General features: G+C 39.6%; 2 protein-coding genes and 1 long non-coding RNA gene across 3 annotated transcripts; 2 read left to right on the forward strand and 1 right to left on the reverse strand.

Annotated features, from left to right (window-relative positions):
- Nucleotides 1-13969: 13969 nt before the first annotated feature.
- Nucleotides 13970-66448, reverse strand: LOC118654145 (charged multivesicular body protein 1b-2). The gene is made up of 8 exons (XM_036305424.1): nucleotides 66297-66448; nucleotides 37930-38027; nucleotides 35597-35743; nucleotides 35151-35219; nucleotides 34963-35070; nucleotides 19763-19806; nucleotides 16506-16578; nucleotides 13970-16093 (listed from the first exon to the last, which is right to left on the reverse strand). Exons 1-8 carry the CDS (start codon nucleotides 66310-66312, stop codon nucleotides 16049-16051), a joined length of 600 nt encoding a protein of 199 aa, XP_036161317.1. The 5' UTR covers nucleotides 66313-66448; the 3' UTR covers nucleotides 13970-16048.
- Nucleotides 66449-80845: 14397 nt separating this feature from the next.
- Nucleotides 80846-83675, forward strand: LOC118654031. Its single transcript, XR_004966957.1, has 3 exons — nucleotides 80846-80900; nucleotides 82050-82103; nucleotides 83645-83675. It is a non-coding gene; the product is annotated as an uncharacterized LOC118654031 (long non-coding RNA).
- A 56108-nt stretch (nucleotides 83676-139783) lies between these two features.
- TENT5D (terminal nucleotidyltransferase 5D) lies at nucleotides 139784-140959 on the forward strand. Its single transcript, XM_036303987.1, has one exon. The coding sequence runs from the start codon at nucleotides 139784-139786 to the stop codon at nucleotides 140957-140959; it is 1176 nt and encodes a 391-aa protein (XP_036159880.1).
- Nucleotides 140960-144179: the final 3220 nt, after the last annotated feature.

Consider the following 144179-nt stretch of genomic DNA (forward strand, 5'->3'; position numbering starts at 1 on the left):
AAACTGTGGTACATATACACAATTGAATACTATGCTGCAGTAAAAAAAAAGGAACTCTTGCCTTTTGCAACAGCTTGGATGGAACTGGAGAGCATTATGCTAAGTGAAATAAGCCAGTCAGAGAAAGATAAATACCACATGATCTCACTCATTTGTGGATTATAGAGAACAACATAGACTGATGAAAAGGGACAGACCCAAAGACTGAGAAACAGTGATCAGGCTATCAATCCCCAGAAGGAAAGTAGGGGAGGGCAGGGGTAAGGGGAAGCGATCAACCGAAGGACTTGTATACATGTATATAAGCCAAACCAATGGACATGGACAACAGGGGGATGGGAGCATGAGTGTGCGGGGCGGGGGGGGGGGGAGGTTAGGGGTTAATGGGGGGGATGAGGATACATTTGTAATACCTTAACTAATAATAATAAAAAAAAGGGTGTTAGATTTTGTCAAATGCTTTTTCTGCATCAATTGATATGATTATGTGATTTTTGTCTCTCAGTTTGTTTATGTGATGTATCACATTTATTGATTTGCAGTTATTGTACCATTCTTGCATCCCTGGAATAAATCCCACTTGGTCATGGTGTATGGTCTTACTAATGTATTGCTGAATACTATTTTCTAGAATTTTGTTGAGGATTTTAGCATCTATTATGTTCATCAAGGATATTGGCCTGTAGTTCTTTTTTTTTTTTTGTGGTGTCTTTAACTGGTTTTGGGCTTAGTGTAATGCTGGATTCATTGAAAGAACTTGGAAGTGCTCCTTCCTCTTGAATATTTTGGAATACTCTGAGGAGGACAGGTTTTAGTTCTTCTTTGAATTCTTGGTAGAACTCCCCTGGAAAGGCATCAGGACTAGGGTTTTTGTTTGCTGGAAGATTTTTGATCACTGCTTCAATTTCATCGGTAGTTATTGGCCTATTCAAGTTGTTTTATTCATCTTGGTTGAGTTTTGGGAGCTTGTATTTTTCTAAGAATATGTCCATTTTGTCTAGGTTGTCCTTTTTGTTGGAATAGAGTTTTTCTTAGTATTTTTTCATAATCATTTGTATTTCTGTGGGATCATTTGTTATTTCACCTCTTTCATTTCTGATTTTGTTTATTTGGATCCTCTCTCTTTGCTTCTTGGTGAGCCTGGCTACAGGTTCATCAATCTTGTTTATTGTTTCAAAGAACCAGCTCTTGGTTTTGTTGATCTTTTGTATTGTTTTTTTTTTTTTTTTTTTGGTTTCTATTTCGTTTACCTCTGCTCTGATCTTTATTATTTTCTTCCTTCTGCTTATGCTGGGCTTTTCTTGTTGCTCTCTTTCTAACTCTTTGAGTTATATGGTTAGGTAATTTATTATCATTGTTTCTTGTTTTTTTGTGGTATGCTTGTAGAGCTATGAACTTCCCTATCAAGACTGCTTTCACTTTGTCCCATAGATTTTGGATTGTTGTGTTTTCATTGTCATATGTTGCCATGATGCTTTTTATTTCTTCTTTGATCTCTCTGGTAACCTAGTCATTGTTTAATAGCATGCTATTTGGCCTCCAGGTATTTGATTTTTTTTGGATTGTTTTTATTGTAGTTGATTTCTAGTTTTATGCCATTGTGATCTGAGATGATGCTTGATATGATTTCTATCTTCTTCAATTTGAAGAGACTTTGCCTGTGACCCAATATATGGTCTATATTTGAAAATGACCCATGTGCACTTTAGAAGAATGTATATTCTGTGGCTTTGGGGTGAAATGTTCTTAAGATGTCAATTAATGTCATCTGATCTAGTGCATCATTTAGAATTGATGTTTCTTTGTTCTTTTTTTGTTTAGAGGATTTGCACAATGGTGTGTGAGGTGGGTTTCCTGTAGATAGCAGATATATGGGTCATGTTTTCTTATCCATTTATCTACCCTATGTCTTTTGATTGGGGCATTTAATCCATTATCTTTTGAAATTATTATTGATAGGTACTTGTTTGTCGCCATTTTTATTCTTTACGCCTGTGTCCCTTCTTTGCTTCCTATTTCTTCTTTTTACATCAGACCCTTTAGCATTTCTTGCATTGCTGGTTTGGTGGTAATAAACTCCCTTAGTCCTTTTTTGTCTGTGAAGCTCCTGATTACACCCTCAACTTTGATTGATAGCCTTGCAGGGTACAGTATTCTTGGATTCAGACCCTTCCTTTGCATGACTTTGTATATTTCATTCCATTCCCTTCTGGCCTGATGTGTTTCTGTTGAGCAATCAGTTGCTAGTCTGATGGGAGATCCTTTTTAGATAATTTTCTGTCTCTCTCTGGCAGTTTTTAAGATTCTTACTTTGTCGTTTGTGTTTGCCAATTTAATTATATGCCTTGGCATCGGTCTTTTGGGGTTCATTTTATTTGGGATTCTGTGAGCTTCTTGGATTTGTGTTTTTTCTTCCCTATATCAGGGAAGTTTTCTGTCATTATTTCTTCAAACAAGTTTTCTATTCCTTGCTTAGTTTCCTCTCCTTCTGGCACCCCTATTATGTGGATGTTGTTTTGTTCCATGTTGGCCCAAAGTTCCCTTCACCTCTTCTGTTTTTTAATTTTTTTTCTAGATGCTGCTCTGCTTGTGTATTTTTTCCTACCTTGTCTTCTAGCTCACTGATGCAGTCCTCTGCTTCTTCTAGTCTACTGTTGATGCTTTCTATTGAGTTCTTTATATCAGCAATGCCATTTTTCATTTCTTCCTAGTTCTTCTTCATTTCCTCTTGGTTCTTACACATATTGTTGAATTTGTCTTCCATTCTTTTCAGCGACCTCATGACCATTTCTCTGAATTCTTTCTCTGACATATTGCTTGCCTCATTTTGTTTAGTTCCTTTTCTGGTGATGCCTCCTTTCTTTCATATGTGGGCTGTTTATTTGTCTCCCCATGATCTCTCTTCTCTGGGTATCTGGTTATGTAGCTCTCTCTCTCCTGCATTGATTTAATGGCACAAAATACAACACAACAAGGCAACACACTGAACTCAAATGTATTCATGATACTAATAACACCAAATAAAGGTGACCACCAGAGGAAAGAGAATTAGGGGATAAGAAGAAAAAAAAGGAATATAAAAATGATATTGAGAATAGGAAAAAACATAAGAGAGAAAAGAAAGAGAATAAAAAAGAAGGGGAGCAAAAACTATTTATATGGGGAAAAAACTCCAATAGAACAACCTCTAATCCCAAAATATTCAAACAACAAACACCCAGAGATGAATGCAAACTACAAACAACAACTAATAACAAGTGAGGAGAGGAAAAACAGAAGCAAAAAACAAACAAAAACAAAAAAGAAAAAAAAAAGAGAAACAATCTCAAACACAAGAACAAGAAAACCCCAATCTAATCAACAATCAAGCAAACAACAATAGGACAGACAGAAAGCAAGGCAAAACAAAACAAAACAAAAAAACCTAGAACAAAAAAAGCAAAACAAAACAAGAAAACAGTAACAACAACAAAAAAACAAACAAAAAAGGGAAGATAGCAAAAAAATTTGGATAGTGAAGCAAGAGAAGAGAGAGGTATGTATGGACTTAGAGCAGGGGATCGGGAATTAGATATTTCAGTAGGATGAATTTTTAACAGAGGGTAAAAAGAAGGAATAGGGAAAATCTAAAGCAAGACTAGGGTAAAAGAAACAGGACAACAAAATGGAGAAAGTGAGGAAGAGAGTGTTGGCATAAATGTAAAGTTCAGATCGAGTAAAATGTTGCTAAAGGAAAAATGACAATAGGATGTAGAACACTAACCCCAAAATAAAATAAAGAGGAAATAAAATGACACTTTTTTAAAAAAGGTAAAATAGTAGTAGTAATGATACTGACTAAAAATAAAAATATAATAATTAAAAAGGTAAAATCAAGTGAAGAAAAAAGAAAAGTTTTTTTTAAGTAAAAGATGAAAAAATAAAAATGTGCAATAGTGAAGGTCATTCACTTCCTCTACTGTTCTTTTTGGCACGCCTGTTTTCTGTCAGGCAGTCAGGATAGTACTGAAGTTCCCTGGGTTCCACTGCTCCTCTGTGTTGTAAGCCACAGTCCTGATTTTGAAGCAGCTGTATTTCTTTGTTTCTTAGACTCCTTTATTTGTGTTTACACGAGTCAATTTGTGATTCAACCCCTGGGTGGCAGTGTTTGTGGATTGACCTCTGAGGGTATAAGTCCTCTCTAGCCAGTATTTAGGTTTTGTTTTCCCTGTCGCACTTAATACTGGTTTGGGAGAATGGACTGCCCCAGAGCTGGTTCTCTGATCATTACTCCCCGCTCTGATCCCCAGGTTCCACAAAAACAACTTTCCCCTGCAGTCTCTTAGAGTGTCCCCAATTGGGTGATCCTATGTACTCAAAATCAAGGATTTAAAGAGAAAAAAAGAGCTAGAGGAAGTACGTGGACTCGAGACTTTTACCCTTCCAGCACTGCGCAACTCTGTGAATGTCTCTGGCACTTTTTTCCCCTGGCACTAAGCAGCCGGCACACTGGTAAAATTTCCAGCTGCCTTTTTGCACTCAGTTCAGCTAAAGGTTGATTTTTAGAGTTCCCTTCTGCCAGCAGCCCTGCAGATCCCCATCCACATTCGTGGATCACGCTAGCCCCAACGGCCGTGGATTTTGTGGGGCGCAGACTTCCCCCGAACCTCTAGCTCCCATTGTGTGTTTCTCTCTCCAGCCTGGATTGCAGACCTCACCTTTCCCTAGGGCAGTGGTTCTCAACCTGTGGTTCATGACCCCTTTGGCAGTTATTAATTTAAAATAGGGTATTATAACTTTATTTGGTTAAAATTTAGTTATTTGGTTAAAATTTGCTTGAAATGTCATTTTCCAGTCTATGTATCTTTCAAGACTAAAGTTAGTGGAGAACCAAGATGGCGGCATAGGTTAACGCCGGAGTTTGCTGCTTTGAACAACTACTTCAAAAGTGAAACCAAAAAACGGAAGGGACATCACCCAGAACCACAGGAACGCTGGCTGAGTGGAAGTCCTACAACTAGGAGGAAAGAGAAACGCATACGGACACTCAGAGGAGGCACAGTGCTGAAGTCAAATTCTGAGGTGCGGAGTGCGCTGAGCGGGCTGGCGGCGGAGGGCGCGGTTGGCGTTTTCAATCGGGAGGGAGTCGCAGAATCTGAGCTCCAGATACGGGCGAGTCTTTAGGGACCCTGACTCAAACGGGAGAAGCGGGACTGTCTGGCTTCGGTCAGAGCGAGTGCAGCTTTCTCTCTGAGCTTTGCAGCGGGTGCTGGGACTCAGAGAGGCAGAGCCCCTGGGGACAGGACTGAGAGCCGCCATAACTACTCTCTCTGGCCCACCCTGTTGATCCTGTGCGACCTGCCCCGCCCAAGCCCTGCACACAGGCATTTGCCGGATAGCCTCAGGCAAAGGCTAGATTAGCACCTCCCTAGAGGACAGAAGTTCTCTCACTGCTGACACAGCTGATTCTCATAGCCACTTGGCCTGGAGGTCAAACCCTCCCTGGAATTAGCTACAACAATCAAGATTTAACTATAAGACTGCGAACAAAGACCACTAGGGGGTGCACCAAGGAAGCATAACAAAATGCGGAGACAAAGAAACAGGACAAAATTGTCAATGGAAGATATAGAGTTCAGAACCACACTTTTAAGGTCTCTCAAGAACTGTTTAGAAGCCGCCGATAAACTTAATGAGATCTACAAGAAAACTAATGAGACCCTCAATCTTATATTGGGGAACCAACTAGAAATTAAGCATACACGGACTGAAATAACGAATATTATACAGACTCCCGACAGCAGACCAGAGGAGCGCAAGAATCAAGTCAATGATTTGAATTGCGAGGAAGCAAAAAACACCCAACCGGAAAAGCAAAATGAAAAAAGAATCCAAAAATGCGAGGATAGTGTAAGGAGCCTCTGGGACAGCTTCAAGCGTACCAACATCAGAATTATAGGGGTGCCAGAAAATGAGAGAGAGCAAGATATTGAAAACCTATTTGAAGAAATAATGACAGAAAACTTCCCCCACCTGGTGAAAGAAATGGACTTACAGGTCAAAGAAGCGCGGAGAACCCCAAACAAAAGGAATCCAAAGAGGACCACACCAAGACACATCATAATTAAAATGCCAAGAGCAAAAGATAAAGAGAGAATCTTAAAAACAGCAAGAGAAAGAAACTCAGTTATCTACAAGGGAATACCCATACGACTGTCAGCTGATTTCTCAACAGAAACTTTGCAGGCCAGAAGGGAATGGCAAGAAATATTCAAAGTGATGAATACCAAGAACCTACAACCAAGATTACTTTATCCAGCAAAGCTATCATTCAGAACGGAAGGTCAGATAAAGAGCTTCACAGATAAGGAAAAGCTAAAGGAGTTCATCACCACCAAACCTGGATTATATGAAATGCTGAAAGGTATCCTTTAAGAAGAGGAAGAGGAAGAAAAAGGTAAAGATACAAATTATGAACAACAAATATGCATCTATCAACAAGTGAATCTAAGAATCAAGTGAATAAATAATCTGATGAACAGAATGAACTGTTGATTATAATAGAATCAGGGACATAGAAAGGGAATGGACTGACTATTCCTGGGGGGGAAAGGGGTGCGGGAGATGCGGGAAGAGACTGGATAAAAATCGTGCACCTATGGATGAGGACAGTGGGTGGGGAGTGAGGGCGGAGGGTGGGGCGGGAACTGGGAGGAGGGGAGTTATGGGGGGGGAAAAAAAAAGAGGAACAAATGTAATAATCTGAACAATAAAGATTTAATTAAAAAAAAAAAAAGACTAAAGTTAGTCTCTTATAGCTAGTATATTTTTGGGTCTTGGTGGTGATTTTTTTTTTTTGACCCATTCAGGCACTCATGTCTTTAAGTTAGATATTTTAATCTGCTTATATTTAAAGTAATTATTGATAGGTAAGGCTTTACAATTAACATTTTGTTTTCTGGTTGTTTTGCAGATCCCTTGTTCCTTATTTACCTGTCTTTTTGTGTGTGTTTTGAAATCTTTAGAAATCAAAGACATTTTTGATTTCTAAAGACATTTAGAAATCAAAGACATTTTGACATTTTTGTCGTGTTATTTTGTATAATTACTAGAGGATTTTTCCTTGTGGTTTCTATGAGGCTTATATAAAATATCTTAAAGTTATATAATACCCTATTTTAAATTAATAACTTCAACAGAATTTATAGGCTTTACACTTTTACTTCTCCTCTGTTAGAATTTACATTTTTGTATTGTGTAACTAATAGATTATTGTAGTCATGGTTTTTTTTACTTGTTTTTTTTTTTTTAACTTTTAAACTAGAGATGTAAAGAAATTATGCACTGCTATTACCATATTGCAGACTATATGTCCACCATTAACATGAGATTTGTACATTTTTATGTTAACATTCTTTTATTTCCACTCAAAGAACAACTTTTAGCATTTCTTATAAGGATTGAAAAACTTAATATTGTTAAAATACCAACAATACAGGGGTGGGACTGTAATTTGGCTCCTTGCTTGGGTGTGGGCAAACCTGCCTCTAAGGCAGCCAAATTGTTTGAGAATCCAAATCCGGCAGATCTGCACCCTGCCAAGTTCCCTGGTCAGAGTGCACCACGGACTTTGTTCTGAAGATGAGCAAAGCAACTGGTTGTGATTACTACTTCGGCACTGCAGGTAGGAACTTGGCCTGCCAAGATTTTTGTGCTGGTTGTTGCAAGCCCCTACCCTTTCTGTCACACTTAGATTAAGTGATTGAGCCCCACACATTCCTCTAAAATCCTTGTGATGCAAGATTTGAGTAGGGGCTCCCACAAAGCAACCTACAATGCTGGGGGGGGGGGCTGATTGGTCCCTGGGTTCTCATTTCCTACTGGAGAAAGCAGAAGTTCAGGGGAGACCTCTCTGCATGGTGTTGGCATGGGGAATAGGCAATGTGGAGCCTCTTCTCTTACTCTTCTAATGCAATCTGTCTTGGTCTCTGTGGTGCGGGAGTGGAGGGGTGCTTCAGCCTCATACCCATGTTCTAGAATTCTCTCAGTGGTGTTTTGTTCTTGAATACTTGTTATTCTTCTGAGGGGGCACAAAGTCAGGGACAACCTGTGTTTCCATTTTGGTAATCTCACTCTCCCATTACATCATTCATTTAATCTCAATAGCTCTTAGACTTTGATTGAATCTAAAGAGGAAATGATTCAAAGTCCATATAGAAAGGCTTTGTTAATTACTGTGTTACTTCGACACCAAAACCCCTTTTGTAAGTGATATAAAATCACTGTGTGGTAACATTTTCCAAAAAGTTTAATCATTTTCCTCCCAATGATTTCATGTCATTTTTATAAAGCAAAAGCTAAATATGTCTATTGCTGACATGACCAAGTTTAAATAAGATTTTTTAGAAATAAACAGAGTTCATTTTATAACCTTTCATTTGAAACATGGGACCCAACTTCATATTAATAATCAAGCAACATATAAAATGAAGACATCTTCCTTTCTAAAGTTGAGAACACATAAAAAAAAATAAAGTTGAGAACATAAAACAAGTAACTTATTTTAGTAGTCATAAATTTCCCTTTAGTGTTCTACTTGGACTTTTCTAACTGAAGGTTGGGAGGCTTTTATAGTGATCTGGCAGACAAACTAACTCATGAATCAGTGGTGAATATATACGTATTAAATACCATAGGCACATTAGTCATTTATTTGTAGTCAGGCATTTTCAAAAATTTTGTACTGCTACTCCAGTAGGAAAGTAGTATAGTTACAAGAATATAAACAGTATTCATCAGCAGGCTGCACAGATTTTATTTTTGCAATTAATTTCAGGCTAATGATTTTTACCAATTATCTTTTTGCTTGGAAATTTTTTCCAGTTTAGAAAATGAAAAGCTTGAGTATGAATACAACTTAGCTGACTTTGTAACAAATTAATTCCATTTATTAACTTATGGAAAATGGCTGTGATTTCCAAATTGGAAGAAAGTTATATTTTTCTAATAGCTCAGATGGGTCAGGAAAAAAAAATCAATTCTTTCCTAAGAACACTTTGATAAACACCTGTTTGTCTCAAGTGAACTACTCTAAGTCAGGAATTAATTAGTAACTTTCACCTAAAATGTGAAATATAAAAAGATTCACTTTGTGATTCCAATTAGAACCCAGGTGTAGTACAGTGCCATGAGCACTGGATTTGAAGTGAGACACATCCTATCTAATAAAAGAGTAATATGCAAATTAACCATCACTCCGTCACAAAGATGGCCGTGGCCACGGAGCTGGTGTGAGCAGGAGGCTTGGGTTGCCCCCAGCGATGGAGGAATCCAAGCTTCCTGTCTGCCCTGGCCGGCACTGGGCTCTGCTCAAGGCTACAACATTTCAATTATAGAAGATAAGTAAATCACAGATACCTGCTTCCAGCTGGCCATGGCCTTGGCTCAAGAAGGGGCTGGGAGCCTGGATTGTCAGGGACAACCCCTGACCTGGGCTCTGCTAAAGGCTACAAAGTTTCAATTATAGAAGATAAATAAATCCCCCCCAAAAAAACAAAGAAAAAAAAGGCTGGGAGTGTGGCTAGCCTGAAAACGGCCCTCAGCCCCTCAACCAGGCTGGCCAGGCACCCCAGTAGGGACTCCTACCTTGAAGGGGGAGTGGCCAGCCTGAAAACAGCCCTTAGCCCCTCACCTAGGGTGGCCACGCCCCCATGGGGTGAGGGTCCCTGCTGGGGGGCTTGGCCAGCCTGCAAACAGCCATCAGCCCCTCATCCAAGCTGGCCAGGCACCCAAGTGGGGACCACCACCCTGTAGGGGGTATGGCCAGCCTGAAAACAGCCCTCAGCCCCTCACCTAGGATGGCCAGGCACCGCAGCGGGACCCCCACCCTGATCCTGGACACCCTTCAGGGCAAATCAGCCAGCCCCCACCTGTGCACCAGGCCTCTATCCTATATAGTAAAAGGGTAATATGCAAATTGACCCTAACAGCAGAACTACTGGAAATGACTGGTCACTATGACACACACTGACCACCAGGGGGCAGACGCTCAATGCAGGAGCTGCCCCCTGGTGGTCAGTGTGCTCCCACAGGGGGAGCTCTGCTCAGCCACAAGCACGGCTGCCAGCTGCCAGCACAGCGGTGGTAGCGGCAGCCTCTCCCGCCTCCTCAGCAGTGCTAAGAATGTCCAACTGCAGCTTAGGCCTGCTCCCTGCTGGCAAGTGGACATCCCCCGAGGGCTTCCAGGCTGCCAGAGGGATGTCTGACTGCCAACTTAGGCCCAATTCCCCGGGGAGCGGGCCTAAGCCAGCAGGTGGACATCCCTCAAGGGGTCCCAGACTGTGAGAGGGCACAGGCTGGACTGAGGGACCCCCGCCCCCCCCGAAGTGCACAAATTTTTGTGCAATGGGCCTCTAGTTTGTAATAAAATCCTAGCTCTGCTTTCTAGTAATTGTATAAATCTTGGTAATTTGTTCAAGCAGCATTTCCTTTTCTCTAAATATCAGGATAACAATAATCCACCAGCTCACTCGATTCTTTTGAGGATTAAATAAACCACAGTACATCAAAGTACCTAAAATCATTCTTAACACACAGTAGATGGTCAACAAATACAGATCTAAATCTCTTTGATCTCCCCTTCAGTAAAATGGGTGGTGGAGCAAACTAGATGCTCTCTAGGTCTCCTGAGACAAAAGATTCTAAGACCAATAACACCTTAATAAGGCATCTGGAATTATTTTGGGGGAATGGTAGAAAACAGAGAATAGAGGGAATGTACCATACTACAGCAACTCACCTCAATTTACACAACCAATATACAGCAGGTCCTCAAATAATGTTGTTTTGTTTCATAATATTATTGATGCAATGCTGTAAGAACTTAACTCCTGGTTATATCAGTTAGCCTATAGTACTGATTTCCAACCTTTTTCATCTCATTGCACACATAAACTAATTACTAAAACTCTGTGGCATACTAAAAATTTAATTTTTGCTGTTCAGACAAAAAAATATCGGTATAGTTTTTATTCATTCACACTGGACGGCTATTGTTGTATTGGCTATTGTCATTTTTTATTTGACAATCTAAGGGAAAAGAGGTCAGTGCCCCTGGCTACATAGTCAAGTATTGCATGTTTTAAAAATTCTTGCAGCACACCTGTTGAAAATCATTGACCTATACATAGTAAAATAGGTTTTGTTAGATCTTGTTTCACTTAAAATTACAGAAGTACTTATGAGTTTAAATATGGACCTATTGTACTCTGAAAAGGTTTGTAGAAAGGGAATCAAGGCCCAGAATGGGGTAAAAGAATTATCAAGTTAGAAGTTATTATCAGAGCTAGGGCTAGAAACCCATATCAATCACTGAAGATTGGATCCAGGGCTTTCTCTCCCCCTCCTCCCCCCCCCCCCCCCCGCCACTGTCTACACTAGAGCCAATTTAAGACTATCTTGGAGCTCTAATCTATCAACTTAAGTAAATCCATAAAAAATCAGGCTAAATTTGTCTTTGGCATCCTATCAATCACTGTGTCTTATTTTCTTTATAGATATAATACCCTTAGATTCTCTTCAGATAGTCTGGACAGAGGTTCCATTCCCATAATTTTCTAAATTATAAAGAAAACTCATCTCTTATCATAATTTACCTGTCCTATATCCTTTTCCTGTTTCCTCTCTGTGCAATGACTGGTAATAAATTAACCGGAAAAAATAATAAAGCCCATAATGCTTACCTAAGTTGACTCACAGGATGGTGAAAAATTTTAGGAATAGGATCAGGGATATAATTTTTGTCAAGGGCACTTTTTATGACCGCTTTATAATAATACTAGAGGCTCAATGCACAAAATCCATGCAAGGGACTTGGTCCTCCAAGGCACAGCAGCTGACTCAGCCCTCGCAGCCCTGGCTTAGTCCGGAAGGTCATCCGGAAGGACATCTAGAAGGTCGTTCAGCTGTCTGGTCTAATTAGCATATTTTGCTTTTATTATTATAGATCCAGAGGATTAAAAATGGTGACAGAGTAAGTGGATGCTGCACGGACATGCTCCCAGGAACAAACTGGTATTACAACTAAAATACAGAAAAGCGTCCTGAATAATCAATGGAAAACTCACAGGAGAGAACCCTGACACCTGAGAACCGAAAGTGGAGACCGCATAGAGACTGGTAGAAGGGGTGGAGGCACAAAAGGGCTGGCCAGGCGCCCACAGACAGAAGCTGAAGTCCTGGAGAGGTATCTCAGCTGTGGGAGGTTGCCACTGAGAACTATGGGATCTAATCCCCAAGCTGGGCCCCCCAGCAGAGAGCACCAAAACTGAGTAGGGTACCCATATAACATCTGGCTGTGAAAAGCAGTGGGATCCTGTGTGTCAGGGAGTGACAGCTGAAAATTCAGGCACCCTCTTAAAGGGCCAATGCACAAAATTCCCTGAGGAGCCAGCCATCTTGTGCTCTGGCAGAGGGAGGGAGAGGTAGACTGGAGCTGTGAGAGCAGAAGCCAGGACTGGGGGTTCGGGGGATAGAGCTCAGAAGGCAGACACCCCAAGTTTCCTGGGCTGAGTCATTCCCTCACACAGCAGAGGACATCTTTCCCACATAGACATTTGCCTTGCCTGGGGGAAAACAGTTGACACATCCTATTGGAAAACACCTTGCTCTGAGGCCACTTAACACATTGTATGCAGGAACCGTATTTATACATTTTACGTTGACTGGAGGTAGTAGAGCGAGGGACACGTATTAATACGTTTTTTATAGACTAGCGGTAGAATGCGGGTAACGTATAAATATGTAAACTAAAGTTATCGGAATTTTACTGAACGTTGCCATTTGCGCAAAAAATTAGCAAAAATGGCCCGCGCCACCTGTTAGCGCGTGATAAAAACTACCCGCAAACAATGTGTTAAGAGATTAAAAATTACAATTAGCCTCCAGGCAGAAGCAACTGCCCCACCCTGTTGAAAAAAAATCTCACCACACCTGAGGACAATTGCCTGCAGAGCAATACAAGTCAGAATCCTATCAGTCTGTAGGCAGAGATGGTCCCTGGAGCTTTTGAGTCTTTGCCTGACCTAATTAGTCAGAAACAGCCTTTAACAATATCCTTCACTAGAGATTTAGAGGTGTAGAGCAGTGGTTCTCAACCTTCTGGCCCTTTAAATACAGTTCCTCATGTTGTGACCCAACCATAAAATTATTTTCGTTGCTACTTCATAACTATTATGTTGCTACTGTTATGAATCGTAATGTAAATATCTGATATGCAGGATGGTCTTAGGCAAACCCTGTGAAAGAGTCATTTGATCACCAAAGGGGTCTCGACCCACAGGTTGAGAACCGCTGGTATAGAGGATCTACTTAATACATAGTCACAAACCCAAACAGATAGCCAAAATGAGGAGACAAAGAAACCCCCAAATGAAAAAGCTAGAGAATTCTCCAGAAGAAGAGATAAATGAAGCAGAGATAAGAAATTTATCTGTAACAGAGTTCAGAATAATGATGGTAAAATAATATCCACATTGTCTGTAGGATGAAAGTGCAGTAAAATGTTTCTGAGCATTTGACCTTATATATTCTATCAAATGATATAGTCAAATACTTAGAAAAAATCAGGAGAAAATTAGATTGATAAGGAACTAAAACTGAAGGTAAATGAAAGGTGCTATGATATCCACTTTTCAAAACAGTATAATCTGGCTTGTGTTACTTTTCAATTATCAAATCACTTATCAAACTAGAAATGTAATTTATACTAACAAGGTAAGAATTTACAGGTTGTGTGACTCTTGGTCTAAGAACAAATTGCAAAAAGTAAAATTCTGCTATATTTATAAGGTAATCAATAAATCCAAAAGTAAAACCTGGTGTCTATCAAAGAACAATATTTTTAAAAAATCTGATATGGCTATTAAGCAAAACTATGAACATTTATTTTTAGATCAGAACCATATATTTTTCTAGATTTAAGTAAGCCATATTCACAATTAACACTTTTTATTTAATTTAAAAGGACAAAAGCTACAATTCCCACCAATGGAAAATGAGATAACTATTTCATAGATATTTTAGTCTGTAATAATCTCTTCTATACCTCCCCAGGATGTTCCAATATGAACAAACTTATACTTTCAGTAAAAAGGACAAAGCATCAATTATAAACAAAATAGAAGATTACCACACTGAGGTCATACCATTTAGTCAAGTACCAAGAAAGTTAAGTAGGTTTAACTGAAACTTAACAAAAGAGTAATTTCTAATTTCATTACCCAGTGAAAATAATCGTCATTTATACACTCTCATTTACAATAGGAAACATGTATGAATTGTGAATACTTAGCAAAAATGTCTCCATAATTGCACTTTGAATGCCTTCATGACTTAACAATGGATCTGCTCTTCAACAAAACTTAATGAAATATTAAAATTCTTTCATGAGTCAATCATGCAGTAAGTAATGAAAAACACTTTACCTACTTAACATAGATTAGTAGTATGCCAGCTAAAATATAACTTTGTCACTTCTCCACATTTGTGACTGTTATAGAAGAAAATTGCAAGCATTTGTTCATTTTAGTTGGGTAAAACAGAACTATTACTGGAGAGATGGAAAGTTGTACAATTGGCCATCAAATGCTTTCCCCCAAGGATCTGGCCTTCCAGAGTTTAGTCTTTTTTTGACCTTAGGACTTTTCCGCGTTCCAACCCCCTACATTGTACACCCAACTTCCATTGCTCTGGAAGTTATTCGAATGGCTAGGCAAAACATTTTATTCCAACATTTAGTTCTACTTCATTTCTTCCAGTTATTAAAGAGTTTTTTCTTAAAAGGACAAATACATTTAACCAGGGCTTATGGTAGTTGTAACTTGAATTGATTCCATTTTGTTTCCTCTGTTACTTTTTGTTGTTGCTTTTAAAATCTAGGCTAAGATTCTCAAAAAACAATAAACAATCATATGAAAAATATAAATTATATTAAGGCCATGTAAATTAATCTTTCAAAATACAGTGTTATCAAGGGTAGAGTAGAAATAAGGAGAATCATTTAAAATGTGTTTCAATTTCATTTGAAAGTATGAAAGGTTTAATTTCATAATTAACAATAGTGATTTAGCAAAGAAAAACTTTAAAAACTGAGCAAACTTTAATTTCTTTAGTTTAACGGTGTATATTTTTTCTAGTTATATTGGAAAATTATCCATGAAATTTTTTTTAAATTTCAGGAATTCGGAATAATAGTCATCAAATTACTGGTTAAAAAATCCAGTAATAATCTAAATTTAAAAGCTGATTAAGACAGAATAAAAGTCAATTGCATTTGTGCTTGAACAGCAAAAATAAACACAAAATATAAAACAAAAAAAAATAGCTTTGTCTCCCTGGCCAGTGTGGCTCGGTTGGGCATCTTTCCATGCACCAAAAGGCTGTTGAACCGATTCCTGGTCAGGGCGCATGCAGGAGGCTACCAATGGATGTTCCACTCTCATATTGATGTTTCTCCTCTCCCTCTCCATTCCTCTCTCTCCAAAAATAAAAAATGATTTCTTAAAAAAATAGCATTGCCCATCATATGACACTAAATAAGGTATTTTTGGCTTGTAAGCATGTTAAGTAAACTTGGTTTCCCTGCTTTTACTATTATGCATCACATGTGAATGCAGAGATTTAAAACAACTTTGAATTAAAAGAAACCAAAATCTTTATTCTATACTTTCTTCTGTAGTACTTTGTTACCAGATTTTTGATGCAATTTTTAAAAAGGATGTTTCATATACAACAAATTAATGCCAGCTTGGTCAAAGTCATCTAAAAAAATGTCCCTCACATTTTACAATATAATATACAAAACTATACAATATGTCAAGGTGGAAACTCTCTGGAATTTCTTAAAGTATTAGAAAGTACAACATGGCAAAAGAAAGCACTATAAATAAATAGCATTTAAGCATTCTGTAACATATGGTGTTCTTAGTGTAACTGGAGTGCAACTTATCTATATATACACATGAAATTTTTCAGAAGCAGGTGAAGTAAACAAAAGCACCAGTTCTTTAAATTACACTTGATCACGTAGACGAGCAAGTCTCTGTGATAGTTCATCCTGAAGAAAGTTAAAATTTAAAAGTTAGAAGGCTGCGACAAATATAAATCACGAATATTTTAAATAGCTTATATTTTAAATAAGATTAAAATACTGTCTAAAAATTCACACAAAAATAACATTGAGAATATAATTTTAAAAACATTTCAGAATAAATGGAGAACTAAATAAAACAGAAGCTATGAAGGGAAGCAAATTCAATCTTTAAATGAAATGTGCATGCAAAGAGAAAATGTCCATCATTGAGGAGTAAAGGCTAAACACAGTTTGCTAATTTATGATGATGCCATATTATAGTAGAAAGCACTCTTTATAAAAAATATATATATTACTTATATATAAAGATATATACAATATCTATTTAATTCACACATCAAGTTCATACTAAATCAAGACAAAATACAACTCCTACCTGTTCCATGGAAGCAACACTGGTGCCAACAGATCCTGTCTGACCCTGTGGTAGTTCCATATTGAGATCAAGGCTACAATTTTAAAATAATTAGCATAAATAGAATTTAATATAGGCATTTTACTCCTTATATAATTATAAAATAAAACAGAATTATTGCAAATTTGAATATTCCACCTAGCATTTTACTTTGATTTAAATAAGATAATACTGGTTAAATTCTATGCATGCAAATAGAAAAGCTAATAAAAGGCAGGAAAATGATTGGTCATCTGAACAAAAGACCAAAATAAAAATCATACAATGTGTTCAATTTACTGTGGTTACCATGTGACTCCTATTATAAAAGAAATTTAATATGCCAAAAAAGATAAAACAGGTTAGATAAATGTAGCCTCAAGATCCATATCTAACATTTGAGTTAACTTCAAGTTCAGTATTCTAGCTCCTGAGCTACCCTTGGCAGGAATCATTACTTGCATCCATCTCATACAACTGAAGTTTAAAAAAAATTAAGTTCACTTGCCCAAGATCCACCCTACTAATAGGATCTGAACCCAGGATTTTCTGCCTCCAAGGCCTGTGATGTTAATCTACACTGTACCTACTCCTGTAAGGTATAAGCTAGCCTTTCTGCTTGTATCTACACCAGTGTATGCCAACTTCAGTTTCAAAGCACTACAGAGAACTCAGTAACTTTAAAAGTCATTAGGAGAGTCTATAGACAGATTGTTACTTAAAAGGTAAAGATATGCTATACTAAAATTTTGTTGAGGGAATCACACACAAACAGAATTCGGATACTTAAATATCTTTAAAGATGGGCATCAGTATTTCTACATCAGTGATTCTACCTATTTCTACTCCAGTCACCATCCATTATTGACATAAGTAATTTCTCTTGATTTTGGCCCTCAACCTTCCCTCCACCCACCTGTCCCCAGAAACATCCTACAATGCCTGGATGCATTTTTTATTGTCACAATGGGGTAGGGATGTTATCTTATGGGTAGAGGCAAGAGATGTTTCTGAACATACTACAATGCATTGGACAGCCCCAAGGATTATGTATCCCAAAATGTCAATAGTGTCAAGGTTGAGAAATCCTGTTCTAAATCTTCTCAAAAAGTTATCTAATAAACTTGATTTCCACTAAGGGTCAGCAAGGCTGTAATGTAGCAATATTCATTTTATAAGACATTTGCTGTACTTTCAAGCCCAATCTTCTTATTTCGTTTTTAGTAAGAACAGAAATAAGTCCTTAGCTTCATGTTACTAAGATGGAGTCTTCTGATACACAATGCTTTGGTCTCTTAACTACTTAACAAAAATCACCTACATCGGGAAACAAAGCAAAACAGTGTACAACCTACTTGCCAGTCCTATTCTCAAATATGACAAATCTGATTTATTAACCTGGGTTTTAATTCACTATTGACATATTAGTTATTTAAAGAGCTGATAAACTTAACTGTTCATTCTAATCAAGTATTAGCTTACACATTAAAATAATATTCATCAACTCTATTTTCTAGGTGTCTTCAATTCTTCCCTTTCCAGGAGAAAAGGATAGAGTACATAAATCCTATTTTAATTTATTATTCTACCTTTGAGGATAAAGTATAAAACTTCAGTATCACCCAGTTTTCATCTTTATTATTGGGGAAAAAAATTATTCTTTACCTACAATTGTCTCTTGAACTAAATACAGTAGAACCTTGGTTCTTGAACTTCATTTATTCCAGAAGTCTGTTCGAGAAGTGATTTGTTCAAAAACGGAATAATTTTTCCCCCATTAGAAATAACGTAAGTTGAATTCATCTGTTCCAGACCCCCAAATGATTCCCCGTTTTAACCGTTCTCAATTGCCTGTGATCATTTTTTCGTGAGTACTTCCACACCCATAACAACATCAGCACTCTTGATGGCTGCTTTGTTTTAAAATTGTGCTAATTATCGATTTCACAATGCCATACTTGGTAGCCAGATCAGATACTCTATCATACTATGCCATTAGTTTTCTTTTTTAAGCTCTAACATTGTTTTCACAACTTTCCTTTTCACTTTGCTGCTATCACTAACCTTCTTAGGACCCATGAGGACTTACTGTACACATTTAACAATAAGCAGTAACAAAAGCAAAGACAAAAAAAGAAAATATTCACAGCACAATTTCCTGAGATCTTAACAATGCAAGGTTTAGCAGTAAACTGACTCATACTTGCACATTCTCTCCTTTGTTTGTTGCCCGAGAGACACATGACTGATCATACAGGTATCTGCATGAAAGGGCTGTCAGGTCGAGAACCAAACTTTTGAAATTTTGTACGACAAACAAGACATTTTTTTCATGAACAACTTGGTCAAGAACCAAACTGTTCGAGATGGAAGATGTTTGAGAACTGAGGTTTGACTGTTATATACTAGAGAATACTGATATAACATGACTTCTATAGCACAGACATTATCATGGGCAAGTCATTCCCCTCAAACATAAAGGTCCTGAAATAAACAGTCTATTAATAAATATACTATTTCTAATAACAGTATGACACAGGGTGTCAATTACTTATTTAAAAATATATATATGATCACCCTAGCAGGACTGGCTCAGTGGTTAGAGTGCTAGCGCACAGACTGAAGGGTTGCAGGTTCTATTTCAGTCAAGCAGACTCAATCCTTGGCCCCAGTCTGGGTGTATACGGAAGGCAACCAATCAATGTGTCTCTTTCACAAGGATGTTTCTCTCTCTGTCTCTCCCCCTCCCTTCCACTCTCTCTAAAAATCAATGGGAAAAAATATCCTCAGGTGCTGCCATCTTTTAAAACCCTTGGACATTTTGCACGTCTCGCTCAGTCTGCAGGACTCAAACTGGGCTTAACAAAGAACTGTTTTTGAAAGACAATTTTTGTAAAAAGAATCCAAATATTTGTTGTATCTGATACATACAGAAGGTATTGAGAAAATGTTTGAACACTCCTGCCTCTCTCAATTACCTTCCTCCATTTCTTATTACAAAATAAATGAATGCATTGCTAGAGATTTTATGAAAATACTAGAATGATCTGAACAAAGTCACATTCTTATGAGCATGGCAAAGAGATGGATATTTCAAAGGCCCTTCCAACACTAACTTCTAGGGTCAAAACCCTAACTCTACCATTGGTGGCAATGACAAATATTTTTATCCACACTACATAATTTTAGGACTGACATATTAAATCAAGAATAACTAAATCCCCTGAATAATTTCTTACCCAGCTTCATCTGCCATTTCTTGAAGCAGCATATCCACTTGGCTCTAGAATAAGAATATGAGAATTTGCATTTTAATGACAATTGCTTTCGGGGTGGTTTCTGTTTTTGATTTTGCTTAAAAAGGGGAAACTGGTCTGCAATTTTTAAAATAAAAACTTATTTAAAAATATTTTTTACCACCAGAGGGAGCTGATTTCAAAAAGATTTATTTCAGAATAATGTTAAATAATAAAGCCTTAAACTATGAGGTTATATTAAAAATATCAGCATGGATGGCACTAGAGAAGATTATGCTAAGTGAAATAAGCCAGTCAGAGAATGACAAGTACCATATGATTTCACTCATATGTGGAATTTAATGAACAAACTGAACTACAAAGCAAAATAGAGAGACTCAGAGAGAGCAGGCAGACAACTCTGGTTGGGGGGTGGGGGTGGGTGAGAGGTAGAATGTTGGAAAGGATGGAGGGTTTGAGCAAAAAAGAAAAAAATAAGAGAGAACTCATGGGCATGAACAATAGTGTGGTGACTGTGGCAGGGAGGAGGGTGTGTGGAGGTGGAAGAGGGCATAGAGGGGATAAATGGTGATGGGAAAAAAAATTGAGTTCCCAGGCATTTATGTGCTGGGGTCCAGCCCCAGCAGGTCCAGGGGTTCCCATAGGTGTGGACGGAGAAGAAGGAAAGGCATGGAGACAGCATTCAGTTGATCATCATAGCCAGGTTCTCCAGCCAGGTTCTGTAGCTAGGTTCTTCAGCCAGGTTCTGTGTTTATTGTCTTGTTACATCTGAATTTATACCAGTTGATTTTAATCCTATCAATTCTATTCCAAAGGTAACTGCGTTTCTTATCTCCATTCCAAGGTTGCTCTATTGTTCTATTAAGCTACAAGGAAGTAACTGAAGGAGATTATCCTAAATAAAGATTATGTAGCTTAAGCGTGATTGTTCGTAGTTAAAGTGATTAATTGCCCACCAGGCACTTAGTTAAGGGGTTTTATTCCCTCCCTAACTCCAGGGAAAAATCTTCACCTGGGGAAACAACCTTTCTCGGGGAGGTGACCTTGGTTAAAACACATAGCTCTAAGAAGGGGAGCAAACATATTAAGAACAGTAATGCCATATAAGCCAGGTCCCTTGAAACATATGCTGTGCAGATGTTTCTTCCCTGCAGCGACTGTGTCAAGCACCAAGGATGGACCGGCTTCCGGCATTTATGTAGTGATATTCACATATAATTTGAAACCTGGGTAATGTAGCTCTCTTTAAGAAAGTGAACCAATATATAAAGCTCTTTAATTTCTTTTAGAAAATATTTTATTGATTTCAGAGAAGGAGGAAGAGGGAGAGAGAGATAGAAACATCAATGATGAAAGAGAATCATTGATCAGCTGCCTCTTGCATGCCCCAGACTGGGGATGGAGTCTGCAACCCGGGGCATGTGCCATGACTGGGAATCAAACCATGACCTCCTGGTTCATAGGTCAATGCTCAACCATTTAGCCACGCCAACTGGGCTATAAAGCTCTTTTCTAACCCACTTTGCTTATATTGGAAGTGTAATAGATTTGAATTTTATATTAATTATAATTGTTCTTTCTGCTAGTTGACACAACTTTTATATTAAGGATTACTCTTTAAAAATATTTACAGATGAATAAAATATAAGTATAGTGAGATATTTACTACAGTACAGGAGTTCTCAGGAAATAGAGTGTCATTAATCAAAACAACTCTTGTTTTTTACTTAGTTGTTAAAAAATATTTTGGACTTACTGGTGGGAGTTCTAAGATATAGTTCCAGCACTATCATTAACAAGGTGTATGATTTTAAGCAATTCACTAATCTTGCTGTTGGGCTTTAGTTTCTCTTGTTCTCTTTCATTCACTTATTAATTTTTATTTATTTTTTCCTTTTTATTGATTTTATTGGGGTATCCTAAAATGCAGGAAAAGTTCAGAAACAATAGACTGAATATTATGTGCATTTACATTTTGTTGTTTTTACTTTATATCTAACATAGCATTATTTGTGTTTTTAAAATTTACTTAATAGTATTATACTATACATACTACTCTGCAACTTACTTTTCTTATTCAAACTTGTAAGATCTAATTCTGTTGAGATCTAGTTCATTCACGGTCACTCATGTGTGATACTACAGTATAGAAATACATTCTGTTTCATTTATCCATTAATTGCTGGACATTTAGATCCCCCCCCCTAATTTGTCCCAGTTATAGATAATGGTGCCATGAACATTCTCATGTATAAATATCTTTGTACATACACACGGGTTTCTTTGTGTATATATTTGGAAGTAAAAGTACTAGCTTATAAGTTACATGTGTTTTCATATACTTTGATTACTTCAACAAATATTGAGAACTATTTTATGCCAGATATCACTTTAAGTGCTAGGAATGTGTCAATGAACAAAAATGATAAAAATTCCTGCCTTTTTTAAAATTGATTTTTAGAGAGAGAGGAAGGGGGAAGAGAAGAATAGGGAAAAAAGGGGGGAGAGAGAGAGAAATACCAATTTGTTGTTCCACTTATTTATGCATTCATTGGTTGATTCTTTTATGAGCCCTGACCAGAGATTGAACCCACAATCTTGGTGCATAGGAACAATGCTCTAATGAACTGAGCTACCTGGCCAGGGCTATCCTTGCCTTCTTTAAGCTTACATTCTAGAGCAGTGGTTATCAACCTGTGGGTCGTGACCCCTTTGGCGGTCGAACAACCCTTTCACAGGGGTCGCCTAAAACCATCCTGCATATCAGATATTTACATTATGATTCATAACAGTAGCAACATTACAGTTATGAAGTAGCAACGAAAATAATTTTATGGTTGGGTCACAACATGAGGAACTGTATTTAAAGGGCCAGAAGGTTGAGAATCACTGTTCTAGAGTGTGCACATGAAGGGGAGCAAATAAAAAGTTTTAAAAATTGTATGGTATATTAGGTGATAAGTACTATGAAGAAAAATAAAGCAGGGATGTGGGGCGTATAGGGAATGGTGGGTATGCTCTTGATGTACTTTTAAGTTGGATGGTTAGGAAGACCTCATTTAGAAAATGACAAAGAACTGAAGAAGGTGGGGAGTTGGCAATGAGGATATCTGCTAGATGGAGGAAGAACATTCAGGCAAAGGAAACTGAAAGAGGAACAGCTTTGAGAAATGTACTTGGTGTGTTTGAGAATTAACAAGGAGGTCAAGTGCCTGATAGAGTGCCAAGCAGTAACAGCAGATACGGTCAGAGAAGCAGGGAGGGGCAGATCCCATAGGATATTACAGGCAATTGTAAAGAATTTGGTTTTTATTTTTAGGGAGATGTGGAGCCACTAGAAGATTTTGAGCAAAAACGTTGCATGATCTGACAATTTTAACAGGATTACTCTAGCTGTTATGTTAAAAACAGACTGCAGATATTACCAAATTGCCTTTCCAAAGTGGATATGCCCATTTAAATTCGAACTGCTCATTAGCAGGTTATGAAAATGTAGGTAACTAAGTGTGTTCAACCAGATCCCTTTCTGTTTCTGTTAGAACGTTTTGCATATATTTGACTATCCTCAGCACCTCACACAATAGTTTAAACACAAGGTGTTCAGCAAATGTTGGGTGAATAAATCTGAAGATTTTTCAGAAGTAAAAGGCATTTTCATATCATTGGTTCCAAGCCTTACATTTTATAGCTACATATACTGAGGTCCATGGTTGTAAATATTTTAAGGTGCCAAAGTTAATTAGTGGTAGAATGGGGAATAGAAATCCAAGTGTCCTGGATTCTAAGATGACTGTTGACAGAACAGCAGCCTGCAAGATAGTGTGTGAGAGAACAAAAGGAGAGTGAGTGTATGTGCGGGGAGTGTATGTATTTGTGAGGGAGGGAGAGCTATATTCCAAGGAATTGTTGGGGACTGCTAGACCGGGCTCCCCTAGCCGGGCAGCCTCTAATGCTGGTGAAATCTCTCCCGTAGCGGCCGGCTCTGCACAGAGACTGTGCCATCTTGAAGGGAAGAGTGGCAGTGATCTGAAGCCCATCCTTAACTTCAACCTGGGAGATCCTCAGATACCTCCCGGGACCCTACAACCACAACCCCCAGGGACCAGCTACCTCAGCTGCAAACCAGGAATACCAAGACTCCAGCTTCTCCGACTGCGGGCACCTAGAAAGTCTGTCCAGGAGGAGACAAAGTGGCATGAGTATGCCGACGACCCCTGTGCTTTCTCACAGAGCAGAGAGAACGAACAGCTAAATCGATTAATATCTACCCAGAATTGGCAAATTAAACACAGCTGGTGAGAAATCCGTAGATGGAAAGGTTAGCTATTGCCTAACCAGTGATGGCGAACCTATGACTCGTGTGTCAGAGGTGACACGTGAACTCATTTTTTTGGTTGAATTTTCTTTGTTAAATGGCATTTAAATATATAAAATAAATATCAAAAATATAAATCTTTGTTTTACTATGGTTGCAAATATTAAAAAATTTCTATATGTGACACGGCACCAGAGTTAAGCTAGGGTTTTTCAAAATGCCGACACGCCGAGCTCAAAAGGTTCCCCATCACTGGCCTAGGCCCTAGGGAGAGGTGAGATCTGGGGTCCAGGCTGAAGGGAGAAACACTTGCAAAATGTGCGTGAAATGCACGCAGTGGGAACCAGAGTCTCAAAGGAAGATTGCGCCCCACAAAATGCTCGCTGTTGGGGTAAGTGTAGCCCTCGAATGTGGAAGGGGTCCACAGGGCTGTGGGCAGAAGGAGACTATAGAAATTAACCCATGGCAGGGCCGGGAACAGGAGGGCAGTCTGGAGTTCTGCCAGTGCGCCAGCTGCAGAGTGCCAGGGGAAGACGCGAGTCTGCGCGCATCCTGTGGCTTTTTTCTTTTTCTTTTTTCTTTTTCTCTTTTTCTTTTTTAAATCCTTGCTTCTGATTACTAAGCCCAGTACATAGGATCTTCCAATTAAAAAACATTGCTGAGACTGCAGGGGAAAGCTGTTTTTGTTTAACCTGGAGAACAGAGTGCGGAGAAACAAACAGAAAGACAGCTCTAGGGCAGTCCATCCCTCTAACCCAGCATTAAGTGCAGCAGGGAAAGCCATCTAAAGGCTGGGTAGGGGAGGAGCCTTTTAGCACCAGATATCAATACAGAAACACTGCCACCCAGGGGTTGTATCAAAAATTGACTCTTGTGTGAATGCAAGTAAAGGCAGACTAAGAAACAAAGAGCTCCCAACTGCTTGAAAAAAGGATTGTGACATATGACGCTGTGGAGCGCAGGGAACTCCAATACTGGGCTGTCTACCTGACAGGAAACAGACCTGACAAACAGAAAAGTCGAGGAAGTGAACGACCTTCACTACTTCACATTTTTATTTTTTATCTTTTACTTGAGAAACTATTTTTCTTTCTCACCTGATTTTACCTTTTTTATTGTTTTGTTTTTAATAACTATTATTACTACTATTATTTTACCTTTTTAAAAACGTTTTATTTTATTTTATTTTAGGATTAGTGTTCTATATTCTATTTTTATTTTTCCTGTAGCATTATTTTACTCTATCTCAATTTTTGCTTTATACCAACACTCTTCCTCACGTTCCCCTTTTGCCCTGTTTCTCTTACCCTGTTCCTGCTTTAATTTTTCTCTATCCTTTCTTTTTACTCCCTGTTAAAAATTGATCTTACTCATATATCTAAATTCTGCTCCACTGCTCCAAGCACACACACACTTTTCTCTTACCTTTCTTCGCTATCCAGATTTTCTTCTACTTCCCTTTTGTTTTGTTTTCTTTTTTCTTTATTTTAAATCATTTGCGTTTTTCTTTCTTTCTGTCTTGTTAATGTTTGATTCTTGATTAGCTTGGTTTTTATTGCTTGTATTTGTTTTTTGGGTTTTTTTCTTTTGTTGTTTGTTTTTGTTGTTGCTGCTGTTTTTTTTGCTTCTGTTATTCCTTTCCTCGCTTGTTCTCTTCTTCTACTAATAGCTTAACTAATTAAAATCACAAACTCAGGCCTAGCTACTCTCTACTCTCCTTTTCCAATAGTAAAGGAAAACAGAGAAGTAGATAGATTAAATAGTAAAGGAATACATACATAGATAGATACACACATCTATACTAATAAAAGAGTAATATGCTAATTAGACCGGAAGACCTTCCAGAGACCTTCTAGACGTCATTCTGGACAAAGCAGGGGGCTTGGCTGGTCTACAAACCACCCCCAAACGGCCCCTAGCCCCTCGCCCAGGCTGACCAGGCCCCCCGCAGGGACCCTTACGACAATGGAGGTGTGGCCAGCCTGCAAATGGCCATCAGCCCCTCGTCCAGGCCGGCCACGTCCCCCAGCAGGGCCCCCCACCCTGAAGAGGTGTGGCAAGCCTGCAAACGGCCCTCAGCCCCTCGCCAAGGCTGGCCACACCCCCCAAGCAGAAACCCTCACCCTGATGAGGGCATGGACAGCCTGAAAACGGCTATCAGCCCCTCGTCCAGGCCCACCCTGCCCTCAGCAGGGAACCTAAACCTACTGGGGGCATGGTCAGCTTGCAAACGGCCATCAGCCCCTCACCCAGGATGGCCAAGCCCCCCAGCAGGGACCACCACCCTCTAGGGGTTATGGCCAGCCTGGAAACAGCCCTCAGCCCCTGGCCCAGGCTGCTTATGCCCCCCGCAGGGACCCTCACACCATGGGGGCGGAGCCAGCCTGCAAAAGGCCCTCAGCCCCTCGCCCAGGATGGCCACGCCCCCCAGCGGGGACCCTCACACCGATGGGGGCATGTCCAGCCTGCAAACAGCCATCAGCCCCTCGCCCAGGCCCGTCCTGCCCCCAGCAGAGACCCTAACCCCGATGGGGGCGTGGCCAGCCTGAAAATGGCCCTGAACCACTCACTCAGGCTGGCCATGGCCTTCAGTGGGGAAACCCACCCCGATGGGGGCATGGCAGGCCTGCAAACTAACCCAGGCCCATTGCCCAGGCCAGCCCCGGCCCCCCAAGGGGACTCCCACCCTGATCCGGGATCCCTTCAGGGCAGACAAGTCAGCCCCCACCTGTGCACCTCTCTCTATACAAATAAAAGGGTAATATTCTAATTAGACTGGGATACCTTCCAGATGTCCTTCCAGACAAAGCCATGGTGGCAGGGCCGAGGCAGAGGCGGTTAGGGGTAATCAGGCCATTAGAGGAGGGCAGTTGGGGGTTATCAGGCCGGCTGGGGGGACCAGTTGGGGGCGAGCAGGCTAGCAAGGGGGAACAGTTGGCGATCAGGCTGGTGGGGGGGAAGTTGAGGGTGAGCAGGCCGGCATGGGGGCTGTTGGGGGTGATCAGGCTGGTGGGAGGTGAAGTTGGGGATGATCAGGGCAGCAAGGTGGGGCAGTTGGGGGCAAGCAGGCCGGCAGGCAGGTGAGTGGTTAGGAGCCAGCAGTCCCGGATTGCGAGAGGGATTTCTGACTGCTGGTTAGGCCCAATCCCTGGGATTGGTCCTAAACTGGCAGTCGGATATGGTCCTAAACCAGCAGTCGAACAACCCCCAAGGGGTCCCAGGTTGGAGATGGTGCAGGCAGGGATGAGGGACACCACCCCTGTGCACGAATTTCATGCACTGGGCCACTAGTATATATATATATTAGTTTTATTTTATATATGTGTATGTGTGTATGTATATGTGTGTGTGTGTGTGTGTGTGTGTGTATACACACACACACACACACACACACAAACCTTAACACATATATATTTTTTTTTGTCTTTTTTTGTATTTAGTTTTTTTTTTACTTTTCTTCTTATACGTTCATACGCTTCCTACCTCCTCTATAGTGAATTGTCCCTATTTCCGCATTCATTCAATTCCTTAACCTTACCTTCTGGAAACAAACTCTGCTTCCTCAGATTCATCTGGATGTTTGTTGTTTGAGGGTCTGTAGTTTACATATTTTGGATTAGTTGTTATTTGTACTTTGCATTCATCTCTGGGTGTTTGTTGTTTGCATTTTTTGGATTATTTGGTTTTTTATTGGAGCTTTCTCCCCGTATACATATATTGTCCCCCCCCCCTTCTTTTTTCTTTTCTTTCTTAATTTTTTTCCCATTTATGATACATTTATATACTCTTTTATATCCCCTAACTCTCTTTTTTCTGGTGGTCACCTTTATTTGGGGTTATTAGTATTGTGAATTCATTTGTATTTGGTGACCTGTGCGCTGTGTATTGTTGTGGTGTATTATGTGCCTTTAAGTCAACATAGGAGAGAGAGAGCTCCATAACCAGACATCCAGACAGGCGTGATCATGGGGAGACAAGAAACAGCCCACATGTGAAAGAAAAGGAGGCATCAACAGAAAAGGAAGTAAATGAAATGGAGGCAAGCAAAATGCCACAGAAAGAATTCAGAGAAATGGTCATAAAGTCGCTGAAAAGGATGGAAGACAAATTCAATAATATGTGTAAGAACCAAGAGGAAATGAAGAAGAATCAAGAAGCAATGAAAATGACATTGCTGCAATAAAGAACTCAATAGAGAGCATCAACAGTAGACTAGAAGAAGTGGAGGACCGCATCAGTGAGTTAGAAGACAAGTTAGGAAAAAATACCCAAGCAGAACAGCATCTAGAAAAAAAAGAAAACTTAAAAAAGAGGAGGAGAGCCTAAGGGAACTTTGGGACAACACGAAACTAAACAACATCCACATAATAGGGGTACCAGAAGGAGAGGAAACTGAGCAAGGAATAGAAAACCTGTTTGAAGAAATAATGACAAAAAACTTCCCTGATATAGGGAAGAAAAAAGTCACATAAGTACAAGAAGTTCACAGAGTCCCAAACAAGATGAACCCCAAAAGACCGACACCAAGACACATTATGATTAAATTGGCAAACACCAACGACAAAGTAAGAATCTCAAAGGCTGCCAGAGAGAGTCAGAAAGTTACCTACAGAGGATCCCCCATCAGACTAAGGAATGATTTCTCAACAGAAACACATCAGGCCAGAAGGGAATGGAATAAAATATACAAAGTTGTACAAAGGAAGGGTCTGAATCCAAAAATACTGTACACAGCAAGGCTATCAATCAAAGTTGAGAGTGAAATAAGGACCTTCACAGACAAAAAAGGACTAAGGAAGTTTATTACCACCAAACCAATGCAAGAAAAGCTAAAGGGTCTGTTCTAAAAAGAAGAAATAGGAAGGGAAGAAGGAACAGAGGCATAAAGAATAAAAATGGCGACAAACAAGTACCTATCAATAATAACTTAAAAATGTAAGTGGATTAAATGCCCCAATCAAAAGACATAGGGTACCTGAGTGGGTAAGAAAATAGGACCCATATATCTGCTGTCTACAGGAAACCCACCTCAGAATGAAGGACTCACACAGACTGATGGTGAAGGGATGGAAAAAGGTTTTCAGGTGAATGGAAATGAAAAAGAAGAGCTGGGGTAGCAATACTTATATCTGACAAATTAGACCTCAAAGTGAAGGCTGTAACAAGAGATAAGGAAGGCCACTTCATAATACTAATGGGACTGATACAACAGGAGGCTATAACTCTGGTAAACATATATGCACCCAATTCAGGAGCACCCAAATACATAAAAAACTTCTGGAGGATATCAAAGGAGAGAATGACACAATACAGTCATAGTAGGGGACTTTAATACCCCACTAATACCACTGGACAAATCCTCTAAACAAAAAATGAACAAAGAAACAGCAGTCCTAAATGACTCACTAGATCAGATGGAATTAATTGACATCTTCAGAACATTTCACCCCAAAGCCACAGAATATACATTCTTCTCAAATGCACATGGGTCATTTTCAAAGACAGACCACATATTGGAACACAGGCAAAGACTCTTCAAATTCAAGAAGACAGAAATCATATCAAGCATCTTCTCAGATCACAATGGCATAAAAGTAGACATCAACCACAATAAAAACAATAAAAAAAAATCAAACACCTGGAGGGTAAATAGCATTCTATTAAACAATGATTGGGTTATCAAAGAAATCAAAAGCATCATGGCAACAAATGAAAATGAAAACACAACAATCCAAAATCTATGGGACACAGTGAAAGCAGTCTTGAGAAGGAAGTTCATAGCTCTACAGGCCTATCTCAATAAAACAAGAAACAATGGTAATGAATTATCTAACCCTACAACTCAAAAAGTTAGAAAGAGAGCAACAAGAAAAGCCCAGCGTAAGCAGAAGGAAGGAAATAATAAAGATCAGATCAGAGATAAATGACATAGAGACCAAAAAAACAAAACAAAACACTACAAATATCAACAAAACCAAGAGCTGGTTCTTTGAAAGGATAAACAACATTGATGAACCTCTAGCCAGGCTCACCAAGAAGCAAAGAGAGAGGACCCAAATAAACAAAATCAGAAATGAAAGAGGTGAAGTAACAACCAATCCCACAGAAATGCAAATGATTATGAAAAAATACTATGAACAACTCTATTCCAACAAAATGGACAACGTAGATGAAATGGACATATTCTTTAAAAAATATAAGCTCACAAAACTCAATCAAGAAAAATAAAAAAACCTGAATAGGCTGATAACTACCGAGTAAATTGAAGCAGCGATGAAAAATCTTCCAGCAAACAAAAGCCCTGGTTCAGAAAGCTTGACAGGGGAGTTCTACCAACCATTCAAAGAACTAAAACCAATCCTCCTCACATTAATGCAAAAAATTCAAGAGGAAGGCACACGTCCAAGCTATTTCTATGAAGCCACCATTACCCTCATCCCAAATCCAGATAAAGACACCACAAAAAAAGAGAACTACAGGCCAATAACCTTGATGAACACATATGTTAAAATTCTCAACAAAATTCTAGCAAATCGGATTCAGCATTACATTAGAAAGATCATACATAATGACCACGTGGGATTTATTTTGGGGATGCAAGGATAGTACAATATCCACAAATCAATTAATGTGATACATCATATCAACAAACTGAGAGATGAAAATCACATAATCATATCAATTGATGCAGAAAAAGCATCTGACAAAATCCAACACCCTTTCTTGATAAAAACTCTCAGCAATGTTGGAATAGAAGGATCATACCTCAACATAATAAAAGCCTTATATAACAAACTTACAGCCAACATCATACTCAATGGGCAAAAATGAAACTCATTTCCCTTAAGAATAAGAACGAGAAAGGATGCCCACTTTCACCACTCCTGTTCGAAATAGTACTGGAAGTGCTAGCCATACTGATCAGACAAGAAGAACAAATAAAAGGCATCCAAATTGGAAAAGGAGAAGTAAAACTATCCTTATTTGCAGAGGACATGATACTATAAATAGAAAACCCCAAAGACTCAATCAAAAAACTACTAGACCTAATAAGCGAATTTGGCAATGTAGCAGGATACAAAATTAACACCCAGAAATCTATGGCCTTTTGGACACCAATAATGAACCCACAGAAAGAGAAATGAAAAAAACAATCCCATTTACCATAACACCAAAAAAATTAAGATACCTAGGAAAACTTAACTAAGGACATAAAAGACCTATACTCAGAAAACTTCAGGACATTGAAAAAAGAGACAGAGGAAGACATAAACAAATGGAAGAATATACCATGTTCATGAATTGGTAGAATCAACATCATTAAAATGTCCATACTACCCAAAGAAATCTATAGATTCAATACAATCCCCATTAAAATACCTACAGCATATTTTAAAGATCTAGAACAAACTCCCAAAAACTCATCTGGAATAAAAAAAGACCCTGAATAGTCACAGCAATCCTGAGAAAGAAGACCAAAGTTGGAGGAATCACAATACCAGATATCAAGCTATATTACCAAGCCACGGTTCTCAAAACTGCCTGGTACTGGCCCAAGGACAGACATATAGACCAATGGAACAGAACAGAGGACCCAGAAATTGACCCAAGCCATTATACTCAGTTAGTATTTGACAAAGGAGGCAAGAGCATACAATGGAGTCAAAACAGTTTCTTTAATAAATTGTGCTGGGAAATTTGCGAGATACATGCAAAAAATGAAAGTAGACCACCAACTTACACCATACACAAAAACAAACTCAAAATGGCTAAAGGACTTGGGAAACCATAAAAATCCTACAAGACTCCATAGGCAGCAAAATAGCAGACATATGTCGTAGTAATATGTTGACACAGCCCCTAGGGCAGGGGTGGGCAAACTTTTTGACTCGAGGGCCACAATGGGTTCTTAAACTGGACTCAGAAGAAGGAGCTGTGGCCGGGTTTCCTGACGTTGCCATATTAACACTGCTGCTGGTGAAGGAGCGGAGGGGAGAGCAAGAGAACCCTCCGCTCTTTCGGTTCCGTGGGCCGGACAGAACAGCCGAACGGGCTGAATCCGGCCTGCGGGCCGTAGTTTGCCCACGGCTGCCCTAGGGCAGTGGAGACTAAGGAGAAAATAAACAAATGGGACTACATCAAATTAAAAAGCAGCTTGTACACAGCAAAAGAAACCATCAACAAAACAACAAGAAAGCCCACTGCATGGGAAAACATATTTTTCAATGACATTTCCGGTAAGGGTTTAATCTCCAAAATTTACAAAGTACTCATACGACTTAACAAAAGGAAGATAAATGACCCAATCAAAAAATGGTCAAAGGATCTAAATAGACACTTTTCAAAAGAGGACATACAGAAGGCCCACAGACATAGGAAAATATGCTCAAAGTCACTAATCATCCGAGAGATGCAAATCAAAACAACGAGATACCATCTCACACCTGTCAGAATGGCTATCATCAACAAATCAACACATGACAAGTGCTGTGGAGGATGTGGAAAAAAAGGAACCCTCGTGCACTGCTGGTGGGAATGCAGACTGGTGCAGCCACTGTGGAGAACAGTATGGAGTTGCCTCAAAAAGTTAAAAATGGAACTGCCATTTGACCCAGTAATCCCAGTTCTAGGACTATATCCCAAGAAAACAGAAACACCAATCAGAAAGGATATATGCACCCCTATGTTCACAGCAGCACAATTTACCATAGCTAAGATCTGGAAACAACCTAAGTGCCCATCAGCAGATGAGTGGATTAGAAAACTGTGGTACATCTTCACAATGTAATACTATGCCACTATTAAAAAAAGGAATTTTTACCATTTGCAATAGCATGGATGGAACTTGAGAGCATTATGCTAAGCAAAATAAGCCAGTCAGAGAAAGATAAATATCACATGATCTCACTCATATGTGGGATATAATGAACAACATAATTTGATGAACAAGAACAGTTCGATCTAGAGACAAATGGTAGGGGGGGTTAGAGAACAACCAAAGGACTTATATGCATGCATATTAGCATAACCAATGGACACAGACACTGGGGCAGTTGGGGGGCTTGCCTGGGCTGGGAAGGCATGGGGGAGGGGGTCAAATGGGGAAAAAGGACACATATGTAAAACTTTACAAAAAAAAAAAATAAGAAATGCAAGTGTCCTTCTCAGTTCATTTGTGTTTCCTAAACTTGTGGGCCTAAGAAAAACTTACACTGAAAAGATGCTAAATGAACATCACAGAATCACCTGGGAATCTCCTAAGGCAGTGGTCGGCAAACTGCGCCTCATGAGCCACATGCGGCTCTTTGGCCCCTTGAGTGTGGCTCTTCCACAAAATACTACGTGTGGGCGAGCATGTACAGTGCAATTCAAACTTTGTGGCCCATGCGCAGAAGTTGTTTTTTTTTTTTTAAATATACAGTGGGGCCTTGACTTACGAGTGTCCCGACTAACGAGTTTTTTGAGATACCAGCTGTCTCTCGGCTGATTTTTTGTATTGAGTTGACAGAGTAATTTGAGTTAACGAGCTCCTTAATGAGCTCCTTAACGAGCTCGGTCTTGGAACAAATTAAACTCGTAAGTCAAGGCCCCACTGTATTTTATTGATTTTTTACAGAGAAGAAGGGAGAGGGATAGAGAGTTAGAAACATCGATGAGAGAGAAACATCAATCAGCTGCCTCCTGCACACCCCCTACTGGGATGTGCCCTCAACCAAGGTACATGCCTTTGACCGGAATCGAACCCGGGACCCTTCAGTCTGCAGGCCAACACTCTATCCACTGAGCCAAACTGGTTAGGGCCAGAAGTCGGTATTTTGTGGAAGAACCACACTCAAGGGGTCAAAGAGCCGCATGTGGCTCTCGAGCAGCAGTTTGCCGACTACTAACCTAAGGTGTTTGAATAAGAAAATCCAAGACAGAGCTTCTCAAACATGGTACATAAAAGTAACCTGGGAATCTTGTTAAAATGATTCTGATTTCAATGGCTGTGGGTGGGGGTCTAAATTAATGAGCTTCTAGGTGATACAAATGTTCTTGATTCCTGAACCACATTTGGAGGATCAAGGCTCTAGAGCAGTGGTTCTCAACCTTGGCTGCACATTAGAATCACCTGGGAATCTTTTTAAAAACCTGATTTCTGGGCCTCATCCTCTGGAAATTCTGTTTCTTTGTTACTAATGTTGTGGCCCCACCCCATAACAAAAAAAACAGAATTTCTGGAGGATGAGGCCCAGAAATCAGGATTTTAAAAAGATTCCCAGGTAATTCTAATGTGCAGCCAAGGTTGAGAACCACTGCTGTAGAGCAAGCATGTCAAACTCAAGGCATGCAGCCTGTCGGCCGTGAGTTTGACATGCTTGCTCTAGAGCAAGTATAAAAGTAATGGTTAAATATATATCCTCACTATAAGATATACACATGAATTCTTTCTTTCTTTACTCTAAAACCTAAACATAAGCTTATTCTCTTATTTACCTTTTTGTGAAAAGAGTCATTGGAATTAAAATATCAATGGACAGTTGCTGATTACTTCCTAACCTATTCTGTAAATTACATTTTCTCCATATTAGTAAAGTAGTAATACCAAGTCTTTCTTTGTTCATTTGATTAACCAGGTAGAACCAAGTTCCAAACTCCCTAGACATTTGACCTAGTATAATTTTTAGAATTTCAAAATAAGATAGGGAATGGCATCCTTCCAACATGTCCTTAGGAATCCAGGGGCAAAGCATAACTTCCTACTTGCATTTTGGGGATACACCATGTTTACTTCACATTCTAGAGATGATTTTGGCTCACAAAGCCATTATATTGTGAACTCAGGTAATTTTTAAAAAGTTATTCTAAGTAAAGAAACTATTCTTACTTGTGGTGTTGTTAGGGTTGTAGTACTACTCATTGTGTCTTCCATTTGTTGTGTTTGAACATCCAGTGTTTCAAATTGGTGTTCAAATTTGTCCATCAGGGCAGAAATCTGTAAAAAGAAATATGGTCATAAGAAAACCTTATACTGAAAAGATGCTATCTAAACATCAAATAATTTTTTTTTTTTACCTTTTCAAGGTTCATACTCCTCAATGTAGCATCCATAGATTTAACTACACCTGCCATGGACTTGGTTACCTATTGGAAGTATTAAAAAAAAAAGACTGAGCATGCTATAAGTAATCTCAAATTTCAGGTAGTCTCTTAAATATATTACTTACAGATCAACTTATACAATTTACCTACCCTTTCTTTAACAGTAAAAGTACAGTATGTATGTTTGGTCTTTGATTCTTCATTGAAAGACAACTCATAAATCTAAGTTTAAAAGCCACTGTCAAAATCATTTTCCTCACCATAGTCAAAGACATACTTTGACTATGTCTCTCTTGCCCATAAAGGCATTTACTAGCAATCTACAGCACCTTGCAATGGATTTAGATTTCCAGCAACTCCTAATATTCTCATTAAACTTAAATCAAGAGTTCCTATTGTTTATAGATATTAAGCCTTACCTTGCCCATTGTTACTGCAGTTTGAACTCTGGCTGCCACAGCATCAACCCTAGCACTCATTCTCAAGAAATTAATTGCTTGGTTCTTCTGGCGGATTGCATTTTCAGCATGTATTCTTGCAACTTCTGTATTCCCTTTCTGAATAGCCTGTTTCACACAGAGCAAAAAGTAAATAGTGGTGAAGACAAGTTTTAATAATATTTAAGAGCTTTCATAATTAGCTTTTAAGGAGATAAAATGAGAATTTATAGTTAAGTTTAAAATCATACTTTTAAAATTCCTCATAATCACATCACTGAGCCATTACCGCTGTTAATATTTTAGTGTTATAGTATTCCAAGTACATAAACCTATTTATTACAAAATAAATTTATTATAAAGTAAATGCATAAGACACACTGTTTTCTCATCTAATTTTAAAAACACATATTTTTAAGTCAAATATATAACTACGTCAACATTTCTAAAGGCTGATAGCATGAATGTACCACTAACCAGGGCTTTCCTTGTGACTGGTACAAACACTACAGAGAGTACATAAAATTACTTTGGATATACACAGACAACCATCTTCACTTTAATTATGCATTTATTTAAATGTATTATTTGAAATAAATATAACTAACACAGACCTAGGCTTTTCTTGCTCTAATAGCTTTGACCAGGGCTAAAGTTAAAAGTCAATTTAAAAGAAAATATTAAATAGCTCAGATAGACCTCCACAGAAGCAAAACAGAGAAGGTACAAAAGTAACAGAAATGTGAGAACATGCATAGATTAAGATCCTGGTGGGCACATAGTACAATATACAGATCTTGTATCATAGATATATACACTTGAAACCTATATGATACTATTAACCAATGCCACCCCAATAAATGTATTACAAAATTTTAAAAATCCCTTAATGCTGGGAATTTAGTTTCTTTCCAATTCTTCAATATAAAGAACAATGTAATAAAGATACTGGAACATGCAATGTCACACTTTCCATTTTTTTTCCTAGTCAACATCCATCACCATACAGTTATAACTTTTTTCTTATAAAGAGAACTATTAAGATCTATTCTCTTAACTTTCATATATACAATACAGTATTATTAGCTATAGTCACCATGTTGTACATTAGATCCCCAGGACTTAATTTAAAAGCAGAAGTTTGTATCTTTTGACCATTTTCACCCTTTTCACTCACTTCCCATTCCCCTCCTCTGGACACCATCAATCTCTTCTTTATCTATGAGGTTTTTTTAAGATTACACATAAATGAGATCACATGTATTTGCCTTTCTCTGTTTGATCTATTTTTAGTTAGCATAATACCCTCAAGGTTTATACACACTATTGCAAATGGAAGGATTTCCTTCTTTTTTATGGCTTTTTATTGTTGATTTTGCTTTGATCCTTTTAGTATAAAATACATCATAGCCATGAGTACAACTATTTGCAGTTAAACCTCCTAGCAAATACACAAACATAATACACATTAATACTATACACTGTTTAGATATAAACTTCAGAGACTACAGAAATTAAAATGAACCAAAAAACATTAAATTTTAGCCCTAACCGGTTTGGCTCAGTGGATAGAGCGTCAGCCTGCGGACTCAAGGGTCCCACGTTCGATTCCGGTCAAGGGCATGTACCTTATTTGCGGGCACATCCCCAGTAGGGAGTGTGCAGGAGGCAGCTGATCGATGTTTCTCTCTCATCCATGTTTCTAACTCTCTATCCCTCTCCCTTCCTCTCTGTAAAAAATCAATAAAATATATATTTTAAAAAGAAATGCTTCTCACTTTAAAAAAAAATTAAATTTCATTCTTACATATAGGCTTTATACTTCTAAGAGTAGTTTGGGCTACAAACCAAAGGGCAATCTTTAGATGTAGGTAACAGAACAGTTATACTCTGTATGTGAGCCACACTTGAACATGTAAATAGTAATAAACAAAAAAAGCCATTATTAACTATATCAAATAATAAATAATTTAGTTAAACATATATTTGGTTTAAAATGCTAAAGCCAGTAATCTTTCTTTTTTTACCTTTATTGCTAAGAGTATTCCAAATGCCCCCTTTTTCCTCCACCACCCAGTTCCTCCCTGCCCCAGGGATTCAACAGTCTGTCCCATGTTTCCATGTCTCTGGTTCTATTTTATTTATCAGTTTATTGTGTTTATTAGATTCCACATATAAGTGAGATCATGTGATATTTGTCTTTTTCTAAGCCAGTAATCTTTCTTCAATGTAAAATAAACTGAAACATCCACTCTTGCATGATTAATTGTGCTATCATGAGTTTAAAAAAGATAAAAATAATAAAAGTAGCTTACCTTTTTAATCTTGGCCTTTTCAGCCTTTTCTTCTTTATCACATTTCTTGGCATTCCTATTAAGCTCTTTTGCAGCAAACTTCAAGTTAAATAGGTGTTCTATAAATATATGTTAAGGCTATTCTAAAAAAGTCATTTCCCAATAACTAACTGCGAATGAGATGTTAAATTTATAAAAATTATCAGATAAAATTATGTTATTTAAACCAACTATTCACGAAGTATTAGAGAAAACAGAAAAACTTTTACCTATTCCACATTTTTTAATTTAAAAACTTCATTACAAAGATGGCTGCCAATGGGATGGCAGGCTGCAAGATAGTGTGTGAATGAGAGAATGAAAGGAGACTGCGTGGATGTGCAGGGAGTGTCTGTATTTGTGAGTGAGGGACTGCTATATTCCACAGGACTGTTGGGGACTGGCGGACCAGGCGCCCCTGGCCAGGTAGCCTCTACTACTGCTGAAATCTCTCCCGGAGCAGCCGGTTCTGCTGCAGAGACCACGCCATCTTGAAGGGGAGAGTGGCTGTGATCGGAAGCCCAGCCTTACCTTCAACTGGGGAGACCTCATATACCTCCCGGGACCAGCTGCCTCAGCTGCGAACCTACGAACACCAAGACTCCAGCCTACCAGACCATGGGCGCCTAAAGTTTGTCCAGGGGAAGACACAGAGCAGATAGAAGGAACAGCTGAATTGAATAATATCCACCTGCAATTGATGAATTAAAGACAGCTGGTGAGAAAAATCAGTGTACCGAAAGGTCAGAGATAGCCTAGAGCAGTGGTTCTCAACCTTGGCTGCACGGAAATTGTTTCTTTGTTACTAATGTGGTGCCTTCACCCCATAACAAAGAAACAGAATTTCTGGAGGATGAGGCTCAGAAATCAGGATTTTAAAAAGATTCCCAGGTGATTCTAATGTGCAGCCAAGGCTGAGAACCACTGGCCTAGAGAAAGGTGAGATCTGAGATCCAGGCTGGAGGGAGAACCGCGTGCAGAGGAGACTAGAGTGTCAGAGGGAGATTGTGCTCCACCAAACCCGGAGCCCTTGGGGTCAGTGTAGCCCTCGAAAGTAGAAGGGGGTCCACAGGGCTGCTGGCAGAGGGGGACTCTAGATATAAGCCCACAGCCATGAGAATCTATGCCCAGAAAGGCAGCCTGAAGTTCTATACCGGCTGTGCAGTGCCAGGGGAAACAGATGTGAGTGGGTGCGGTTCCTTTGTCTTTGTTTTTTTCTCCTTGCTTTTGCTTGCTAAGTCCAGTACATAGGATCTTCCAATTAAAAACATTCACTGAGACTGCAGGGGAAAGTTGTTTTTGTGGAAACTGGAGATCAGAATAAGGACAGACGAGTAGGAAACCAGCTCTGGGGCAGTGTGACCCTCCAACCCAGTATTAAGTGTGGCAGGAAAAGAAGAATCTTAAACATTGGGTAAAGGGGACATTTAGCCCTGGATATTAATACAGAAACACTGCCACCCAGGGGTTGTGTCAGAAATTGACTCTTGTGTAAATACAACTGAAGGCAGGCAGAGAAACAATGTGAGCAGAGAGATCCCTCCTGCTTGAAAACAAGGTTGTGGCTTATGACACAGAGGAGTGGTGCATCACAGGAAACTTCAACACTGTGCTAACTACCTGACAGGAAACAGACGTGCCAAGCAGAATAGTAGAGGAAGTGAGTGACCTTCACTACTTTGTTTTTTATCTTTTACTTAAGAAACTCAGTAAAACTTCATTTTACTTTTTTTATTATATTTTTATTTTTAATTATTATTACTACTATTATTCTCCCTTTTTTTAAAGTTTTATTTTATTCTATTTTTTCTTTATTTTATTTTGGGATTAGTGTTCCACATTCTATTTTTCTTTTTCTTTTAGCATTATTTTACTCTATCTCAATTTTTCCTTTATGCCAACACTCTCTTCCTCACCTTTCCCTTTTTGTCCTGTTTCTCTTACCCTGTTCTTGCTTTAGTTTTTTGCTATCATTTCTTTTTACTCCCTGTTAAAAATTGATCTTACTCATATATCTAATTTTCTCTCCCCTGCTCCAAGTCCATGCACACTTCTCTCTTCTCTGTCTTCACTATCAAAACATTTTTTCTTCCTTTTTTTATTTTTCTTTCCTTCTGTCTTTTTTTAAAAATATATTTTATTGATTTTTTACAGAGAGGAAAGGAGAGGGATAGAGAGTTAGAAACATCAATCAGCTTGCCTCCTGCACACTCCCCACTAGGGATGCACCCCGCAACCAAGGTACATGCCATTGACCAGAATCGAACCTGGGACCCTTCAGTCCGCAGGCCGACGCTCTATCCACTGAGCCAAACCAGCTAGGGCTCTTTCCTTCTGTCTTATTGTTGTTGTTTGTGTGCTAGTTTGTGGTTATTTTTTTGTGCTTTTTTTTGTTTGTTTGTTTCTGTTTTTCCTTTCCTCGCTTGTTCTCTTCTTCTAATAGTTTAATTCCAATCACCAACTAAGGCCTATCTACTCTCTATTCTCCTTTTCCAATAATAAACAAATACAAAGATTAAAGAGAAAATTATATATATAATATGCAAATTTTCTTTTAAATATATATTTTTAATTCATGCTAGTATATATATATTTTCTTTCTATGTACCTTGTTTTTTACTTTTTTTCTTACACACCCATTCTCTTTCTACCTTCTCTATACTGAATTGTGGCTATTTCCCCATTCATTCAATTCCTTGACCTTATCTTCTGGAAATAAACTCACAAAAGTCCAAGAAGCTCACAGAGTCCCAAACAATATGAACCCCAAAAGACCAACACCATGACACATTATACTTAAACCAGAAGCCCAGTGCATGAAATTCTGGGACAGGGTGCAGGGCAGGCTGAGGGACACGCCATGTCCGACTGCTGGTTTAGGCCTGATCACGCAGTTGGACATCCCTCTAACAATCCGGGACCACTGGCTTCTAAGGGCTCGCCTGCCTGCCTCCCTGATTGCACAAACCACTTAGGCCTGCAAGCCTGATCGTCTCCTAACAACTCCCCTGCCGGCCTGATTGACACCTAACCGCTCCCATGCTGGCCTGATCACCCCCAAATGCCTTCCCGTGCCAGCCCAATTACCCCAAACTGCCCTACCCTGCCGGAGCAATCGCCCCCAACTGCCCTCCCCTGCCTGCCTGATCGCCCCCAACTGCCCTACTCTGCTGGAGCAATCGCCCACAACTGCCCTCCCCTGCCAGCCTGATTGCCCACAACTGACCTCCCCTGCCAGCGTGATCGCCCAAACTGCCCTCCCCTGCCATGACCCACCTCCTCCACCAGGACCTGCCTCCACTGTGCAAGGTGGCAGAAATGCTGGAACCGGCCTCCTCTATGCTGCACAGAATCACAGGACCCCCAGTACCCACAATGTGGAGCAGCCGCTGGGCCCCGCCTCTGCTGTGCGTGAGGCAACCTTGTGGCGGCCATCTTGTGACGATGTCGTGAGTGAGGGCGCAAGGACTGCCTAGGCTTTTATTAGTATAGATTGGCAAACATCAACGACAAAGCATCTTAAAGGCTGCCAGAGAGAGAAAGAAAGTTACCTATGAGGGATCTCCCACCAAGCTATCAACTAATTTCTCAACAGAAACACATTAGGCCAGAAGGGAATGGAATAAAATATACAAAATCATGCAAAGGAAGGGGCTGAATCCAAGAATACTGTACCCTGCAAGGCTAACAATCAGAGTTAAGGGTGAAATCAGGAGCTTCACAGACAAAAAAGGACTAAGGAAGCTTATTACCACCAAACCAGCAATGCAAGAAATGCTAAAGGTCTGCTGAAAAAGAAGAAATAGGAAGGGAAGAAGGAACACAGGCATAAAGAATAAAAATGGTGACAAACAAGTACCTATCAATAATAACTTCAAATGTAAATGAATTAAATGTCCTAATCAAAAGATACAGGGTAGCTAAGGGGATAAGAAAACATGACCCATATATCTGCTGTCTACAGGAGATCCACTTCAGAACAAAGGACTCACACAGGCTAATGGTGAAGGATGGAAAAAGGTTTTTCAGGTGAATAGAAATGAAAAAAAAAAGCTGGGGTAGCAATATTTATTCTGACAAATTAGACCTCAAAGTGAAGGCCATAACAAGCAATAAGAAAGGCCACTTCATAATACTAAAGGGAACAATTCAACAAGAAGATATAACTCTGGTAAACATATATGCACCCAATTCAGGAGCACCTAAATACATAAAAAACTTCTTGAGGATATCAAGGGAGAGACTGACTCAATACAGTCATAGTAGGGGACTTTAATACCCCACTAATACCACTGGACAAATCCTCTAAATCAGCGGTTCTTAACCTGTGGGTCGCAACCACTTTGGCGGTCGAACGACCCTTTCACAGTGGTCGCCTAAGACCACCCTGCATATCAGATATTTACATTACGATTCATAACAGTAGCAACATTACAGTTATGAAGTAGCAACGAAAATAATTTTATGGTTGGGTCACAACATGAGGAACTGTATTTAAAGGGCCAGAAGGTTGAGAACCACTGCTCTAAACAAAAAATCACCAAAGAAACAGCAATCCTAAATGAGTCACTAAATCAGATGTAATTGACATCTTCAGAACATTTCACCCCAAAGCCACAGAATATACATTCTTTTCAAGTGCACATGGGTCATTTTCAAACATAGATCACATATTGGGCCACAGGCAAAGTCTCTTCAAAGTCAAGAAGACAGAAGTCATATCAAGCATCTGCTTAGATCACAATGGCATAAAATTAGAAATCAATTACAATAAAAGCAATAAAAAAGTCAAATACCTGGAGGGTAAATAGCATGCTATTAAACAATGAGTGGGTTACCAAAGATATCAGAGAAGAACTAAAAAGCATCATGGCAACAAATGACAATGAAAACACAACAATCCAAAATCTATGGGACACAATGAAAGCTCTCTTGAGAGGGAAGTTCATAGCTCTACAGGCCTACCTCAAAAAAAAACAAGCAAAAATGGTAATAAATTATCTAACCCTACAGCTCAAAGAGTTAGAAAGAGAGCAACAACAAAAGCCCAGCATAAGCAGAAGGAAGGAAATAATAAAGATCAGAGTGGAAATAAAACAACATAGAGACCAAAAAAACAATACAACAGATCAATGAAACCAAGAGCTGGTTCTTTGAAATGATAAATAAGATTGATAAACCTCTAGCCAGGCTCACCAAGAAGCAAAGAGAGGACCCAAATAAACAAAATCAGAAATGAAAGAGGTGAAGTAACAACTGATCCCACAGAAATACAAACGATTATGGAAAAATACTATGAACAACTCTATTCCAACAAACTGGTCAACCTATAAGAAATAGACACATTTCTAGAAAAATACAAGCTCCCAAAACTCAATCATGAAGAATCAAAAAACCTGAATAGGCTGATAACTACTGAAGAAACTGAAGAAGTGATCAAAAATCTTCCAGCAAACAAAAGCCCTGATCAGGATGGCTTTACCGGGGAGATCTACCAAGCATTCAAACAACTAAAACCTATCCTCCTCAGACTATTCCAAAATATTAAGAGGAAGGAACATTTCCAAGCTCTTTCTATGTAGTCAGCATTAACCTAATCGCAAAACCAGGTAAAGACACTACAAAGAAAGAGAATTACAGGCCAATATCTCTGATAAACATAGATGCTAAAATCCTCAACAAAATCTTAATAAATTGGATCAGCATTACATTAGAAAGATCATACACCATGACCAAGTGGGATTTATTCTGGGGATGCAAGGATGGTACAATATCCACAAATTGATAAACGCATTACATCACATAAACAAACTGAGAGACAAAAATCACATAATCATATCAATTGATACAGAAAAAAGCATTTGACAAAATCCAACACATTTTCTTGATAAAAACTCTTATCAAAGTGCAAATAGAGGGATCACACCTCAACATAATAAAGGCCATACATGACAAACCTACAGCCAACATCATACTCAATGGGCAAAAACTAAACTCATCTCCCCTAAGAATAGGAATAAGACAGGATGCCCACTCTCACCACTAGTGTTGGATATAGTATTGGCAGTGTTACTATAGGGATCAGACAAAAAGAAGAAATAAAAGGCATCCAAACTGGAAAAGAAGAAATAAAACTGTTATTAATCACAGGTGACATGATATTATACATAGAAAACACTAAAGTCTCCATTAAAAAATTACTAGGGCCCTGATCAGTTTGGCTCGGTGGATAGAGCATCAGCCTGCGGACTCAAGGGTCCCAGGTTCGATTCCGGTCAGGGGCATGTACCTTGGTTGCGGGCACATCCCCAGTAGGGGGTGTGCAGGAAGCAGCTGATCGATGTTTCTCTCTCATCGATGTTTCTAACTCTCTATCCCTCTCCCTTCCTCTCTTTAAAAAATCAATAAAATATATTTAAAAAAAAAAACTACTAGGTTTAAAAAATGGTGGCAGAGTAAGCAGATGCTGCACGGACTTGCTTCCAGAAACAAACTGGTATTACAACTAAAATACAGAGTAACTCCCTGAATAATCAATGGAAAACGCACAGGAAAGAACCCTGACACCCGAGGACTGAAAGTGGAGACTGCATAGAGACTGGTAGGAGGGGCAGTGGCGCGAAACGGCTGGCCAGGTACCCACAGACAGCAACTGAAGTCCTGGAGAGATATCTCAGGTGTAAAGGTTGCCACTGAGAAATCTGGGGGCTAATCCCCAAGCTGGGCCCACCAGCAGAGAGCACCAAAACTGAGTAGGCTACCCATATAACATCTGGCTGTGAAAAGCAGTGGGATCCTGTTTGTCAGGGAGTGACAGCTGATAATTCAGGTATCCTCTTAAAGGACCAATGCACAAAATTCCCAGTGGAGCCACCCACCTTGTGCTTTGACAGAGGGAGGGTGAAGTGGACTGCAGCTGGGAGGGCAGAAGCCAGGACTGGGGACAGGGGATAGAGCTCGGAAGGCATACACACCAAGTTTTCTGGACTGAGTCATTCCCTCACACAGCGGAGGACATGTTTCCCACATAGACATTTGCTTTGCCTATAGGCAGACAGTTTAACACCCTGTAGGATAATATCTTCCCCTGAGGCCACTTAAGAGATTAAAAATAGCAATTAGCCTCTAGTCCAGTGGTTCTCAACCTTGGCTGCACATTAGAATCACCTGGGAATCTTTTTAAAATCCTGATTTCTGGGCCTCATCCTCCTGAAATTCTGTTTCTTTGTTATTGGGTGAAGCCACCACATTAGTAACAAAGAAATAGAATTTCCGGGGGATGAGGCCCAGAAATCAGGATTTTAAAAAGATTCCCAGGTGATTCTAATGTGCAGCCAAGGTTGATTACCACTGCTCTTGTCAGAAGCAACTGCCCCACCCTGTTGAAGAAAACTCACATCACAAGTGAGGACAATTTCCTGCAGAGCAATTCAAGTCAGTCCTATCAGTCTGTAGGCATAGGCAGTCTCTGGAGGCTGAGTCTTTGCCTGCGTTAGAAACAGCCTTTAACGCTGTCCTGCACTACAGATTGAGAGGTGTAGAGGATCTACCTAATACATAGTCACAAACCCAAAAGAAAGCCAAAGTGAGAAGACAAAGAAACAACTCCCAAATGAAAGAACTAGAGAATTTGACAGAAGAAGAGATAAATGAAGTACAGATAAGAAATTTATCTGAAACAGAGTTCATAGTAATGATGGTAAAGATGATCAACAGCATGAAAAGAGATATAGTACCTATGAAAAAAGAACAGTCTGAGACAAAGAATGACATAACACAAATAAAGAATACATTGGCAGGAATACACAGCAGATTAGGGGAAGCTAAGGATCAAATCAGTGAATTAGAAAACAGAGTTGAAAATATCACTCAATCAGAGAACCAAAACAAAACAAAACACACAATTACAAAACAGGAGGACAGCTTAAGGGAGCAGTGGGACAACGTGAATCATACCAATATTAGAATAGCAGGTGTGCCAGAAGAGGCAGAAAGGGAGAAAGGGACAGAGAATGTGTTTGAAGATATAATGGCAGAAAACTTTCCTAACCTGGTAAAGGAAAAAGTTCACACAAGTTCAGGAGGCACAGAGAACCACAAACAAGAAGAACCCAAAGAGGCCCACGCCCAGACACATCATAATTAAAATGCCCAAAATTAAAGACAAAAGAGAATCTTAAAAGCAGCAAGAAAAAAGAAAACTGTTACCTACAAAGGAGTTCCCATAAAGCTGACTCCTGATTTCACAACAGAAACGCTACAGGCCAGAAGGGATTGGCATAAAGTTCTCAAGGTAATGGAAAGCAAGGATCTGAGACTATGATTATTATATCCAGCAAGACTATCATTCAAAGTAGATGGTCAAATAGTTTCCCAGACAAAAAAAAAGGCTAAAGGAGTATATCACCACCAAGACAGTATTATAAGAAATGCTAAAGGGATTGCTGTAATGAGAAGAAACAGAGAGAAACCTAAACATACAGAAATATAATGGCAATAGATAAGTACCTACCAGTAATAACCCTAAATGTAAATACACTAAATGTTCCAATCAAAAGGTGTAGGGTAGCACAATGAATACAAAAACATGACCCAAGTATATGCTGTCTACAAGAGACGCACCTCAAAACAAAAGACCCACACAGGATGAGAGTGAAGGGGTGGAAAAAAAATTTCCAAGCAAATGGAAATTTAAAAAAAGCTGGAGTAGCAATACTCATATCTAATAAAATAGATTTGAAAATGAAGGACATCACAACAGACAACAAAGGTCACTATCCTATAAAATAAAGACCGCATAATGACCAGATCATGGATCAGCAGGAGGGTGGGGCAGCGAGCTACACGTGGAGAGTGGAGAGCTACAGGAGGGGGCAGGGCAGAAAGCTATAATGAGGGTGCAGGGGGGCAGAGTGAGCTACAGGAGGGCAGGGCAGCGGGCGGAGAGCTACTGAAGGGTGGCAGCGAGCTACTGGCAAGCTACTGGTGCACGGATTAATGCACAGGGCTACTAGTATAATACAAAAGGGATCGATCCAAAAAGAGGATATAACCCTGGTAAACATATATGCGCATATATATATATATAAACTTATAAAGCAGCGATCGCCAACTGGTGGTCGGCGGACCACTGGTGGTCCGAGTGGTACAAAAGGTTGGTGAATGCTGGTTTGAGGAAACCTTTGGAGCAGTGGTCACCAACTGGTGGTCCATGGACCACTGGTGGTATGTGAGGTCCGAAAAGTTGGTGACCGCTGTTCTAGAGGACTTTTACAGAGAGATATACAACAATACAGTCACAGTAGTGAACTTTAACACCCCTCTGACTGCACTGGATAGATCTTCCAGACAAAAGCTTAACAAGAAAACAGAGACATTAAAGGATATATTGGATCAGATGGATTTACTTGACATTTATAGAACATTTCACCCCAACGCAGCAGAATATACATTCTTCTCAAGTACACATGGATCATTCACAAAGATAGACCACATGTTAGGACACAAAGCAAGTCTTTACAAGTTCAAGAAAATTTAAATCATATCAAGCATCTTCTCAGATCACAGTGGAATGAAATTAGAAATCAACTACAGTAAAAACACCCAAAAACATCCAAACACATGGAGGCTAAATAGCATATTATTAAACAATGAATGGGTTACCAACGAGATCAAGAAAGAAATAAAAAACTTACTGGCAACAAATGAAAATGAACACACAACAACCCCAAATCTCTGGGACACAGCAAAAGCAGTCCTGAGAGGTAAACTGATAGCACTACACGCCTACCTCAAAAAAAAAAAAAAACAAACACAAAAAAAAAAACAAGAAAAATCAGCAATAAACTATTTAACCCTACATCTCAAAGAACTAGAAAAAGAACAAGAAATTCTAGAGTAAGTAGAAGGAAAGAGATAATAAAGATTAGAGCAGAAATAAATAACAGAGACTAAAAATAAAATACAAGAAATCAATGAAACCAAGAGCTGGTTCTTTAAAAGGATAAGCAAAATTGATAAACCATTCGCCAAACTCATCAAGAAACAAAGAGAGAGGACCCAAATAAATAAAATCAGAAACAAAAGTGGAGGAGTAACCACAGACACCACAGAAATACAAAGGATTCTAAGAAAAATACTATGAACAACTCTATGTCAACAAGCTGGAAAATGTGGATGAAATAGACAAATTCCTAGGAAAATACAATTTCCCAAAACTGAATCTGATGACTCAAAACACCTGAATAGGCCAATAACAACTGATGAAATAGAAGCAGTAATCAAAAAACTCCCACCAAACTAAAGCCCAGGTCCAGATGGCTTCACAGGGGAGTTCTACCAAACATTCAAATAAGAACTAACACCTATACTGCTCAAACTATTTCAGAAAATCTAAGAAGCAGGAACACTTCTAAACTCTTTTTATGAGGCCAGCATTATCCTAATTCCAAAACCAGATAAAGACACTACAAAGAAAGAGAATTATAGGCCAATATCCCTCATGAACATAATTGCTAAAATTCTGCCAGGGCTGACCGGCATACCCTCAATGACAGATGAACAGATTGCTCTGACACATGTTTCTGTGAAAGAGAGGGCTAAGACTCTATTTGGCTATCACTGCCAAGTAGCCCTGTTCGCCTGCCTTCTTTGGCTTTTATTGTCATAACAGCGTGAACTAAAATTAACCTCTAGATACAATCAGCAAGGTAAGCATCCTTGAGAAAGCACTTGATTCTACAAGGTCAGGTCTAAAAGACTAAACATATAGATACTAGCAAAACACTCCAGGGGATTGCACTTGTTTGGAAAAGTCAAGGTAGGGGCTGCTGCCTTCAGCAAGGTCCCCTCAGAGGTCCCTGACATTTCGGAGAATCCTCCTTACAGACATTCTAACCAAGTCCCATGCTTCCCCACAAAATCCTCAACAAAATAGCAAATTGTATCCAACAATACAATAAAAAGATCATACACCATGATCAAGTGGGATTTATTCCAGGGATGCAAGGCTGGTACAATATTCGCAAATCAATAAATGTGATACATGACATAAACAAATTGAGAGATAAAAATCACCTGATCATATCAATAGACACAGAAAAAGCATTTGACAAAATCCAATACCCATTTTTGATGAAAACTCTCAGCAAAGTGGGAATAGAGGAAGTATATCTCAACATGATAAAGGACATATACAACAAACCTATAGCCAACATCATACTCAATGGGAAAAAACTAAAACCATTTCCCCTAAGAACAGGAACAAGACAGGGATGCCCACTTTCACCACTTGTTTGACATAGTACTAGAAGTGCTAGCCATAGCGATCAGACAAGAAGAACAAATAAAAGGCATCCAAATTGGAAAAGAAGAGATAAAACTGTCATTATTCACAGATGACATGCTACTATACAGAGAAAATCCCAAAGGCTCCATCAAAAAAACTACTAGACCTAATAAATGAATTCGGCAATGTAGCAGGATACAAAATTAACACCCAGAAATATGTGGCTTTTTTATATACCAAAAATGAACTCACAGAAAGAGAAACTAAAAAAAAGAATCCCATTTACCTTTGCAACAAAAAAATTAAGCTACCTAGGAATAAACAAAGGAAGTAAAAGACCTGTACTCGTAAAAATACAGGACATTGGAAAAAGAGATAGAGGAAGACAAAAACAAATGGAAGAATATACCATGTTCATGGACTGGTAGAGTCAACATCATTAAAATGTCCATACTACCCAAAGCAATCTACAGATTCAATGCAATCACCATTAAAATACCAATGGAATATTTCACAGATCTAGAACAAACTCTCCAAAAATTCATATGGAATACATACACTGAATTGCCAGATTATTATGACCACCTGACATTTGTAGGCAAATTAGCTATAATTTCACGCTGAAGTTGCTAGAGGGGCAGGCCATTATAAATAGGGAAGCAGATTGTTTACCACAACAGTAGAAGTGATATTTTTCTGAAGATATGGGTAAACAACGCGATTTAACAGCCTTTGAACGTGGGGTCACACTGATTGGCCAGATTATTATGACCACCTGACGTTTGTAGGCAAATTAGCAGTACACTGCATCGTATGGGATGTGGAAGCTGAAGGCCTGTTCGAACACCTTTGCTGTCTGCAGTTACCAAGATAAAACATCTCCAATTTGCACAGGAACACAAGGATTGGACAGTCGAGCATTGGAAAACAGTCACGTGGTCCAATGAATCACATTTCCAGTTGCATCATGCAGATGGCAGAGTGAGAATTTGGCGGAAACAGCATGAAAGCATGCACCCCACATGCATGAGTACAACCCTTCAAGCTGGTGGGGGTAGTGTTATGGTTTGGGGCATGTTTTCCTGGCATGATTTGGGCCCTTTAATTCGTGTGAAACAACATCTGAATAGCACAACATACCTAAGTATCGTTGCTGATCAAGTTCATCCTATCATGTTGATGGCGTATCCCAATGGAGATGGCTTCTTCCTACAAGACAATGCACCATGCCACGGTGCTCATATTGTGCAGGAGTGGTTTCAAGAACATGAGGGAGACTTTACCTTGCTTAGGTGGCCCCTCACAATCACCAGATCTCATTCCAATTGAGCATTTGTGGGATGAAGTTAAAAGAGCCATCAGGCAGCTGGTTCCACAACCATCAAATCTCACAGAACTGGACAGTGCTATTCATCAGGCATGGTGTCAGATTCCTCAAATCACCTTTCAACATCTCGTGGAGTCAATGCCAAGAAGAATCGTTGCAGTACTAAAGGCAAAAGGTGGCCCAAAAGGTGGGATATATATATCCCACGTTCAAAGCTGTTAAATCACGTTGTTTACCCATATCTTCAGAAAAAAATCACTTCTACTGTCATGGTTAAACAACCTGCTTCCATATTTATAATGGTCTGGCCCTCTAGCACAGTGGTTCTCAACCTTGGCTGCACATGAGAATCACCTGGGAATCTTTTTAAAATCCTGATTTTTGGGCCTCATCCTCCTGAAATTCTGTTTCTTTGTTATGGGGTGAAGCCACCACATTAGTAACAAAGAAACAGAATTTCCGGAGGATGAGGCCCAGAAATCAGGATTTTAAAAAGATTCCCAGGTGATTCTAATGTGCAGCCAAGGTTAAGAACCACTACTCTAGCAACTTCAGCAAGAAATTATAGCTAATTTGCCTACAAATGGCAGGTGGTCATAATAATCTGGCCACTCAGTGTAAAGACCCTGAACAGCTGCAGCAATCCTGAGAAATAGAAACAAAGTTGGAGGGATCACAATACCAGATATCAAGCTGTATTATAAAGCCACTGTTCTCAAAACTGCCTGGTACTGGCACAAGAACAACCATACAGACCAATGGAACAGAACAGAGAACCCAGAAACTGGACCAAGCCATTATGCTCAATTAGTATTTCACAAAAGAGGCAAGAGCATACAATGGAGTCAAGATAGTCTCTTTAACAAATAGTGTTGGGGAAATTGGACAGATACATGGGGGAAAAAAAGAAAGAAACGAAACTATACCACCAATTTATACCTTACACAAAAATAAACTCAAAATGGATAAAGGATCTGAATGTAAGACAGGAAATCATAAAAATCTTAGAAAAATCCATAGGCAGCAAAATATCAGACTTATGCCATAGCAATATCTTTACTGATGTAGCTCCTAGGGCAATTGAAACTAAGGAGAAAATAAACAAATGGGACTCCATCAAAATAAAAAGCTTTTGCACAGCAAAAGAAACCATTAACAAAACAACAAGAAAGACCACTGCATGGGAGGACATATTTCCCAATGTTATCTCTGACAAGGGTTTAATATCCAAATTTACAGGGAACTCATAGAACTTAACAAAAGGAACATAAGCAATCCAATCAAAAAATGAGCAAAGGACCTCAATAGACATTTTTTGAAAGAGGACTTAAAGAAGGCCAAGAGACATATGAAAACATGCTCAAAGTAACTAATCATGCAAGAGATGCAAATCAAAACAACAATGAGGTACCATCTCACACCCGTTAAAATAGCTGTCAACAAATCAACAAACAAGTGCTTGCGAGGATGCGGAGAAAAAGGAACCCTCTTGTACTGCTGGTGGGAATGTAGACTGGTACAGCCATTGTGGAAAACAGTATGGAGTTTCCTCAAAAAATTAAAAATGGCCCTAACTGGTTTGGCTCAGTGGATTGAGCACTGGCCTGTGGACTGAAGGGTCCCAGGTTTGATTCCAGTCAAGGGCATGTACCTTGGTTTCGGGCACATCCCCAGTAGGGGGTGTGTAAGAGGCAGCTGATCAATGTTTCTCTCTCATTGATGTTTCTAACTCTCTATCCCTCTTTCTTCCTCTCGGTAAAAAAAATCAATAAAATATAAAAAAAAAATACCAACGGCATACTTCACAGACCTAGAACTCTCCAGAAATTCATATGAAAAACAAAAACAAAAACCCGAATAGCTGCAGTAATCTTAAGAAGAACAAAGATGAAATCACAATACCAGATATCAAGCTGTATTACAAAGCCATTGTTCTCAAAACTGCCTGGAACTGACACAAGAACAGACATATACACCAATGGAACAGAACAGAGAACCCAGAAATTGACCCAAGCCATTATGCTCAATTAATATTTCACAAAGGAGGCAAGGGCTTACAATGGAGTCAAGACAGACTCTTCAATTAATGGTGTTGGGAAAATTGGACAAGTACATGCAAAAACAACAACAACAACAACAACAACAGAAAAATGAAACTAGACACCAACTTACACCGTACACAAAAACAAACTCAAAATGGATAAAGGAGTTAAATGTAAGTCGAGAAACCATAAAAATCTTAGAAAAATCCATAGGCAGCAAAATATTGGACATATGCCGTAGCAATATCTTTTCCAATACAGCTCCTAGGGCAATGGAAACTAAGGAGAAAATAATCAAATGGGACTACAGACAGTCTTCGGGTTATGTTGGACGCAACATGTGTCATTTCATGGTTACGTTGCCATCTCCCATTTATTTATAAAAAAAAAAAGTTCCGTCATTTCAACATATGTACATATATGCTTTATGTTTTTTATTATTTATTTACCACAAGTAAAGGTCAGGAATTGTTATCTTTTGTTTACATTTTTTTATTGTTTCATTTCATTGCTGCTGTGCATGTGCTCCATGTGAGTGACGTAGGTGCTTATGTAGGTGCTTATGTAGGTGGGTTCAGACTTACAGCGAAAATCGCGTTACATCACGCTGTAGGAATGGATATCCACGTAAATGGAGGACCTACTGTACATCAAAACAAAAAGCTTCAGCACAGCAAAAGAAACCATCAACAAAACAAGAAAGACCACTGCATGGGAGAATACATTACCCATTGTTACATCTGATCAGGTCCTAATCTCCTAAATTTATAGGGAACTCATGTGAAGACCCACATCCCGCATGTTTCAGGGTTTGGGCTCTGGAGAAGGGCCGTGTGCAAATGACAGAGATGAGACAAGAAATAATAATTTGGAAACTGGGGGGCCAGGCGGGAGCCCAATGCAAGAGGAAGGACTCCGCTTGTGCTCAGGCCTTACCATCCTTTTATTCAGTTTGGGATACACCTATATATAGCCCTTAGGCAGGCAATTTCTAGTAACAGACTATCTTATCAGTAAGGATTTACATGACTATCTGGTCAGGAAGTTGCTTCAGCTACCACTGTCTCGACTAAACAGCTGGTGCATAGCTCTGACCTTTGCCAGGGCTCAAGGGTCACCAGCATTCCAGGCTACATGTCCACACCTCTCTGCTAGTGAAGACAATAGGTGGCTTCCCACAAACTCATAACAAAAGGAAGATAAAGAATCCAATCAAAAAATGGGCAAAGGACTTAAACAGACACTTTTTGAAAGTGGACATACAGAAGGCCAAGAGACATATGAAGACATGCTCAAAGTCACTAATCATCTGAGAGATGTAAATCAAAAGGACAATAAGGTACCAACTCACACCTGTCAGAATGGCTATCATCAACAAATCCACAAAGGATAAGTGATGGCACAGATGTGGAGAAAAAGGAACCCTCGTACACTGCTGGTGTGAATGCAGACCAGTGCAGCCACTGTAGAAAACAGTATGAAGTTTCCTCAAAAAACTAAAAATGGAACTCCCATTTGACCCAGTAATCCCACCTCTAGGAATATATCCCAAGAAACCAGAAACACCAATCAGAAAGGACATATGCATCCCTATGTTCATAGCAGCACAATTTACAATGGCTAAGATTTGGAAACAGCCTAAGTGCCCATCAGCAGATGAGTGGATTAAAAAACTGTGGTAAATTGCCCTGACTGGTTTGGCTCAGCGGATAGAGCATCAGCCTGCGGACTGAAGGGTCCCAGGTTCAAATCTGGCCAAGGGCACCAAAAAAGAAAAAAGAAAAAAGAAAAAAAACTGTGGTAAATCTATACAATGGGCTACCACACTGCTGGAAAAAAGAAAGAACTGTTACCATTCGCAACAGCATGGATGGACATGGAGAGCATTATACTAAGCAAAATAAGCCATTCAGAGAAAGATAAATATCACATGATCTCACTCATTTGTGGAATATAATGAAGAACATAAACTGATTAACAAAAATAGATACAGAGACAGAGAAGCATGTAACACACCATCAAACTTCAGAGGGAAGGCAGGGGAGGGGGTGGTGGGTAAGAGATTAACCAAAGGACTTGTATACATGCATATAAGCCAAAGGACACACACACTAGGGGTGAGAGCATGTGCTGGGGGATGAGGATGGCCGGGGAGAGGTCAATAGGGGAAAAAGGAGACATATGTAATACTTTAAACGATAAAGAATTTTTTTAAAAAAGAAATTAATACAACCCTAGCCAGTTTGTTCAGTGGTTAGAGCATCAGCCTGGGCTCCGAAGGGTTTGATTCCCAAACAAGGGCACATACCTGGGTTGCCAGTTCGAACCACAGCCCCAGTTAGGGTGTTTGCAAGAGGTAACCAATTGATGTGTCTCTCACAATGATGTTTCTTTCTCTTTCTCTCTCTCTCTGCCCCTCTCTCCCTTCTACTCTCTAAAAATCAATGGAAAAAATATCTTCGGTTGAGAATTTTAAAAAATGATAAATAGTATATTTACAAGTTGTTTACATAATTCTAAATGTCTGTGTACTTCTACATAGCTTCAAAGTATCTTTGTGTATACATATGTAAAACTGACAGCCCGCCCAGTATGAGTCAGTGGTTGAGCGTTGACCCAGGAACCAAAAGGTCACTGGTCAATTCCCATCGAGGCACATGCCCAGGTTATGGGTTCGATTCCCAGTAGTAGGGGGTGTGTAGGAGGCAGCCAATCAATGATGTTTTTCTCTCATCAATGTTTCTATCTATCCCTCTTCCTTCCTCTCTAAAAATCAATAAAAACATATAAAAAAGAAAAAAAAACTGACAAAGCGAAAATTATCAAGCTTGGGAGATTTTAACAAAATTATCTCAGTAACTGACAAAATTAAGAATAGAAAAGTTACAAAATACCCTATTAAGCCCTAGCCGGTTTGTCTCAGTGGCTAGAGCATCAGTCCTCAGACTAGAGTCCTGGGTTCAATTCCGCTCAAGGATTTGAACATACCTCGGTTCCTGGCTCAATCTCCAGCTCTGGTTGAAGCTCCTGCAGGAGGCAATTGATCTCTCACATCAATATTTCTCTCTCTCTCTCAGTCTCTCCCCCTCCATTCCAGTCTAAAAATCAATGGAAAAATAGCCTCGGGTGAGGATTAACAAACAAAAAAGTACCCTATTAAGAAGCTTAATTTACCCTCTCACCACTCCTGTTCAACATAGTACTGGAAGTGTTAGCCATTGCAATTCGGCAAGAAGAAAGAAAAGGCATCCAAATTGGAAAAGAGGAAGTAAAACTGTCCTTATTTGCAGATGACATGATATTATACATACAAAACCCTGGAGACTCCATCAAAAAGCTACTAGACTTAATACATGAATTTGGCAATGTAGCAGGATACAAAATTAACCCCAAGAAATCTGAGGCATTTCTATACACCAATAGTGAACTTTCAGAAAGAGAGATTATAAAAACAACCCCGTTTACCATCGCACCAAAAAAATTAAGCTACCTAGGAATAAACTTAACTAAAGAGGTAAAAGACCTCTACTCAGAAAACTACAGGACGTTGAAAAAAGATATAGAGGAAGACATAAACAGATGGAAGAACATACCGTGTTCATGGATTGGTAGAATCAACATCATTAAAATGTCCATACTACCCAAAGCAATCTATAAATTCAACGCACTTCCCATTAAAATACCAACGGCATACTTCAGAGATCTAGAACGAACTCTCCAAAAATTCATCTGGAATAAAAAAAGACCCCAAATAGCTGCAGCAATCCTGAAAAAGAACAAAGTAGGTGGGATCTCAATACCAGATATCAAGTTGCATTACAAAGCCACGGTTCTCAAAACTGCCTGGTACTGGCACAAGAATAGGCATATAGATCAATGGAATAGAATAGAGAGCCCAGAAATCGGCCCGAACCAATATGCTCAATTAATATTTGGCAAAGGAGGCAAGAACATACAATGGAGCCAAGATAGTCTCTTCAATAAATGGTGTTGGGAAAATTGGACGGATATATGCAAGAAAATGAAACTAGACCACCAACTTACACCATACACAAAAATAAACTCAAAATGGATAAAGGACTTAAATGTACGACAGGAAACCATAAAAATTCTAGAAGAATCCAAAGGCAACAAAATCTCAGACATATGCCGAAGCAATTTCTTCACTGATACAGCTCCTAGGGCACTTGAAACTAAAGAGAAAATGAACTAATGGGACTACATCAAAATAAAAAGCTTCTGCACAGCAAAAGAAACCATCAACAAAACAACGAGAAAGCCCACTGTGTGGGAAAACATATTTGCCAATGTCATATCTGATAAGGGCCTAATCTCCAAAATTTATAGGGAACTCATACAACTTAACAAAAGGAAGATAAACAATCCAATCAAAAAATGGGCAGAGGACCTAAATAGACACCTATCAAAAGAGGACTTTCAGAAAGCCAAGAGACATATGAAAACATGCTCAAAGTCACTAATCATCCGAGAGATGCAAATCAAAACAACAATGAGGTACCATCTCACACCTGTCAGACTGGCTATCATCAACAAATCAACAAACGACAAGTGCTGGAGAGGATGTGGAGAAAAAGGAACACTTGTGCACTGCTGGTGGGAATGCAGACTGGTGCAGCCACTATGGAAGACAGTATGGAGTTTCCTTAAAAAACTGAAAATGGAACTCCCATTTGACCCTGTGATCCCACTTCTAGGAATATATCCCAAGAAACCAGAAACACCAATCAGAAAGGATATATGCACCCATATGTTCATAGCAGCACAATTCACCATAGCTAAGATCTGGAAACAGCCTACGTGCCCATCAGTAGATGAATGGATTAGAAAACTGTGGTACATCTACACGATGGCATACTATGCTGCTCTAAAAAGGAAGGAACTCTTACCATTTGCAACGTCATGGATGGAACTGGAGAGCATTATGCTAAGTGAAATAAGCCAGTCAATGAAGGAAAAATACCACATGATCTCACTCATTCATGGATAATAGAGACCATTATAAACTTTTGAACAATAATAGATACAGAGGCAGAGCTGCCTCAAACAGATTGTCAAACTGCAGCAGGAAGGCCGGGGAGGGTTGGGGGGCAGGAGGTAGGGGGGTAAGAGATCAACTAAAGGACTTGTATGCATGCATATAAGCATAACCAATGGAAATAAGACACTGGGGGATAGGGGAGGCTAGGGGACTGTCTAGGGCGGGGGGATAAAATGGACACATATGTAATACCCTTTGTAATACTTTAAGCAATAAAAAAAAAAGCTTAATTTAATAAACACAGAGAATTAAAGCCAATCCTGTACCCAATAATTTGAGAATACACATAATTTTCAAGCATATGAGACATTATGAAAACTGATCACGTATTAGGTCAAAAAACAAATCTGAAATAACAAATAACAGATGGACTTGCTGTATTACCACAACTCCATGATGAAGTAATTAATATGGGAATTCTCTTCACAATTTTTCTGTAAGAATTTAAAGCTTCTCTAAGATTAAAAGTTTATAAGGTATATATTCAGAAATTTAAAAAAAACTATATCTACATATAAATTAAAGAAGAAATTAAAATGAACAATTAAAAATTAGAATTGACAATGAAATGAGTAGAATGTGGCTTGTGGGATGTACAGCTAATGCCATACACAAATGGAATTTTCCAGCTTTAAAATTTCACATTTTAAAAGGAAGGCAAGCTAAAAATTAATACAATAAGCATTCATCTCACAAAATGAGGAAAAGTATAGAATAAACTCAAAGTAAGTATAAAGAAGGAAAAAAGAAAGAGTAAAAAATAGAAACAAAGATTTCATAGGAAAGATAAAAAAAACCCCAGGTGAGCTCTCTGTAAAGACTAATAATATTAGAGTATCTGATGGACAAAGAAGGTATTAAAAAAAAAAAAAACAGTGCAGGAATGACAAAGGAGAAATAACTGCAGATACAATAAAGATATTTGAAAATAGTAAATTATGAACATAATGGCAGTACATTGAAAGTCTTAGACAAAATGGACAATCCTAGAATTAAAATAAGGAACTAATAAATACATAAATAAATAAATAATTCTAAATTCCTGATTCAATGTTAAAATATTTTAACATAGAAATTAATTAATTAATAACAGACACAGCCTACATGGTTTTCATGATTGGTGCGCTACATCAATCATTTTAGAAAGAAGCAATTCCTACCTCATACAGACTCTCCCAAAGAATAAAAAAAGAAGAAACACATCTCAAATTTGAAATCCAAAGCAAAAAAGAATACTGTATGTGGACAATTATAGATCAAACTCATTTATGAACATGGATGCAAAAATACCACAAATATCAGAAATCAAGCAATGTATTAAAGATACTTCATATTCCTGATGGGTTTTTCCTAGAAATACAAGGGTAATTTATCCTAAAAAAAAAATCTATCCACATATTTAAACCACATTCAGAGATTAAAGAAGAAAACACAGATGACAATCTCAATATATAAAGAATAAGCATTTAATAGTATGCTGATGCTTCTATGTCTCTGGGTCTTTTTTTAAAAAATATATATATTTTTATTGATTTCAGAGGGGAAGGGAGAGGGAGAGAGAGAGAGATAGAAACATCAACGATGAGAGAAAATCATCAATCATCTGCCTCCCACATGCCCCACACTGGGGATTGAGCCTGCAACCTGGGCATGTGCCCTTGGTTGGAATCGAACCCGGGACCCTTCAGTCTGCAGGCTGATGCTTCATCCACTGAGCAAAACCAGTTAGGACTCTGGGTCTGTTTTTGATCATAGTTTATTTGGTTCATTAGATTACACATATGAGTGAGATCATGTGATACTTCAGAGGGAAGGCAGGGGGGGATGGGTTGGAAAGGATTAACCAATGAACTTGCATGCATATATGCATAATCTGTGGACACAGACAATGGGGTGGTGAGGGCCTGGGGGAGGGGACAAGAGGCAGATGGAAGAGGTTAATGGGGGAAAAAAGGAGGACCTATGTAATACTTTCAACAATAAAGATTTTTTTTTAAAAAAAGAATAAACATTTACTAAATTCCAACATTTAATGGATTCATAAAACCAACATTCAGATGAATGGTTTATAACTAAACTCCTAGCAAACTGGGTGGAAAAAAAACTTTAACCTGAAAAAAAGAAAAAAAAAAAAATATATATATATATATATATAAATCTAGCGCTGGTTGGTGGGTCAACCCGTGCACCAAAAGGTTGCGGGTTCAATTCCCCATCAGGACACATACCTAGGCTGTGGGTTCTATCACTGGTGAGGGCACATATGAGAGGCAACTGATGGATACTTCTCTCATACATTGATGTTTCCCTCTCCCTCCCACTCCCTCTCTCTCTCTTCCTTCCTCTCTCCCTTCTCCATCCTTCTCTCCCTCCAAAAATCAATAAACATATCCTTGGGTGAGAATTAAAAAGAAAAATCTATAGGAAACATCATCCTTAATAGCAAATAGTTAGAATTCCCTTTAAAATCAGTAAAAGAAAACATCCTGCTGTAACTTTTTGTTGTAATTAAGCATTGTTCTGGAGTCCTAACAAACATGATAAAAAGTAAAAGGTATACAAATTACATTGGAAATCATCAAAGCATCATTATTTTCACATGACACAAACGTCTACATAAAAAAGTCAATGTACACATATTCTTCAACCCAGAAATCCCATTCCTTGGTATATATCCTAGAAAAAATGTTGGAAAATTAAAATAAAAAATCCAAAGCATGTATTAAATAATATTAGTATATGGACAACACTTAAAAATGTGCAGCAATATTATAACTTGGATAAGTTGAACCTGTTTGTACTTAATATAAATTTAATATAAAATAATTGCTCATTCCCCAACACTGTTTTCATACATTCTGTTCCTAAACTTATAGGCACACCTCAAAGATATTGTGGATTCGGTTCCAAACCACCACAATAAAGCATGTATCAGAATAAAGCAAGTCATAATCTTTTTGATGGTAGAGGGTCATTGCCTTCAATTTTTAAAAAACGCAATATCTGTGAAGCACAATAAAGTGAAGAATAATAAAACGAGATATGCCTATACTCTTTAGAAACACAATCTGAAGTTTAGTGTCAGTAGCCACTTACTCTGCATTCCCATGCTACTTTATATAGCATAAGTATTTTTCTGTACTTCTTTATAACTCCATCTCTAATTCTTTCTTTTTCTTTATTAAGGTATTACATATGTGTCCTTATCCCCCCATTGCCCCCCCCACCCCACTCCCATTCATGCCCTCACCCCCCTGGTGTCTGTGTCCATTGGTTAGGTTTATATGCATGCATACAAGTCCTTTGGTTGATCTCTCCCCCTTACCCTCTCCCTCCCCTACCTTCCCTGAGGTTTGAGCATTTGATCGATGTTTCTCTGTCTCTGGATCTGTTTTTGTTCATCAGTTTATGTTATTCATTATAATCCACAAATGAGTGAGATCATGTGACATTTATCTTCTCTGACTTATTTCGTTTAGCATAAAGCTCTCCAGCTCCATCCATGCTGTTGCAAATGGTAGGAGTTCCTTCCTTTTTATAGCAGCGTAGTATTTTATAGCAGCGTAGATGTACCACAGTTTTTTAATCCACTCATCTGCTGATACATGTCTAATTCTTCACCTAGATTATGGACACCCTGAGAATAAGAATGAGTCCCACAAGGGAGGGCTAGAAGGGGTCAAAGTTACCATCTCATGGTATCTATATACTCTTAATTAATCTAACCTTACATTTAAAATAAATTTTGTACAAAAATCATGTAACTTTAATCCTCACCCCCAAAAAATGTACATTTTTTCAAGGGGATATACCAACAATATGTGATACTTTCAACAATAAAGATTTAATTAAACAAAAAAGAATGAGTCCCAATCATCCTTATATCATAAGCCTAATGCAGTGCCTAATAAAAGTACTCACTAGCTTTAAGTAAATGAGTAGCAGAAAAGTATTTTGCAGGGGAACATGATATACTGGGAAAAAAGCACCAATGCCGCGGGGCAAGAGGACTCAATTACCCATTTCCACTTAAATAAGTTTATGTTAATATTAGTACAATGCTGTTTATATTATTAGGATTCCCTATAAGATTTCATTCAGGGAAAAAAAATGCTCTGCCACTAAAAGCGTTAGAAAACCAATGTCATAGCAGATGCCAGACTTTTAATTTCATGAACTGGTATAATTAAAAGAACATATCAACACCAAAAACATAGAGAGTCTCAGAATAAACAACAGCTTTTAAAATTGAATTTTAAAGTTACATTTAGCTTTGGAAAATACTTTTTACACTGTCCTGTTTTAATTTTCCTATTTGACCTGATCTTGAAATCTCATCACAGACCAGCAATATAACAATCTATATATAAAAAAGGCTAATATGCTAAATGTCTTAATATCTGACCGGTCGCTATGATGCGCTCTGACCACAGGAGCTGGCCATTTACAGAGAAACGGCACTGCGGACCTGGCACTGACAAAGCAACACTCGGCTTCCCACAAGTGGGACACAGGCCCCACCACCACCCCAGAGCGACAGCCCACCAAATTGCAGCCAACGCTGCCAAGACCCCAGGGCGCAAAATGTGGCCCACAGCCCAGTCCAGCCCAGAAACGTGGCTGTGGGCACCGAGTAATGATGTCATGTAGCAACGCCCGGCTTCCTCTCCCTAGCGACTAGCTTCCTTGGAGTTTCTTCAGCCCAGGGACATGACTTGCTTTATAGCCAGATGGAAACATTTTACACTTTAACCAAATGTCTGTGAAGTGTTTTCCCATGCCTCATCTCATTTGATCCTCAAAGATGTCCTGAAGTAGGTAGATAGGAGACTCGGTGGAATCCTAATTTATTTTCATTAGCCGGAAAACAGAGATTTAGAAAGCTTAGCAACCTGACCCGACTGCAAAGAAATGGTAGACCACAAAAATGACCTCAGGTTTTCTCACTGCACAGAATATAGTCAAACACTGATACAGTTAAATATTTTACCCTTTGTTCTCCCTGCATGATCTACAATAATAATCTGCTTTGTGTTGCTATTTACTGCTGTGTTGCTGACAATTACCTGAAAGACAAGTTGGGGTTCTTCACTGGGCTAGAAAAAGTTTACCTAATTAGAAAGTAGGTCTAATTAAGCAAGTTATACTATATATATAAAAGCTAAGTTGACTCGTGCATGCATGATATATATAAAGCTTTCGCTGGCACCAATTGCACACATGTGTTTCAACCTGTCATTATCGAGCGTGAATTTGGTTGACACTTCTATTACAGAGAAAGGGCGAATAGCGATATTAAAATACTTCTTCTAATTAATTTCCTTAGTTAACCAATAAAGCTCTTTTAAAAATACAGAGTTCTGAACCTAACCTCTGGAATGTTCAATTTGGTAGATCTGGGATAGGTCTCCGAAATCTGTAGTTTTTAAAAGCTCACTAGATGATTCTCACGAACATCTAGGTTTAGAAAATACTGATTTAGTTATCTTCTTCCACAGGAATAATTGAAATATTGTTTCTGTTGCTATCATCAGCAACATGATAAGAGCATGGATCTCTATTTAGATTCTTATGATATACATATATAGTCTTATAAAAACATAGGTATATATTGAAATGCTGTTGCTCTTTCTTCCCTTCCTTCCTCCCTGTTTATCTATCTCCATGATCACTTATTCACAATTCCAAAATTCAAAAAGTTCTAAAATTGAAAGTTATACATATCTGGTAGCAAAACATGACCTAACTAGAAAAATTTGATGACAAATCTTGATCTCAACAAGTATTAGTCTTTAATTCATCACACGTTTCAGTGTAGAAATGTGTGATTATGATTCCCGAAGCAACCAAAATATAATGCAATATATGGAATATGTGCCTTATTGGCATTCTAAAATATAAAGTATAATTTTGATTTGAATATTAAAACAAATGGCAAGTCAAATCAAAAACCTGTTTCCCTGTATGTGGCAATTTTCTCAATTACCCATTATATGGAATGGCTATTGTTTAAAATGTTCACACCTTGCCCTAGCCAGTTTGGTTCAGTGGATAGAGTGTCGGCCTGAGGACTGAAGGGTCCTGGGTTCAATTCCAGTCAAGGGCACATGCCTGGGTTTCTGTCTCGATCCCCAGTCGGGGGCATACTGGAGGCAGCCGATAACTGATTCTCTCTCATCATTGATGTTTCCGTCTCTCTTTCCCTCACCCTTCCTCTCTGAAATCAATAAAAATATATTTTAAATAAATAAATATATAAATAAATAAATAAAATGTTCACACCTTAAAAGTACCTAAGAATGAGGAATAAGACAATTTTTTAAAATATATTTTATTGATTTTTTACAGAGAGGAAGGGAGAGGAATAGAGAGTTAGAAACATCAATGAGAGAGAAACACTGATCAGCTGCCTCCTGCACACCCCCACACCGGGGATGTGCCCACAACCAAGGTACATGCCCTTGACCGGAATTGAACCTGGGACCCTTCGGTCTGCAGGCCGACGCTCTAACCACTGAGCCAAACCGGTTAGGGTGAGACAATTTTTAAATGTTCCTTTTTGGAAAAGAGCTGTATGTAACCAGTTACTTTCTTGCACAAATTATATGTTCCTACCAGGAATATTTTCTCTTTGAAAACATATGGGGCTTAGTAAATATACTTATAAAACACCCATATGAACCTGTTATGACAAATAAATTTGGTCAGTCTATGAGTTTTTTAAAGTGTGACTTAATCTAATCCACCAAGATAAACTCAGTGTATTTTAACTGTCCAAACACAGAAGTCACAATTATCATACTAATTCAATTGTTAGCACATTTAATCTTCTTATATACTGTAAATCTTCTTATATACTGCATTAAATATAGGCAACAAATAAATATTACTCAAGTTTCAGTTCAAGTTATTTATTTATGAAAGACAGGTCTGAGTCAGTATGTAATTTCCTCTTCTATACTACAAGAAAAAGGTCTGGAATCTACAAAATGGAACCAAGAGAAGTAACTATTAACAGATTATATGAGTCAAGTTACACCTCACTTCTTCTGACAGACTGAAGGGTAGTTAATAGTTCATTTTTAAGGTTTAAACTATTGATAACAGTACTTTTAATTTGATCAGACATACATACATTTCAGCAAAAGAATTAATAACCAATTATCTTGCTATTGGAAATCACATAGGGTAGGCTTAGGTAGAGAAAAATTAATTTGCATTATTAGAATAAAAAAAGCAATTTTAGAGCTATTACCTCAAATCCTTCCAAAAGTTCTGGGGAAAGAGATAGCTATTAGTACTCTATTAATATTTAACAGCATGTTCAAAACTTTGCAATTCAGTATGCCCTTCCATTTCATTTTATCTTCGTAACAGCCTTATAAGGTTGACAGGTCGGTTAGTATGTTTACAGATGAGTCAACTTTGCCTGCAGAGGCTATATGATTCCCTCTAACTCATATGTTTCTTAAGAGGCAAAACTGGGATTAGAAACTGATCTTTTGACTTAGTCCAGTGATCTTTACTTTATGATACTGCTTTAAAAAATCCTTTAATAGGGCTACACTTTCATAAATTATATCCTTTAAAGTGCAGTGATAACTGGGTCTTTTAGTCATCTGCTCTGTTCATAAAATGACCTATTCTGCACCTCCTCACCCTTTATTCTTGGTTTATCTTGGACAGTTCAGCCCAGTATATGTTATCAATAGTCCCAGTATGACTTATATAATGTAATCTTCTCACCAAAAGTCTTTCTATACGTATTTCAGACTTACAAACTAATGAAGGCAAAGAGCTTTAAAATGAGCTATCAAACAAATACTATTATTAACATTTTGTCATTTTGCCAAGTTTCATGAAATGGCAAGATACCAACTTACTCTATTTTCTATAATGTGAACTCCTGGAAAAAGTGAGGAATTACAACGACATGGAAAGCCTGTGATGGTATTTCAGTTGTGAAAAGCAATTTCATCCTTCTTTAATTCAGGGTTTCACACAGCTTGGTTCCTAATCCCCTTGCTTCAGTGGGAATGCAGGTGCGACTTATGAATTTTTATAGCTTTAGGTAATAATTATTTTCCTCATATGCTAAATCAGATTACTAACACACGCACTCAACTGACTTTGAAGGGCTGATATTAAGCACTTTACCTTATCAGTCTCCTCCATCCAGAAAAAGGAAGAAATTCCATAGAAGCTACTGCATACAAAACCTATACCTTCGCCCCAAACCTCTGGCAAACTACTGCAGCCTGTTTCCACACCATCCTTTCGGATTTATTTCTAAAAAGTGGGTAGATCCACTGAAAGAACAGGTGACAGAAGCCCTCAACGAAGGAGGATTCAACCTCAAGAATGTTCTCAAACCAGTCCAGCGACTCAGTTCCAAGTGCCCTGATCGTAGGATGGCCACGGCTACCAGAAGACAATAACAAACAAAAAAAGCTGCCGGCGCTTACGCCGCCCTTCTGCGTTCCTCAAAGATCACGCCACGGAGCGCTTCCCTGGGCTCCAGCCCCCGCCTTCTTCCCCCTCCCCCCTCCTCACCGCCGCCCCCCTCCTCCGCCGCCACCACCACTCCTCTTTCCCTAAAGCCCTAGCAGCAGTTTATCAGACGGGAAAGGATACTCTCCATGTTCGACATGGTCCCACGGCCTTTCTTAGGAGATGACAGCCCGGACAGCGGCACGGGTTTGATGTGAGGGTGATTAGAATTTCGTCCGGGTCTCGACCTGCCGCTGGTCTGGCATTTAGATTTGAGATCCCACTTCCTGTTTCTGCGCAATGCCCACTGGGAGGCGGAGCTGCCCGCGCACCTGGGGGCGGAGCTAGGGTTACGCCAAAATGGCTGCCACCGCTGAGGCGGTTTAGGTGGCTGCCGTCGCTGGGGGGCGTGGGAACTCCACGGGCGGCCGTTACGCCCCTCCCCCTCTAGTACCTTAGACAAACGGGCGCTTAACGGTTTCCGTCACTCAGCCAACCTAGTTCCGAGCTCTTCTAAACCTTGCGCCCACCTCTTCCCTCAGATTTCATACTATCTTTGGCCCCTCAGCTCTGTTCTCAGAGCTTAAATCTTACGGATGAAGGAAAAAGGTATTAGGGCTTTTAAGTACTTTTTTTTTAAAAAAAAGCTGTAATCATATGAAATAAGAACCTAAGGGATAACGGGGTTGGCAGTTTTGAAATGTGGTGTTCATTCAGTTGAAGTTTTGAAAAGGATCGTGATCCTTAAACTTTTAGGGCAGGACAAAAAAGTAAACTTAGTTTTAAGAGGTAAAGTTGCTGTGAGACATATGTTCGTAACAAATTAATTATTTTTTTACAATAGATGGTGTAAAATATGAAAATTACTACTAAATATCTCTAAACTATAGTTGGCGGGAAGGTTAATCGAAATACTAAATAGCGGTTGGTGGCTTATACGTGACTTATTAAAACAACCAAATGTAATTTATATGACGCCATCTCTAGATTTATAGTAAGGAAGGGGATCTTTGACGCGTTTCAGAATTCTTGGAAAGTCCAAGGACGAGCTAAGAGATATTACTTTGGAGAATATAGCTAGGATAATTATTATCTTACTGAGGAATTTTATCAATTTGGCATTAAAAGTTTCCTAATCTTTAAAATTTCAGTATGTGGGAACAATAACGTGCTGAGCTTCTTTTTATCTTTAGGAAAGTTTCCTATTGAATCAAAGTAGTTCCAAAAGCTACTGCTCTACTTTTCTGTTAATGTTATTGGTAGGATTCAGACTATTACCTAATTACTAACCCTTGATGCTGGAAAAACAAACCTTTTTTAATATAAGGTTAATCTGGAAACCACTTCCATAGAAGAAACAGTACTGTAAAAATATTGTTTTTATTTTTTATCTTTTTGTGTGAACAGGTATTTGAGAAGTAAGATATATTTCCAACAGGACAGGCAAAACTTGGTAGATTTCATTGCTTCATCACTTTCCATGCTAACCAATCAATGTATTTCACCGTTTGAGAACTATTTTTTTGGTATAAAGGTAAAAAAAATGTTTTTTTTAGAAGTTATACCCTAGGAGCTTAATATTTATTAATACAGCTCTTTGAATAAATACACATATAGACCAGAACAATTCACTAAAGCTTAAGTATTTCCAGGTTTTGTGTAAAGATTTTGTTGTTATAATTAGGTAACCAATAAGAACAAGCCTTTTAAAATATTTTAAAGTGTTTTGCATATTGTTGAATTTCTTAAGAGATGTTTACTTAGGGATAGGATTAGGTTTTTAGTAAAATCAAGATCTGAAAATATTTGTTCAGTTAGGAAATTTGTTACTTATGCCCATCTTAAGTGAAAAATATGTATACATAGCCTTTATCTTAAAAGATTAAGAAGTTTTACTTTTATGAGTTCTGAACTAATTTTGACTCCAAAAATTGCTTTAATTTTTATTGGATATCTTATTTCTAAAAGTTAGATTTAGATTTTTATCTTAGGCATAGTAATAAAACTAAAATAATGTATATTCATTTGTTTTGCTTTTTACTTTATTTTTTATTGTTTTATTGCTTAAAGTATTACAAAGGGTATTACATATGTGTCCTTTATTTTTTTCCCCTGCCCTTGACAATCCCCTGGCCTCCCCTACCCCCCAGTGTCTTATGTCCATTGGTTATGCTTATATGCATGCATACAAGTCCTTCGGTTGATCTCTTACCCCCCTCCCTCCTGCCCCCCAACCCTTTTGTAGCTGCTGCTGTTGAAAACAATGAATTGAAATTTGTTAAAAATCATAAAGTTGTTTTATTATAAGAAAGTGTAAAAGGAAAGACCCCAAATTTTGTTTTGTTAAATATTGAAGACCTATAAAATAATATTTGCAAATTATGAGTACAGAATAAACAAATGCAATACAGCTGTGTTGAATACAGCAATCACCTGTGACCTGTCATCCAATTTAAGAAAAGAAAATGAGCATTCCCTTTAAATTCCCTTGTGTACCCCTTTTCCTAATCATTCTTTTCCTTCCCTGTTTAGAGGCAATGCTGTCTCAAATTCCTGTTTTTCTTTATTGTTTACCATAGTATTTGCATCCCTAAATATTGTGTTATTTAGTGTTGCATGTTTTTGAACTTGTGCAAATGAAATCATATTGCTTTTTCTTCTTGACTTGCCTTTGTAACTCATTATGATGCTTTTTATCTGTGTTGTTACATATAACCATAGTTCATTCATTTTCACTGCTCTAAAGTATCCCACTGTATGAATATATCATAATTTATTCATCCATTCTCCTGATGGATATTTGGGCTAATATCCAGGTTAATATAGTCTCTAAGACTATATTAATAATTGTTATTATTATATGCTCTGATTACACACTTAAGATCAATAGCTTTAGTCTCTTAAACAGGTTAGGATGAAATCTGGAAATTTATTCAAATTTCTTATTGTTTTGGGTTATCTTGGACCTTAGCTTTGTTTCTTCCACTCTACCAGATTTAGTAATGATGACTACCCTGTCTCACCTAACAGGCAACTACAGTAGTTTCTTCTCCTTTCACCTTTATAACAGGGCTATAATGATAAAGACGATAGGTATAGGACCTCCCAAATTGTTATTTGGGGACTTAGCTAAATCTAAACATGAAGGTTTAACTGAAGAAACATCAGTCACATATTGATAAACTCAGATCACCTATGGATACTTACAAAGATGTGCTTCAAAATACTTGTGAAGTTTTACTGGGATAATTGAAATGTAAAGAAACAATGCAGTATCTTAATTCAGCAACTACTGAATATGCTAATGTTTGGCATGAATGAAGTTAATGTGGTAAATTATAATAATTCCCCCAGGAAATTGAGTAATTTGCATGATTAATGATTCTTAGTTAGCTAAATAATTTGCAACCTACTGTGTTACACATAAAGAACGTTGCTTTTTAAAGTTAAAAACATTTATAAAACAATTGCAATTGAAATATAAATTAATTTTTAATTTACGTTTTATGACAATACAAGATTTTTGTTATTTTTAGCAAATTATTTCAAGATGATTAGAAATTTAAATGGTATATAACAGTTAAACTTCCACTGACATAGGAAGGAGCACACCAGAAATGCAAATGGTGTAGTATTATATAGTATTTGTCAAGTTGTTAAAAATAGACAGGGCTTGCCTCGCCTCTATAGATTCTGATAGCATAAGTTTGGAATTGAGCCCAGATGTCTATATATTGCCTCTGTTTGTGTAATGGAAATGAACATTCTAATATAGAGTAATATAAATCCTATATTGCCTAATGTAGCTCAATTTGGATGGAATTTCATAGTTTACAAAATACTTCTTATACTTGAAGTAACCTGAGGCAGCCTGGGTAGGCTTTATCCTCCTTTTCCAATTTAAAAAAAAAAAAAAGGGAAAAATAAAGCACACACAAGGAAATAATAATTTGCTCAGGCAAGTTTTGAGGAAATGGAGTCTATATTCAATTCAGACCTCCTTGATCCCTAATCCAGTACTTTTAAATGTGTATAGCAGATTGGTAAGGAGGAATCATAAATAAGGCCACTTCTGCTTCTTGCTTTCTATAGCTCAGGTGCCCATCTACACTAATAATAGGCAAATACGTAAATTTACCATACCTCCATGATGCCCATAGCCAATCAAGAGGGAATATGCAAATTAGCAGGACAAAGGTGGCGGTGGCCACGGAGCCACTGGAGCGGGCGGGAGGCTTGGGTCGCCAGGGCTGGCCCAATCTTCCAACCCACCCTGGCCAGCCACTGAAGGAGGGGGCCTGTGGGCAGTGGCCACAGAGCCAGCCTGAGCGGGAGGCATGGGTCACCCGGGCTGGCTGCCAAGGGAGGGGCCTGCAAACAGCCCTCAGCCCCTCACCCAGACTGGCCACGCCCCCATGGGGTGAGGGTCCCGCTGGGGGCATGGCCAGCCTGCATACAGCCATCAGCCCCTCACCCAGGCTGCCATGCCCCCCCAGCGGGGACCCTCACCCCATGGGGGTGTGGCTGGCCTGCAAACTGCCCCAGCCCCTCACCCAAGGTGGCACCATCCTCAGTGGGGACCCCCACCCCAATGGGGGCATGGCTGGCCTACAAACCACCACAGGCCCTTCACCCAGGCCACCCTGCCCCCCAAGGGAACCCCCACCCTGATCAAGGACACCCTTCAGGGCAAACCAGCTGGCCCCCTCCCATGTACCAGGCCTCTATCTTCTATAATAATAAAAGGGTAATATGCTAATTAGACTGGGAAACCTTCCAGGAGACCTTCCAGACTTATTCTGGACAAAGCCATGGTGACGGGGCCAAAGTAGAGGCGGTTAGGGGCCAAGAGGGAAAGGCAGTTGTGGGTGATCAGGCCAGGATGGGACGGCAGTTGTGGGTGATCAGGGCAGTGGGGAGGGGGCATTGGGGGTGATCAGGCCAGCAGGGAGGGGGGTAGTTGGGGGTGATCAGGCCATCAGGGGAGGCAGTTGGAGGTGAGCAGGCCAGCAGGGAGGGCCAGTTGGGGGCAAGCAGGCCATCAGTGAGGTTCAGTTGGGGGCAATCAAGCCAGCGGGGGTGCAGGTGGGGGCAAGCAGGCCAGCAGGCAGAGTGGTTAGGGGTAATCAGGCAGGCAGGCAGTTGAGTGGTTAGGAGCCAGTAGTCCCGGATTGCAAGAGGGATGTCCGACTGCTAGTTTAGGCCCCAAAGGGTCCCAGATTGGAGAGGGTGCAGGCCGGGCTGAGGGACATCCCCCCCTCCCTCGCATGAATTTCGTGCACGGGTCCACTAGTTTACTATAAAAGTAAAAGGAAGAATTCCAGCTGACCAGCAGTCTTTCTAGTTTCCATAAGAAAATTCCGTTTCCTAGAAATCCTAAAGTGGTAAAAACTAAAGGTCTTTCCTGTTCATGAAGGAAAAATTGTTTCACTAGGCAGGCAGAGGACAACTTTCTGATTTCATTGTTCTGTTTTTTTTATTTGATTGCAAAATGTTCTAGCCTAGAACTCTTCAAGTGGCAGGTGAAAGAGATTAGAGCTGCAGAAGATGTAAAACTATTAGCTGAGGCAAATAGATGAGGCAGGAACAGAAGTTTAAAGACAAGAATGGGTTTGAGTGTCTTCCATAGGTGACCAGAAAAGTTATTCAATTTATAATTAGGAAGTGAGAGATGAGCATAAGGAGACAAGATCAGAAACTGAATGGAAGATTCAAGTGAATAGGAAAATAATGAAATATAGTCTTAGATACTTAGGAGAAATACATCCACATATTTACCATTTCTATAATGATGTCTAAGACTTTATTGTTATTTTAATAATAAATGGTGATGTTTGGTGATTATAATATGTAGTTATCAGCCTCCTCAATGTTAGAAGGAAATATTCATTATTTTTAATAAGTTTAATAGCACATTCTCTCAATATTACATGGTTTTTTGTAGTTTTGTAAGAAATTTGAATTTATAATAAATTTTCTAAATATAAAAAATATAAAGAATAATATATTAAACTCCCATGTCTTCACCTCCACCAAGAATTTACAATGGTTAATATTTTGTCACGTTTGTTTCAAGTCCTTCTTAAAATAAATAAAACAATATAGATGAAGTTGAAATCTCTTGACCATATTACCCAGTCTTATTCTCTGTTCTCCTTTCTGCAGACAACCACTTTCATGAGGTATTGGGTATTCTTTTCCATGCATAAATATGTATTCACAGGTAATAGGTAATATGCATATGTGTTTTGAAATTTACATAAATATTGTACTTAATATATGTCTAGTTTCAATACTTTTTATTCAACATTGATTTTGAGATCTACCTATGTTAATGTACCTACATTTGCATACATATGTAATCATCTATCATGTGAATATGGTGCATTTTATTTATTTCTAGCTTGATAGACATTTATAGGTTGCTTTCATTTTTTTTCAATTATAAGCAATGCTATAGTGACTCACTGTGTCTTACTGTACACATTTGCAAGAGTTCTCTAAGGTATATACTGGAAGTGGAATTACTGGGATATAGGGTAGAAATATATATTTTTGTTTATTTTTTTATTTAAATACTAGAAGCCCGGTGCACGAAATTCGTGCACTGGGGGGGGGTCCCTCACCCCGACCTGCACCCTCTCGCAGTCCAGGAGCCCTCAGGGGATGTCTGGACCATCAGTCAGACACCCTTAGCACTGCCGCGGAGGTGGGAGAGGCTCCTGCCACCCCGCTGCGCTCACCAGCTGTGAGCCCAGCTTCTGGCTGAGCGGCGCTCCCCCTGTGGGAGCACACTGACTACCAGCTCCTGCACGGAGTGTCTGCCCCCTGGTGGTCAGTGTGCGTCATAGAGACCAGTCATTCTGCCATTTGGTCAATTTGCATATTAGCCTTTTATTATATAGGCTAGTTGGTATACAATATTATATTAGTTATAATTGTTTCAGGTATAAAATTTGATATTTTTATACCTTACAATGTTATCACCCCACTAATTCTAAGTAATCATTTGTCACTGTGCAAACTTATCACAATATTATTGACTATATTCCCTTTCATCTTTTTCAGCTACTCCCCACCCCCTCCCTTCTGGTAACCATCCCTTTTCTCTGTTCCTATTTTTGTTTTATTTGTTCATTAGGGTTTTTTTTTAGATTCCACATATAAGTGAGACCATATGATATTTATCTTTCTCTGTCTGACTTCTTACAGTTAGCATGATACTCTCTAGATCAGTGGTTCTCAACCTTCCTAATGCTGTGACCCTTTAATACAGTTCCTCGTGTTGTGGTGACCCCCAATTTCATTGTTACAAGTTGAACATAATTAAAGCATAGTGATTAATCAAAAAAACAATATGTAATTATGTATGTGTTTTCCAATGGTCTTAGGCGACCTCTGTGAAAGGGTCGTTTGACCCCCAAAGGGATCGCAACCCACAGGTTGAGAACTGCTGCTCTAGATTCATTCATATTGTCACAAATGGCAAGATATCATTCTTTTTTATTGTTGTATAATATCCTATATAATAAAAGGCTAATATGCAAATCAACCAAATGGCAGAACTACCAGTCTCTATGATGCGCACTGACTACCAGAGGAAAGACACTCAATACAGGAGCTGTCTTCTGGTGGTCGGTGCTCTCCCATGGGGGAGTGCCACTCAGCCAGAAGCCTGGCTCATGGCTGGGGAGCACAGCGGCCATCCCCCGAGGGCTCCTGGACTGTGAGAGGGTGAAGGCCAGGCTGAGAGACCTCCCCCCACCCCCAAGTGCATGAATTTCATTATATGCGTGCACTAGTTCTATTATATATATATATATATATATATATATATATATATATATATATACACACATACATATTATCTTTTATATTTATTCATCTGTGGATGGACACCTAGATTACTTCCATATTTTTGGCTATTGCAAATAATGGTGCAATGAATAGAAGGATATATATATATATATATATATATATATATATATATATCTTTTTAAATTTTTTTCTTCAGATAAATACCCAGAAATGGAATTGCTGTGTCATATAGTATATCTATTTTTAGTTTTTTGAAGACTCTCCATACTGTATTCCACAATGGCTGCATCAATCTGCAGTACCACCAACAGTGCACACAGATTCCCTTTTCTCCACATCCTCCCCAATACATGTTATTTGTTGACTTTTTTTAAAATATATTTTATTGATTTTTTACAGAGAGGAAGGGAGCGAGATAGGGAGTTAGAAACATCGATGAGAGAGAAACATTGATCAGCTGCCTCCTGCACACCCCCTACTGGGGATGTGCCCGCAACCCAGGTACATGCCCTTGACCTGAATCGAACCCGGGACCCTTCAGTCCGCAGGTGGACGCTCTATCTACTGAGCCAAACCGGTTTCAACTGTTGACTTTTTGATAATAGCCATTCTGGTGGGTGTAAGTTGGGTATCTCATTGTGATTTTGATTTGCATCTCCCTTATTATTAGTGATGTTGGACATCTTTTCCTATGTCTGTTGGCCTTACATATGTCTTCTTTGGAGAAATATCTTTTTGTGTCTGTGCCCATTTTTCCATTGGATTGTTCATTTTTTTTTTGTTACTGAGTTGTATGACTTTCTTATATATTTTACTGTTTAGTAGGTTTTCCCTTTTCAATTTTTCAATGGTCTCCTTCATTGTGCAGAAGCTTTTTAGTTTGATGAAGTCCAATTTGTTTATTTTTGCTTTTGTTTCCCTTGCTCATGTTAATGTATCCAAAAAGATAATACTCAGACTGATATCATATAGTTTGCTCCCTATGTTTTCTTCTAAGAGTTTTATTATGGTTTCAGGCCTTACACTTAAGTCCTTAACCCATTTTTTATATTTTATTCAATTTTTTGTGTGACATTGGTTAATAAAATTATATAGGCTTCAAGTGTACAATTCTAATGATTCATCATCTGTATATTATACTAGAGGCCTGATGCACAGAATTCATGCAAGAGTAGGCCTTCCTTCCCCTGGCTGCTGGCACTGGCTTCCCTCTGACACCCAGGACCCGGGTTGGCTTCGCTCTGGCTGCTGGCAGGCACCCGGGACCCAGACTTCCCTCTGGCCCTGGCTTTGTCTGGAAAGACGTCCGGAATGATGTGCAGAAAGACATCTGGTCTAATTAGCATATTACCCTTTTATTATTATAGATTGGTTGCAAATGTCTTAAAATACAATGGCAGGTTAATACATAATTTTTAAATATATTTTCATTGATTTCAGAGAGGAAGGGAGCGGGAGAGAGAGAGAGAGAGAGAGAGAGAGAGAGAGAGAGAGAGAGAGAGAGAGAGAGAGAGAGAGAGAGAAACATCAATGATGAGAGAGTCATTGATTGGCTGCCTCTTGCATGCCCCCTACTGGGACTCAAGCCCACAACCCAGGCATGTGCCCTTGACCAGAATTGAGCCCAGGATGCTCTATCCACTAAGCCAAACCAGCTAGGGCAATACATAATTATTGACTTCATAATTTACCAATTACTGCATTTTCCTAACTTAATTATATTAATTTAGAAGGCATTGAATATAAAAACAAATTTTCCTGTTGAATTAATAACCTTAACACAAAATCATGCATGGTAGTCATTTTAAAAAATATATCCAGGTTAGAGCAGTTTGATAAATGTTAAAATTTTATCTTTACTGCCATTAGTCATTCCTTTGTTTTTTAAAAAGTGATTTCAATGCCCAGCTGGCATGGCTCAGTGGTTGAGCATTGACCTATGAACCAGGAGGTCATGGTTCAATTCCTGGTCAGGGTATATGCCCCGATTGCAGGCTCAATCCCCACTGTGGGGCGTGCAGGAGGCAACCGATCAATGATTCTCTCTCATCATTGATGTCTCTATCTCTCTCCCTCTTCCTTCCTCTCTGAAATCAATAAAACTATATCTTTTAAAAAGTGACTTCAAAAGTACATTGTTTTCATTTATATTTTTTCTTACAAAATGTTTCAGTGGCCTTAATTAAATGATTTTTTATAAACCACATATTCCACTCTTCATTCATTGAAATATAACAAAAATTTAGCTACACCCTTTGGGTTTTTATTTTTTAATTTATTTTATTTTTAATTAAATTTATTGGGGGTGACATTGGTTAATAAGACCATATAGATGTCAAGTGTATAATTCTATGATACATGATCTGTATATTGCATTGTATAACCACCACCTAAAATCTAATCTTCTTCCCTCACCATACATTTGGCCCCCTTTAGCCTTTCTACCTCCCACCCCCCTTCCCTCTGTAACTACCATACTGTTATCAGTGTCTATGAGTTTTCATTTGTTCATTTGTTACTTTCAGTTTCATACCCTACATATGAGTGAAATCATATGGTTCTTAACTTTTTCCATCTGACTTAGCATGGTATTCTCAAAGTGGATCCATGTTCTCACAAATGGTAGTAGTTCATCTTTTTTTTCATAGTGGAGTAGTATTTCATTGTATATTTTGTACTATATCTTTATCCAATCATCTATCGAGGGACACTTTGATTATCTCCATGTCTTGTCCTATCACACCCTTGTTTTTGAAACACTTTCTTTTCTTAGTTTCCATGATAACATATTCTCCTTAACTTACTCCTTCCTCTTTCTCACTCCTCAATCTCCTTTGCTGGTTCCTCTTTGTCTACCTGCCCTCTAAAATTACAGTTCAGCCCAACCAGTGTGGCTCAGTTGGTTGAGCATCCTCCCACGCACCAGGAAGTCACTGGTTCAATTCCTGGTCAGGGCACATGCCCTGGTAGCGGGCTCGATCTCCAGTAGGGTGCGTGCAGGAGACAGCTGATTGATTTTTATGTTTCTCATCATGTTTCTATCTCTCTCTTCCTCTCCCTTTGTCTCTCTGAAATCAATAAAAACTTATTTTTTAATAAATAAATAAAATTAGAGTTCATGAAGCATCTCTCTTGGTTCCTTTTCTTTCTGTATGCTCTCTTCCTTCATTGGCTTTTCCATTTCTATAACTATTAATACCATCTATACACAAATTGCTCCCAAATTTAGAACTTTAGGTTAAACCTCTCCTCCAAACTCTAGCCTCAAAAACCCACTGCCTATTTTATAAGCTGATGTCTCTTAGGCATCTCCTATTTAACATGTCTATATGTGAAATAGTGATTACTCCCACTGCAATGCACACACATACGCCAACATGTTAAGCCTGTTTTGTCTCTCTTTACTCCTGTTCAGTAAGTGGCACCAATTGCCCATATTGCTCAAGCCAGAAAGAAGGGATTAATTCTTTACTCCTTCCTCTTTCTTATGTTATACATGAGTGGCATGGATTCCTGCACATTGAAAGGAAAATAATTAGAAGAAATATTTTAATATTCCTATTTGCCCTTTCTCTGTGGTGGAAGTGTCAGCGCCACCTCCCCAACTGCTCCACCATCCCCTCTGCGGGGCGATTTATTGGGGTCGGGCCACCTGCCTGACTCCCTTAGTTCCTGGGAGCCGGGTGGCAGCCCTACCCCCTGCCATCACTTCTGGTCACTGTCTGTGGGGCAGTCAGCAGGGCGATCGGCCCCACTCACACCTGCCTTGGCCTGGTGCTGCCCGCTCACCTGCTCCACCATCCTGCCGTGGTCCCGCTCTCATTGGGGCCCATCGGGGCTGACAGCACCTCCACTGCCTCCCGCTGTCAGCACCATATCGCTGCCACCCACCATGTTCCGTGCTGCCCCCAATGGTCAGTGCATGTCATAGCAAGCAGTCAAACTCCCAGTAGAACTCCTGGTTGAGACAATTTTCATATTAGGCTTTTATTATATAGGATTGAATCTGTCACCAAGTCCTTTGGGCTCTACCTCAAAAACATTTCCGAATTTGTTCATTTATCTATATATGAAATGAAATAATATTAAAAAGTGTTTGTTAGATTTCTTAATAAGTACTCTATGCATGAACATTGCATGAACATAAGAAGAGTTTCAGTGTACTTAGGGCAGGGGAGGTAAAAGCCAAATGAAGAGTTGAAAGTGAATGAATAGGGTGGTTGTAGAAGAGGATGAGAGATCAGGGACCTCTTTTGTTTGCTTATTTTTGTTTTATTTAGTTTGAAAAAAATAGGTTCAAAGTGAAAACACACACACATACACCATATATATGTGTCTGTTTCCATCCCATTTCTGTCCCTCACTGCCTGATCTGTTTTCTCCTCCACCAATAAGTAACATATTTATATTTGGTACTTTTAAATATCCTTCCAGAGATTACGTTTGCAAATATATACAGTATACTTTATCTCCAAAAGAGGTTTCTTCCTTCCCCTCCCACCGTTCCTCCTTCCCTCCCTCTCTTCCCTCCTTCCTTCCTTCCAGATAGAAAATCTTGTGTGTGAACTCACTGGTAAGGTCCTCACTTCTTGATGCCACTTTTCTTTATCAGGAAGTCTTTGGTGCCTTCCTTCAGTCTGGCCTCATTTATTCTATATCAAACAGAAATTCCTCAAAAATGTTTTCTGGTATGTAGATACACTCTAGAAATTTGTGATGATGCCAGTTTTTTTTTTTTCCTCTTTAAATATTTCTTTTCTTTTTTTAATATATCTTTATTGATTTCAGAGAGGAAGGGAGAGGGAGAGAGCGATAGAACATCCACGATGAGAGAGAATCACCGGTCAGCTGCCTCCTGCACACCCCACACTGGGGATCTAGCCCACAACCCAGGCATGTGCCCTTGACCGGAATCGAACCTGGGATGCTTCGCTGTCTGCAGGCTGACGCTCTATCCACTGAGCCAAACCAGCTAGGTCCTCTTTAAATATTTCTTTGGCTATTTTTATGAAATTTTGGGAATATGGTACTTATATGCTGGCACTCAAATTTGGTCTTAGCAAAACATTGTAGAGTAGACTTTATAACTTAAAATTTTGAGTACCATATTGGATTACCAGGAATTACATTTCTAGATTTTCAAAGTACTTTGGTTGTTTTAATGATTCAATTAAATTAGCAGTGTAGCTAATATTAAGGAAACTTGCCTAATGCAGAGTAAGTATTCTGCTCATTTTTATGTAAGAAATATTGTAATTATCCAATGTATAAATTTATATGGCTTGGCTTTTGTTTTAAAAATTTGTTAAAGAAACAAGATTTTGGGGAAAGTATATATTTAATTTATAGCAGTCTAAAACTAAAGCTTCTAGAGATATTAGGAGGCAGTAAAAGGTAGTTTTTATAAATGTGAGCATTAGGTTTTGTTTTGTTTTGTTTTGTTTTGTTTTGTTTTGTTTTATCCTGACTCTGCCACCTATGACTTTTTGCAAGTTAGTTTCCTCATCTATAAAATGAGGGTAGTTATACCTTCATCATAGTTATTGTAAGGATTAAATGAGATAATATACTAAATAGAACAGTTTTGTGCCACATAACAATGTTTCAGTCAACAACAGTGGTCCCATAAGATTATAATGGAGCTGAAAAATATCTATTGCCTAGTGACATCGTAGTCATCATGCCATAACAAAATGCATTACTGACATGTTTGTGGTGATACTGATGTAAACCAATTTACAGGGCTGCCAGTCATATAAAATTTAGATACACAAACACTTACCATTGTGCTACAGTTGCCTACAGTATTCATTCAATACATTAACATCCTGTACAGGTTTGTAGCTTAGGAGCTATAGGCTATACTATATAGGCTAGGTGTGTAGTAGGCTATACTGTCTAGGTTTGTATGTGTTTTATGGTGTTCACACAATGACAAAATTGCCTAACAACACATTTATCAAGACGCATCTGTGTCATTTAAGGATATATGATTGTATATAGCAGACCACAAGAAATAGAACTAATGTTCAATTAAAGAAAGGCGTTATTATTGTTAAGAGAAACAACATCAATAGTAGAATAATTGTAGTAGTAGTACTGTTGTTCTTGTCACCATTTTTTACTAATAGAAATATGTTATAGCAGCTGTGAAATCACTTTAGTAGACATTTAGTTCACTAATTCATGTCTCACTTGTACTGTTTAATAGTTTATTATATGCATTTTAAAAATGTTTTTTAAAAGTTAATAGTATTGTCAGTGCCATTATTTATTTATAACACTAGATAGATCTAGTGGTCGGTGAGTGTATGTGTGTATATTCCTTATGGAAAATAAATTCCATAAATGTATTATAAAGCCTTAATAATGAAATAAGTGTTATCATTGAATGTCTCATTTTTCTAGCACTTTGGTTTTAATATTGATCTTAATGTTATTTACCATACAGGGTAGGGCAAAAGTAGGTTTATGGTTGTGAGTGCACAAAACACAGTTTATTCTTTTATTGTTATTAATTATTATATTATTTTCCATACAAACAACTGTAAATCTACTTTTCCCTAGCCCGTATAAAATAGCTTCAGAATTTTGCCCTTTTATTACAATGCACTTAAAGAAATAATACTTTCCAAAAAGAGGTTAAAAAATAGTATTTTGGCTATAGTTTATTATTTCACATTTTTTATAAGTACTTGCTCAGTTATCGTTTGTCTCACAAAGGACACAAGAGCTGAAAGTTTTTAAAGTGGCATACCAGATATGCATTTTTTTAGAAAAGATAAGAGTCACATATATTCCATTTGATTTTTAGGCAAGGGTAAGAAAATGGATGTTTTATTGAATGTTCACTGTGCTTTTTCTCTTTATCATCCAACAGCCATTGAAGTATATCATCATTAACCCTGATTCTAGAGATAAAAAACTAAGGTACAAAGATTAAATAATTTATTTATAGTCACATAATTTATAAATTACAAATATTCTGATTCAAGCCCTGGCATAGTAGGATTCTGAGACTATCATATTCTTTTTCTATTACATTATGCTGCTTTCAATATTTATTGAAGGCTCTATAATGTTTGAGGTACCCATGCTTGGCATGTTACATAGTATTTTCCATTTTAATTTTCATTGTATCTATGTAGATTAATAAAATGCATATAATGTTGAGGATATCAAGGATTTAAAGAATACACTTGCTAAAATAATATAGCCCTTTAAGAAAAAGAAATGGAATAAGAGGATTATTTTATTCACATCACATTTGGGGCAAGTACAGGCACTCAACAACATCTTTAAAGTGACAAAGAATAGTGATAAAGTTTCATAATGTCTAGAGAGATCAAAAGATTTAAAATTTTCAAATTGAAATTAGAGAGTTTGCTTACTATTAAAGTAACAACAACAACAAAGATAAGGGTAACAATAGGAAAACAAATAAATCTTCAGAACTAGCTATGAGTATTTACCCAAATAAACATAAAGAACAGGATAATAATTAAAATGAAAAAAGTCCAAATTATAAGTACCCAGAATGAAAAACAGAAATAAGATTGGAAAATACTGAATTAACTTTAGAAAGAATAGTTGAAAATCCCAAAAGTTATAGGGATATAGATGCATATAATCTGCTGAATCTGATAGCTGATTTTCTAGATAGGCTCAGGAAAGCACATTTCCAAAGTGAGAGGGCTAGAAATAGGTATGAACAATAAATAAAAATTTAAAAAATATCTATTTTTCTCCATTGTCCAGCAAATTGGTGATGTAGGCATCTAACTACATGGGAAAAGCTCCATAATGAAAGGAACCCATGTCTATTTTGTCCACCACTCTATGCCCAGTATGTAGTATCATGCTTGGCAAGTAGAAGACACTCAATAAATATCTTGAACAGATAATAGACTTTATGGACAACTGCAATCTGGTTTTCCCTTCCATTTCACAGAAGCTGATAGTTATCATTGCTGTTATTTATCTAATTTCCAAGTTTGATGAACATTTTTAAATGTTATTACATAACACAACTTCATAATACTTATTGCATTTTTCTCTTTGAACCTTTCCACTTCACAGTATTTAACTGTACTTTGTGAATTTCATGGACTCTTATTCTCTCACTGTCTAAATGTAAGTGTTCCAAGGATTCTGTTATGCAACTATTTTTTTTTATGATTCTACACTCTCTCTTTGTGTGAGATTTATACTTTATCTTCTATTACCTCTGTGATGATGACAAAAAAATGTATATTTCTACCTCACATTTCTCTCATTTGAGCTTCAAGCTCCATTATCTAACTCTTGCTAGATATCTCTGTCTTACAGGTCAGGAAAAATAGATCTTGTCATTATTCCTACAAAAAGAGCTCTTCATTCAGGATTTTGAATTTCATTTGGTGACTCCATTTTTTCCCCCTCAAACCAGGATTTGTCTTTTACTTCTTATCTTTTATATTTCACATTTTATCAGTCACTGGGCCCTGCTAATTTGATATAAATATTTTTATTAATCTTTTCCTTTCTATTCCTAGTAATATAATCATAGTTCTGACTCTCACTGTCTTTTGTCTAGAATACTACAGCTTCATGCATTCAGCCAGTCATTTTAGTCAACAAATATTTTCCTTACCTCTATTCTTATTTCTTTCAAATCCATCTACTATACAGCTACCATAAAGTTCTATATAAAGCAGAAGTCTGATTATACCATACCCCAGCTTAAAACCCTAAATGGTTACCCCATTCTTTGTAGCATAAGATTCAAGCTCCTTAATATAATAACATAAGGTCCTTCATGATTAGGCCTCTTTCTGTCTCGTTTAGGCTTATATTCTACAATTGCTTGATTTACACATTATTGTACAGTAACAATCCAAAGCTTTGTCTCCAAGTCCATTTGATGCTAGTTATCACCTCTGTGGCTTTGCTTTGGGATGACATTAAACCTGAAATTCCATCTTCTCTTAAACTCCAGTAATTCCCATTCTACATTTAAGATTCGGACCAGATCTGATAAGAACCTTTTTTTGACACTTCACTGCCTCCCTGTATAATTATGTCATTTTTGTACTGGCAGACTGCATTTATAATTTTCAGTTAGTGTTTCTCACTATATTGAACTTTTTAAAGGTAGGGACTCAATCTATCTTTTATCATCTGGCCCTGTCATAGTGCCTGGCATCTAGTAGGTACTTTAAAAATATTTATTATAATCAATTGATTTAAATTGTATGTGTATCTTGGGCAAAGCTATACACCTATGAGCAGTCATTCTCTGAAGGACCAAGAGCTCTGGGTTACTGCAGGTGATCCACGTTTTAGAATTGACTGTAATTTTAATAAAATCCTCGAAACTCAATTATTTAAGTGTTATTGATTTTATCAAAGTTACTGTCATATAGTTATTTAGTCAGTGACCCTAAACAAGGCAATTACTGTCATGTAGATCCTGGGAATATTTTTGGTATTACAAAGGGGTCTTCATATTCAAAAAGCTTAAGGACCATTATCTTGTACTATAAATCATGGAATGTAGAAACTAATTTTTTCAATTAACCTTTTTTTCCTTAAAACACTAGTAATTGGCACCAGTGAGTGATAATAAATAAATATTATAGCTATGTTATTTCAATCAGTGTTAATTGAACTCTTCTTTTTTGCCAAACCACTAGGTGCTGTTAAAGGAACCCAGAGATATAAAAGGTATGTGGACTTGCTCTTGTGAAAACACCTAGTGATGATTTTTGCTTCAGTTATCTGATAAAATCAGGTATTAGTGATTTGGAGGACTTGGATTGTTCAAATAGTATCTATTTTACTTGAATGCTATTTCACTTTGTTAGACACATCGTAACCAAGAATCTTAAAAGTAAGTTTTTCATGGTCATGAATATTGTTCATTTGTTATCTGACTAAAAGGAAAGATGTTTCATAGCTAATACAAGTATTCTCAGGTAGATATTCAAAGTAAACATCTAAATTTAAGGAGAAGTTTTAGTATTAAGAATTGTACTTAGCCCTAACCGGTTTGGCTCAGTGAATAGAGTGTCGGCCTGAGGACTCAAGGGTCCCAGGTTCGATTCTGCTCAAGGGCATGTACCTTGGTTGCGGGCACATCCCCAGTAGGGAGTGTGCAGGAGGCAACTGATTGATGTTTCTTTTTCATCGATGTTTCCAGCTCTCTATCCCTCTCCCTTCCTCTCTGTAAAAAGTCAATAAAATATATATTTTAAAAAAGAATTGTACTTAAATTTTACTTTTTTCTGAAAAAAATATTCTATGTCTGAAATGAAAGGGATTTTGAAAATACATCAACAAAATATAAAGACAAAAATATGATAGACCCCCTAACATTTGATAAAATGTTATCTAGCATTTAGAAGGAAACTTTATGTGCCAATTAATAAATTCTAAAGAAAATTGTTTGTTTATATGGTTATCTTTAGTACCTGGCATTATGGTTACTACTTTCTCCATAAAAACTTATTTAAAATTTAAGAGTTATTAAATAAAATTAAAGTTATTAAGAAGCAAATAAAAACCCTGCAAAAGTATTTGCATTCAGCTCTGATATATTACAAGTAAACCTCAAGTAGATGATGAAATTATTATATACTTTTTATTGATTTAAAATACTTTTCTGATTATAAATATATGTAGTATATGTGAATGTTATAAATTTTTAAAATGCCAAAAATGTTTTTAAAAACCTGAAATATTATCACCAAAAGATAACCCAATTTATATTTTATTTTACTACCCATATGTGTATTATGTATATCATATTTTTTTAAAATGTTTTCCCTTTATTGATTAAGATATTACAAATGTGTCCTTATCCCCCCAATGTCCCCTCATCCCCCCAATCCTGCCCTCACCCTTACCCCTGTTGTCCACATCCATCGCTTATGCTTATATGGTTGATCTCTCCCCCTTACCCCCACCCTACCCTATCTTCCCTCTGAGTTTTGAGCATCTGATCGATGCTTCTCTGTCTCTACATCTGTTTTTGTTCAACGGTTTATGTTGCTCATTATAATCCACAAATGAGTGAGAGCATGCGATAGTTATCTTTCTCTGGTTGACTTATTTCACTTAGCATAATGCTCTCCAGCTCCATCCATGCTGTTGCAAATGGTATGAGTTCCTTCCTTTGTACAGCAGCATAGTATTCCATTGTGTAGATGTGCCAAAGTTTTTTAATCCATTCATCTGCTGATGGACACCTAGGCTGATTCCAAATCTTAACTATTGTAAATTGTGCTGCTATGAACATAGGGGTGCATATATCCTTTCTGATTGGTGTTTCTGATTTCTTGGGATATATTCCTAGGAGTGGGATCACTGGGTCAAATGGAAGTTCCATTTTTAGTTTTTTGAGGAAACTCCATACTGTTCTCCACAGTGGCTGCAGCAGTTTGCATTCCCACCAGCAGTGAACAAGGGTTCCTTTTTTCCGCATCCTCACCAGCATGTGTCATTTGTTGGTTTGTTGATGATAGCCATTCAGACAGGTGTGAGGTGGTACCTCATTGTCATTTTGATTTGCATCTCTTGGATGATTAGTGACTTTGAGCATGTTTTTATATGTCTCTCAGCCTTATGTATGTCCTCTTTCAAAAAGTGTCTATTTAGGTCCATTGCCCATTTTTTGATTGGGTTGTTTATCTTCCTTTTGTTAAGTTGTATGAGTTCCCTGTAAATGTTGGAGATTAAACCTTTATCAGAGATATCATTGGCAAATATGATCTCCCATGCAGTGGGTTTTCTTGTTGTTTTGTTGATGGTTTCTTTTGCTGTGCAGAAGCTTTTTGTTTTTATATAGTCCCATTTGTTTATTTTCCCTTTAGTTTCCATTGTCCTAGGGCAGTGATGGCAAAACTATGGCACGCGTGTCAGAGGTGACACACGAACTCATTTTTTTGGTTGATTTTTCTTTGTTAAATGGCATTTAAATATATAAAATAAGTATCAAAAATATAAATCTTTGTTTTACTATGGTTGCAAATATAAAAAAATTTCTATATGTGACGCGGCACCAGAGTTAAATTAGGGTTTTTCAAAATGCTGACATGCTGAGCTCAAAAGGTTCGCCATCACTGCCCTAGGGGTTGTGTCAATTAAGTAATTCCTTTGGCATATATCTGAGATTTTGCTACCTGTGGATTCCTTTAATATTTTTATGGTTTGCCATCTTACATTTAAGTCCTTTATCCATTTTGAGTTTATTTTTGTGTATGGTGTAAGTTGGTGGTCTAGTTTCATTTTTTTGCAGGTGTCTGACCAAATTACCCAGCATCATTTATTGAAGAGACTGTCTTGACTCCATTGTATGCTCTTGCCTCCTTTGTCAAATATTAATTGAGCATAGTGGTTTGGGTTGATTTCTGGGTTCTCTATTCTATTCCATTGATCTATATGTCTGGTCTTGTGCCAGTACCAGGCAGTTTTGAGAACAGTGGCTTTGTAATACAGCTTGATATCTGGTATTGAGATCCCACCTACTTTGTTCTTCTTTCTCAGCATTGCAGCAGCTATTCGGGTTTGTTTTTTTTTCATTCCAGATGAATTTTTGGAGAGTTCTTTCTAGATCTGTGAAATATGCTGTTGGTATTTTAGTGGTAAGTGCATTGAATCTATAGATTGCTTTGGGTAGTATGGACATTTTGATGATGTTGATTCTACCAATCCATGAACATGGTATGATCTTCCATCTGTTTATGTCTTCCTCTATCTCTTTTTTCAATGTCCTGTAGTTTTCTGGGTAGAGGTCTTTTAGCTCCTTAGTCAAGTTTATTCCTAGGTATCTTAAATTTTCTGGTTCAATGGTAAATGGGATTGTTTTTGTAATTTCTCTTTCTGTAAGTTCACTATTTGCATATAAAAATGCCATAAATTTTTTGGCGTTAATTTTGTATCCTGCTACATTGCCAAATTCATTTATTAGTTCTAATAATTTTTTGATGGAGTTTTTAGGGTTTTCTAAGTACAGTATCATGTCATCTGCGAATAATGACAATTTTACTTCTTCTTTTCCAATTTGAATGCCGTTTATTTCTTCTTTTTTAAAAAAATATATTTTATTGATTTTTTACAGAGAGGAAGGGAGAGGGATAGAGAGTTAGAAACATTGATGAGAGAGAAACATCGATTCAGCTGCCTCTTGCACGCCCCCTACTGGAGATGTGCCCGCAACCGGGGTACATGCCCTTGACCAGAATCGAACCTGGGACCCTTCAGTCCACAAGCAGACGCTCTATCTGCTGAGCCAAACCGGTTAGGGCTATTTCTTCTTCTTGTCTGATCACGTTGGCTAGCACTTCCAGTACTATGTCGAACAGGAGTGGTGAAAGTGGGCATCCCTGTCTTGTTCCTGTTCTTAAGGGAAATGGTTTTAGTTTTTGCCCATTGAGTATGATGTTGGCTGTAGGTTTGTCATATAAGGCTTTTATTATGTTGAGGTATGATCCCTCTATCCCCACTTTGCTGAGCGTTTTTATCAGAAAAGGGTGTTGGACTTTGTCAAATGCCTTTTCTGCATCAATCGATAGGATTATGTGATTTTTGTCTCTCAATTTGTTTATGTGATGTATCACGTTTATTGATTTGTGGATATTATACCAGCCTTGCATTCTTGGAATAAATCCCACTTGGTCATGGTGTATGATCTTTCTAATGTAATGGTGGTTCTGGTTTGCTAGAATTTTGTTGAGGATTTTAGCATCTATTTCATCAGGGATATTGGCCTATAATTCTTTTTCTTTGTGGTGTCTTTATCTGGTTTTGGAATTAGGGTAATGCTGCCTTCATAGAAATAGCTTGGAAGTGTGCCTTCCTCTTGAATTTTTTGGAATAGTCTGAGAAGGATTGGCTTTAGTTCTTTGAATGTTTGGTAAAACTCCCCTGTGAAGCCATCTGGTCCAGGGCTTTTGTTTGCTGGAAGCTTTTTGATTACTGTTTCAATTTCATCAGTAGTTATTGGCCTATACAGGTTTTTTTATTCTTCTTGATTGAGTTTTGGAAGCTTATATTTTTCGAGGAATGTGTCCATTTCGTCGAGGTTATCCAGTTTGTTGGAGTAGAGTTGTTCGTAGTATTTTTTGGCAATCCTTTGTATATCAATAGGGTCAGGTGTTACTTCACCTCTTTCATTTCTGATTTTGTTTATTTGGGTCCTCTCTCTTTGTTTCTTGGTAAGCCTGGCGAGAGGTTCATCAATCTTGTTAATCCTTTCAAAGAACCAGCTCTTGGTTTCATTGATGTTTTGTATTTTTTTTTTTTTGGCCTCTATGTCGTTTAATTCTGCTATGATTTTTATTATTCCCTTCCTTCTAGATACTGTGGGCTTTCTTGTTACTCTCTTTCTAACTCTTTGAGTTGTAGGGTTAGATCATTTATTACCAGTTTTTCTTGTTTTTTGAGGTAGGCCTGTAGAGCTATGAACTTCCTTCTCAGGACTGCTTTCATTGTGTCCCATAGATTTTGGATTGTTGTGTTTTCATTGTCATTTGTTTCCAGGATGCTTTTTATTTCTTCTTTGATCTCTCTGGTAACACAGTCATTGTTTAATAGCATGCTATTTAGCCTCCAAGTGTTTGATTTTTTTCAATATTTTTATTGTAGTTGATTTCTAGTTTTATGCCATTGTGATCTGAGAAGATGCTTGTTATGATTTCTATTCTCTTGAATTTGAAGAGACTTTGCCTGTGTACTAATATGTGGTCTATCTTTGAAAATGTCCCATGTGCACTGGAGAAGAATGTATATTCTGTAGCTTTGGGGTGAAATATTCTGAAGATGTCAATTAAGTCCATCTGATCTAGTGAGTCATTTAGGATTGCTGTTTCCTTGCTGATTTTTTGTTTAGAGGATTGATCCAGTGGTGTCAGTGGGGTATTAAAGTCCCCTACTATGACTGTATTGCTATCGATCTCTCCCTTGATATCTTCCAAAGTTGTCTTATGTATTTGGGTGCTCCTGTATTGGGTGCATATATGTTTACCAGAGTTATATCTTCTTGTTGAATTGCTCCCTTTAGTATTACGTAGTGGCCTTCCTTATCTCTTGTTATGGCCTTTACTTTGAGGTCTATTTTGTCAGATATAAGTATTGCAACCCCAGCTTTTTACTGATTTCCATTTGCCTGAAAAAATTTTTTCCATCCCTTCACTTTAAGTCTGTGTGAATCCTTTGTTCTGAGGTGGGTCTCTTGCAGACAGCAAATATATGGGTCATGTTTTCTTATCCATTCAGCTACCCTGTGTCTTTTGATTGAAGCATTTAATCCATTTACATTTAATGTTATTATTGAAAAGTACTTGTTTGTGGTCATTTTTATTCTTAATGTTTGTGTTTCTTTTTGTCTTTCTGTTTCTTCTTTTTACAGCAGTCCCTTTAGCATTTCTTGCATTGCTGGCTTGGTGGTAATAAACTCTCTTAGCCCTTTTTTGTCAGTGAAGCTCCTGATTCCACCTTCAATTTTGAATGATAGCCTTGCTGGGTATAGTATTCTTGAATTCATTCCCTTGCTTTGCATCACTTTGTATATTTCATTCCATTCCCTTCTTGCCTGGTGTGCTTCTGTTGAGAAATCAACTGATATTTTAATAGAAGATCCCTTGTAGGTAACTTTCTGTCTCTCTCTGGCAGCCTTTAAGATTCTTACTTTGTCGCTGGTGTTTGCCAATTTAATTATGATGTGTCTTCATGTTGGTCTTTTGGGGTTCATCTTGTATGGCACCCTATGTGCTTCTTGGACTTGTGTAGTTTTTTTTCTTGTCAGTATCAGGGAAGTTTTCTGTCATTATTTCCTCAAACAGGTTTTCTATTCCTTGCTTCTCCTCCTCTGCTTCTGGTACCCCTATTAAGCGAATGCTGTTTCATTTTGTGTTGTCCCAAAGCTCCCTTAGGCTCTCCTCTTGCTTTTTAAGTTTTTTTTTTTTCCAGTTGCTCCTGTGTTTGTGTGTTTTTTCCTACCTTGTCTTCTAATTCGCTGATGCGGTCCTCAACCTCTTCTAGTCTGCTGTTTAAGCCTTCCATTGTGTTCTTTATTGCAGCTATGTTGTTCTTCATTTCCTCTTGGTTCCTTTTCATGTTGTTGACATTCTCATTCAGCTCCTTATAATTCTCATTGAGTTGTTTGTATTTGTCATCCAGCCATTTGAGCATCCTTATAACCATTACTCTGAATTCTTTCTCTGATAAATTAGTAGCCTCAATTTCATTTAACTCCCTTTCTGGTGATTCCTCTTTTTGTGTTTCCTTTGTGGATTGCTTTTTTGTCTTCCCATGTTTTGCTGTAATGTTTTAATTGTAGCTCTGATTGCTTTGCTACCCAGTTTCTTTTGGGTATGGTGCTACTGGTGTGACCTCTCAGGTCTCCTGTGCTTGGTAGTCTAGTGTAGCTCCCTACTTGAGCTATTTGGGTTCTCTTGATGTAGGCCTACGAGCTGGAAAGGCACAACTGAGGTGATTAGAAGTCAGCAGCCGTGGAGGGGGTGTCCCAATTTTTGCAGTCTTGTGCCCTTGGTTAAAATCACGCGTGCCCGATGGGGACTCACAATGGCACCCAGGAACCATCTTTTGGGGTGGTGGGGCTCAGGAGGCCTACGTTCTGGAAAGGCGTGACTGTGGTGTCCAGAGTTCTGTAGTTGTGGGGTGGGCAGACTCAGCTTTTGCTGCTGCTTCCGTGGTTGGATACACGCGATCCTAGCGGCAGTTCACAGGGGCACCTGTAGTGTGTTTGCCAGAAGGGTGTACTTACACACTCTGAAGGACCCTGGCACTGAAACCACTGAATTGCAGTGTCTCTGGGCAGGTATCCCAGAAGAGGGAATTCAGCGTTTCTACAGCCCAGCAGTGCACCCCTGTTTGTTTAAGTGCGTGTCCAGCGGGGCTCACAGCGGGGCCCCAGGGCTGCCTGTGGAGCGGTGGTCTTGGGAGACCTGCACGCTGGAAAAGCATGCAACTGTAGTGTCAGAGTTCTGCACCTGTGGGGTGGGGAAACTCAGTTTTTGCTAATGCACCTGTGGTGGATGTAAGCATATTCCCAGTGGTGGGACACAGGAGCACCTGCAGTGAGTTTGTTAGTGCAGGCGCACTGAAGCAATCTGAAGGGCCCTGGCATGCTTAATCGAGGTGTCTTTGGGCAGGTATCCAGGATGGGTGAATTCAGAATTTCTACTGCCCAGGGGAGTGCGTCCCTATTAGTCCAAGATCAGACCCAGCAGAGGCTCACTGTGGCTTCCCAAAGTGCGCTGTTTATGGGCCCTGAGCTCTGAAACACTCTGAGGGTCCCTGGCGCTGAAGGGCCCTGGGGCTGAAATTGCGCAGGTGGGTGTGTGTGAGCAGTTATTCAGGCAGAAGGAATTCAGAATTTCTACTGGGGGGCAGTGCGCCTGTTTCTGTACAAAATTACACCCCGCTGGGGCTCTCAGTGACTCCTAAGATAAGTCTATGGAGAGGTGCGCCTCAGAGCCCTGCAGGCTGGAGACACGGGGATGCGAATGGGATGTCGGAGTTCTGCCGCTGGGGAAGGGGAGGCTGCACTTACTGCTGCGGACGCAGTGCACCTTCGGAGGTGGAGATCCCAGGGTCTGCGAGTCTGCAGGTGTGGCAGCAGAATTTTGGCTGGAGTGGCTGCCGCGTCATGGGCACTATCCCAGGGTGGTGGTGCTGATAAGTTCCTAGAAGAGGCCGCTCTCCCCTTTAAGATGGCGTGGGCTCCCTGCCCGAGTCTGGCAGTCAGGGGAGTGTCCGCAGAGGTGGTAGTCTCTCCCTGTCCCAGAGAGCCTGGTCTGCCAGCCTCTGCTGCTCCTGCCAGCCTCTGCTGCTCCTGCCAGCCTCTGCTGCTCCTGCCGGATTTAACTGTCCCTCACTCACTCACACAACACACACATCCACACACTCTCCTTTCATCCCCTCACTCGTTCACTTCCTATCCCTCACCTCCGTCCTGCCAGTCGCCATCTTTTGCCTCTTGTATATCATATTTTTGTTATTTGGATTAAAGTATGTAAAATTTTGTATCTAATTTTAACACCTTGAACATTTCCTAATACTATTAGTTATTTTTAAATGATTTTAAAAGTTTGCTTAATAGTGTACTATCTCTAATGTATCTTACCTTCCTTTATTGAATATCTTTGTTGCATAGATCTTTGTTTTCCATCTGATTTTTTAAATTGCCATTTTGAGCAAAAATGCTATCTCATTGTTATTTTTCTTCACTTGGTATGTTTTAAGAATTATTAGTTGTTGGGAATAAAATATAAGATGTGCCTCAACCTCTGAGATTTGAGGGTCTAATGAAAGAGGCAGACATGAAAGCAAATAATATAATACAATATGAAGTGTTAACAATATGAAGATATATATATATATATATATATATATATATATATATATATATATATATAGTGCTATGAAAACCAGAAGAGAAGAATCAACTATAATGCTATATGGAACTAGGTATATAATTCCGTGATTTAATTTTTCCAGCAGTATCTGCATCACCTTGGAAGTTACAAATTCTCTGTCTGCACTCCAACCTCTCCCATCAGAAATTCTGGGGGTGAGGTCATATCAGTGTACATTTTTAGAAACCTCCCAGGTGATCCTGATGCAGGTTAAACGGCTGTTTTAAATAAAACAATTTCTATCATTCTCCTAGTTACCCAGGATTGAAATTTTGAAGCCATCAAATCATGGAATTATTTTGGATTTGGACTGAACTCTAGAGAATATTCTCATTATAATAGATAAGAAAACTGAGGCACAAAGGTTAAATAATCAGAACAAAGCCACCTATCTACTCCTCTTAGTTAGTCCTTTTCTCCTGTCTGCTCATATATATTCACCATCAACTATGATTCATTCTAAAGTTATGTTTGGCATCTCCCATTCTTCTTTCTGTTTTCTCATTGCAGTTATAATGCTTCCTGGTTTCTGCCGCTCACCCAATTTAATTCACTTTATGTGCTATTTCTGAATTAATCTTCACAAAAATCATCATTTTTTTTGTGGGATGGCATCTGAGAGCACCCCTCTTCTACCCACGCCCCCGTCCCCCTCCCCCTCCCGACACACACACACACACCTGCCTTCTCTCACAAAAATCATCATTTTTAACATTTTACTTTCATACTTAGTTTAATGTTTCCCTGTGGCCCAGGAGCTATATTTTAAACTTATCTCCTTTAATTCTTCTACATTGTATAAACCAATCTGTTTTGCTCATTGCTTCCCATGTGCATGCCTTGTGTATTTAATTTTGTTTCCTTTGTTACTGTTGTCCTTCACATTCTATTTCTACTTTTATTGTTATAGTTTTTCCTTCATGGGATATTCTCTCCATCCCCATTATTTATTTCTCAGAATCCAATGTATATTTCAAAATAAAACTTAAGGTCCATACCTAGATGCCATGTTCTCATCACATCCAGTCTCTCCATTCTCTCAACCCTTATGCTCATTTTATGTGTAGTTCATTGAGTACTTAATTATATATACTGCTTGCATAGCTAGTTGACCTTTTAGATCAACGGTTCTCAACCTGTGGGTCGCGACCCCTTTGGCGGTTGAATGACACTTTCACAGGGGTCGCCTAAGACCATCCTGCATATCAGATATTTACATTACGATTCATAACAGTAGCAACATTACAGTTATGAAGTAGCAACGAAAATAATTTTATGGTTGGGTCACAACATGAGGAGCTGTATTTAAAGGGCCAGAAGGTTGAGAACCACTGTTCTAGATGAATATATCTTATTTTCCTTGCTAAATTGTAAATTTTTTGTCAGAAGGGAGTGCTTTATGTTTTCTCAGGGTCCCTAAAGTAATGTAATAGGTGCTCAATAAAGCTGGTAATTTGTGATATTTCAGAAATGATAACTTGATAACTTTATAAGTTTTGCCTCTGAAAAATTCCTAATTGTACACTGGTTTATAATTATATTTTCTACAATTTGTACATGTATATTTTCAGTAACTTTAATTCCAGTGACCTTTTCACCCAATTGTTTTGTCATTATATTTGTTTTCTACGACCTTACTACCTCCTTTCTATTTATTTTCTACCTCTTGTCTGTGCTCATTTCTGGAAGATAAGAAAGCACTCTGTGGCCCTGGCCAGTGTGGCTCAGTTGGTTGTAGCGTTGTCCCATACACCAAAAGGTCAGGGGTTCAATTCCTGGTCCGGGCACATACCCAGATTGTGGGTCAGTCCCTGGTCTGGGTGTGTACTGGAGGCAACCAATTGTTTCACTTCACATCAATGTTTCTCTCTCTCTCTCTCCCTCTCTCTCTCTCTCTCTCTCTCTCTCTCTCTCTCTCTCTCTCTCTCTCTCTCAATTCACGCATAGTATTTCTGAAAAAGTAGAAATCTTTAATGACAATGTTAAAACTCAAATCTCTAGCTTATAGGGATCTGAAAAAATAGCCCTGTTTGTAGAGTACTGGTATTATTTTTTACTAGAGGCCCAGTGGGTGGGGTCCTTCAGCCCTGACCTACACCCTCTTGCAATCTAGGACCCCTTGGGGGATGTTGGACTGTCAGTTTTGGCCCAATCCCAGCAGGCCAGGCCGAGGGACCCCACTGGTGCACAGATGAGCCTCTAATATGCATATAAGATCTTTGGTTAATCTCTTCCCGCCCTCCCCTCTCCCCCTTCTCTCTGAGATTCATCAGTCTGTTCCATGTTTCCATGCCTGTGCATTGTGCGTCTGGCCCTGGTGGTCAATGTGCATCATAGCTACCTGTCAAACAGTTGGACACTTAGCATATTAGCCTTTTATATATATAGATTCTCTTAAAAACGTTGCTTCCTATTTACTGATGTTTTTGGTAAAATGGAAATACCTGATTGCAATAAAGGCAGTAAATATTATGTGCCATATGTAATTTACTTATTTGATACAAATAGATTGTTATGTCTCTGGATGGTAATTTGAATAGCAACAGTTTTCTAAATTGTTTACACTGTTGGGCTAGTTAAGAAATTTCAATATTAATTTTGGGGAGCTGTATATAATAGATCTCTAAGAGAATTTAATATTTTGCTACTTATACTGATTAAAATTTATAACCCAATTGCTTATCCCATTGGATTTTAATTTTCCTTTGTTGAAAGAACAAGAAGTAAATAATCTACTCACTGTATTATAAATCTTATTTTCTGAAAAACTTCTGAAAAGTTTCTTGTATCTTTATAGTGTTGGAGTTTTATCTGCCTCATAATTAGAAAATAGTCTATGCAACAAAAATACATCTCTGCTGTCAATTAACACAGGCAGAGAATTTTTCTTGTATTTAAATATTAATGGCTAAAATGTATCTTTTTTTTCAACAAGTCACCCTTCTTTTTGTACTTTAGTAAGTTTTCATTCTCTTTTTCCAGTTACTCCTGTCTCATCCATCTTTAAGTCAAACATTCTTTTCAGACTCTATAAAATGTGTATTAGGTTTATTTGTCTCTAAAAACCTATTTTGAAATCGGCCATTATCATTATGGTCAGGTCTCAATTTTTCATGTGTTGTTTTTTTTATGGATAAACTCATTTCTAGATTTTAGCTTTCCCCATCTGTCACCATGTTATCATGTAGATTTCCCTTGCTGGGTAGCCAATGTGTGCATATTCAAGAAATATAAATTTACCTTATTATTTCCCCTAATCAGAAGCATACTTAAAAAGGTAAATTTGCTATAAAAATATGTAATACATTGTAAAGTCAAACATAGTATTTATCGGGATTATCCATTTTTTGTTACTTATTTATTTTTTTTAGTGTTGAGAATATTAAAGATGTCCCCCATTTTTGTCCTCCCCCTTGCCCCTCACCACCCAGTTCCCACCCTGCCCCAGGCTTTGACCACACTATTGTCTGTGTTGAAGGGCAATGCATATATGTATATAAATTATTTGGTTAATCTCTTCCCACCCTCCACCCCCACCCCCAATCTCAGAGGGATTATCCACTTTTTTAAAAATTATCTGCAAATTTTCACTCTCTATCTAGTTCTCATAATCAGTAGTTAACAGTTAACTTCCTAGATTATAACATCCTATCTAATAAAAGAGAAAAATGGTAATTGGCGTACGACCGCTACCCATCCCATTGGCTAATCAGTGAGATTTGCAAATTAACTGCCAGCCAAGATGGCGGCCGGCAGCCAGGCAGCTTGAAACTAACATGAGGCTTGCTTGCTTCAGTGACAGAGGACTGCAACGTTCCCCGCCTGCTTTGCCGGCCTCTGAGCCAACAGTTTCAAACATTGTAACAAATATAGATGCTAAACAAAACCCCAGAAACCAGCTTTCAGCCGGCTGGGATCTCAGAGCTGGAGTTGATACAGAGTTTCGATTATAGAACCGAAACAAACCAGATACCTGCTTTCAGGAGCGGAGGCGTAAGAGCTGGAGCCTCAGAGCTAAAGCTGGCCCAGAATAAAAAGAAAAAAAAAAAAAGGAGCAGTTGGGAGCTTCAGTCCCAGCCTAAAACAGCCCTCAGCCCCTCACCCAGACTGGCCAGGCACCACAGTGGGGACCCCCACCCTGAAGGGTGTGTGACCAGCTGCAAACAGCCATCATCCCCTCATCCAGGCTGGCCAGGCACACCAGTGGGGACCCCCACCCTGATCCAGGACACCCTTCAGGGCAAACCAGCCAGCCCCCACCCATGCACCAGGTCTCTATTCTATATAGTAAAAGGGTAATATGCCTCCCAGCACTGGGATCAGCGGAGCTGAGAGGCCTCCCGGCACCAGGATCAGCGTGATAGGGGGCAGCGCCCAAACCCCCTGATCTCCCTGTGGCTCTGTGTGTGACAGGGGACACGGCCACAACCTCCCTACCGGCCCTGCTCTGTTCTTGACAGGTGAAGGCGCCCCAACCCCCTGATCGGCCCTGCTCTGTGCCTGATAGTGGGGAGCTCCCCAACCCCCTGATCACCCTGCGGCTCTGTGTGTGACAGGGTGCGGTGCCCCAACCCCCTCACCCCACGGGCCTTGCTCTGTGTGTGATGGGGTAGAGCCATAACCTCCCCATCGGCCCTGCCCTGAGTGTGACAGTGGCAGCGCCCCAACCCCCTGATCGGCCCTGCTCTGTGGGTGATAGAGGGCGGCACCCCAACCCCCTGATCTGCCCTGCTCTGTGTGTGACAGGGGGCGGTGCCCCAACTCCCCTATCGGCCCTACTCTGTGAGTGACAGGGGGGAGCTCCCCAACCCCCTGATGGGCCCTGCTCTGTGCATGACAGGGTGGAGCTCCCCAACCCGCTGATTGACCCTCCTCTGTGCATGACAGGGGGGAGCTTCCCAACCCCCTGAACAGCACTGCTCTGTGCATGACAGGGGGCAGCGCCCCAACCCCCTGATCGGCACTGCTCTGTGCATGACAGGGGGCAGCACCCCAACCCCCTGATCGGCCCTGCTCTGTGTGTGACAGGGGGTGGCACCACAACCTCCCCATCGACCCTGCCTTGAGTGTGACAGGGGGCGGTGCCCCAACCCCCCAATTGGCCCTACCCTGAGCGTGACTGAGGGTGGCATCGCAACCTCCCAATCCGCCCTGCTCTGTGCATGACAGGGGGCGGCGCCCCAACTCCCCAATCAGCCCTACTCTGAGCCCGACCAGGGGCTGCACCTAGGGATTGGGCCTGCCCTCTGCCACCCGGGAGCAGGCCTAAGCCAGCAGGTCCTTATCTCCCAAGGGGTCCCAGACTGCGAGAGGGCACAGGCCGGGCTGAGGGACCACCCCCCCTCCCCGAGTGCACAAATTTTTGTGCACCGGGCCTCTAGTACAATTATAATAGGAAATCAAGATATTTTACCAATATAATGAGCAACTAAGTCAAGGGGAAGGCATCATTAGTAGGGCTAAAGACCATCATAGGGGTTGCTGTCCCACTCTGCTTATTTCCTGTTTTTCTAAGGGTCAATATTAGCAAGGATTTTTAAAAGAATATCTTGGCTCTCCACAGATACTGAATAAATTAACCCTTTCTTGTCAATAATTGTTTGTTCCACTGTCTGATTTAGTAGAGAACCTGACTTTATCAGCCATGACTCTAAATAGCATATTTGTTTTATTTAGCTGTTTCTTCAAGCACAAATACTTATATTTACGTCAAGTAAATTCTGAAAATTAGTCCCAGTACCTTTTTAAAACTTTAGTGCATAATCCATCCCAGCTGTTTGACCTTAAACAAATTATTTAACTTTCAGAACCACTTTATCTGATGTAAATGGAAAGGATTGTCTATTTTTTTTTTTTGCATTTTTTAAATATATTTTTATTGATTTTAGACAGGAAGGGAGAAGGAGAGATAGAAACATCAGTGATGAGAGAGACTCATTGATCAACTGCCCCCTGCACGCCCCACACTCGGGATCAACCCCACAACCCAGGCATGTGCCCTAATTGGGAATTGAACAGTGACCTCCTGGTTCATAGGTCGATGCTCAACCACTGAGCCATGCCAGCCGAGCCCCATATGCATTTTAAAAAACCTCAAAAGTGATATTTAAAACAATAGAATAAAATAATTTCATTGCTCTAACACAACTAATTTTAGTTCATCTTCTGTCAGCATAACTGTGTGTTTGTGTGTGTGTGTGTGTGTGTGTGTGTGTCTTTAGTGTTTAGTTAGTTCCAGTTGTTTTCTTTTATAATTAAATCTTCATTGTTCCGATTATTACATTTGATCCTCTTTTCCCCCCCCCATAACTCCCCTCCTTCCAGTTCCCACCCCACCCTCCACCCTCACTCCCCACCCACTGTCCTCCTCCATAGGTGCACGATTTTTGTCCAGTCTCTTCCCGCATCTCCCACACCCCTTTCCCCCCCAAGAATAGTCAGTCCATTCCATTTCTGTGTCCCTGATTCTATTATAATCAACAGATCATTCTGTTCATCAGATTATTCATTCACTTGATTCTTAGATTCACTTGTTGGTAGATGCATATTTGTTGTTCATAATTTGTATCTTTACCTTTTTCTTCTTCTTCCTCTTCTTAATGGATGCCTTTCAGCATTTCATATAATCCTGGTTTGGTGGTGATGAACTCCTTTAGCTTTTCCTTATCTGTGAAGCTCTTTATCCGACCTTCAATTCTGAATGATAGCTTTGCTGGATAAAGTAATCTTGGTTGTAGGTGCTTGCTATTCATCACTTTGAATATTTCTTGCCACTCCCTTCTGGCCTGCAAAGTTTCTGTTGAGAAATCCGCTGACAGTCATATGGGTATTCCCTTGTAGGTAACTGAGTTTCTTTCTCTTGCTGCTTTTAAAATTCTCTCTTTGTCTTTTGCTCTTGGCATTTTAATTATGATGTGTCTTGGTGTGGTCCTCTTTGGATTCCTTTTGTTTGGGGTTCTCTGCGCTTCCTGGACTTGTAAGTCTATTTCTTTCACCAGGTAGGGGAAGTTTTCTGTCAGTATTTCTTCAAATAGGTTTTCAATATCTTGCTCTCTCTCATCTTCTGGCACCCCTACAATTCTGAGGTTGGTACGCTTGAAGCTGTCCCAGAGGCTCCTTACACTATCTTCGTATTTTCGGATTCTTTTTTCATTTTGCTTTTCCGGTTGGGTGTTTTTTGCTTCTTCGCATTTCAAATCTTTGATTTGATTCTTGCGCTCCTCTGGTCTGCTGTTGGGAGTCTGTATAATATTCTTTATTTCAGTTGGTGTATGCTTAGTTTCTAGTTGGTTCTTTATCATAGCATCGAGGGTCTCATTAGATTTCTTGTAGATCTCATTAAGTTTATAGGCGACTTCTAGACAGTTCTTGAGAGCCCTTAAAAGTGTGGTTCTGAACTCTATATCCTCCATGGACAATTTTGTCCTGTTTCTTTGTTCCGCATTTTTTATGCTTTCTTGGTGCACCCCTTAGTGGTCTTTGTGAGCAGTCTTGTTGTAGTTAAGCCTTGATTGTTGTAGGTATCACTGGGAGGAATTGACCTCCAGGCCAATTGGCTGTGAGAATCAGCTGTGTCTACAGCAGGAGAACTTCTGTGCTGGAGACACCCTTCTGGGGCAAGACTTGCTTTAGTGGGTCTTTGGTGCTCACTGAGTCTGCCCCCTGAGTGTGTCCCTTATGGATCTGAGGAGTTGTAATCTGGATGGTCCCACTCTGACCACTGGGTACACAGGCTCTTGGATCTCTAAGGAGGTGCTAATTTAGCCTCTTCCTGAGGCTACCCAGCAGGAGCTATGGATAGATTTGCAGATTCCTCTTCTTTGTTTGAGGTTTGGAGGTGCCCAGATGAGGCCCAGCTGTGAAGCAATGCAAGCATCTGTGGGGCCTTGGGCCTTCTTTTGGATGTTCTGGGTCTCTCTAACCCAGCTGCAGTTTGTTAGGTAATTTTAGATTTCAAAGGGCCAGGCCATTCATATGCAAAAGCCTCTGTGCACAGCTTGGGTGGGGCGGGGTCTCAGGGAATCTACAGGGTGGAGCAAACAGCTTTTGCTGATCCTCAGCCCTGCCCTAACAGGCCCAGGGTCTCAGTATCCTGTGGTAATCGCTGCAAGCACCTCTGAGAGAAAGCCACCTTCAAGTTCCACACGATGCCAGACAGTCCAGTTTCTCCCCGTATGAGTCTGGGTCCCCAGGGACTCGCCCGGAACTGGAGTTCAGAGCAGTCAGGAGCTTGTGACTCCCTCCTGATTGAACAAGACAACCACGTTTTCAGTTGCCAGCCCTCTCCGCTTGCTCCTCCGTACCTCTGCACTTTACTTCCGCACCTCCTCTGAGTCTCAGTGTGCTTTTCTCTTTCCTTCTAGTTGTAGAATTTCCACTCAGCCAGCCTTCCTGTGGTTCTGGATGATGTCTGTTTTGTCTTTTAGTTGTATTTTTGAAGTGGTTGTGCGAGGCAGCAATTTCAGGTGTTTACCTATGCCGCCATCTTGGTTTCTCCCCCAAAAGAATGAATTCTTACCATTTGAAACAGCATGGATGGACCTAGAGAGCATTATCCTAAGTGAAATAAGCCAGTCAGAGAAAGATAAGCATCACATTATCTCACTCATTTGTGAAATATAATCTATACTAATAATAGTGTGATATGCAAATTGGCTGGGACGCCATCACATAACAACCAGTCAGGATGGGGGCAAGGCCATGGCAGAGAGCTCTCAGCATGCCTGCACCAGGGGTCCGAAGGGCGCAGAGAGGAAGGGAGAGCAGATAGGCAGTTAGGGTGATCAGGCCTGCAGGGGAGGGCAGTTAGGGGGATCAGGCCAGGAGGGGAGAGCAGTTAGGTGGATCAGGCTGGCAGGGGGAGCAGTTAGACAGTTAGGGGGATCAGGCCAGGAGGGGAGAGCAGTTAGGGTCATCAGGCAGGCAGGCAGGTGAGAGGTTAGAAGCCAGTGGTTCCGGATTGCAAGAGGGATCCCGGATTGGACAGGGTGAAGGCCGGGCTGAGGGATCGCCCCCCCACCCCACCCCTGGGTACGAAATTCATGCACCAGGCCTCTAGTGAACAACAGAGACATAGAAGCATCGAACAGACTGTCTAACCTCAGAGGGAAGGCACAGAAGTTTGGGCAGGGTGGGGTAAGAGATCAACCAGAGAACGTGTATGCATATAAGCATAACCAATGGACACAGACAATAGGAGGCTGAAGGCCTTGGATGGTGGGTGCAGAGGACAGGGGAGGTCAATGGGGGTAAAAACAGGAACATATGTAATACTTTTAACAATAAAGAATTTTTTTAAAAAAATCCCACTGCATTCTTATGTACTAACAATAAAATTTCATAAAAAGAAGTGAAATAAACAATTCCTTTTGCAATTTCATAAAAACTATTGAAGTACCTAGGACTAAACTTAACAATGAATTTGAAGTACCTATATACTGAAAATTACAAAGCATTATTAAAAGAGATTGAAAAAGACTCAATGAAATAGAACAATATTTTATGTTCATGGATTGGACGAATCAATATAATTAAAATGTTCCTAGTACCCAAAGCAATATACAATGAAATTTTTAAAATAAATAGCACAAAGAATAATCATATCTGCATGGAACCACAGAACCTCAAATGGCCAAAGCAATCTTGAGGGAAAAAACCAAAGTGGGAGGTATCACACTTCCTGACTTCCAATTTCACTACACAGTGATGATAATAAAAACAGCTTGATATTGGCAGAAAATAGACATACTGACCAAAGGAACAGAATTGAGAGCCCAGAAATAAACCCGCATGTATATGGGTAAATAATTTTCCACGAAGGAGCCAGAAACATACAATGAAAGTACTCTTAAATTTAGAGCATTAATGATGCAACAGTAATGTTCTTGGTCTCCTGGCAACAGTATCCATGGTACTGTGTTAAGTGAAATGAAGAGAAGGTGGGAAGATCAGTTAGTGGAGAGCTCTAAAGAAGGAAGTTGGTCTTCAGAGTAGAAGTGCTGTTAAATTTAACAAAGTGTGTTACCAAAAGACATGGTGAGAAATCCCATAGAAGGGAAGTTTTGATACTTTAGTTTCAACCATGAGTAGACATCAAAATTGACATTGAAATTGCATTTTAGTAGAAACTTACTTTGTTTAACTAAAATGTATATAATGAATTTCTTAAAAATGTTTTATTTCAGTAATAATGTGTCCATAGTTATGGTTGTGGTAAAATTGAACTCAGTTAATGTGCTTAAAATGTATAATTTTAATATTTTAATTTATGTATTAAGTCAACAGTAATAGATGAGAAACATAATATAACTGATGTGTTCATGTAGTGTCAAGAATAATGTTTACTCACAACTCCGGGGTAAAGGAATTACAAAATCCCCCAGATTAATTAACTAACAAATTGACATCTCAATAAATAGCCTGATAATAAATGATTTTTAAAAATTTAATTTCAGACATTTCTAAAGTGTAGTACTAAAGTAAAATTCTGTACCTGACTCTTTTTTCTAAGGTGCTAAGTGTGCTTAACTACAGCATATCAGTGAAAGAAAGTTATATCCAGGTAATCTAGTATGTTTACATGTGTATGTTTTCTATAATTCAGAGCTTCATTTCAGGATTTTTTTCTCTTCCAGTAAAGCAGACATCAGTAATCTTATCTGTATAGTCTCTAGGTACCTTAAAAGTGAATTATATTTTATGCTAATAGAACAATTTAATATAAGTAAAGATTAGAAACAATGATCAGATAAATATATTTAATATTATTAATAATAAATTTGATGGATTTTATTAAGACAATTCTATTTTAATCAAGGCCTAATTTTTAAATTGTTTTTAAAGAATGCTATTCAGCCGAAACCGGTTTGGCTCAGTGGATAGAGAGTCGGCCTGCGGACTGAAAGGTCCCAGGTTCGATTCCGGTCAAGGGCATGTACCTGGGTTGCGGGCATATCCCCAATAGGAGATGTGCAGGAGGCAGCTGATCGATGTTTCTCTCTCATCGATGTTTCTAACTATCTCTCTCCCTTCCTCTCTGTAAAAAATCCACAAAATATATTTTTTTTAAAAAAGAATGCTATTCAGCTCTTTCCTCTTGTGAGAAGTAGATATGGAGATAGAGATATGAGGGGAAAAAGACAAATAACTCAATACTTCTAGCCAAATTAAGGTCAGAAGTTATTGAGCTCAGGGAGGGAACCCCTCATGATAGAGTTAAGGAAAAAAGACAGTAAGAAAAGAAACTACTTGTTTCATTAAAAAAAAAAATACTGGGCAGTATTTCTGGGGATGAAAGGAAATTTGTTTTCTTTGTGAGAAGGGAGGGAAGGTAGTATTATTCTACTGGAGAAAGTTCCACACTAAAGAAAATGGGAAGTAGTGGAGAGATTTCCTGCCTGGGGTAGGTGGAACCCATAAGACTTAATATTATGGATACTGTAAGTTATGTGAGGTCAGATTGCCATGGATGTGGTTTATGCTACAAAGGGGATGAATCTGGGAAGAAGAGAAATCTATGGAGTGGGTGAATGGGACTAAAATGATGTGTTGGGGTAAGTCATTTCAGCAACCAGTTACCTTTGGACAGTAGAGGCTTAGCAGACTTGGCTACCACTGGTGCAATTGCTTGCTCTTTGCTTTCTCTTTCTTTCTTTCTTCCTTTCCTTCTTTCTTTCTTTCTTTCTTTCTTTCTTTCTTTCTTTCTTTCTTTCTTTCTTTCTTCCCTTCCTCCTTTCCTTTCCTTTCCTTTCCTTTCCTTTCCTTTCCTTTCCTTTCCTTTCCTTTCCTTTCCTTTCCTTTCCTTTCCTCTTATTCCTTTCTTTTAATTTTAATGTATGCATGTTTCTTTCTTTCTCTCTCTTTGACCACCCTCTTCCTTTTCTGTGTGCATACCAGCAGGCTCCCTCCAAAGCCTCACTCTAGCAACACATCCCACCCACTTCCAGGCTGTTATTTGCATGGAGAGATTCAAAGAGAGCAGCAGTTGGTAAACTGAGTTCTTATGGCGGAGGGGGTTCAGTGAAGGGAGAGGGAAAGATATGATATGAGATATATATATCCTATCTAATAAAAGAGAAACATGGTAATTAGCCATACCTCTGCTACTCTTCCCATTGGCTAATCAGGGCGATATGCAAATTAACTGCCAGCCAAGATGGCGGCCGACAGCCAGGCAGTTTGAAGCGAACATGAGGCTTGCTTGCTTCAGTGATGGAGGACTCCAACGTTCCCCACCGCCTTGCCGGCCTCTGAGCTTGCAGTTTGAAACATTGTTACAAATATAGAAGCTAAAAAAAAACCCCAGAAACCTGCTTTCAGCCAGCCAGGCTTCAGCCAGCAGGACCGCAACATTGTTTCAATTATAGAACAAATGCAGATCCCTGCTTTCAGCCAGCCGGGATCTCAGAGCTGGAGTTGAAACAGTGTTTCGATTATAGAATCCAAACAAACCAGATACCTGCTTTCAGCAGCCGAGGCCTAAGAGCTGGAGCCAAGCCTCAGAGCTAAAGCTGGCCCAGAATTTAAAAAAAAAGAAAAAAAGGAGCGGTTGGGAGCTTCAGTCACCCGCCAGCCTGAAAACAGCCCTCAGCCCCTCACCCAGACTGGCCAGGCACCCCAGTGGGGACCCCCACCCTGATCCAGGACACCCTTCAGGGCAAACCAGCCGGCCCCCACCTGTGCACCAGGCCTCTATCCTATATAGTAAAAGGGTAATATGCCTCCCAGCACCAGGATCAGTGGAGCCGAGAGGCCTCCCAGTACCGGGATCAGCGTCACAGGGGGCAGCGCCCAAACTCCCTGATCGCCCTGCGGCTCTGTGTGTGACAGGGGGCGGGACCACAACCTCCCTATCCACCCTGCTCTGTTCGTGACAGGGGAAGGTGCCCCAACCCCCTGATCAGCCCTGCTCTGTGCCTGATAGGGGGTAGCTCCCCAACCCCCTGATTGCCCTGTGGCTCTGTGTGTGACAGGGTGCAGTGCCCCAACCCCCTGATTGGCCCTGCTCAGTGTGTGACAGGGTGCGGTGCCCCAACCCTCCCCCCGACGGGCCCTGCTCTGTGTGTGATGGGGTAGAGCCATAACCTCCCCATCAGCCCTGCCCTGAGTGTGACAGTGGTGGCGCCCCAACCCCCTGATCAGCCCTGCTCTGAAAACAGCCCTCAGGGTGCGGTGCCCCAACCCCCTCCCCCACGGGCCCTGCTCTGTGTGTGATGGGGTAGACACATAACCTCCCCATCGGCCCTGCCCTGAGTGTGACAGGGTGCGGCGCCCCAACCCCCTGATCCGCCCTGCTCTGTGTGTGACAGGGGGCGGTGGCCCAACTCCCCTATCGGCCCTATTCTGTGAGTGACAGGGGGGAGCTCCCCAACCCCCTGTGGGGCCCTACTCTGTGCATGACAGGGGGGAGCTCCCCAACCCCCTGATAGACCCTGCTCTGTGCATGACAGGGTACGGAGCCCTAACCCCCTTGATGGGCCCTGCTCTGTGCGTGACAGAGGGTGGCGCCACAACCTCCCCATCGACCCTGCCTTGAGTGTGACAGGGGGCGGTGCCCCAACCCCCCAATCAGCCCTACCCTGAGCGTGACTGAGGGTGGCATCACAACCTCCCGATCTGCCCTGCTCTGTTCATGACAGAGGGCGGTGCCCCAACTCCCCAATCGGCCCTGCTCTGAGCCCGACAAGGGGCTGCACCTAGGGATTAGGCCTTCCCTCTGCCACCCAGGAGCAGGCCTAAGCCAGCAGGTCATTATCTCCTGAGGGGTCCCAGACTGTGAGAGGGCACAGACCGGGCTGAGGGACCCCCCCCCCCCCCGAGTGCACAAATTTTTGTTCACTGGGCCTCTAGTATTCTAATAAAAGAGAAGCATGCAAATTGACTGCACCTCCGCTATGCCCCAAGCCACGCCCACCAGCCAATCAGAGCGACTACATGCAAATTAACCCAACCAAGATGGCGACCGGCAGCCACTGAGCTGGAGCAAGCAGGAGGCTTGGTTGCCCTGGCGATGGAGGAAGCCAAGCTTCCCACCTGCCCTGGACAGCTGTTGCCTCCGCTCAAGGCAACAAAGTTTCAATTATAGAAGATAAATAAATCCCAGATACCTGCTTCCAGCCAGCCTCCACTGGGAGCTAGGGTGGTTGGGGGCCGTGGCCAGCCTACAAACAGCCATCAGCCTCTCACCCAGAATGGCCAAGCACCCCTGCAGGACCCCCACCCTGAAGGGGCTGTGGCCAGCCTGCAAACAGTCATCAGCCCCTCACCCATGCTGTCCAGGCACACCAGCGGGGACCCCCACCCTGAAGGGGCTGTGGCCAGCCTACAAACAGCCATCATCCCTTCACCCAGCCTGGCCACACCCTCATCGGGTGAGGGTTCTTGCTGGGGGGCTTGGCCAGTGTGCAAACAGCTATCAGCCCCTCACCCAGGCTGGCCAGGCACCCCAGCAGGGACCCCCACCCTGAAGGGGCTGTGGCCAGCCTGCAAACAGCCATCAGCCACTCACCCAGGCTGTCCAGGCACCCCAGCAGGACCCCCTTACCTGAAGGGGGTGTGGCCACCTGAAAACGGCCCTCAGCCCCTCATACAGTCTTGCCAGGCACCCCAGCGGAACCCCCCACCCTGATCTGGGACACCCTTCAGGGCAAACCAGCCTACTCCCACCCATGCACCAGGCCTCTATCCTATATGATAAAAGAGTAATAGGCAAATTGACCCTAACAGCAGAATGACTGGGAATGATTGGTCACTATGACACACACTGACCATTAGCGGGTAGACGCTCAATGCAGGAGTTGTGCGCTCCCACAGTGGGAGCTCTGCTCAGCCACAAGCCAGGCTGATGGCTGCCAGTACAGCGGTGGTGTTGGGAGCTTCTCCCGCCTCCTCAGCAGTGCTAAGGATGTCCAACTGCAGCTTAGGCCTGCTCCCCGCTGGCAATTGGACATCCCCGAGGGCTCCTGGGCTGCCAGAGGGATGTCTGACTGCCAGCTTAGGCCTAATTCCCCAGGGAGCAGGCCTAAGCCAGCAAGTGGTCATCAGACTGCGAGAGGGCACAGGCCAGGCTGAGGGACCCCCCCCCCCCCGAATGCACAAATTTTTGTGCACCGGGCCTCTAGTAGATACATAGATACATATATAGATAGATAGATAGATAGATAGATAGATAGATAGATAGAGAGAGAGAGAGAGAGAGAGAGATTAAAGGTGAGGCTTGCCTGACCTGCATGGCTCAGTGGTTGAACACTGACCTATGAACCAGAAGGTCACAGTTCGATTTCTGGTGAGGGTACATGCCTGGGTTGCAGACTGGATCCCCAGTGTGGGGCATGCAAGGGGCAGCCAATTAATGATTCTCATCATTGATGTTTCTATCTCTCTCTCTCCCTTTCCCTTACTCTCTGAAATCATTAAAACTAACTATTTTTAAAAGCTGAGGCTTTTTCTTGAAGTATTCTAGTGAGTTCCTACTTTCCTGCTTCTTCGGATATTATTCATGAATCATATGGAAGTTGTATATGCAGTTGGCTTTCATTCTGGAGCCCTCTTCATTCTCCACACAATCCTCAATCTCTTGGATGTTGACAGGGTTATCCACCAAGGGATAAGAGATCTGGAATGACTTGGGGAATGCTCACCTGGTTACTGAGTTTTTTGTAAGAGCCATGGTAAGCTGAACAGGGTCCAGTGCAGTGGGGATGGGGCTTTGGTCTCAATATGTAGTTTTAGTTCCCAACTTGCCCAGAAGCTTATTGCACTTCATAGTTTTCTCAATGATGTCTCCACCAAGTCACTCCCTCTGAAGGGAAATGGAGTTCTCTCTGGCCAGCTTCTCTCTCTGAAGTTGGTGGCAGTTTGTAGAGGCAGCAACTCTTTGCATTAGGGACATGAAAAGCAAAAGAAGCCTGGCTTGATGGCTGTTGAATTCCAATAGCTATCAACCTCTACCAGCCACTGTAAGGAGCAGAAGGGAAAAGGAAGGAGGCAGTGATGCCTGAAGCTCTCACATTTCACACTGTAAGGGATTGGCACTAATCGTGAAAAGAATTGGAAAATTATTTCTTCAGAACTGTGCACCCTTTTAACACTTAAAATCAACAAACAACATCCCCAGCAACACACAGAAAAAAACACACAAGACAGTGTATTTATGTAGGTTGGGGAAGAATGGGAAGAAAGTGATAAGATTTCTCTGATATTAGGGCCTGAGGTTTAATCTGGGAGAAGGCAGTTACTTTACGCTTCTGAGTATCACAGTTTTAAAATGAGAGTTGCAGAGAGGTTCATTAGTTTCCTGGAACTGCCATCACTAAAAACATATGAATCCAATACAGGTTTGAGATCTTTGTATAATGTAATCACATTAGGAAAATTTAAAATTAAACACCTTTTCCTCAAGCTTCACAATTATCTGATGTACATTTGTAAGAGGCTATAAATTTGGAAAACAAACCCATTCATTTCATGAATAGAATCCTGGACAAGTAAATCTTTGCAAATTAAAAAGTTTTGTAAATGACCTAAATTGGAACTTTTTAAGTATCAATAGTGATGATTTAAAGAATAATCTTCAAAATCAAATTTGCAAATGACTAATGCTAAAAGTGAACTGGTAATGAGAATTACCTGCCAAATTTTTTAATGCTATGGACTCATAATATCAACAATTAATATGGCATAAATGATACAGTGTTTTATGATATAAGTATTGTTCTAGGACATAAGCACTATTGTCAATTATATAAAAACAAGGGACCCAGTGCACAAATTCGTGCACCTTGAAAGGAACTGTGGGCCACGAGGCTGCGGTGGGCACAGGGGTGGGTCTCAGCCCATCCTCTGCACCCCTGCCTGGCCTTGGCATGGGGCGCCGGCAGCCGGTGTGAGCACAGTTCTGTCACTGCAAGTGCGAGCAGGGCCAGTGCCAGCAGTGGGTGTGAGTGGGGCCAGCACTGGCAGAGGGTGCAAGCAGTGGCTGCAGCCCCGATCACCCCTCAGGAGCAGGGGGAGGTGGAGAAGCGCTGAAGGGTGATCAGGGCCAGCACTGGGTGGGATCAGGTGCAAGCTCTGGGTGGGATCATAGCATTCAGGAGCAAAGAATTTTCAGAAACCACCAGAGGCTTGCCCAATGACAGCAACCGGTGCCCTGCCTTGGTCTGGCACCCCTGCTCACCTGCTCTACCATCCTGCCACAGCCAACACCCGCTATGTTCTACACTCTGCCTCCTGCTGCCGACACCCGCCATGTTCCGTGCACACCCCCTAGTGGTCAGCACACATCATAGTGACCAGTTGTTTGGTTGTTCTGCCATTTAGTCTATTTGCATATTAGCCTTTTATTATATAGGATTATAAGCAACCAATAATGAAAGCTACACATAAGCATTCAAATAACTTAATCTTTTTATGTCCTCATGCTTTTTCAAATCTTTCAAAATAGCACACATTAATATTATCATTCTAAATTCAAAAATACATAAACAAAATAAATACTGGAATTTTATCTAATTAAAAACTTTGGAAATGTACAGGTTTTTTAAAAATTACTTTTAAAATATAGTTTATTGATTTTTTTATAGAGAAGAAGGGAGAGGGATAGAGAGTCAGAAACATCAATGCGAGAGAAACTGATCAGCTGCCTCCTGCACACCTCCCACTGGGGCTGTGCCCGCAACCAAGGCACATGCCCTTGACCGGAATCGAACCTGGGACCCTTGAGTCCACAGGCCGATGCTCTATCCACTGAGCCAAACCGGTTAGGCGAAATGTACAGGTTTTATTTAAAACATTCATCCTTTGCTATATTTGAACCTGAAATTACTTTGTAATTAAATCTTTTTAATGTAATGGGCTAATAATAGCTCACAAGGAAGAATGGACAAATACTTTATAGTCAACAAATTTTAGACAAGATATTTAGTTTGAACAAATTATAAAATAGCTGCCTATTTAGAACAACTGATAAACAATGTGATTGTGGTGTTCAGAAAGAAAAGTTACTACAGATTGTCCACAGAGCTTAATGTTAATACTAGTTCTTATAGAGAAGGAATTTCCTATAAAATATTTTGCATTTACAATTAGACTCTAAACACAGGCTTATTTATGTTTCCTTGTAAGCAAACCTATTCTGATTTCAGTGGAATGAAGAACTAATGAGCCCTAACCGGTTTGGCTCAGTGGATAGAGTGTCTGCCTGTGGACTGAAGGGTCCCAGATTCGATTCTGGTCAAGGGCATATACCTTGGTTGTGGGCACATCCCCAGGAGGGGTGTGCAGGAGGCAGCTGATTGATGTTTCTCTCTCTTTGATGTTTCTAATTCTCCCTCTCCCTTCCTCTCTGTAAAAAATCAATAAAAGATATTTTTTTAAAAAAGAACTAATGAATCTGATTGGAAAGGAAAAAATGGTTCTTTAGACATTTTTAATTTCCATTTTAACTTACGTACATTTTTAAAACTTCAGCCATCTCATTTTTAAACCTTTAGCTATAATAGTCATAAATTAGTATGACAGATATAGAGAGTCTCTCTCAAGATGGGGCAACTGGGAATCTTCATTCAAAGATAAATTAGACTACATGATCTATCTATCTATCATCAGTGTTATCTATCTATGTATCTATCTATCTATTATCTATCTATCTATCATCTTACATCCTGTACTAGTTTCACTTGGCATATAAAATGAACTAATCTATGGAGTCATCTCTGTCCTTTTGAAGGGATATATATATCCTGATTTAATGGCAATTCTAAGCATTGCTTTAGGGTTACATAGGTAGAAGTGTAGACATTCAGAAAAAAAATATGTATACTTACTATGGACATAAGATACAGGCAGATTTTTGATGTGTGATGATAACTGCAAAATACCCATGACTTTCAAGTTAAAGTAAGTTAAAAGTGCATTACTATTCAGTCCTGGTCCTATCGATATAATGACTATGAGAAACAGACTTTAACTTTATTTTTGCTTTCTCTGTAATCAGGCAACTAAAAAGTGGTACAGAGATTACTCTTATTTAAAGCAACTCACGTGCTTTGCCTTTCTCTCTTTTACTATCTCTGACTGATATTCTTGTTCTTTGGGTTAGCACAAGAAAAAAGTTTTCTACAGTGTTGCTAATGTTTCTAAAAAAATCAAACCTGGCTGTTAAGATACTTTGGTTAAAAATCTTATTTATTTCTACATTGCTATTACAATACTTTATTCCTTGTGCAGCTACCCCTCTACTCCCCAGCAATTATTAAATTAAAAGAATATGCTTTGTGTAACCAACAAATTGATTGACATCACAACTTCATTTTTGAAAGGCAAAACAACCAAGCAGTAGACTTCTTAATGTTTTTATCACAGAGCCAGACACAAAGCAGTGACTATCATGAGCAGAGGGTTTTTCTGACCCCTTGTCCTGGCTTATTTCAGTAATTATCCCTATTTTTTTTCCAGAGAAAAAGGGAGAGGGAGAGGGAGAGAGAGATAGAAACATCAATGATGAGAGAGAATCATTGATCTGCTGCCTCCTGCACCGTGCCCCCCCTTCCCCATCCCCAACAGGAGATCAAGCCTGCAACCCAGGCATGTACCCTGACCAGGAATTGAACCATGACTTCCTGGTTCATAGGTCAATGCTCAACCACTGAGCCACACCAGCTGGGCAATAATTATTGCTAATTTTATGAACTGTACTTTCAGATTTGAATGAGTCAAATATCAGTAGGAGGTTTTTCTTAAGGTACTGTAGAGTGAACTATTAGGTTAATGTAATCATTCTTTACTTTTGACAAGGTGAAAACAATACAAGACATTTCTGTAAGATCACTTTTGTTTCATAGATAATATTTTATTTTTCTTTTTTCTTTTGTGCATTATAATATTAATGTTCATAAGAATATTCTAGTGTCTTATTGAATATAGCATGAAAACATCAAGGAAATATAATTTGGTCATCATGTTTCCTTCTTGATGTAAAAATACTACTTTTTTCTGAAGTGATTGTATTTTTAAAGGAATAATTGTTTATGTGAGTAAATCATAGCTTAAGTAAATACTGTATTATCATTTCTTACCATCTCATAGACATTAACATTCTCTTGGAAAGAAATGCCATATACCAGATAAAATATCCAGTACCTCTTTCCAGTAGGTAAATGACATTTCATAATTCTTTGGACTAGAAAAATACATTGTGATCAAAATCTTTTTCTCTGTTTATCTATATGTGGGTATGTGTGTGTGTGTGTGTGTGTGTGTGTGTGTGTGTATGTATCTATATATCGAATAGGCTGAGTGGGGCAACAAGGCCGGCAGAGGGGTTAGTGAGAAACAACCAAATGACTGAGCAGCAGGCTGCATGGGGTGACCAGGTCGGCAGTGGGGTTAGTGAGGAATGACCAAAGACTGAACAGAAGGCTGCATGGGACGACCAGGCTGGCAGAGGGGGGAAGTGAGGGGCAACCAGACCAGCAGGGGGCACAGTTGGCAGCAACCAGACCAGCGGGGGAAGGGGGCAGGGAGGGGTGACCAGGTCAGCAGGGGGCAGTTGGAGGAGACCAGGCCAGCAGGGGGGGGCCATGAGGGAAGACCAAGCTGGCAGCAGGGGGCAGTTGGGGGCGACCAGGCCAGCGGGGGGGGGGCAGTTGGGGATGACCAGGTTATCAGGGGGGCATTTAGGGGCAACCAGGCTGGCAGAGGGGGGCAGTAAGGGGCAACCATGCTGATGGGGGGGGGGCAGTTAGGTGTAACCAGGCCAGCAGAGGAGGCAGTTGGGGGCGACCAGGCCAGCAGGGGGGGCAGTTAGGGGTGATCAGGTCGGCAGGCAGAGGTTGTTAGGGGTGATCAGGCTGGCGGAGGGGGGGCAGTTAGGGGCAATCAGGCAGGCAGGCAGGTGAGCAGTTAGGAGCCAGCGGTCCTGGATTGTGAGAGGGATGTCCAACTGCGGTTTTAGGCCTGATCCCCAGGTTTGGGCCTAAACCTGCAGCTGGACATCCCCTGAGGGGTCCCAGATTGGAGAGGGTGCAGGCTGGGCTGAGGGGACTGCCCCCCCCCCATGCATGAATTTCATGCACTGGCCCTCTAAAATACATATATATATATATATATATACACACACACACACACACACACACACACAATCATTTACTATGATAGTGGTACTAGTTAAACTTGTGTCTTAGAATTCTAATATAAACTTTATAAAGGCTTTCTATTAGCTTTAATTTTTAGTTGAGAAAATAATATTGAACTGTTAAAATGTAAATGAGAAACATCCACTTTGATTAGAATCATCTGCATTATTCAATGTAGTACTTTAAATAGAAATAGCCAAATTATGAGGGACTAGGTAATGCTACTGTTTCTTTTCTTTCTCAGTTTTCTTTAGATTAGTGTTTCTTAAAGTGTGGTTCCCTAACCAGCATCATCAGCACTTTGGTATGAATGCAAATATTCAGGCCCACCTCTGACCTGAATGAGAAACTCTGGAGGTGGCACCCAAAAGTCTATGTGTTTATAAACTCTCTATGTAATCTTGATGTACACTAAGATCATTTCTTCTCTCTCTCTCTCTCTCTCTCTCTCTCTCTCTCTCTCTCTCTCTCTCTCTCTCTCTCTCTCTCTCTCTCTCCCTTCTTCCCTCACTCCTCTGTATAATTTGTATGAATACTGGCCAGGAGTCATCAGATGACTTATATATTTGTATACAATATTTATCAAAGAATTCTATTGTTGCTTTTTTGCTCCCTGCGGTTTCCCTGGTTGATTTATTACTTTATGTAGTGATAAGAAAAAAATTCCTATCTTCACTGGTTGGATTTGTTGTTCTCCCACTTTTATTATGGCATCCAAAGTTTATATTTAGCCATACTTTTTGGTTCAGCAATTTAAATTAAATTTCCCCATAAGTTTTATAATGTTTGTTTTGTCTTTGATAAAGTATAAGTATTTTATTCTGCTGTATGAGGTATAGCAGTTAAATGCTTAGCCATAATCCACATATGAAGATGAGTCTTATTATTACCTTTTTTATTCTTGACATGAATACAGATGTCCCCCTCAACCCAGGCCCTGCCCTCCCCTCCCTCTAGCCCTCACCACATTGTTATCTGTGTCCATGGATATGCATATATGTTCTTTGCCTATTCTCTTTACCTTCTTTCATGCCATCTACCCCACCCATCTCCCCTCTGACATCTGTCATTCTGTACCATGTATCCATGTTTCTGGTTCTATCTTGTCAGTTTATTTTGCTCATTAGATTCCACATATATGTGAGATAATGTGGTATTTGTCTTTCTCTGACTGGCTTAATTAGCTTAGCATTATAATCTCCAGGTCCATCCATACTGTCACAAAATGTAAGAGTTCCTTCCTATTTACAGCTGTGTAGTATTCCACTGTGTAAAAGCTGTGCACCACAGCTTTTTAAAAATTAACTTTATTGGGGTGATGTTGATTAATAGGATCATATAGGTTTCAGGTATAGATTTCTATGTTAAAAGATCTGTATATTGCACTATGTGCCCGTCACCCAAACTTAAATCATCTTCCATCACCATATATTAGGCCCCCTTCCCCTCACCCACACTTCCTTCCCTCTGGCAACCACCACACTGCTATTTGTGTCCACAAGTTTCAGTTTTATATCCCACATATGAGTGAAATCATATGGTTCTTAGCTTTTTCCAATTGACTCATTCACAGCATAATATTCTCAAGGTCCATCCATGTTGTCAAAATTGGCAGTCTGTCATCTTTTCTAATGGCTGAGTAAAATTCCATTGTATAAATGTACCACATCTGTATCCAATCCTGTATCTCAGGACATTTTGGTTGTTTCATGTCTTGGCCACCGTGAATAAAGCTGCAATGAACAAAGGAGTGCATATGTATTTGAAAATACATATTTTCAGTTGTGTGGGTTTTTTTGTATAAACTCAGGAAAGGGGTTGTTGACTCATCTGGTAACTATATTATTTTAAAAAATATATATATATATGTTTTATTTATTTTAGAGAGAGTGGAAAGGAGAGGGATAGAAAGATAAAAACATCAATGAGAGGGAAGTATTGATTAGCTATGTCCTGCATGCCCCCTACTAGGGATCAAGCCTGAAACCCTAGCATATTCCCTAACCGGTGATTGAACCTTGACCTCCTGGTTCATGGGTCAATGCTCAACCACTGAGCCACACCAGCCAGGCTATTCTTAATTTTTTGTGGACTTGCCAGACTGTTTTCTATAGTGGCAGTCTAAGTTTGATATAGTCCCATTCATTTATTTTTGCCTTTACTTCCCTTGCCTTTGGAATCAAGTTCAAAAAATGTTTTCTATGACCAAGGTCCATACATTTGGTACCTATGTTTTCTTCTGTGTAACTTATTGTTTCTGGTTAGGTTTTTGATCCATTTTGAATTAATTTTTTCACATGGGGACAAGTTTTAATCCAGTTTCATTCATTTGCATGTGGCTTTCCAGTTTTCCCAGCACCATTTACTGAAGAGACTATCTTTACTCCATTGTGTGTTTCTGCCTCCTTTGTCAAAAATCATCTGTCTGAGCTAGGCTCTATATTCTCTTCCATTGATCTGTGTGTGTGTGGGGGGGGGGGTGTGGGTGTGTGTGTGTGTGTTACTCCGCCAATACCATTCTGTTTCGATCTCTGTAGCCCTGTAGTATAATTTGAAGTCAGATAGTGTGGTACCTCCAGCTTTGTTCTTTTTTCTCAGGATTGCTTTGGCTATTCGGGGTTTGTTATGGTTCCATGTAAATAAGGTGATTTCTCATTCTATTTATTTTAAAAACTACATTGGGATTTTGATAGGGATTATATTAAATCTGTATATTGCTTTGGGTAATATGTCCATTTTAATTGTGTTGCATTTATCTGTCCAGTTTTCCCAAAACTATTTATATAGGTGGTCCTATATTGGGTGCATAAATGTTTACCAGGGTTATATCCTCTTGTTAGATTGATCCCTTTAGTATTATGTAGTGACTGTTATTGTCTCTTGTGATGACTTTCATTTTTAAATCTATTTTTTTAAGATGTGAGTATTGCTACCTGAGCTTTATTTTGTTTGTTTCCATTTGCATGGAAAATTTTTTTCCATCTCTTCATTCTCAACCCATGTGAGTGTTTTGTTCTGAGGTGGGTCTCTTATAGACTGCATATATTTGGGTCATGTTTCCATATCCATTCAGCTACCTTATGTCTTTTGATTGGAACATTTGATCCATTTACATTTAATATTATTATTGATAAGTACTTATTTATTGCCATTTTAATACTTTATGCCTATGTTTCTCTCTCTCTAATTCTTCTTCTCTTTACAAGCAGTCCCTTTAGCATTTATTGCAGTGCTGGTTTGGTGGTGATAAACTCTTTAGGTTTGTTTTTGTCTATTTTGAATGATAGCCTTGCTGGATATAGTAATCATGGTTTCAGATCCTTGCTTTTCATTACCTTTAATACTTCCTGCCATTCCCATCTGGCCTGTAAAGTTTCTGATGAGAAATCAGCTGACAGCATTATGGGAGATCCTTTGTAGAGAACAAATTGCTTTTCTCTTGCTGCCTTTAAGATTCTCTCTTTGTCTTTAATTTTTGGAATTTTAATTATTATGTGTCTGGTTGTGGGTCTGTTTGGGTTCTTGCTTGGGACTCTGTGCCTCATGAATTTGGGTGACTTTTTCCTTCACCAGATCAGGGAAGTTTTTTGCCATTATTTTTTCAGTTTCTCTATCCCTCACTCATATTCTTAACTTTCTGTAACTCATATAATGTGGTTATTGATATGTTTCATGTTGTCCCAAATCTTCCTTAAGCTGTTCTCCTGTTTTTTAATTATATTTTTCTTTTTAATTCTCTGATTGATTTTTTTCTACCCTATTTCCTAATTCACTGATCAAACCTTTGGCATCCCTAATCTTATTTGTAATCCTTCCAATGTGTTCTTTATTAGTGCTATGTCATTCTTCATTTTTGACCAGTCTGTTTTTCATAGTGACTATATCTTTTCTCATGCTGTTGAGCATCTTTATAATCAATATTCTGAGCTCCATATATGATAAATTTCTTATCTCCATTTCATTTAGCTCCTCTTCTGGAGAATTCTCTTGTTCTTTTATTGGGGCTTATCTTTTGTCTCCCTATTTTGGTTGCCTGTTTGGTTTTGTGTCTATGTATTAGGTAGATCTGCTTTGATTCCATGTCAGATGTTGTTTGTGAGTATCCCTCAATACCAGTACCCTGTTTAGAACTATCAATAATCCACAGCTTGTGGCTCCCTCTGCTGGGTCCGAGTGCCATTGGCAATGACCAAGATGTACATCAAGGTCTGCTTTTCCTAGCCCCAAGTCCAGAAGGAGATCAGGCAAAGGTTGAAAGCATCCAGAGATCCACCTCTGACTGCAGTCTCATTGCCATTCAGTCTTGATTAGACTCAGACTATGGACCACAGCAAGGCATAGACTGCACAGAGTGGAGCAAGAGGTTTTCCAACAGGGTGGTGAAATAGCTTCTCTCACAGACAAAAACTACCTAGATGATAAAGGTCTGCTGGAGAAAAATGTCCTCTTCAGTATGAGGAAATGACTCAGCACAGGAAACTTGGGTGGCTGCATTTGGAACTCTAACCCCACAGCCCCCAATGCTGGATTTTCCTCACACATCTCTAGTCCATTCTGCCCTCCCTCTGCCAGAATCTAACATGAGGGGATGCACATGATGTTTTTTGTGTTGGCCCTTTAAAAGAGTGCCAGATTTTCTAGCCTACTCTCCCTGACAGACAGCAACTCTGCTGCTTTTCATAGCCAAATGTTATGTGGGCACTTTTCTCAGTTCTGGTGGTCTGGACTGGGGAGCCCAGCTTGAGGTTTAGATCCCAGAATTCTGTGGGAACTTCCCACAGCTGAGATATCCCTCCAGAATTCCAGCTGCTCTCTGTGGGAGCCCAGGAAGCCATTTTGCATCTTCACACTTCCTACCATTCTTTATGAGGTCTCCACTTTCCATCATTGGTTACCAGGTTTCTCCCCAGCTAGTTTTTAGTTGATGTTTTAGGATATTTTTGTTTTTGTATTTTAATTGTAATTCTAGTTTGGTCCTGCAGAGTGTCAATATAGCTTCCATTTACTCTACCACTATTTTGGAACCATATATATATATATATATATATATATATATATATATATATTTATTATTATTATTATTATTATTATTATTATTTATTATAGTCCTTTAACATTTATTGCAATGCTGTTTTGGCAGTAATAAATTCCTTTAGCCTTTTTTTTTTGGGGGGGGGGGTCTGGTAAGCTCTTTATTTCACCATGTATTCTGAATGATAGCCTTACTATATAGTTTAGTCTTGGATTCAGATGCTTGCTTTTCTTTTAATTAACTTGAATACTTCATGCCATTCCCTTCTTGCCTGAAGGTTTTTTGTTGAGAGATCAGCTGACAGCCTTATCGGAGATCCTATGTAGATAACAAATTGCTTATTGTTTGCGACTTTCTCCTTCACCAGGTTAGGGAAGTTTTCTGCCATTATTTCTTCAAACATTGGTCACTTTCTTCTTCTGGCAGTCCTATGATGGGGATATTATTACATTTCATGTTATCCCACAGCTTCCTTAAGCTGTCCTCAAGTGTTTTAATTGTTTGGTTCTTTTTGGTTCTCCAATTGAGTGATTATTTCTCTACCCTGTCTCCTATTTTGCTGATTCACACCTTGGCTTCCTCTGATCTGCTGTATTGATTCCAGTGTATTCTTTATTTCAGCTATGTCATTCATCAGTTCCAACTGGTTGTTTTTCATAGTTTCTATATCTTTTTTTATGCTGTTGAGAATCCTTATAATCATTAATCTTAACTCTGTATCTGATAAATTGCTTATCTCCATTTCCTTTAGCTCTTCTCCTGGAGAATTTTTTTCTTTCATTTTGGCTTCTTTGTCTCCCCATTTTGGCTCTCTGTGTTTGTTTCTATGTAGTAGGTAGATCTGCTATGATTCCCAGGCTTGATGTGGAGTCTTTATGTAGTAGGTGATCTGTGGTGCAGTGTCCCTGACCATCACATTTAGGTGCTCTAATAATGTCCCTTTTACATGTTGTGTGGGCCCTGTTGTTCTAATTGTATTTTGATTGCTATTGGCTCATTTGTGCATGGGCTTAACCCTCAGGCTGACTGACAGTGAGGATCAACCCCCAACATAGTGTGCAGGCTGCTCTGCTGGTACTTATCTCATGAAGTTGAATTTTCCTCAGCCTGGTTTGGAGCCTGCCAATATCTCCCTGTGGACATACTGCTTGTGAAGCTTATTGGATCCCACTCAATTGTTGTCTGAAGCTGGCCATTGGGTTTATTGGATTGGGGCCTCTTCAGAGAGTCTCTGGAGCAGGTCAATGTCAGATGCTGTTTGTGACTTGCCCTGAGTACCCTTTTTGGAACTATCAGTGATCCACAGCTTATGGCTCACTCTGCTGGGTCTGGGTGTTTGTGGAAAGGGCCAAGATGAGACCCAGTTCTGCTTTTCCTCACCCAGGACCCAGAAGCAGGTCAGGAAAAAACTCAAAGAACCCAGATATCTGCCTCTGTGTGCAGGCTGATTGTTTGTCTCAAGCACTTAATAAGCATCAGGCTGTAGACTCCACAACATGGGGCAAGAGAGTTTCTGATGGGGGGGGGGGCAATTACTTACCCCCAGGCAAAAGCTCCATTGATGAGAAAGCTCTGCTTGAGAAATGTGGCTTCTGCAGTATGGGGGAATGGCTCAGCACCGGAATTCTGGTGGCTACCCTCTCAGCTCTCTCTCTAGAGCAGTGGTTCTCAACCTTCTGGCCCATTAAATACAGTTCCTCATGTTGTGACCCAACCATAAAATTATTTTCGTTGCTACTTCATAACTGTAATGTTGCTACTGTTATGAATCGTAATGTAAATATCTGATATGCAGGATGGTCTTAGGCGACCCCTGTGAAAGGGTCGTTCGACCGCCAAAGGGGTCACGACCCACAGGTTGAGAACTGCTGATCTAGAGCCACAAAACCCAGACTTTCCTCATGCAACTCTAGTCCACTCTGCCCTTCCTCTGCTGGAGCCCAAGGTGAGTGGATGTAACAAAATTTAGTGCACCCTTACCCCCTATAAATGGGTGCCTGTATTTCTAGCACTCTCTCCCTGCTAGACAAAACCTGATACTTTTTACAGCCAAATGTTATGTGGGCACATTTCCCAGTTTTGGTGCTCTGATCTAGGAACTGGGTTTGGGGTTTAGAACCCAGACTTCTCATAGGGAATACTCCCCACCTGAGATATCCCTCCAGAACTTCATTGCTACCTGTAGGAGACCAGCCAGCCTTCAAACACCTCCACCCTACCTACCAATCTTAATGCGGCCATCTCTTCACATCTTGATCATAAAGATTTTCTCCAGCTAGTATTCAGTTGATTATTCAGGATTATTTTTTTATATTTTAGTTATAATTCCAGTTTGATCCTGCGAGAATGTCAGTGTAGCTTCCACTTAATCTGCCACCATCTTGGACTCTCCCTGATTGGGATTTTTTTGTTTGTTTCTTTTTTAAAATTGTTTTATTGCTTAAAATATTACAAAGAGTATTACATATGTCTCCTTTTTTTCCCGCCCTTGGGTGATTGGGTTTTTTATTGTGTGTGCTTACCATTAGGTTTATGAAAAAGAAAGTTGCATATATACAGGGTATTTTTTTCTTTTGAGTACATCTGATCTCCATCCTCTTTTGCAAGTTCAGACATTTACCCCCGCCCCTTTTATAATTTTTTATTAAAAATGTTTAACATTGACATTATTACAAGTGTTGCCCTCTCCCCCCACATTTTCCCAACTCCCTCCAAACTATTTTCCATGTCCATGTGATATGCATATATGTTCTTTAGCTAATCTATTCACCTTTATTCAGTCAACCCCAACACTTCACTTCAGGCACCAGCCAGTTTGTTCCAAGTATCCATGCTTCTAGTTCCAATTTGTTCATCAGTTTATTTTGTTTATTATGTTCCATTTATTAGTGAGATTATATATTTGTCTTTCTCTGACTAGCTTCTTTCACTAAGGGTAATACTCTCCAGTTCCATCCATGCTGTCTCAAAGGATAAGAGATCTTTCTTTATTACAGCTGCATAGTATTCCATTGTGTAAAGTATCATAGTTTTTTTATCCACTCATCTGCAGATGGGCACTTAAGCTATTTTCAGATCTTGGCTATTGTAAATAATGCTACTATAAAAATATGGATACATATATTCTTTCTGATTGGTGTTTTGGGATTCTTAAGATATATTCCCTAAAACTGGATTGTTGAGTCAAAAGGCAGTTCCATTTATAATTTTTTTGAGGAAATTCCATACTGTTTTCCACAGTGGCTGCACCAGTCTGCATTCCCAACAATAGTACACAAGGGTTCCCTTTCCTAAACATCCTAGCCAGCACTTGTTTGTTGATTCATTGATAGCAGAAATTCTGAGAGGTGTGAGGTGATATCTCATTGTAGTTTTTATTTGCATATCTCTGATGAATAGTGGCATTGAGCATTTTTTCATATATCTCTTAGCCAATTGTATATCATCTTTGGAGAAATGTCTATTTAGATCCTCTGTTCATTTTTTAATTGGGTTGTTTGTCTTAATATTGAGTTATATAAGTTCTTTATATATTTTGGAAATTAACCCCTTATTAAATATTAAATTCATCATTTGTGAATATTTTTTCCCATACAATGGGTTCTCTTTCCATATATATATATGAATAAAAGACAAAGATGCTAATTGACTGTACCTTTGCTATGCCCCAAGCCACACCCACCAGCCAATCAGAGCAACTATATGCAAATTAACCCAACCAAGATGGCGGCCGGCAGCCACGGAGCTGGAGCAAGCAGGAGGCTTGGTTGCCCGGGCGATTGAGGAAGCCAAGCTTCCTGCTTGCCCTGAGCTGGCTGTGGCCTCTGCTCATGGCAACAAAGTTTCAATTATAGAAGACAAATAAATCCCAGATACCTGCTTCCAGCCAGCCTCCACTGGGAGCTAGGGTGGCTGGGGGCTGTGGCCAACCTGCAAACAGCCATTAGCCCCACACCCAGGATGGCCACACCCTCATGGGGTCAGGGTGTCCGCTGGGGGGCTTAGCTAGCCTGCAAACTGCTTCAGCGCCTCACCCAGACAGGCCAGGTAACCCAGCAGGACCCCCCACCCTGAAGGGGCTGTGGCCAACCTGCAAACAGACATCAGCCCCTCACCCAGGCTGGCCAGGCACCCCAGTGGGGACCCCAACCCTGAAGGGGCTGTGGCCAGCCTGCAAACAGCCATCAGCCCCTCACCCAGGCTGGCCAGGTACCCCAGCAGGGACCCCCACCTTGAAGTGACTGCAGCCAGCCTGCAAACAGCCATCAGCCACTCACCCAGGCTGGCCACACCCTCATGAGGTGAGGGTCCCTGCTGGAGAGTTTGGCCAGCCTGCAAACTGCCATCAGCCACTGACCCAGACTGGCCAGGCAACCCAGCAGGAACTCCCCACCCTGAAGGGAGTGTGGCCAGCCTAAAAATGGCCTTCAGCCCCTAACCCAGGCTGGCCAGGCACCCCAGTAGGGACCCCCACCCTGAAGGGGCTGTGGCCAGCCTGCAAACAGCCATCAGCCCCTCACCCAGGCTGGCCAGGCACCTCAGGGCGAACCCCTATCCTGAAGGGGCTATAGCCAGCCTGCAAACAGCCATCAACTCCTCACCCAGGCTGGCCAGGCACTCCTATATAATAAAAGGGTAATATGCAAATTGACCCTAACAGCAGAACAACTGGGAATGACTGGTCACTATGACACACACTAACCACCAGGGGCAGATGCTCAATGCAGGAGCTGCCCCCTGGTGGTCAGTGCGCTCCCACCGGGGGAGCTCTGCTCAGCCACAAGCCAGGCTGATGGCTGCCAGTACAGCGGTGGTGGTGGGAGCCTCTCCCGCCTCCTCAGCAGCGCTAAGGATGTCCGACTGCAGCTTAGGCCTGCTCCCTGCTGGCAAGTGGACATCCCCCGAGGGCTCCTGGGCTGCCAGAGGGATGTCTGACTGCCAGCATAGGCCCAATCCCCCAGGGAGCGGGCCTAAGCCAGCAGGTGGTCATCCCCTGAGGGGTCCCAGACTGCGAGAGGGCACAGGCCAGGGTGAGGGACCCCCCCGGGTGCACAAATTTTTGTGCACCGGGCCTCTAGTGTGTGTGTGTGTGTGTGTGTGTGTGTGTGTATTTCATAGAGAAAAGGAGAGGAAGAGAGAGCTAGAGAAACATCAATAAGAAGAGAGACCATTGATTGGCTGACTTCTGCGTGCCCCTCTCTGGGGATCGAGCCTGCAACCAGGGTATAATTACTGACCGGAAATCAATCTATGACCTCCTTGCTCATAGGTTAGCACTCAACCACTGAAACACACCAGCTGGATTCTTTTCACTTTTCTGATGGTTTCTTTTGCTGTGCAGAAGCTGTTTAGCTTGCTGTAGTCCCATTTGTTTACCATTTCCTGAGTTGCCTTTGCCCTTGGAGACATATTGGCAAAAATATTGCTGAGAGTGATGTCTGATATTTTGCCACCTATGTTTTCTTCAAGGATTTTTATGATTTTATGGCTTATATGTAAATCTTTTATCCATTTTGAGTTCGGTCTTGTGTATGGTATATGTTGGTGATCTAGTTTCATTCTTTTGTATGTGCCTGTTCAATTTTCCCAACACCATTTATTGAAGAAACTGTCTTTACTCCATTTTATGCTCTTACATCCTTTGTCAAATATTAATTAATAAAAGAGTCATGGGTTGATTTCTGGGTTCTCTTTTGTGTTCCATTGTTCTATATACTTGTTCTTATGCATGTACCAGGCTGTTGTGATTACAATGGCCTTGTATTATAGTTTGATATCTGGTATTATGGTTCCTCCAACTTTATTCTTTTCTCTGAAGATTGATATGGCTATTTGGGGTCTTTTTTTGTTCCACATAAATTTTTGGAATTTTTGTTCCAGTTCTGTGAACTATGCCATTGGTATTTTAATAGTATTGCACTTAATCTATAGATTGCTTTAGGTAGTATGGACATTTTTTTAAAATATATTTTATTGATTTTTTACAGAGAGGAAGGGAGAGAGATAGAGAGTTAGAAACATCGATGAAAGAGAAATATCGATCAGCTGCCTCCTGCACATCTCCTACTGGGGATATGCCCGCAACCCAGGTACATGCCCTTGACCGGAATCGAACCTGGGACCTTTCAGTCCGCAGGCCAACGCTCTATCCACTGAGCCAAACCGGTTTCAGCGGTAGTATGGACATTTTAATGATGATAATTCCGCCAATCCATGAACATGGGCTATGCTTCCATTTAATTGTATCTTCCTTAATTTCATTCTTCAATGATACATAGTTTTTCCAGTACAGGTCTTTTATCTTCTTGGCTAAATTTATTCCTAGGTACTGTTTATTTTTTTCTGCAACAGTAAATGCAGTTGTTTTCTTATTTTCTATTTCTGATTGTTTATGTTTGGTATATAAAAATGCCACTTATTTCTGCATGTTAAATTTTTATTCTGTAACTTTGCCAAATTCATTTATTAGATCTGGTGGAATCTTTGGGGTTTTCTATATACAATATCATATCATGTACAAATAATGACAATTTTACTTCCTCCTTTCCAATTTGGATGCTTTTTATTTTTTCTTCTCTGAGTGCTGTGGCTAGGATTTCCAGTACTATCTATATATATAAAAGGCTAAGTGACAGACTATCCATTCGTCTGACCATCTGACCGACCGAATGGCTGGTACATATGATGCATACTGGCAATTTAAAAATAAATGTTGGCTCACGCATGCATGACACATATAAAGCTCTTGCTGGTGCCAATCGCATGTGTGTGTTTTGATCTATCATTGTCAATCATGAATTCGGTTGTTTTTGTTGACATTCTGAAGCTGAAAGAAAGTGGCATCGTTGACAGAATATGTCTGAAGACCATCTATTAACACTTCTATTATAAAGAAAGGGTGAATAGCGATATTAAAATATTTCTTCTAATTAATTTCCTTTCAATGTGCATGAATTTGTGCACTGGACCACTAATGTTTAATAACAGTGCTAAAAGCAAACCGGTTTGGCTCAATGGATATATTTTTGGACTGGGGACTGAATGTTTCTGGATTGGATTCAGGTCAAGGGCACAAGCCTGGGTTGCGGGCTTGATCCATCCCCAGTGTGGGATGTGCAAGAGGCAGCCAATCAATGATTCTCTCTCACCATTGATGTTTCCATCTCTCTCCCCCTCTCTCTTTCTCTATGAAATCAATAAAAATATTTTTTTAAAAAGCAAACATCCTTGTCTTGTTCCTGATCTTAAGGGAAACATTTTTAGTTTTTGTCCATTGCGTATGATGTTGGCTGTGAATTTGTCATATATGGCCTAAATTGTTTTGAAGTATGATTCTTATATTTCTACTTTGCTGAGAGTTTTTACCAAAAATTTGTGCTGGTTTTTATCAAAAGCTTTTTCTGCATCTATTGATATTATCATGGAATTTTTATCTTTTGTTTTTGTTATGTGATGTTTCACATTTATTGATTTGCCAATATTGTATCAACCTTTCATCCCCAGAATAAATCCCACTTGATCATGGTGTATGATATTTTTGTGTGTAGCTATATCTGATTTGCTACTATTTTGTTGAGGATTTTAGTATCTATGTTCCTCAGGAATATTGGAATATAATTTTCTTTCTTTGTTGTGCCTTTATCTAGTTTTGTTGTTAGGATAATGTTGGACTTATAAAAATAGCTTAGAAGTCTTCCTTCCTCTTGATGTTTTCGGAATAGTTTTTGGAAGATAAGTATTACTTTATCTTTGAATGTTTAATAATATTCACCTGTGAATCCATCCTGTCCAGTGCTGTTGTTTGCTTAAAGTTTTTAAATTACTGCTTCAATTTAATTAGTTGTTATTTCTCTATTCATGTGTTCTGATTCTTCCTGATTCAGTTTTAGAATATTTTATTTTTCTAGGAATTTGTCCATTTTGCCCAGGTTGTCTATTTTTTGGCATATTATTGTTCATAATATTTTCTTATAATCACTTGTATTTCTGTGATGTCTGTTGTTACCTCTCCTTTTTCATTTCTGATTATATTTATTTGGATCAGCTCTCTTTGTTTCTTGACGAGTCTGGTTAATGGCTTATCAGTCTTGTTTATCCTTTCAAATACTAGTAATAAGCTTTTGGTTTCATTGATCTTTTGTGCTGTTTTGTTTGTTTGTTTCTATGTCATTTTTTCTGCTCTGATCTTTTCTTCAAATCTTTATTGTTGAAAGTATTGGAGATGTCCCATTTTTATCCCATTGACCCCTTCTAGCCTGCACCTGCACCCTACCCCAGGCCTTCACCACAGTATTGTCTGTCTATAGGTTATACATATATGCATACAAGTTCTTTGGTCAATCTCTTCCCACCCATACCCCCACCCCCCTTGCCTCTGAGATTCCACAGTCTTTTCCATACTTCTGTGTCTCTGGATCTTTTATTATTATTATTATTTTATTATTTTATTATTTTATATCTTTTTTAATTTTGTTCATTTCACATATGAGTGAGATAATGTGATACTTGTCTTTCTCTAACTAGCTTATTTCGCTTAGCATAATACTCCCCAGGTCCCCCCCCCCATGCTGTCACAAAGGGTAAGAGATATTTCCTTTTTACTGCTGCATAGTATTCCATGGTGTAAATGTTACATGGCTATTTTATCCACTCTTCTACTGATGGGCTCTTGGGCTGTTTCCAGATCTTAACTATTGCAAATTGCACTGCAATGAACATAGGGGTGCATTTATTCTTTCTGATTGGTGTTTTGGGTTACTTAGGATATATTCCTAGAAGTGGGATCACTGGGTCAAATGGCAGTTCCATATTTAATTTTTTGAGGAAACTCTATACTCTTTTCCATAATGGTTGTGCCAGTCTGCATTCCCACCAACAGTTTACTATGGTTCCCTTTTCTCCATATTCTCGCCTGCATGTATCATTAGTTCATTTGTTGGTGATAACCATTTTGACAGGTGTAATGTGGTACCTCATCATCATTTTAATTCGCATCACTTGGATGACTAGTGAATTGAGCATTGTTCATGTGTCTCTTAGCCATTTGTATGTCCACTTTGGAGATGTATCTATTTGGGTCTTTTGCCCATTATTTAATTGGATTGCCTTCCTTTTGTTAAGTTGTATGAGATTTTTATATATTTTGGATATTAACCCTTTATGAGATGTACTAGAGGCCCAGTGCATGAAATTTGTGCATGGGTAGGGTCCCTAGGACTGGCCAGTGATCAGGGCCGATCTGTGGGGCAACTGGCAGAATGATCAAGGAGCCCCCATGGACACCCGCCTTGACCAGCCTGGCACCGCCTGCTCACTCGCCCCATCCCCCAACCCTATCGCCACTGCCAGTCGCCTCCCTGTGCGGGAAGCAACCGGTGGGTTGATTGGGGGGTGGCACCAGCCCCCTCACTGGCCATCCCCGCCACTGCCCATTTGCCAGCCAGCCGTGGCCCTGCTGCTGCCGCCAGTTGCCTCCCTCTGTGGGGCTACTGGCAGGGCGATCAGGGAGCCCCCACTGTCACCCACCTTGACTGGCCTTGGGCCTGCCGGCTGGGACAGCTCCTGCATTGAGCGTCAGGCCCCTGGTGGTCAGTGCATGTCATAGTAACTGGTCATTTCACCAGTCGTTCTGCAGTTCAGTCAATTTGCATATTAGGCTTTTATTATATACGATCATTGCCAAATATGTTCCCCCATACAGTGGGCTCCTTTTAATTTTGTTGGTGGTTTCTTTTGCAGAAGCTTTTTATTTTGATGTAGTCCCATTTGTTTATTTTCTTTTTTGCTCTGATCTTTATTATTTCCTTCCTTCTACTTACTTGGGCTTTTCCTGATATTCTTTTTCTAGTTCTTTAAGTGTAGGATTAAATTGTTTCCTAGAGTTTTTGTTTGTTTGTTTGTTTGTTTTGTGTTTGTTTTTTTTTTTGCTTCTTGAGGTAGGCCTGTAATGCTATGAATTGCCCTCTCAGGACTACTTTTGCTGTGTCCCATAGATTTTTTGTGGTTGTGTGTTCATTTTTGTTTGTTTCCAGGTAATTTTTTTGTTGTTAATCCTCACCTGAGGATATTTTCCCATTGATTTTTAGAGAGAGTGGAAGAGAGAGGGAAAGACAGAGAGAAACATTGATGTGAGAGAAACAGATCAATTGGTTGCCTCCTGTGCGAGCCCTGACCAGCCCCCAGGCCAGGGAGGAGCCTGCAACCATGGTACGTGCCCTTGACTGGAATCAAACCCGGGACCCTTTGGTCCACAGGCCACCGCTCTATCCACTAAGTCTAACCAGCTAGGGCTCCAGGTAATTTTTTATTTCTTCCTTGATCTCATTGATAATCCATGCATTGTTTAGTAGCATGCTATTTAGCCCCCATGCATTTGAATATTTTTGAGGGACTTTTATTGCAGTTGATTTCCAGTTTCATGCTGTTGTGGTCACAGAAAATGCTTGATGTGATTTCAGTCTTCTTAAATTTATTGAGACTTCTTTTCCGCCATAACATGTTGTATATCTTTGCGATTGTTCAATGTGTACTTAAGAAGAATGTATATTCTGCTGATTTGGGATGAAATGTTCTTTAGATGTAATTTAAATCCATCTGAGCTAGTGTGTTGTTTAAGGTCACTGCTTCCTTGTTGATATTTTGTCTGGAAGATCTATCCATTGTTGATAGTAGGGTATGAAATTCCCCTACCCTGACGCTATTTCTGACTGTAGATCTCTCATGTTTTTATATATAAATTTTTCAAATTTTTATATATATTTAGGTGTGCCTATATTGGGTGCATATATGTTTATAAGGGTTATATCCTCATGTTAGATTGATCCCTTTATTATTATGTGGTGACCTCCTTTCTCTCTTTTATAGCCTTTTTTCATTTCTGTTTGCATGGAATATTTTTTTCATTCCTTCACTTTCAGTCTGTGTATATCTTTTGTTCTGAGGTGTGTCTCTAATAGATAGCATATATATTTTTTCTTATCCATTTGTTTAAGCCATTCACATTTAAGGTTATTATTGACTAGAGGCCTATTGCACGAAAAGATTCGTGCAATAGGCCTTCCTTTCCCCTGGCTGCTGGCACCGGTTTGCCTCCGGCACCCGGGACCCAGGCCTTTGCTCTGGCCAGGCTCCGGCCAGAGCCGGCCCCAGAAATGTCAGGCTTCACTGCTCCGCCGGCCCCGGAGCCATGAGGCCTCGTTGCTCTGCCAGCCCCAGGGCCATGAGGCCTCACTGCTCCGCTGGCCCCAGAAATGTCAGGCCTTGCTGCTCCACCAGCCCTGGGGCTGTCGCTGCTCCAGCCCTGGGCCATCAGGCTTCGCTGCTCCACTGACCCCGGAGCTGTGAGGCCTCACTCCTCTGCTGGCCCCAGGCCGTCAGGCTTCGCTCCACCACTTGGAGCCTATGTATGCAAATTAACCGCCATCTTTGTTAGGTTAATTTGCATACTCTCTTGATTGGCTGGTTAGCACAGTGAAGGTATGGTCAATTTACATGTTTGTCTATTATTAGGTAAGATAGGTACTTATTTATTGCCATTTTTTCCTTTAAGCCTATGTTCCTCTTTCTATATAGTTCTTCTTAAAGCAGTCCCTTTAACATTTCTTGCAATGCTTGTTTGGTGGTATTGAACTCCTTTAGACTTCTTTTGTCTTGGAAGCTCTTTATTTCACCTTCAATTTTAAATTATATATAGATAGATAGATATATGTATATATCTATATATATATATTTTTAATATTTTTAAGTTAATTTTTGAGAGGAAGGGAGAGGGAGAGAGGGATAGAAACATCAATGATGAGAGAGAATCATTGATCAGCTGCCTCGTGCACTGCCCCCCACTGGGGATTGAGCCCACAACCTCAGCATGTGTCCTGACCAGGAATCAAACCATGACCTCCTAGTTCATAGGTCAATGCTCAACCAGCTGGGCTCACCTTCAATTTCAAATGATAGCTTTGCTGAATAGAGCAGGCTTGGTTGGGGGTTCTTGCTTTTCATTAGTTTGAATACTTCCTGCTAATCCCTTCTGGCCTAAAGTGTTCCTGTTGAGAAATTAGCTGACAGACTTATGGGAACTCCCTTGTAGGTAACTATTTCTCTCTTGCTGCCTTTAAGATTCTCTCTTTTTAACTCTTGTCCATTTTAATGGTGTGGATCTGACCTTGGTGTGAGTCTCTTTGTGTTAATCTTGTTTGTGACTCTGTGTGCTTCCTGAATTTGAGTGACATTTTCCTTCACCAGGCTAGGGACATTTTCAGGTTCTCTATCCCTTGCTTGATCTCTTCACCTTCTCTTATCCCTATGATGTGGTTTTTGTTATATTTTATGTTGCTCCAAGGTTTCCTTAAACTATCCGCCTGCTTTTAAAATATTTTGTCCTATTTTCTGTCCTGATTGAGTGATATTTTTTAATTTTTTCTTCTAACTCACTAATTCAATCCCCTGCCTCAGGCAGTCTAATGGCAGTTCCTTTCAGTGTAGTCTGTATTTCAGACATGGCATTCTTCATTTACACCTAATTATTTTTTATGGTTCCTATATCCTTCTTCATGCTGTTGTTGTTACTAATTTCCTTGAGCATTCATATAACCATTACTTTGAATTATCTATCTGATAAATAGCTTGCCTTCATTTACTTTATCTCTTTTTCTGTAGTTTCCTCCTGTTCTTTCATTTGGGCCAGTTTCTTTGTCTCTCCATTTTAGATGTCTCTTTGTGTTTGTTTCTTTGTTTTAGATAGGACTGCTATGACTCCAAGTCTTGGTGTGATGACCTTCTGTTGTAGGTGTCCTATGGATCCCAGTGGAGCAGTCTCCTTGATCTTCTGAATTGGTGCTCTAGGATAATGTCTCTTGTGTGGGTTTTTGGACCCTCCTGTTGTAATTGAATCTTGATTGTTGATGGCCCTTTTGTGGTTGGGATTTATCCTCAGACTAATTGATTCTGATGCTCAACCCTGACCATGGTGTGCAAATTGCTGTGCAGGTACAGCCTCAAGGTCTCTTGATAGGCCAGTGGCATAATGGTTAACCCTTCAGGCTGGGAGTCTATAGAGAAAAACCTTTATCACAATGTATGAGATGCTGTGCTTGAGCTTCCCCCAAGTCAGGGTTATTCCCAGCGGGTTCTGGGGGCTACCAGGATACACTTTTGAGTGTTCCCTTTGTTTGTCTAGTTGGGACAAACTCTAGTGTGTTCTGAGGTCTACCACTTGTGATGGTTCTTGGTCCTTTGGGGTTCTTTTAGGTGGGTTTCAGATGCAGGCCACTGTCAGACATTGTGTGTAACTGGCCTTGGGCTGCCGGTGTGTTGTTCCCACTCTATTCATTGTGTCTGCATCTGCTTAACCTGTGTTTTCATAAGAGGGACCTCTTTGTGTAAATGGGTTGGCTTCTTTTAGCTTATAGTTGGGGGTTGATCTATGGTCAGATTGAGGTTCCCTGAGGTCCTCCTCCACCTGTCAGCTACTCTATCTCCTCCTTAGGTTGCCTGGTCTTCCTACAATGCCTTCCAAAGAGAATCTTTAAGTTGGACTCAGGCTAGCCTAGCTTGGGGAAGTCAGCGCCCTGCTTACAGATTATACAATCAGTCACTCAATGAAGGGAAATTAGTCTCAACTTCAAAGCCAAACTCCTCAGTCTCTACCAGAAATTCCAATTCTAGTTCCCAAGGTGGTCTGCTATAGGTTTGGGTTGGGTACACCCTGCAGTCTTCTCAGCAGGAAAAGTTTCAGCTGCCATTGGGAATTGATCAAAAAGTCTCCAGTTGAGAATGTTGCATGTCCAGCCCACAAGATGGGGATAATCACTTCCTCCTTGTCCCAGACAGTAGCCTCTAAGGGTCTCACACTTGGAATGTCTTCTCTGAGCCACTCTCCCATCCCTCACAGAACTGCAACCAGCAGGAATATCCAGGACTTCACAGAGCTGAACTAAACAGTCTCCTGTTGGGAGTGGTGTTCCCAGCCTGCAGAAAGAGGAGACTGGTTTTATCTCTCTTTTTTAAAAAATGTATTTTTATCAATTTCATAGAGGAAGGGAGAGAGAAAGAGAGATGGAAACATCAATGATGAGAGAGAATTATCGATCAGCTGCCTCCTGCTCAACCCCCACCAGGAATTGAGTCCACAACCCAAACATGTGCCCTGGCCAGGAATCGAGCCATGACCTCCTGGTTCATAGGTCATGCTCAACTACTGAGATACACTGGCCGGGCTGGTTCTACCTCTCCTTTGTTGCCTGGCTGAACTCACAGGGAACTTGGGTCAGCCTCCCCACCATGCAGTCACAAAGCCCAGCGCTCATTCATCTGTCTCCGTGATGGGAGCCTTCCTGTGGGATACAGCCCAAAAATCCCAGCTCTGTATGGAACCAGTGCTCTCATGCCACAGATCCAAGCAGGAGGTGTTACAAAATCAGTTCTGAGCAAGACTCAGATTTCTATGCATAGCTAATCTCAGCAAAATGGGGGCCAAAATTCACAGCTCCACTCTATCATAGATAATGTGTGTATCACATTTCTTTTCATAATTATGCTTTTTAAAAAGATTTTTAATTATGATTTGCATTTTCTGTGCAATATATATGATGAATTCTCCAATGCTTTTGGCTTAAGGATGTTATATATTGCTTTTGGTTTTTTGGGGTTTTTTTAATTGTTTTATTGCTTAAAGTATTACAAAGAGTATTACATATGTCTCCTTTTTTTCCCGCCCTTAACAATCCCCCGGCCTCCCCTAACCCCCAGTGTCTTATGTCCATTGGTTATGCTTATATGAATGCATACGAGTCCTTCGGTTGATCTCTTACCCCCCCACCACTCCCGCCCCTCAACCCTCCCCGGCTGTTCCCCTGTAGTTCTTATGTCCATTGGTTATGCTTATATTCATGCATACAAGTCCTTTGGTTGATCTCTTACCGCCTCCCTCCCGCCCCTCAACCCTTCCCGGCTTTCCCGCTGTGGTTTGACAGTCTATTCGAGGCAGCTCTGCTTCTGTATCTATTTTTGTTCATAAGTTTATAATGGTCTTTATTATCCATGAGTGAGTGACATCATGTGGTGTTTTCCTTCATTGACTGGCTTATTTCACTTAGCATAATGCTCTCCAGTTCCATCCATGCCTTTGCAAATGGTAAGAGTTCCTTCTTTTTTACAGCAACATAGTATTCCATCGTGTAGATGTACCACAGTTTTCTAATCCATTCATCTGCTGATGGGCACTTAGGCTGTTTCCAAATCTTAGCTATTGTGAATTGTGCTGCTATGAACATAGGGGTGCATATATCCGTTCTGATTGGTGTTTCTGGTTACTTGGGATATATTCCTAGAAGTGGGATCACAGGACCAAATGGGAGTTCCATTTTTAGTTTTTTGAGGAAACTCAATAGTGGCTGCACCAGTCTGCATTCCCACCAGCAGTGCACGAGTGTTCCTTTTTCTCCACATCCTCTCCAGCACTTGTCGTTTGTTGATTTGTTGATGATAGCCATTCTGACAGGTGTGAGATGGTACCTCATTGTTGTTTTGATTTGCATCTCTCAGATGATTAGTGACTTTAAACATATTTTCATATGTCTCTTGGCTTTCTGAATGTCCGCTTTTGAAAGGTGTTTATTTAGGTCCTTTGTCCATTTTTTGATTGGATTGTTTATCTTCCTTTTGTTAAGATGTATGAGTTCCCTTTAAATTTTGGAGATTAGGCCCTTATCAGATATAACATTGGCAAATATGTTTTCCCATGCAGTGGGTTTTCTCGTTGTTTTGTTGATGGTTTCTTTTGCTGTGCAGAAGCTTTTTATTTTGATGTAGTCCCATTTGTTTATTTTCTCTTTAGTTTCCAATGCCCTTGGAGCTGTATCGGTGAAGAAATTGCTTTGGCATATGTCTGAGATTTTGTTGCCTTTGGATTCTTCTAGTTTTTTTATGGTTTCCTGTCATACATTTAAGTCCTTTATTCATTTTGAGTTTATTTTTGTGTATGGTGTAAGTTGGTGGTCTAGTTTCATTTTCTTGCATGTATCCGTCCAATTTTCCCAACACCATTTATTGAAGAGACTATCTTGACTCCATTGTATGTTCATGCCTCCTTTGTCAAATATTAATATAGCATATTGGTTCGGGCCGATTTCTGGGCTCTCTATTCTATTCATTGATCTATATGTCTGTTCTTGTGCCAATACCAGGCAGTTTTGAGAACAGTGGCTTTGTAATACAGCTTGATATCTGGTATTGAGATCCCACCTACTTTATTCTTTCTCAGGATCGCTGCAGCTATTTGGGGTCTTTTTTATATTCCAGATGAATTTTTGGAGAGTCCGTTCTAGGCCTGTGAAATATGCTGTTGGTATTTTAATGGGAAGTGCGTTGAATTTATAGATTGCTTTGGGTAGTATGGACATTTTAATGATGTTGATTCTACCAATCCAAGAACATGGTATGTTCTTCCATCTGTTTATGTCTTCCTCTATCTCTTTTTTCAACGTCCTGTAGTTTTCTGAGTAGAGGTCTTTTATCTCCTTAGTTAAGTTTATTCATAGGTAGCTTAATTTTTTTTGGTGCGATGGTAAATGGGATTGTTTTTTTAGTCTCTCTTTCTGTAAGTTCACTATTGGTGTATAGAAATGCCATAGATTTCTTGGGGTTAATTTTGTATCCTGCTACATTGCCGAATTCTTTTATTAAGTCTAACAGTTTATTGATGGAGTCTTTAGGGTCTTTTATGTATAATATCATGTCATCTGCAAATAAGGACAGTTTTACTTCTTCTTTTCTAATTTGGATGCCTTTTATTTCTTCTTCTTGTCTAATTGCAATGGCTAATACTTCCAGTACTATATCGAACAGGAGTGGTGAGAGTGGACATCCCTGTCTTGTTCCTGTTCTTAGGGGAAATGGTGTTAGTTTTTGTCCATTGAATATGATGTTGGCTGTGGGTTTGTCATATATGGCTTTTATTATGTTGAGGTATGATCCTTCAATTCCCACCTTGCTGAGAGTTTCTATCAAAAATGGATGTTGGATTTTGTCAAATGCTTTTTCTGCATCAATTGATATGACTATGTGTTTTTTTCTTTCAATTTGTTTATGTGATGTATCACTTTTACTGATTTTCGGATATTGTACCATCCTTGCATCCCTGGGATAAATCCTACTTGATCGTGGTGTATGATCTTTCTGATTTACTGCTCGATCCGATTTGCTAAGATTTTGTTGAGGATTTTGGCATCTATGTTCATGAGGGATATTGGCCTATAATTCTCTTTCATTGTGTTGTCTTTACCTGGTTTTGGTATTAGGGTGATGCTGGCTTCATAGAATGAGCTTGGAAGTGTTCCTTCCTCTTGGATTTTTTGTAGTATTCTGAGGAGGATAGGTTTTAGTTCTTCCTTGAATGTTTGGTAAAACTCCCCTGTGAATCCATCTGGTCCTGGGCTTTTGTTTGCTGGAAGCTTTTTGATGACTGCTTCAATTTCTTCCATAGTTCAATAACTGTTGAGATTTTTACATTCTTCTTGATTGAGTTTTGGAATGTTGTATTTTTCTAGGAATATGTCCATTTCCTCCAGGTTGTCTAATTTGTTGGAGTAGAGTTGTCCATAGTATTGTTCAACAATCATTTGTATTTTTGTGGGGTCTGTTGTTATTTCACCTCTATCATTTCTGATTTTGTTTATTTGGGTCCTCTCTTTTTGCTTCTTGGTGAGCCTGGCTAAAAGTTCATCAATCTTGTTTATCCTTTCAAAGAACCAGCTCTTGGTTTCATTGATTTTCTGTATTGTTTTTTTGGTCTCTATGTCATTTATTTCTGCTCTAATCTTTATTATCTCCTTCCTTCTGCTCACTCTGGGCTTTTCTTGTTGCTCTCTTTCTAATTCTTTGAGTTGTAGAGTTAGAAGATTTACTATCATTTTTTCTTGTTTTTTGAGATAGGCCTATAGAGCTATAAACTTCCCTCTCAGGATTGCTTTCATTGTGTCCCGTAGGTTTTGGATTGTTGTGTTTTCATTGTCATTAGTTTCCAGGATGTTTTTAATTTCTTCTTTGATCCCATTGGTAACCCAATCAATATTTAATAACATGCTATTCAGCTTCCAAATGTTTGAGTATTTTGGGTTGTTTTTATTGTAGTTTATTTCTAATATTATGCCATCGTGGTCTGAGAAGATGCTTGGTATGATTTCAATCTTCTTGAATTTGGGGAGACTTTGTTTGTGACCCAATATGTGGTCTATTTTTGAATATGTCCCATGAGCACTTGAGATGAACGTATATTTTGTGGCTTTGGGGTGAAGTGTTCTGAAGATGTCAATTAAGTCCATCTGATCTAGTGAGTCATTTAGGATTGCTGTTTCTTTGCTGATTGTTTGTCTAGAGGATTTATCCAGTGATGTCAGTGTATTAAAGTCCCCTACTGTGATTGTATTGTTGTCGATCTCTCCCTTGATATCTTCCAGGATTTTTTTTATGTATTTGGGTGCTCCTGCATTGGGTGCATATATGTTTATCAGGGTTATATCTTCTTGTTGTATTGATCCCTTTAGTATTATGATGTGGTCTTCCTTATCTCTTGTTATGGCCTTCACTTTGATGTCTATTTTGTCCGATTTAAGTATTGCTACCCCAGCTTATTTTTTCATTTCCAGTTGCCTGAAAGATATTTTTCCATCCCTTCACTTTCAGTCTGTGTGAGTCCCTTCTTCTGAGGTGGGTCTTTTGTAGACAGCAAATGTATGGGTCATATTTTTTTATCCATTCAGCCACTCGATGTCTTTTGCTTGGAGCATTTAGTCCATTTACGTTTAAAGTTATTGTTGAAAGTTACTTGTTTGTAGCCATTTCTTTTTTGTGTGTGGCTGTTTTCTTTCTGAGCTTTTTATTTCTTCTTTTTACACCAGTCCCTTTAGCATTTCTTGCATTGCTGGCTTGGTGGTGATAAACTCCCTTAGCCTTTTTTTGTCTGTGAAGCTTCTTATTTCCCCTTCAATTTTGAATGATAGGCTTGCTGGATATTGTATTCTTGGATTCAGTCCTTTGCTTTGCATCACTTTGTAAATTTCTGTCCATTCTTTTCTGGCCTGATATGTTTCTGTTGAGAAATCATTTGATAATCTAATGGGATATCCCTTGAATGTAACTTTCCATCTCTCTCTTGCAGCCTTTAAGATTCTCTCTTTGTCCTGAACATTTGCCATGGTAATTATGATGTGTCCTGGTGTGGGTCTTTTTAGGTTCACCTTGTTTGGGACTCTCTGTGCTTGTGTGATTTTTTTCTTCCCCACCTCTGGGAAGTTTTCTGATATTATTTCTTCAAATAGGTTTTCTAACCCTTGTTCCTCTTTCTGTTGTTCTGGCACCCCTATTATTCGTATGTTGTTTCTTTTCATGCTGTCCCATAGCCCCCTTACACTCTCCTCCTGTCTTTTAATTTTTTTCTCCAATTGCTCCTCAATTTGGGTGTGTTTTGTTTCCCTGTCTTCTAATTCGCTAATTTGGTCCTCCGCTTCTCCTAATCTACTGTTGAAACTTTCAATGGTGTTTTTTATTGCAGCTATATCACTCTTCATTTCTTCTTGGTTCTTACATAATTTGTTGGGGTTTTTTTATCTGTTTCTTCTTGCTTCTTGCATAAGTCGTTGATTTTTTTCCTCCATCCATTTTATGCACTCTAGGACCTTTAATCTGAATTCTTTTTCTGTCATGTTGCATGCCTCTGTATCACTTAGCTGCTTTTCTGGTGAGTCCCCCTTTTCTTTCCTTTGGGGGTTTCTTTGTCTACCCATGTTTGATTGTACCGCCATATCTAGATGTTGAGTCGTTCAGTGGCTGCTCCTTGGGTGGCAGTGGCTCCTCAGGCTGCAGTGGCTCCTCAGGCAGTTGTGGTAGCAGCTGCTCCTCAGTTGGTAGCAGCTCCTCTGGTGGGTGCTGTTCACAGTTGTGGTGGCTTCTCTGGCCGGTGGGGGGAGGCTTCACACACAGCTGCTGTTCCTCAGACAGAGGGTGTGGTGATCAGGAGGCTGCTGTTCCTTGGATGGGGGCGGGCTACACAAGCAGCTGCTACTCCTTCAAATTGTTACTTTTAATCTCTTAAGTGGCCTCAGGGCAATGTGTTTTCCAATAGGGTGTGTAAACTGTCTTCCCCCCAGACAAGGCAGATCTCTATCCCCCCAGGCAGGGCAGATGTCTTTGTGGCTATGTGAGGGAGTGACTGAGCCGAGGAGACTTGGAGTGTCTGCCTTCTGAGCTCTGTCCCCCGAGTCCCCAGTGCTGGCTTCTGCTCTCACAGCTCCAGTCCACTTCACCCTCCCTCTGCCAGAACACTAGGGGGTGGCTCCACAGGGAATGTTTGTGCCTTGGCCCTTTAAGAGGGTGCCTGAACTTTCAGCTTCCACTCCCTGGCAGACAGCATCCCACTGCTTTTCACAGCTTGATGTTATTTGGATACCTTCCTCAGTTTGGTGCTCTCTGCTGGGGAGCCCAGCTCCGGGATTAGATCCCAGAATTCTCTGTGGCACCTCCCCCACCTCCACCACCGGCTGAGATATCTCTCTGGGACTTCAGTTCCCCTCTGTGGGTCACGTCTCTGCCCCTCCTACCACTCTCTATGCTGGTTCCACCTTCAGTCCTTGGGTATCAGGGTTCTCTCCTGTGAGTTTTCCATTGATTATTCAGGAAGCCTTCTCGTATTTCAGTTGTAATTCCAGCTTGTTCCTGGGAGCATGACCATGCAGCATCCTCCTACTCTGCCTCCATTTTTAATCTCTCTATATATTGTGTTTGAACATAATTTCATCATTATGCTATTCTGTCAGATATGCTATCTTGATCTCACTTTAAATTCATGACAGTTACCCTCAGTGATGTATTATGATTATCTTATGAACAAAATTTATAACACCAAACAAACACAATCATAATATTTACATGAATAAATAATGAGAAAGGCCATCATTTTACATAAAAATAATTATAATTCTAACAAATCCCTGCGAGTGCCTGTTTGCATACAGTAATGGTTCTAACAATTTTGGCATAATCAAAATAGCTTTATTTCCTGTATAGATTTAATTGCAATTAGGTACATTGATAATTTACTTTCTAGTTTTAATGTTATTTATTTTGAGGGCAAGTCTATTTTTAACTTTTTCATATGCTTTGGGTATAACACTGATATCAAGATGCTAATATTTCTCCTCAATATTTTGCTTGCTTTCTAGTTGACCTACTGACTTCAAAATGTCTGAAGTTGGATTCAGTAATCTGACATGGGATCAAGTTATAATACTGGATCAAGTGTTAGGTGAAGTAATTCCAATTCATGGAAGGGGGAATTTCCCCACATTGGAGGTAAAACCAAAACATATCATAAATGTTGTCAAAGATCAACTGATAGAGCAAGGAATTATTGTTAAAGATACCCGGTTGAACGGTTCCATTGCAAGTTACATACTTGCAAGCCGCAATGGAATCATCTATAAGGATCTGGATGTTATTTTTCGTGTTGAACTACCAAATGATAAAAAATTTCAAATTGTTAAGGATGTAGTTCTAGGTTGTCTACTTGATTTTTTACCAAAAGGTGTAAAAAAGGAAAATATTACCCTAAAGTTCATGAAAGAGGCATATGTGCAGAAGATGGTCAAAATTTGCAATAAGCACGATCGATGGAGTCTCATCTCTCTTTCAAACAACACTGGGAAGAATGTAGAGCTAAAATTTGTGAATTCACTTAAACGGCAGTTTGAATTTAGTGTAGATTCTTTTCAAATCTGTTTGGATAACATGTTAGAATTCTACAAGGTCAAAAATGCTAAGTTAACCCAAAAGTCATATCCTGTTGTGGTAGTTGAAAGCCTATATGGAAACTTTCAAGAAGCAATGACGCATTTACAATACAAGCTTATATCTACCAGAAAACCTGAAGAGATTAGAGGTGGTGGCCTTCTGAAGTATAGCAACTTGCTGGTTCGAAACTTTAAGCCAGTTAGTGAAGCAGAAATCAAGACCCTTGAACGTTACATGTGCTCTAGATTTTTCATTGATTTTCCTGATGTAGTAGAACAGCAAAAGAAGATTGAATCGTACCTACGCAACCATTTCATAGGTGAAGAAAAAAGCAAGTATAACTATCTTATGACCTTGCGTGGAATTGTGAATGAAAGCACCGTTTGCCTCATGCGTCATGAAAGAAAACAGACAATCGATATGATTACCAATATGGCTTTAAAAGTACTAGGAGAACACAATATTCTACCCAATACAAACAATGTAACTTGCTTTTATCAACCTGCTCCATACTTTTTTCCTAGGAGAGGGTATTCTTCTTTTTATATAGTACCTGGACCATCAGCACCTATTTTCTTTCAGCCATTCCTACCAGGGCACCCTAATGTGCCAAATGGTATGATTTAAAAAACACACATGCAACAGAAACTTGCTTTAATTAAACACCTCTTAAAAGCAAGTTTACAAATTCCATAAAATTTAAGATCTATTATTATTTGTATGGAGTTACCAACTATTTTTCATTGATTATAACATCATAGTAAATAAAATATCATCTGTGAACTGACCACTTCAAATGATTTTCAAAGATTATTAGCTATAATACCTTTCAAATGTTGTGGACCACTTAAAATGATTTTCAAAACTTACCACTTAATGACTTTCAGATTTGCTGTGATAAATACATTAGAGATGCCTGCATTCTGATTAAAGTATAAAAGAACAGACTCGTGATTTCAATCCAGAGATAAGACAAATGCCAACATTCAGTCAATTCCTTTATGTTCGCTTCATTGGTAGCTGAAAGCCTATATGGAAACTTTCAAGAAGCAATGATGCCTTTACAATACAAGCTCATATATACCAGAAAACCTGAAGAGATTAGAGGTGGTGGCCTTTTTTCTAGTTGAATACTGTCAATGGATTTTCAATACTTAACAGAAATGACTCAGTTCAAAGACAATCGATGTAGAAGATATTAGAACCCTAGACTTTGCAACCATTTATTTTATTTTTCAATTAAATTGGGTTAGATACAAATTCCTACTATAGTTTGAAGGGACACTGAAAATATGATACTGGAAAATACTGGGCATTAGTTATTTATCAACTAAGTTAATTTAATTTGTAGGTTTGCTGAATAATATCATCTGGCTGTACAACCAATACTGTGACCAGTTACATAAGTTTCTTCATTTTTCTCCCAAAGAAGTTGAAAAGAATGAGAATTATCAACTCTCAATATGAAAGTTTATCATCATCTATTAAAAAGAGACTTTAAATGGCTAACAGCAAAAAAAGTAAGCAGAGGTTTTTAGTTATGGCATTTATCATTTTTTATTATCTACCTGAGGAGCATGTTAATATATCTGGAGACATTCAGTGTTAATAAGTGAAATATTTTAATATAACTAAATGAAGCATTTTCTTTTTATTTTGCCATTACCAAAAATTAGGTACTAGCATGCCATTCAAGTGCCTCCTCTGTGAATTTTTCCATAACACTAATTTACTCAGCAATTGCATATATTTATCCAGTATCTAAATATCAACTCAGTACATCAAATATATTGCTATCAAATCTACCAGTGGTAGTAAAACAGTGTTTTCTTTGTATAATGAAGAAAATTACAAATATTATTAGCTATGACATAATGAATATAGATAAGGCCATCAGAAAACTTCAATATTTTTACTTCCGATTTTTTATGAATTTCCATGTCAGTTTTCATTAACCATTCCAAGTTTTTCCATCACAGCATGATGCAGTAGGCATATTCTGAGTTTGTCACTTACAGACTGTGCTTAATCTGTCTTCTCTGTATCATAGTATTGGACACAAGAAGTACACCAAATATGGCATTTTCAAATACTGTTTTTCATATGTTTTGTACTACAGCACCACTGGGTATCAATATATTTTTAAAGAACCATATTTTAAAATATGTGTATATACACACATATAAATATATACAAATATTAGTCACACAATGCTGAGGCTGTATAACATGGGTTCATCTCCTTGCTTGGGACAAATAATTAATAAATGCTTCATTAAAGAGAAAATTTTATAATCTATTGACAGAATATATTGGCTAAAAATGAGGGATCTTTCTGCCCTAAGTGTTCAGTTTGTGAGAGTGCATGTACTTAAAACTGAAGGAGTATATGCTGTATTAACAGAATGAAAAAAGTACCAAAAGATATAGGGAAAGTATTTAAGAATAAAAAGACTATTTTAGTGATGAATTATAGGTAAAGGTTCAATATTTTCCATAGTAGCATTTTATGCTGAATAGGACAATTCTGAAGCTTTGGGGAATATCTTATCCCCCATGTGCACACTTAGCTTCCTTTGGTCCGATTGAAAAAATTTAAAGCTTTTTTAAAAATTTCACTTTATTTTATGTTTTTCCATCTCCATTTATCCCCCCTATACCATACTCTTCCACCCCCACTCACCACCACCTGACAATCACCACACTGTTGTCCATGGTCTTATTGAGAATTTGAACTTCTTCCCTAAAAAGCAAATTCTTTATCGTATCCTCCTAAAGCTTTAAATCCTGCTGGGAGGATGGCCTGCTTCCTCATAAAATTTTATGCATGTGTTTCCATTATAGTAAAAAAAAAAAGCTTGCAATTGGCATGTAAGATTTTCTCAAGAGAGACAATCCAAACCTGTTGAATGGGAATGATATTACTAAAGAGGAAACTATAGCTTTATCTCCAGGCTTTTTTTTATATATAGATACTATCACTAAGCTAGGCTATCCTTTGCTCTCAATCAAGCAGGAGGACAACATAAAAATGAAACTTTTATATATAAAATGTGGTTACATTCCCAAATTGAAAAATAATCACTTCTAATATATTTTTAATAAAAATTGGTATTAGATAGCTATTAAAATTTAAAATTTCTGTTTTAAAATTTTTCTTTTATAAATGTTCACCTCCCTCTAGTAGTATTTGTCAACCCAAACATATATTAGTGGATATTTGAATAAAGAGGATTGAAAGTGATGTTCTTTAAGCCTTATATGTGACCTCCTTGAACAAAATGATTTTTACATAAATTATTTTATGGTTTTGAGAGTTTTGTTAAAGTAGCTTTGACACACAGTACTAAATGCTTTAGAAAAGCAATAGTTGTTTTGGCAGTGAACTCAAAATCTCTTATTGCATCTCCTATAGTTTTATTAGCAGGTAAAATGCTTTCAGATAGTGTCAGCTAGTAAAAAAATTATAACAGTTTTTAAGGTTAAAAATATACTTCTTTTAAAAGCACTTAAATATATCTTTAACATGAAAGGCATCATCTTCTAGGTAAAGAGTATATAGCCTGAAACAGAAACCATGCCATAGAGGTTATCTGCTTTAGAAATGTAGAGGACCATATTTCATATGCTGTCAAGAGATTTATATGAAATTCAGTGCCTGTTTACTAAGTCAAGGAGTGTACCTCTGTAAAAGGGACATACAAATTGTAATCCTGACAGCTTACAAAAAGGGGGCAGGTAATTAATTTTACTGAAAAGCAAGTTTTTATTTCCTCATTTATTTCTTCTACCTTTTTCTTGTTTGCTAAAATGATACCTCTCTGCTCACAGTGATCAGAGGCAAAAAA

The sequence above is a fragment of the Myotis myotis genome, unplaced genomic scaffold (assembly GCF_014108235.1).
Source record: "Myotis myotis isolate mMyoMyo1 unplaced genomic scaffold, mMyoMyo1.p scaffold_m19_p_4, whole genome shotgun sequence".
Taxonomy (NCBI): Eukaryota; Metazoa; Chordata; class Mammalia; order Chiroptera; family Vespertilionidae; genus Myotis; species Myotis myotis.

Excerpts from the sequence above, each read along its gene's own strand:
- LOC118654145 (XM_036305424.1), bottom strand. Across the intron at positions 35,220-35,596 it reads CTGCAGTAACAATGGGCAAG|GTAACCAAGTCCATGGCAGG; the intron begins GTAAGGCTTAAT and ends TACTTCCAATAG. Across the intron at positions 35,071-35,150 it reads GGAGTATGAACCTTGAAAAG|ATTTCTGCCCTGATGGACAA; the intron begins GTAAAAAAAAAA and ends TTCTTTTTACAG.
- TENT5D (XM_036303987.1), top strand. The coding sequence starts at position 139,784 with ATGTCTGAAGTTGGATTCAGTAATCTGACATGGGATCAAGTTATAATA.